Raw genomic sequence first — 144,179 nt, forward strand, 5'->3', positions numbered from 1 at the left:
GAAACAAATGTTTGGATTTAGAGAAATAACACTGCTACTGGGGAAGCAGCAAGAAGAGGCAATATTAAACTTATTCAAGACGCTTGGTATTTCAACACTTCAAAACAAAACTGGACAAAGACGCACATCAAAAACCAAGGTGCTTCATTTCCTTGGAACTAAAAGGAATAGCATGCAGCCAGCCCATGCTCCCTGCCGCCGCCAAAGAACAACTCAAGATCAACACATATCTGATCACCAGTATTGCAGGACTAAAGTCTCTCTGACCATGTGTTGACTGACAGAGTGTGAAAGGAGGAGGCTTGAGCAACTAATCCCCAGATAGTGAAGCAATGAAGATCTAAGAGTCTGGACCGAAGATGGCACATTTTTGCAAGATGGGCAAGAACTCTGCACCCACTTGGAACATCCCGAAGTATCTGATGCAACAGCTCTGCTCCTTCCTCTTCCTTAGTTTGCTGAAATAGAATGTGGCATTTTATGTCCCCCCCCAAAAGTGTCTCCCTATTTCCTTGAGGTTGGGCTTTATGCAAAACATTATGCACAACACCACACACAGAAATTCATTTCCTACCCCTCCTATACCGGGGGTGCTGCAATATACAGGTCCTCTCTCCACACTCATCTGCCAATCATAATGATGAGCATTCTGCTATCCAGTATAAAATAGCACCATCTCTTTTGCATTGAAAGAAATGGGGATATGCTTTTCTACCAGCCCGATTGCAAATGCAGCAAAAAGCATGAAGCCATACTCACATCAAACAACAGTAATGGGGTACTAGAGGTCTATTCTCACAACCGTTCAAGAAAATTTCACTTGTGAGGAAAGTTGAGCAGGTCCTGTGCATGCCTGTCATCTGCTGAATATTGATTATGGTATGCTATTACCGCTACCTTCAATCTGAGTTAGTAATGACCAAGTTCAGAATGTGGCACTGCATGCACACAATGCTAGCTAGGGACAGGTCGAAGCAGCTGGGAATCATCAAGGGTTAGGATTTTCCCAAAGTTGCACTTAAACACAGTAGATTCTGGTTCCAGCAGCTATCCAGCATCAGCTGCTGAAGTGAATGTGGGAGTTGACAGCAGCACTCTCCTGGTAAAATTAAGCAGTGGATGAGGAGAGTGATGGAATTACCAGTCAAGTCAACAGGCCCCAAAATAAATCAGGAGCAGCTGTTGAAGAAGAACTTAATTCTGCTTCTTTCTGGTCTCGTTGTTTTTATGGCTTCTCCAAGTTTGACTGAAATGAATTTTCACAGCTATTAGGAGGTGTTCTTTGTATAAATTGGGGACAAGTCACATTGAATGGATTTCTATCTACTATGCTGCAACTGGAACTGCTCATTTGTCTTAAAATTGATGAATTCATGGTCACCAAAAGAAAAGAATTGTGTTTGTGACCTTATTACTAGTATTGCATACAACAGCAGATAATCTGTAACTCAGAGGGAAGCCATTCATGCCATGTTGGGTGAAAAGCTGAGACATCAATATTATTCATGCGCAGTTGTCGATCTACTGTAGGAAGGAACTGGAAAGGGCTCTGGCTGCAGTGAATGCATACAAACAAAGAGAGGAAGCACAGGCAAGTCCACACTGTTCAGTAAAGAAAATCCTTTGGAGAGAATGTATCATAAACCCAGAATGCACACTGTACGTGCATTCAGTCAACAAAAGGCAGGTCACATCGCTTCAGATTTTTTCTCTGTGGGAGGGAATCGTAAGTACAATTAGCTATGTTCAGAATTCAACAGACATATGACCTTATGAGCAATGTACTCCCCACAGAGCAAAATGTCTTGTTAACAAACATTAGTACCGTCCAATATCCCAGAACTGACGTCTATAAAGCAGCAGGCTATGTACATCATCTCTACAAGTTACAGTTTATTCTGCTTTTATTCTGGTATTTTGAGAGGAAACCTGTCTCTTTAAACACTGACATAAATATGTCTAGAAGCCTGAACCCAATTAGGAAGTTTAAAGAAGTGCAAGCATGCATTAGCCACACTTCAAGTTTTGCTGAAGAAACTGCTGGTGCACAACACTAGTGTCTCTACAATCATAAGGTGCAGAGTTGACTTTAGTAAATTAAGCATACACCTTTGACCTTTGAATTTAACAGTCCAGAAGGGTAGCTGTGCAGTGAAAACAGCAAAGATGCAGACCATTCAAATAGGTTAAACCTATCAGCACCAGCCTGCAAAGAAGATGCATGCCTGAGACAATTTTATTGATGACTAGTGATTGAGTTAGATTAATGTAAGGTACCCAAGCTTTGGGGATATTTCATTTTTCTCTTCTTGTGCAGCGGTGGGCTCTCTGCTTCCTCAAATCTGTGTTCATAAACATCTATCACGTTCTCTGTCCACAGATGAAGGACTCTCTTGCCCATGATAGCTCACACAACAATGTATTTATTGGTCTTCAAAATGCCACTGGGCTATTTGCTATTTCACATATGCCTGCTTAAGGCACTTGTGAATATGTCTCATAAACCCTGAGGTTGTTACGGCAATAAAACAGGCTTTGCAATGCAAATCTCTTCCCTTCTTCATAACTATATATGGTACCGATTTGACAAGCAGCAGAACAGTACCGACTGGCTCCTGCAGGCACCTTCAAGAAGGAGGCGGGGCCCTGCAGTTATCCTGCCATTGGCCACCAGCACAACCCCTTCATGGGTACTTCACTCTTGGATTTAGCTTCCGTCTGAAATTGAAGTGTAAAAATAAACAAAACAGCAACTTATTTATCACCTCATGCTAATCTGCCATGCAAATTATGCCATAGGCTGCATGGCTCTGCACTCCAACAGGATTGTAACAGATCCCAGGTGCTGAAGGACTGGCTAAGCTGGACACCTGCAGCATCTAGGTTTGTTTTCTTTCCCTACGTACCTCCCAATTTCTTTTCCTTTTGTGCCGTGCCTTGTAAACCTAAGGCAGGGACTGTTGTCAATGATACAGAATCATAGAGTTGAAAGGACCCCAAGGGTCATCTAGTTCAACTCCCTGCAATGCAGAAATTTCAACTGGAGCATCCATGACAGATGGCCATCCAACCTCTGCTTAAAAACCTTCCATGAAGGAGAGTCCATCACCTTCCAAGCGAGTCCATTCCGCTGTTGAACCGCTCTTACTGTTAGAAAGTTCTTCCTGATGTTTAGTCTCCTTTCTTGTAACTTGAAGCCATTGGTTCGAGTCCAACCCTCCAGAGTAGGAGAAAATAAGCTTGTTCCCACTTCCATGTGACAGCCCTTAAGATGCTTTGTGAGATGCTCTGTGAGCCTTTTGTCAGCTGAAGAGTGGGATAAATGTGCTTTCCATAAATAAATATAAATATATTTGGCAGAACTCTGAAATACAAATTGACCTAGTAATCCTGTATTTCGATGCCAGACATGTGAAGATTGGCTTTTGTGGTTACAAAGTGAATTACTCTGTGCATGCATGCTGGGTGCTCAATTCCACTCAGCCTGATAAAATACCCTCAATACCATTTCTGGTCCTGACAATGACTTCTAAAACAAATTTCCTACCTGAAATTAGGGAGCCATAGTATGTATGTATGTATGTATGTATGTATGTATGTATGTATGTATTATCTATGTCATCTATCTATCTATCTATCTCGGGGTGGTGGTGGTTGTAAAAGTGACTACCTCAGCACCTAGTCTATCTAAGGCTTATGCTATGTTTACAGGATGTGGTCATTCCCAGTTATAGATCCCCACAAAAATAACATCATATAGAAGGGCCAGAGGGCCTGTGGCCCTCCAAGAGGTTGGTGGATGAGAGTTCCAACACTCCAACCCAAACATCCTCTTGAGGGACACAGGCTCACCAACCCTGTTATATCACATGTCAGGTGTCCAAAGGACTTTGCGTACATAACATTATTCGTTCCATTCCCTTAGTCTTCCCATATGGGGCAAATATCAGCTTCAGTAGACAGGTGGTTATCACTGGCAAACAGCATGGAAGAAAAGGGTTAGCCCTCCCCCTTATCTCACCATTGCAGTCCTGATCACATTCAGGGGCCCATGCGATGGCTACTGAAATTACACACACACACACAAAAAGGGCAACCAGTCAAAGGTTTTCTGGTGTCACATCTAGGCTGTAAACACACTCCCATTTGCCCTGCATCCAGAGCACTCCCACTGCTTGTTTGGGAAGCAGCATACACACAAAGTTCACCACAGTCCATAGGTACTGTGTCATTTTTAAAAATGAAATATTTCCCCCCCCCAAAAAAAAACAACAACAACAACTCAGCTTCAGTCCAAGCTGAGAAAAACAACCTCATTGAGTTTTGAACCAGTGATGTGTACACAGCCCTAGTTTGGTCTTGTGAGGCATTGTCAACCCCCCCCCCCATTTTGACAGGGGGTGCTAACACAGGAACATAAAGCGCAGCTTTGGTCTGCCAAAGATCCATCTAGTCAAGGATCCTTTTCTCAAAGTTGCCAACCAGATGCCTGTGAGAAGTCCAAAACCAGGAACTGAGGGCAGCAGTGCTCTCCACACTTGTGATTCACAGCAACTGGTGTTCAGAGGCATATGGCCTCCGACAGTGGAGGGAAAACACAGCCATCGTGGAGGAGCCTGGGGCAGTAGGAAAAATAGCTCATTCGGTTAGAGTGTGGTGCTGATAATGCCAAGGTTGCAGGTTCAATCCATGTATGGGATAGCTGCATTGCAGGCGGTTGGACTAGATAATCAGGGTCCCTTCCAACTCTACAGTTCTATAAAGAGTGGTCCAAGGATGTGGCCACAGCTAAGTGCCACCCTGAAGCAGGAGCTTCCTCACTCACACTCTTGTCTTAGCCACTAAGTTTTACCACCTTCTTAGTGGTACAAAACGACCTGGAAACTGGAAAACATCCTTTCCCCTTTCTTTTTAACGAAAGATACCACTGCATATGCTTTTACAGCTTCCTTTAAATTTTCCGGCAGGACTGAGTTGTGGCATTAAAAACAAGCTCAGAGTTGAAGTGGCCCCTCTTCTGATAAAGCCCTGGTGAAAGATGCTTTCTCATATTTGGGCTCTACATAATCATGGTTTCTTTTTAAAAAAGAATGCCAACCACAAGGGTTTTTGGAAGCCAACAATGAATGACAATCTGTCCTCTCAGTAGTCCGAGAGTTACCCTCCAGCCCAGCCTTCCCTTTCCCCCTGCCCTTTGCTCGCCCAGGTGTGTGAGCTTACCTGCCGTTGCCAGGCAGCAGGGCTGCAATCTCTTCTGCAGGGTTTCCTTTCTCTCCCTGACCTGAGGCTGTGAGACGGGAGGAAGGCGGAGAAGCAGGGAGACGCCAGCCGACCTTTCTACAGCTGCCTCTTTTCAGCTGCTAGAGTGGCCCCTGCTGACAGGAGGGGAAACTGCGGGACTCTCTCCCAAGTTAAAACGAGGCCTGCAGGAGAAATGCGATATAAGGGAATGGCTGGGGTGTTTGGCCTCCATTAGAATGTGCCAAAAATGCAATTTGCAAATACGACAAGCACAAGCTTGTGTCAAGGGAGAAACGTGCTAAGAGGAAGGCACCCTGATCAACTCCCGCCCGGGAACCAATGTCCCCACTGTGGAAGGACATGTGGATCCAGAATTGGCCTCCACAGTCACTTACGGACTCATTGTTAAAACCATGTTTATGGAAGACAATCTTACTCGGCTACAAGTGATCGCCAAAGAAGAAGAAGACATTAAAAGCACACCACTTCCCTCAAAGAAGACCAGGAACTGTAGTTTACCCCATTACACAGCGCAGTTCCCAGGATCCTTTAAATGTACAGTATGGTATGTATGCAGCAGTAACAACAACAACAACAACAACAACAACAACAACAACAACAACAACAACAACAACAACAACAAGCCAGGACTAGCTCTTTCCTAGGTCCTGATCTGACATTCAATAGACTTTTGGGTCAGGAATCTGAGACCCTCCTTCCAACAGAGGATTTTTCCTCTGTCTCCGTGTTTCTGATTTTAGAGTCCTTTAGGCATGATATAGGAATTTGCCCCCTGAGGTTCCTGGACTGGAACCCTGCTTCTCCCTCCAAGCGAGTTTGCAACCATAAGAACTATGTAGCAAGGTCTATCCTGCAAGACGGCAGAAAATCCCAAATAACCATAGTGCCTCATCCGATAAAGAAAGACGCAACTGCATGTGCTTTGTAACAAATGAAAACTGTATTCTGGGTGTCAAAACATTGTATGTAGTTATGAAACATTTTCTGAAGGTCTTGGGAGGTTTCAAATTGTATGTGTTACTTTATGCTTGTTACTTTGTGTTCAGTGAATATCTAAATGGAAATTGCAACCTTTCTCTGTAATTGTCACTTCCTAATGTAAACTATGCTTCTTGGGAGGATGAAGGACTACTCTGTATCCGATCATCCATGGACTGTCTGCTGCAACTGTGAAATCTTGAAAATCTATGGTTAAATATCAGCCACCAGTCATCCTTTCTTCCATGCACTGGAGAAAAGAAAGGGTCGGCGTGTTCACTCAGTCACCTAGACTATACTTACCTTTTGACGTGCTCAGAGGGAGCAATCTCCCCACACTCCACCTAACCCCACCACCCATCTGCAAAGCCCCAGGTAACCCATGGCATACTTTCTTACATGTACATGATGTAGGCCTGGCACAAATAGGGAGGACATGGGAAATGTAAGATCACCACCGAAGGATATAAAAGCATGGCCTATTTTTTGTTCTGGGTTCTCTCACCTGCCTCTCACAGACATGGGAGGGGAGGGGAAACGCTGTTGCAACAGTACGGGTACTTCAATAAAGATCAGGTCTACTAACCGCCTTGCTTCAAATACTTTGGCCTCAGGCTCCTTACATCCCGACTGACAAAGGGCTCTTTGAGCTTCTTTGAGTGCAGGGAGGGTTCTGTTGGGTTCAATCTCTCTCCCGTTCATTGCATTCATCAGACACAGGGTATAATCTGCAAAGGAGAAGGCAGGCAGGTAGATGGTTACATTGCTCAGTGACATCTGTTAATGATTGCTAAACATAAGAGGCTTTGACATTGAAACAGACCTTTCAGAGAGCATGAAGTTATCTGGAGATTGTGCGTTGACTGGCATCCAGAAGGTGATGAATACTCTTTTGGATACCAGAACTGTCATCTTTTCTGCTATAAAGCACCTCACAAATGGTCTCATGCCATTGAAAAAGTGACTAGATGTACTGAGAAGATAAGCAGAGCAGTTAAACCTGCAATGCATGCTGTATTTAGGAAGGATAGCTGAAAGCATTGTACCAAGAGGGCATAACAGGCACCGGTTAATGTCAGGCATTCTCCTTCTATAGGAGGCTGTGCCAATAGACGCAAAGGTTGCATTTTACTCTCACCTTCCAGTGGAATGTCTAGGGCTATAGACCTATGTGGAAGTAAGTTCCATTTAACACAATGAGGTTTCTGGGTATATAGGAATTATCTGGACACACATTAATTGTGATTAAGCAATTTCCTTTTTCACCAGGTTTTTAAGATTTTGAATTCGGTAGAAGAAATTGCTGTCAATGTCAGTTTTTCTAATAGCCAAATAAGCCATCACATGAGTATTCTGAGATTATCTCACAGCCTTTTGCTTTCTTAGAAATGAACAACACCTCACTTTCTGTATCTGCATAGATTTTGTACCTTTATGGACTTATTTCAAAGCTTTGTATTATTAGTTTAGCTTTCACAATATTTAGCCAGATGGACTGACCCAGACCCTGCAATCATTGTCTGAAGCCCTTTGTTGTGTGTCAACACAAGAACAGGGCTTTTCCTGTGGTGGCTCCCTGTGTGTGGGATGCTCTTCCCAGGGAGGTTTGCCTGGCACCTTCATTACATATCTTTAGGCGCCTAGTGAAAATGTTTCTCTTCAATCAGGCATTCAGCCGATTAACATTCTATGGCTTTTTAAATGTGTTTGTAGGAGGGGGGTTATTGATTTGTTTATGCTTTATTATGTATTTTGTGTTCTCATTTTATATTTTTCTGTTGTGAACCACCCTGGGATTTTTGGGTATACAAATCAAGTAAGTAAGTAAGTAAGTAAGTAAGTAAGTAAGTAAGTAAATATTATTAATAATAACTATTTGAATTATTGCTGTAATTAAAATATGCAAACTGATTTATTCTTACTGAGCAAGAACCTGGACCACATGTCTTTTCCAGCCCACATGGTGGCATCGTTCATCTAAATTTCACTCTAAAAACAAAATAGTTCAGTAGAAAATTCTGCTAGTAGTCCAAAGGTTTCTATAGAGAGCATGACTCTAATAAAACTCTGGCAAGTGTTAACTAGGTGTTCTGAGCCTTATTTGGTCTCTTGGCACTTATGCTAACAGGTAACGTTGTCCTGTCACTTGCTACTGTTTGCTGTAGAGGCCAAAAGTATAGTCAATGTACTGATGGAAAAAATCCAGAAAGATAACTGTGCTAGTTCTCTTGCAGCAAAAACAAGGAGCCTTGTGACAACTTAAAGGCTGACAAATTTAATGTGGGATAAACTTTAGTGAATTAAGACCCGCTTCATCAAATGCATGAAGTGTAAGCTGCAGTTGGCAGGCATATATACACATGGGTGTAAGGGTGTGGGGAGTTAAATGGCAATGGGATGCAAAAAGTACAATCTGTGATCATTTAACTGGAGCGTGAATGTACGCAAAAGAAGCAGAGTAATAAATATATGTGCACTGCAATCTTCAGACCATAAAAGCTATGGAATGCAGTTTGTGATTCCTGGAACATTTCTACTTGGTGAATACAGGGGCTGCCAATGTGGCACTGTGGGCACCATTGCACTCTCAAGACTTCTTCTGAAGAAGTCTCCTTGGTCATGAAGTGGGGAGGGCAATTACCTTTTTCTCCCTTTAGAAGTAAATAGAGCTGAGGGAGGAAACTGGAAGAGTCACACTCTTCCCCACTTCCTCTTTCAGCTCTGTGTGCTTTTCCAGGCTCTGAAATTCTGCTTTATCAATTCCCCTCGGAAGGCCAACCCAGGGGGATTGGGGAACTATGTTTTCGGCAAGCACAGACAAGCCCTCTTCCAGTAAATGAGACAGAGCCTGGATGGTTTGTTTATCCATGCTGCTTTGTGCATGTACTTTTCACCCTAGTGTAAAACTGTATTGCACCTATACTGTAGTGATAAAACAAGGCTTTTATTGCTGATATGGTCAACAGAATCATTGCATATAACAAGTCCACTACATTCCTCTTACATCAGGCATGCAGGTGCAAAACAAGGCCATTTGCTGCTATGGAAATAATTTGGCTTCAAAGCAAGACCTTAAATTGGCTATCAGCCACCTCTCACAGCTGAGCTGACTGAACTCGGCTGCGAGACATGGCGGATGGCCACATTAGCTCTTCCCTCTGTGGCAAATTAATTTCACTTCATATAAGCATTTGCAAGTCATGAATATATACAAGAGAAGCAGAGCTGTGTGTATTCTGAATTCCTGCAGTCACAACATCATATACCACATGTTTGGTGCCAGGTAAGGAATCTGGTGTGGTTCAGTTTGGGGGGGGGGAACATGGAGGGGGGAGCAAGTTTCTAGATCTTCTGGCTGAAAAATAAGGTTGAAAAGATGCTCAGTGACATGCTCACAGGATGAGGGGGTTGGTGATATGAGAGAAAATAGAAGCTGCCTTCCTATAAGGACACAGGAGGCAGTTGCTCTATACTAACACCATAGCTCAGGCTTGCTTTCAGAGAGCGGTAGCATCTTTTCTGGATTCCACTTGTTGTTCTCCCCCAGCCCTGCTCTATCTTTTTAACTGAGGATGCTGGGAACTGAATTTGGGAACATGTGCAAAGCACATGTTCTGTCATTGAGCTATAATCCCTTCCCAAAGGGGAGTGGGGACTGGCTCGCTCCCATCTCCCATGTTGTATGTGGTGATACTTTTGGAGCCTCCCAAGAGCCAGGAGTGGGGACTGAATATTCTGCACATCTGCTGGTCATTTCATGCCCAGATAACAGAGGATGCACATCTGACCAACCACTCTGCGATGGGGTGAAATATGCCTTTTGTGAAAGAGCAAAGAAAAAGGAATGAAAGATTTGGCATTTTCCACATCTGCTCTGCAAATCATCCCAGCCCCCCAGTCTCTTTAGAGTTTTTTAAAAAGCAGAGCTTGCCCTTAAATATTAGGTGGTTCTCAGCTATGAGTCAAACTTAGTAGGCACATTGAAATTAATAGGCAGAGTTTAGTCACAACCATGAATTTCAGGGGGTCTACTTAGAGTTGGGTACCACCCATTGTAGAAGCACAGGCACATGTTCAATGCAAGGTTCCTTGCTATAGGGTGTGCATTTTCTCTCAGATCAGGTTGGTTAACAGTGGGTGGAATGTGAGCAGGGAGTTGTGCACACCATTCCCTCTAGCAGAGATGTGAGATGATTCACTTGTTCGAATCACCAGGTCCTTTTGCTAATCTAAATACATGATGCAACAGGCATGTTTAGCACTATGTATAGTGACAGGTGAGGAGCAAACTGCTTTAGACCCTGTGGTTCATGATTCCAGCTCCAACTTCCAGATTCACACTCGTAGTAAGAATGCTGTTACCGCAGTAACATGAACAAGTGGGTTCAACCACCAGGGAACACACTAGTGGGGTTTTGATTTTGCATAGCATCTACACGTTTCTAGATACTTCTCTGGAAATCACTGCTTTAGTCTGCTGTCCCCAGCATGCATGTGCTACTGGCAGCCTGAGAATGCCTACCCACCAAGTTGATTTGACAGCTGGCAATCAGAAAAAGTGCCATGCCAAAGGTGGCCGGATGGCTGTGATAGCGCCAACAAATTCTGCGCAAAGCAGGCTTCTGTGATAGGAGTTTTCACTAGCCTATTACCAAGGCTTAGCTGGGTTGGTGGATGTGCTGGGCTGCTTGAGGGGTTTCTCACCAGGATCTGGTTGGCCACTGTGAGAACAGGACACTGAACCACATGAGCCTTTGGCCTGATCCAGCAGGACTTTCTTATGTCCTTGATTTTCTCACTGGCAAGCATTTTATCAAATAGCCCTACTTTACAATACTGAAAAGACTACTCTTTCTATAGTAGTTTTTTGACCCTTGGATGTTTAAAAACATACGCATTTCTTGTCTTGTGAAGGAAAATGCTAATGAAAAGGTGGTTCAGAAGAAATGATGTATTGATCCCATAAAAAGAACAACTGACAGCATTTATAGAAATATTGTCCAAGATTTTACTGCAAACCAATGGGTTTGGTCACAAAAATTATACATATTGTATAATAACCATGTAAAGTACATTATAATAGTGGTATAACATTATAAGCCTTTAAAGGTTTTTTTCCTTTTTAAATATACATCTACTATTGCAACCAACTGTACAAGTCTTTTTACAAATACATACAACCAGGAATGAAAAAAAATACAAACCATAAATAATGCCCAGTTTTACAGATGAACAAAAAAATGATAATGAAATAAACCAACAGCTTTGATAGGCTGCAGCTGGGGCATTTTGGTCCCTAGAAACCCATTCTAAAAATAGAAATATTTATATATATATATATTTATATATATTTTTCCATAGCAGCAATGCTTTCTTCAAGCATTATGGGTACTAAGTCATTGAAGCCCATCATCATTAATTTTTACATTTTTTTTTCTTTAAAAAAATCATCTATCTACACATATTAATTTATTGTCTTCCAAATATGGAAGGAACAAGCAATGCCCCCCATTGTAGAGTCCTGCAAGTGTCGCACTGATGCTTCTGAACAAAGTCCATCTGAAAAATGTGCATACCACACTGACACCATTGTCCTCAAAGCAAACTTGCACATACACACAAAAGAAACACACGTGTGAATCAGGAAACACTCTTGTGACAGGAAAAGCTTTGGAGCTCACAAGATCTCAGGGGAAAAAAGGCACGTTTTCGTAAAATCATCCCCATCGTATCCAGAAAGATCTTCAAGCTAGGCTTTTCAGAACAAACTCTCTCAAAAAAAGGGGGGAAAGGGGGGTGCACACAGGATGTTGTTCTTAAGCTTACAATCTATGGCAGTCTATGGCAGCAGTAGCTTCTTCCTTCTTTCCTTCTAAAGGCGATAGCACCACTTTGGTGGGTGGGAAGAACTGGAAGTTGAAATGTTTTTGCAAGTTCATTTAAAAGTAGTTAGAATGTGCTCTTCCAAATGAACGGCAGGAACGACAACAACAAAAGCTTCCAGAAAAATAAAATAAAAACGCAGTTGAAATTAAGGCCGCAAAGCTGCCACACAGTGAGAAGATGTGCAAAAAAAAAATTCCCTCTCCTTTTTGAAGGTGACCGGACAAACTGGCAGCTCACACAGAAGGCCAACAGAAGGGTCATTATTAAATGGAAAAAAAAGAAAAAAGAAAAAGTACAAACAGATCACAATAATAGAAATTCACAAGAAAGAATCCATCGGAGGGGCATAGGAGAAGCCCAGAAATGCTTCAGCAGCTTCCTTGACGCTGGCAGTGATGAGGATGCTGTCTGAAGACTGGCCAATGGAGTTTGGGACAGGCTCATCTGTAAACTCAGGGTCAAAGTGCCGCAGGTCATTGGGGCCACTCTGTGAGAAAACAAAGAGGGTTCTGTTGTTAATGTCGGACTGGGAAGAAATGTTCAAATATTTCCTTAACTGGGAGTGGGGCCTATGTGTTTTCTTGTGTTTGTGTGTGGTTTTTTTTTTAAAGTAAAACCAATCTAGGCACTTCATGGGAAGGCAATTACAAAAAACAAAACCGAATCACCCCCCCGAACTCATTTCAAACAAAAACTAGAAATCTAATGGGGTGTGTGTGTGTGTTGGACTGGAGACTGATCTGGATTGGCTGCAGCGGTCTCACAGGTCAACATGCACCTCCAAGCTCATAGAGTTCACCTGACCCGATTGCCTCACCTCATACCTGAACTGCATGAGGCAATTCCATCCACTTATGTATAAACTCAAGGCGGGATTTAAAAATTAAGACACCTGCCCGATTGCTTCACATTGAGAACACACTAGAACCTTCTAAAACCTAGCCTGTCATTATTTTTATCTTCAACCCCTGGGTACCCCAGTATAAATAGAAAAGTCTCTCCCATAATTAGAAGACAACACTTACCACATTTGGGTTGAAAGGGGGTGTAATCTTCTTATTAATGAGATCATCCCAGTTAATTAGGGAGAAGAAGATGTGGTTCTTAATCTCCATCTGTTGAGGAAATGGAAATCAGATCAGTTCAGGCAAGAGTAATTGGAAAAGACTGTTATCGTCTAGCCAACTTCCGAAACTCCCCCACCCACCCCTCACAACTCGCAGGATTATACTTACAAAGTCCTCCTTTGCACCCAGCCTCTTGGTCCTGTCCTTTTGCAGAAGACCTTCCAAAAGGTGTCTCGCAGAGTTGGTAATATTTGGCTTCAGCTGCAGAGGTTTGTTCAAGATGTTGTCATACATTTCTGCTGTGTTTCTGCTATAGAAAGGGGGCTGGAGAGAGAGAAGGGGAAACAGATTTTTAGTCCCAAGAGTCTAACTTACTGTACTGCCTAATATCACAATACACTTAGTTTGATACCCATCTTGAGGCACTGGAATGGCTATGACACCTGTAACTACATCTTTCCCCTTCTCATGTCCCACCCATAAGGCAACTGCTTATATCGGGTCAGACCAATGGTCCATCTAAGTCAGTATTGGCTACATGGCTCTCCAGGGTTTCTCAAGTAGGGAATAATTCCCAGCCAGGGACTGAACCCCAAGACCTTCTGCATGCAAAGCAGATGATCCATCACTGAGCTATGGCCACAAATATGTGCACCATGTTAGAGATCCACATGCAAAATATTGGCTCCAACTGAAGTTCACAACATTTATAAATTCAGTGGGACCAAGATTCAGTTCTTTCTTATGCTGGTAACTACTACAGATGGAAACATGACTGGTCTGTGTTTGCAATTAGCCAGTTGTTCACTATTTTTGCTTACCAGTCCATAAAGCATCTCGTACAAAACAGCCCCAAGGCACCACCAGTCAACAGTTCGGTCATAGGGTTGCTTGTGAAGGACTTCGGGGGCAAGGTACTATCGAAAACAAAAAGATAGGAAACATTAGAATAAAGTAGCCAGTCTGCATTCTTTTAAATGTTCCACTTAAAAATAACCTTAGTGACCTGATTGAGTGGGGGCTGTACTTGTGGATAGATGACCACACCAATCTTTGCATCTGTAGAACTTTGTTCTGCAGGAGTCCCTAGGTAACTTTCTTTTTGCCCTTAAAGCCTTGCATTTGTAACCTCTGGCCTTTCTCTCCCTCCCCCACCCGCTGCAGCTTTGTCAGCAGGGCTCATCAATCAAAGCCTGTCTGACTGCTTCACCTAAACAACACAACATGTCCTTTTGTCCCATCTGGGAAATTCCTCTTCCCTCTGCACACTTTGGGCACATGCATCACTGCCATGTGGATAAAGAAAGCAGAACCCAGACCTACCTCAGGAGTGCCACAAAATGTGGAAGTTGTGCCATTGTGTTCTATGTTCTCTTTGCAGAGTCCAAAGTCAGTCAAGACAATGTGGCCTTGAGAATCCAGCAAAATGTTCTCTGGCTTCAAGTCCCTAGGGCAAAGGAAGGAAAATACACAGGTGAGCCGATGGCTCTCAACTCTTATGTTTATTATAAGCAATGGGATTTTATCAGGTTTATTTTTTTTTAAGGGGGGGGTGTTGTCCCTTTGAAAACAAACGGGTTTGATGGATAGCCTCCCAAGCACTTTCTAAAGGTCATTTACCAACAGGATTTAGTCTATGTTCATTATTTACTGGTTCTAACCCATAACCTGGAAGCGAATATAAAAATTTTGTGCTGCACTGATCCCAGTACCCAGGGCCAGTGTCTTGGGAGCCCATTCCACAAGGTTCCTGACCTCCCCTTATTACAATTACAGCCTACTTCCCACAGTTTTCACAGAAACCATGCACGTGTGCAAACCATCTGCCCTGCTTACCGGTAAACTATATTCAGTGAATGCAGGTAGCCCAGTGCACTGGCGATTTCAGCAGCATAAAAACGAGCTCTTGGCTCCAGGAAGCAACGTTCCCTCTGGAGATGGTAGAACAACTGCAGGAGACAAGGAAGGAGGGGGAGAAATCTGTTAGTGATCCCAAAACCATTCAAAACAATGCATTTAATTAAGCTCTCTCTCTCTTTCTCTCTATATATAGCTAGAGAGAACAATGGTAGGAAATAGCCTAGTAATCCGCTGGCTGCTTCCTGCTGTGAGAGGCTGGCAAGCAGGAGACCCTGAATCTAGTAACTCCTCCCCAAGACTCCTCTTCATACTTAATAGGAAGAAAACACTGCCTTATTTGTACACATGGCAGGACTGGCTTTGTTTTCAGCAAGAAGGAGTTTGAGGAGTTTGAATAATCTTTGGATCAAGCCCTGTGTATCTTTGGACACACACCCCTTATGGTTCTGTGCATTCTTTCTGCTTACCTCTCCACCATTGATGTAGTCTAGAACAAAATACAGCTTGTCTGCAGTCTGGAAGGAGAAGTGGAGTCCCACCAGGAAAGGGTGCTTCACGTTCTTCAGTAGGACGTTGCGTTCAGACATTATGTGTTTCTCCTAGGAGGAAGGGGAGTAGGAAACCATTCATTGACTGAGCAGCAGAACAGTAGAACTATTATAATTATTTGGCTGATTGGCATTTCCCGTGAAATGGGTATAATTCAGTTACGTACCTCCTTCTTTTTCAGGATTGCTTTCTTCTGGAGGACTTTTACTGCATAGAAGTGCTCTTCTGCCTTGTGCCTTGCAAGAAGAACCTGAAATAAACCAAGACACCCCCTTTGTTTAGATGTGATCATGATGCAAGGGAACTATCAAGTCACAACTCAGCTATGTCCTTTCTGCTATCATGAGGCACAACTATAGAGCAACCCTGAACAACTCAATGGACTGGCAGTAAAATGCCACATAATGGGTGGGTGCCACTGCCTTAAGGCAGGGAATGGGACAATACAGCCTTCATTTCCCCTTTGTGCCGTATGATCCATATAGCAAATTATCTTACATAAATTTTAATGGAACCTTGCTTTTCAAGAATACGCCACCTCACACCCCTTCATAGTCACCAGTTCACTTCTTATTAAATCCCCCTGGCACTCCCAAGTATCTTGATACCCTTAATATTACAGACCCATTGACCAAATGAATATGTATGCTTACCTTCCCAAAGCTGCCTTTTCCAATGACCTTCAGGAAATGGAAATCTGATGGTTTAGCATGTGGGTTAGAAGAAGGGCCAAGGTTGATCTGCTGGGATGGACTGGGCTGCAGTGAACAAAAAAAATAATAGAGAAAAATCAAACATTTGTACTGAAATACTTGGGTGCAGATTATTACTTTTTTAAAAAACACAATAAATTGCATTGCATTCTTCTATGGGGGAAATAATATGCTTGAAAGATTATGTCAATTTAAAAATAAGAGTTTTATCTGCTCTAGAGGGAAATGCTAAACCTTTATTGCAAAACACTTCTTTCCAAGTTGCATCACTACAATGTGTCCTGAATGGAAAAACCCATGCCAGATTACCAACGGACAGAACATCTATCTTTAAAACCTGTTGCTATTACTGTCACATTAAAGTCTTCTCAAGGTAGGCTGTGCATTATAGAAGCTACTTACTGGAGGAGAAGGATTGGCATTCATAAGTTCAGGCTCTTGAGGCTGGGAGATCTTCAAAATAGATTGAACTTCAGGGCTGCAGGAGATTAAAGTCAGGATAATTAGTACAGCTGAACAAGGTACAGAACATTAAAAACATTTCACCACCAGGGGGCATGGTAACATTCTAGCTGGAAAGTTTCAGGTTGGCAGGCTGCTAAAAACAACTGGCTTACTAGGTTTCAGGGCTAAGATGAAACCGGAGACAGGAACAAACCATTCTGAGCAAAGAGACTTAAGTTTCCTCTGTAATTAAAGGTCAGAGGAGGGAATGAGGGATCAGGAAATCTAAACTAGGTGCCTTTCTCCAGTTTTCTATTCTTCAGCCAAAAAAGTAAAACTTAGCTGAATGCAATTAACTCAGAATTTGTGATATTTTTAAATCTAGAAAATTATATTCTGTTTCCTAATTTTTTACAGCATCTACTCTATTGCTGGTCTTTTTTTTTTTTTGCATAAGGTGTATCTACGCAAAAGTGAGCCCAATAAGATCTATTCCAAAGTGCATATAGGATTGCAGCTTTAATGACACCCGTTTCTACCACACAGGTGTCACTAAACTAAAGTTACTTTCTAGTAAGTAGACTTAGGAGTGTAAGTCCCACTGAACTTACTGAAATTTACATATGAGTAAGCATGCATGATACTGTGAACATTTTTTTCAATTTAACATAAAACTGCAAAAAAATAATTTCAACAATCTCTCGCTGAAAGGAATTATATAATTTCTCATTTTCTGTTAACGAAGTTCCATGCATTTCCCAGGCAATTTCTGCAGAAGGGAGTAAGAAAAAAACACAACCCACAAAAAATACTTACTGTTTGCATGCGTAGGAGTTGGTGGCTATCTTCTGAATGAAGTCATTCAGCCCCATTCGTCTCTGTTTCATGAAAGCTGCAAACAATCACAAGAGAGAAGGGGGTTGTTACAGATTAATTCCCCATCTTCTTTCCTTTCCTTTAATTAATGCGCACACACGCCCTCTCCATCCCTTGAATGCAACCAGAGAGCCTCACTTCTACAACACGGTTACAATCAGGAGGGCGCACGCTGTTTTATGCTCTTTTTCTCTATCGCTATCTCCTCCTCGTCGTTCCCACTCACCGATCAGTATTGCCACCATCCCTCTCATCTTGGAATAAGTTAGCGTGGATCCCGAAGCTTCGGCTTTGACCGTCATTGCGGACTTTCTAGGTTTCTCAGTGTTGGAAGGAATAATAATCCAAGCAGATGCGCGAGGGGTAGAGAGTGGATGCGTGAGCGCCTTTCCAGGCACCTAGCTGCTTGCTTGCTTGCTTGCTTGCTCGCTCTGCTTCCGAGTTAGGGAATTAGCAGCGGGGGTAAAGCGCGCAGTGTCAAGATCGTTCACCCTGTTGAGTCAGCTCTCGTCTGCCGCTCCGCCGCTCGCCCCGGGGCTTTATATAGGCGCGGCCTCGGCGACAGCCCAGGCGGAGAGGAAGGAGGGGCGGAGCCAGAGGGGAACAATGAGGAAGAGTCTCGCTCTCCCTCCGCCCCAGGCGCCCGGAGCTGCCGGGAGACATGCAGGCCTGGCGCCCGGCCCTTCCCTTCCCCATGACATGTTCCCCTCCCTTGACGTTAGAAAGGAGTCTCGCAAGCCGGCTGGAGAGGAAGAAGCCCGCCAGCTACAGCGCACCAGCCCCCCCTTTTATCCTTTTTCACCCTCAGCAAATTGCAGTGGGATTAATTGGCAGCAGTTCTAGAGAGGGAAAGACAATGTAACAAAGCTCTGGGGTTGCAAACAAACCTTGGAGAGAGATGCCAGCCTTATTTTTATGTACTGATTTATTGCACGGCAGAATTAGAACTCCGCTCTTTGCCTTGCCAAGGCGCTCAGGGCACTTGCTTCGTCCTTCTGGGGTCTCCTCCCGCACTCGCCCACCCGTGTGAGTTAAAGAGATGTGCCCAGGAGGTCGCTGACCCTCGAAGGCGCTAAATTAGCCTTGGCCAGCAGCCTTTTTTTTTGTCCTTTAAATGTACCTGCCTTGTTCCTCAAGGCCACCATAACGCGCAAAGGAAGTCCCATTTTTGCCACTCTTTACACTTCCACAGAGAGACCCGCCGCGGGATAGGATAGACTTGGTTTTTCAGACACCCCCAGGTCCGAGATGGACCTCATCCAAGGATCGATTTGTTCCAGAGATAAGAACAAAGGCATTTCCGTTGCGACACTCAGCCCTGTCTCCCACAAGAGGCGCCGAGGGCGGGGGGGGGGGATTGGGAGAGCCATCTCCAGGTCGTTCCCCCCTCCCAACCTGATAATCGGAAGGTACAGCCCCTGGACGTGGAATTTCCATTTTTAATCTATTATGGTTAAATCCACACCGAGAGGGATGCCCTTCGCGACCTTACTTAGCCCCCGGAAACTTACTTTTTTTATATAAAAAGTATCCGTACAGTTATTATATAAAGCAGTATCCAAGGGTGTCCTTGAACATATTTAGATGTTCTGTGAATCAGTGGACAACCACAGCTAATCCACACACACAAACACACACAGAATTAGACATCGGGGTTTCCCGAGAGCTGTGACTCCCAGGCAGGCCGGGGCATCCTTAGACGTTCAGCCCTGCCCTCCTCCTTAGCATTAATCTGGCGGCATTCCCTCCAACATTAGCTATTTATGGCAACCTACATAGGAAGAAATCTCCTTAATCTAAGGCAATGAGAGCAAAGAAGGAATCCCATTGGGTCGGAAGGTCCTGTGCCTCTGGATTCCTCCATCAAGGCAGGCAGAAACTTTTCCTACTCTTGAGAAAATACGCCTTGCGGATCTGAGCCGCAGAGAGCAGACAGGGCTGCTTTTGAGGAGTCTCTGAACTTCTTCTGTCTGTTTCCACCCTCCCTTCCCTCCCTTGCCCTTTTCTTTATAAAACCACCTCAAAGCAACTCCACTGCCGTTCAGACTGCGAAACAGAAACCGCTGGAGTCACACGGTTCCTGCTTTTACCAGATGGTATTTATTAATCGCCAGAGAGCGGCGGGACGGGGCTGTCCAGGGGCTGCCTTGGCTGGCAAGCGCCGGGAGGCTCCAACCACGCGGCTCCAAAGGAATCCTGGGCCGAAGGGAGGCGTCCGGGGGCGGCTGCCAGTCAAGCAGGAGCTCATCGAAGCCTCATAGCAGGGAGGAGAGAGAGTCTCTCTCCCTTCCCCTGCAAGCAGCCCGAACGCAAGGAAGGGAGAGAGACGCAAGCAGAGCTGTAAAGGTCCCTGGCGCTGCGCAGGACTTTCTTACCCAGATCCCGGCCAGAAGCTCCGGTCTTTTCCGTTCCCTACAACACCGGCGGTTCCTTCTCCGTCTCACATCTGCAGATGTTAAGTTTATGGCAGCCTCCCCACCCCGAGCTCCAAGTATGTGAAGCAAAGGGAACCGGAGAGAGCCCCCCAGAGAGGATCTAAAGGAGAACCTCTGACGTCTGGGGTGAAGGCCGATAAGCAATGGCCTTTCCGCAAGGAGTGACTTGGGGGGGGGCACTCTTGTTTCCTGCCGCTGCTTCCTCAATCCCACAAACAAGCGCCCCTTCCAGGCGAGACCCCAGAAACCGATTGGCCGGGATATTGCTGAAAGCGCCTTAAAAATATTGGGCGCGTGTGCGTGCGTAATAATAATGTTTAAAAGCGAAAGATAAATGCCATCTCATGGAATGAGATGATTGAAATCTCCACATTTACAAAAGCAACGGGGAGAGAAAGAGGAAGGGGTGGGTGGGAGCTGACTCAGGCTGCAACGATTTCTTTTTCTTTTTCTTCATTTGCACAATTGTTTGAGAACACTCTGTGCCCGGATGGCCCGTTTATTTATTTATGCCCGTCTCCGCAGCAGCGTTGCGGAACACGTGAGGCGTGTTTATGAATGGAGTTGGCCGGGACGCCGCCCACCGGTGACCTGAAGCACCGGCGGCGGCACGCAACGGACGGCAGTCATAACATATTGCGGGGAGGGGAACGGGGCGCGGAGAGCGAGCGGCGAGCTTGGGGCTGAGACCACCTCCCACGTCGCGGCGAGAGGGGGGCACTGCCTTCCGACCCGATTGTTGTTACATTCCACCCCACTGATAAATGCAACACGAATCAATTCAAGACCCCCCCGCAAAATAATAATAATAATAATAATAATAATAATAATAATAATAATAATAATAATAATAATTCACCTTTGGGCACTGGGAGAGAGGCAAGCTTCTGATCAAGAGCTCGCCTGCTTATTTAGCTCATTATTATTTTTTAAGTAGTAGCCTTCCCATCATCGTTCCCCTGCAATATATTAAAAAGTCACCACCTTCTCCTTTCTCTTTTCCTATCACTTAAATGTAATATCTGCGATGCAAGAGCCTCAGCGAACGGACAGGCCTGCAAGTGCAATCCAGGCAGGATGACTCGAGAGGAAGCCTGCCCACCCATCAGTCCAAGGGGACTTTGGTGCAGCAATAAAACTGCAAGCACATTTGCTAAAGCTAAGCAGGGTTCGATACTATTTCAAACTGGATGAGGAACCACGTGTTGAGATTGCTGCACTGCAGGGGGTTGGACTAGATTACTCTCGGGGATCGAACACACTAAATTGATTGATACCAACTGGATCCCTGGAATCCACTATTTCTTGGTCCCTGAACGCTGCTCAGTTTTCAGCGGTTTTGATTTTTATTGGACTTTCTGCATAAGCCCCGCCTCCGTCCTTCCCTCTTCCTAGCTCCTCCGGCTCGCGCACGATTTCCTGCGCGCGCCTCTGCGCGCCCACTACAACATTGTTTTCCCCGACTGTCCTGTTTCAAAGCTGGGGCGGATGGTTTGCAGAACCCAAAAATCCTAAACAGAAAGCACGAGTTGGAAGCGGGGCGGGCGAGTAGGGCTCTTCCACGCCGGATCTAGAATTAACACCCCAACAAAAGGGCTGGGCGGAAGCGCCTCGGGCCTGTGCGACTCCCACGGGCTGCCAGTTGACTTTGCTGACGCAAGATTGCAAAAGTTGCATTTTGGCTAATCCGTGGATTTATTTTTTATTTTTTAAAAAAACACTCATACAAAACCTTTCGACTCGAATCCTTCAAGAATTCGGGCTGTAGGAAAAAGCCGGGGACCAGTCCTGCTTTATTCCTCCTTTATAACACCGCAGCTTTGATTATTAACAATAATAATAATAACGAGATCCCCCGGGGAACTCAACCCTGAACTACAGCTTCCTCCGCTCCTTTCCATTACACGTATCTCCCCGCGGCCTTTTCCTCCGCCAGCAGCGGCAGGGCAGCTCCCGGGAGCCCCCGGCGACACACAGCCTTTCTCGCAAACTTTACAAGCCTCGCATCGCCAGCAGCTCGAAGGGCCGGCGGCGCCTGGGGACTTCCGGCAACGCGCATGCGCTCAAGTCCCCGCTTTGGCTCCTCCTTGCCTGAACCCGGCGAAACTGCTCCTCCGCAGCCGCTGCAAGACTCAGCCTTGGAGCCCCATTCATTCGCGGCTTCATTCACTTATGTTGCTCTAGCGATCAGGTGGCACATGATGCCGAAGAGTCTCCTCTGTGTGCCCCCCCCCCCCCCGCCTTGGCCACTTTTCGCCTGCTTGACCACACAGGAAGCTGCTTTTATATATATGGTCAGGCTCATGGTCTCCGCTTGGGACCCCCGGTCAATCTGCCCATGTGATCTGCTTAACCGGAAATGCCTGCCAACTGGGATGGTGTTTTGGCCAGTTCACTAGAGGTCGTTAGCCACGATGGCTGAGCTCTTCTGCCTCCCCTGTTGGAGGCAGCTCGCCTCCGGATACCAGTTGCTGGGAATCGCTGTCGTCCTCCTCAGGCCCTGCTTGCCCCCCCCCGGGGGGGGCTTTGCATAGGCATCTGCTCCCCCAATCTGGGAAAATGGATGGCGGGTTAGATCTAGGCCAGTGGCCGGAGGTGGAAGGGCGCTTTTTACATTCGTAGGAAATGCCAGGAATCGAACCCGGAGCCAGATTCTGCGTTCTCAGCATGAGCCACGATGCTTCTCATCTAATGTCACTGAGCCAGCCAAGGTCGTTCTCATCCTCATAGCACCACATTCTTCAGCATCATTTGTGCTCCCACAACATTAGTCCTGTGGCAGGTGTCTAGGTGCAGCAAGCCAGCTGCTCTGGTGAGCCTTCTCTACCAAGAGCGCAAGATTTGCATTCAGAAGGTCCCAGATTCAGTCCCCGCAGCATCTCTCGGTAGGGTTGGGTTTGGGGAGGAATTGTCAGAATCCCTGGAGAGCTTCTGCGGTCTGCCAGCCAATACCGAGCTTTGATGCACGAATGGCCTTGGGAGAACACATCCTATGGTATTCACTACATCCTTGGAAGGATGCACTTGGAAAGAAGCCCTGCTGTAATACCTGCCCCCACTCCGCAAAAACCACCTCCCTCAAACATTTAAGTTGCACTGAGACATCCAAGCCATTGTTCCACTCCTTCGTCCTCTTTGACAAGCCACCTTTCAGGGAAGCCCGCACAAGCAAAGCGAGTTCAAGGCAACATTCCTATGGATTTGCCAAGGAATGACCTACAGGCAGTTTTCCCGTAAGACTTAAGCCTCTAGCATACAAAACCATGGTTTTTACACAGCTCTGTCCATCCACTCCCCCTCCTCCTGCTCTTTCAGGGGAGATTGCCTCGGAGCTAAGCTTATCAGCGCACCCAAAAAACAATTGAGCCTCTAGCCCTTATCTCCAGCCGCATCTGATAGGACTATTTAAAGAGAGGGACAATCTAAAAGTGTCCATCTCAAATCGAGATTCAAGCGCTCTCTTCCTTCCCTTGTTGTTGTGAAAGTTTCCCACCGCGGAAAATATATATATAATGTTAATTCGACCAACCTTTCAGCGAAGACTTTTCTTCTTTCCCTCTCATGGTGTTTGTCTCTTCCTCTCTGCCTGCTCCTCAAGATCCCACCACAAGTGCCAGGAGCCGCCGTTTCGGCAATCCTGTTCTAAATCCTCGGGCTTTGTTGTATTGTAATTCCCAACCAAAAAGCGTCTCCTTCTTTGGGCCGTCCGGCTCTCCGTCAGCTTGCAGGGAGGCGGGCGATGAAATAAAGGAAACGAGCTGATCTGGCTGCCCAGTTTATGAACCTCGTATTAAAGGTGATTTACATACCAGAGAACTAAAGTTCAACAAGAGCCACGTTGTTGCAACATAAACCCTGAGATTGACTGAAGTCAACACTTGCTTATTATATATATACTGTATGTGTACACACAGAGAGAGAAACATGCCCACACACAAACACACACCCAGCGCGGCAACTAGAAATGCCGGTCTCTTTTAATTGATGCAGCAGGAGACTTGAATCAAAACACAATTTGGGAAGGAAGGAGGGAAGAAAACACAGAGGGAGGAGGAGCCTGCGTCTGCGATCCCGAAATGCCCGCGTGACTTCTTTAATGTCCCTGTCTGTGCCCTCCAGGTATGGTTGGACATCAGTTCTCTCCAGCCCTAGCCAGTGGCCATAAGATTATGGGAAGAAGAAGAATAGGAGGAGGAGTAGAGGCAGCCGGGCTCCTGAACATTTGCCATTCTTGTTATCATTAAGATCTTTTGTCAGCCCTTCACAGCAAACTATTTACATGCGATGTTAAAAACCATCAAGACAGATTTGCAGCCCAGCAACATCTCAGTTTGCAGCGTTTCCCACTGGTATCTGGTTGGCCACTGTGAGGACAGAAACACTGGACTAGATGGGCCATTGGCCATTCTCTTGCTTGCTTGTTTAATTGCATTTATATACCCCACCTCTGCTCCAAAGGTGGTACATGGTTCTGTCCTGGCCCGCTCTACAACAACCCTGCGAGGCAGGTTAGGCTGAGAGGCAGTGACTGGCCCGAAGCTCATTCAGTGAGCTCCACGGCCCAGTGGGGATTTGAACCCTGGTCTCTCAGTTTCATAGCCCGACACTCGAACCACTTCCCCACGCTGGCTTTCTTGTGTTCCCCACCTCTGATGTGGTCTGGGAACGCTGGCTAAGGGTTCAAGGATGGGGATGGGGGATGTGGAGGCAATCTGGTGTTTTGTTTTGCTTTTTTAACCGTCGTGGATCATTGTAGGAAGAATCAGCCAGGCGACCCCCCCAGATGCAAGGGCCACTTGAGCTGAAATGGGTTGAGGAGTTGGGTAGGTGGGGGATGGGTATCGTCTCACTGTAAGCTTGAAGGCTTAAGGAGGGGGCAGGCCAAAGGCAATGCGGGGAGACATCGCCCTCCTGCCCGCCTGCCTCTTCTGCTTTATCCCCGCGTCAGATTTGCGCTGGACGGCGACGGCAGCATCAGGCGGCGTCCGGCCGAGTTCCTCTCCGCTTCCTTTCCCGCCCGCCCAGCCGTCCGCTCCACTTCCCCCCTTTTCCTCTATATAGCAGCGGCGGGAGACAGCCGGGCTCCTGCTGCACACATGTCGCTTGCGCAGGAAAGGAGGCAAGCTGCGCGGAGACTGGCAGCCTTTTCCTCCCAGCCCGGCCAACGGAGGGGCGTGTGGAGGTTGGAGCCGGCGCCCCCATCCCCCGCCCGCAGATCCTGGCACCTAAGCGCTTCCGAAAAGGAAAGCGACAGCTATTGCAGGCAGGGCTTTCCCCGCCGCCTGCGCCTCGCCTGCATCCCTCTGAAGTCTCTGCTCCACAAACTCACAGGAGAGAGAGAGAGAGAAAGCAAAGGGTTAATAGCCTCCGACGGGGCGGTCGTCCCTAAGCTCCTGTAGTTTAAGTGTGGAATCGGCGACTAGGGGGCGCTCGAGCTCACTTCCCTTTCTCGTGGTGGAGGAGGGGGAAGGGCGCTTTAATGAGCTCCCACCGTGGACTCCCTGCAGCGAGGAAACCACGCCGTGTCCCCATTTGGAAGGGACGGACGCGCCCCTCGTTTTAAAGCCCCTGCCCCCTTACGATTCGAGAACGCGGCAGCCCTGCTGTTATATGAACGAAGGCTACGGCCGGCAGATCAAAGACACTTTGAAACTCTTGGCACCTGCAGTTGGCAGGCTGTGTCCCTGAGATGAGGGGTGGTTCAGGTTCTCGCTTTGCACGACGGCCTGCAGCACAGTTAGGACATGTCTGCGTCCGGAAGCTTCCCAGGCTGTTGCTGGGACTAACTGACCCAGAAGCACAGGAGGTGCTCCTCCCTCCGTCCCCAAATAAAGCTACAAAGGAAGGAGGCGCAGGGCAATTTATTTCCGAGACTTCAGCATCCTCACTGGCCTTGCAATACGGCGCGTGCATCAGCGTAGCGATGGTTTGCATTAGCTGCGTGCCTTCCTCGGGGTAATCGCATGAACCCAAGACATGCTGAGTTAGACTACTGGCCCATCACGGACCAGAAGTGGCTCACTAATGTTTCTCCCAGCCCCACTATTATTTCGTAGAAATGTATGGGGTTGAAACCAGTGGCGCCTGCCTAACACGGTGTTGCACTTAACCTCTGTGCTGACCAAATAGGCCAGCAGGATCAGTGCTGTACAGTAGAAGTAGCCCCCTCTGCAAGGTTCATGGTTACCATAGAAGTATTAAGACTAACAGCTTTTGCATGCAAGACCACATTTCCAGGTTATTTTTTATGGCTTGATTTTCTGTAATGTTCCAATTCTAACCACATTTATTGGGGGATAAGCTCTGTAAAACACAGCAAGATTTACTTCTCAGTAAAATATGCTTAGGATTGCATAGATCGATGGGTGGTAACAATGACAGGTGCTTATAGGAGACAATGTAGTAATCAAGGATGTCTTAACTGGTAATGGTGATTTGCCAGTATTGTGGTTAGACTCAGTTAACCCCCCAAGTAGATGCAAGACAGGTACCTAAATATACCACTGGCAGAGGTGCAAGCTCCTGCTAGCCCCAGCAAATCACTCTGAGGTGTGTCTGTGGTGGTGGTGGTTTTTGTTGTTACAAAGCACCTAGAATAGATATATCTACACATAGCTTCATCCAACTGGTCTGTCTGTGTCATGTCACAAATCGTGCTTCATATGCAACAGCTCTTTTCAAAGGCCTGAGGACTGATGCTTCTGCAAGCCAAATATCCATTTAAGCCAAAGCACTGAGTTTACACCAGTAGATCCCCAATCTGAAAATGTTTACATAGAAGTAAGACCCATTAATTCCAGAAGAATGTATTGCTTCCAGATAAGTATGCCAGGACACCAGCAGTCCAAACCAGCAACTTAAAGAGAGTCATGACTAATGTCCCAAACATTTGCTCTCAAGGGATCTTAGTTATGATTTTGTTCTTGTTTCTTTTGGATCAGACCCCGTTACATGTAAACAAGTCCCACTGATCGGAAAGCAATTTGTTTCCACATTAAGTGTCCTTTGGCTTAGGCTATGTTTTTTTTGTGTTTGTGTGGAAATAAATCCCCCCTGGAATCAGTGGGCCTACTTGCAAGTAATGGCCTCAAACTAACATGGTTTGGATGCAGAATAATTTAGCTGTGCTTTGACCCCATTGAAATAAATGTGACAAAGCAGTCACACAGCTAAGTGAAGTTCCATTGATTTCGATGGGAAAAATTAATCTCAACTAACAGCCTGGGTGGTTTGTGGTTCCTAGTCCTGTTTAGCATACTGTGACTGCTGGCCTCGTTTTCACTGCTTTTCCTAAGCTGCAGAATGGATCTGGCAGTGTACATGTAAGCTGTTGACAATAAATAGGACACATTTAATAGATTTAATAATAATCAATTTAATTATTGCAATAGCAGGAGGCTGCCGAAAGACTGCTGGACACTTCTCCAGCAAGGAGATTGTTATTGGCTGGGAAAGCTTCTATGGATCTGATTTGAGTGCAATATTTTGCTAAAGATAAATTTGCTACCTATTTTACAGTATTTCAGTTTGCTGCTGGCTATATCATGGGTTTATGGCACTGTCAATAAGAAGCTTTAATGCCAGGGGATTGGAAGTGCAGGATCATAAAGTGATGAGGCTCTGAACTAGGAGAAAGTAATTCCCCAACACGGAAAATTACAGCATCTCTTAGCTGGCGTGACCTGTAGTTAAAAAGTATCTGATACTTTCAGCATTGCTCCAATATTCCCTTATTGTTGGTTGTTAAACTAGCTGCAGTTATCAGAGAATTGTGACCTGGTGGTGACCTGGTGCACTCCCAGAGGTGATGGTCTGCTTGCTGCCTGCATGACCCAGCCCTTAGGGGGCTTCCAAGTGGAGAATTTTGTAAATCATAGGATTGTAGAGTTGGAAGGGACCATAAGGGATCATTTAGCCCAACCCCCTGCAATGCAGGAATCTTTTGCCGAACAATGGAAGACTCAAAAGGGAAATGGGGATCAGTGCCAGTCTCAACTGGACCTGCATTTGAAAACCCACACTTGCAAGCTTCTCTCCCTGTCAAAAGTTATTAATGGACATGAGGAAACAATGGTCTGGAATGCCCATGTGGTTTGCAATTGGCTCTAGCAAAGAGGCTTTCTCTGTGTTACAATGGACTTTCTGATTCATTGCCGATTAGTGATTGCCGAGTATTGTGAATAGTCTCATGAACGATATATAAGAAGTGTCTATAGTCTCTGAAATGTATGGTGCTTGTAATTGAGAACAGAGCATAATGGAAGTCTAGGTATATGGGCCTGTTCCTCCCCTCCCCCAGAAAATAAAGGCTAGAGATAGGGACTGTCTGCCTTGTAGTTGATTAGATCAAGACAGGGAGTCCCCATTGCTAGGCTTCATTGGAACAGCATGGAGAAGGAATATTGCCCCACCTTAATTTACGTTGTATAGGAAACTCCACATTCAAACACCGAAGTAGCCCTTATACCTGGTGCAACATACAGGGTGTACTGTAGCATTTTGTGCTGTGCTGTATTGCAGTTTTAATACTTTCTGAATTCTAGTTTTTTGCTCTCTTTTTGTTTCCTGCTTTTTGTGGATCTACGGCTTGAAAGGTAGGATATGAACGTTTCATAAATGACATAAATACAATACTCATAATGACATACGCTAGAACATTCAACCTATTCCATTACTCAAGCAGGACGCTCTAATGATGTGCAACTGGAAGCTAATCTCATCTATCCATCTGCTTGACAGAGAGTTGTTCCATTACCACCTCTGTCTCAGAGCCTTTTAAGTGGGACCAAACGCCCAGCCAAAACAAAGGCCTGGGAGCTGTGCAGGCACACAGACCCTCATGATTCTGCTGAGCATCAGGAGCCAAGGGAAACTGTGGGGACCCAAATGGGGAAACAGATTAGATGACAGAAGACGTGTGCCCTTAGGTACATGTCCCCTGAGCGAATGCACAACCTATAGTAGGACCCTTTCAGCCAGAGGTGGAGAACTTCATCAGCATCAACCACAACAACAACAATTTATTATTTATACCTCGCCCATCTGGCTGGGCCTCCCCAGCCACTCTGAGCGGCTTCCAACAAAGTATTAAAATACAGTAGTCTGTTAAACATTAAAAGCTTCCCAAAAGAGGGCTGCCTTCAGATGTCTTCTAAAAGTCTGGTAGTTGTTCTTCTCTTTGACATCTGGTGGGAGGGCGTTCCACAGGGCAGGCGCCACTACCGAGAAGGCCGTGGCCAATGCTCAGGGTTGATAGGACATGTAGTTTAGCAACAGTTTAGCAGTGTGTGTGTGTTTAAAGATGGTTGTAGCCTATCTCTAAATTCATCACTGAATTCATCCTGAAAGTAGTTATTACTGGTGTAAGTATCTGTGAAAAGTGGATAGCTGTTTCTGAGATGGGGCCCCAGGTTTAAAATGCAAGAAATACGTCATAGCTTCAAAGGAGTTAATTTGTTTATGTAGCCAGACTTGAAGCCATGCTTCAGCTGCTTGCAAGAGGGTTGTAAAGCAAACACAGAAAAACGTGTTGAGCCTTATCTGAAAGCGAGATTGCATAAGTCCCTTTATAAAGCACTCAGATCTCATCTGAAATTACCCCCATAAGCATTCACATAAGCCTTTGTAACTACTGTGGTGATCCCCACTTTGTTGTTAACAAACGCTTATTATGTATGTGTATGTCAAACCATGCTCCCACTTGAAAAGTATGCGTAGGCCCACTGTGCTTCAGCCGGTCTGAGGTCATCCTGACGAAAGCTTTGCAGTCAGGCAATGCCTGAAGTGTTGACCCAGTTATTTGAGGAATGTTTGCCTTTGGATGTTGCAACCACATGGTCACAGTTCTCTGGGCCAATTACCTTGGCTGCACCTGGAGCAATTCCCCCCCATCAATTGGTTCCATTCATACCTTAGTCAGTGTTTATTAAGAAGGATCAACACACACGCATAATAGCTGTGCATACATCAATTAGCACAGATCCGCTGAAGACAAGCTGGTTGGTGGAAAAATGTAACCGCAGCAGTACTACAGCCATAGGACAAGGATAGGATAAGTGCCGTTATTAAATCACTGGCAATGTTATCACCACGCATATTTAATTCTTGTAACTGAAGAAGGCAATGCATATTCCATGTGCTGCTGCAATAGTGTAGCCTGCACTGAAAGAAGCTCCACTGAAAATAGAGAGAACCAAATTAAGGAAAGTCTTAAATGTTCCATCAGTAGCCAAGTGGGGAACCTGTGACCCTCCAAATATTGCTGGCTCACAACTACTATAATTCCTGACCATTGGCCATGCTGGAAGGTGCTGAGAGCAGCTGGAATCGGACATTACTGGAGTGTCTGTGATGAAGCTGTGGTACTCTAGGCCAAACATATTTCTGCTAAGAGTGTTTACTGTGTTTTGGTGGAATGAAGAATTTGTTAAAGATGGACACCTGGTTTCAAACAGGAGTGGCTCTCCAGATGTTGTTGGATTCCAGCTTGACTTAGTCCAGGTATCCCCAAACTTGGCCCTCTAGATGTTTTTGTGACTACAACTCCCATCATCCCTAGCTCACAGGACCAGTGGTCAGGGATGATGGGAGTTGTAGTCTCAAAACATCTGGAGGTCCGAGTCGGGGGGTGCCTGGCTTAGTCAATGGACAGGGATGGTGGGAACTGAAATCCAGCAACATCTGGAAGTCTACTAGTTAGCCATTTTGCTTTAAGCAATGCTGACGAGCTTTTGCTCATTAAATTGTAAAGTTTCCTTTCCTTCCTGCCCTTTCCTTCCTTATCTCAAAAGGTCCCACATTTGGAAATCTGCATGTTTAATTATATTTAATGATTACTTGAGTACATGGCACCTCGTTAATCAACACAGGGCCAAACTGCATGAGATGCGTCAGTAGAAGTTGCTTATCTCTTTCTTTAACTCATGCAGGGACCATGATAAGTGATAAGGCAGGAGGCAAAGCTTTCCTCCTATGCCACAGTCCCAACAAAAATCATTTGTCCAACTGTATAGGAGAATCCTCACCACCACATGTGGAGTCTTTACTCTCCAACAGAAAGCAGCTTTGGGACAGGGTCTGCCCTTTGTTGGGCATCAGCACCTCCTGCACATGTGCCATGGTCCCAACCCCGATTACACAGCTGTCACAGTGAAGGGGCAGAGTTAAAAGAGAGAGAGAAAGAGAAGGAGGGGAAACTTCCAGTGACATTGCCATTTTAAACAAGGCAACACAAATCTTGTCTTTTGGACAAAGAGATGTATGCCAGAAAAACATCCTGTACTTGTCGTTACCATTATAGCCTAGTAGCCATGCTTTTGGTATGCTGTTGTTAAGTCTTAGATTATTATTCACTGCATCATTCATGCTGCTATTTAATTCTCAGCAAGTAATTACATGCTCCTATGTTCTATGCACATAAGGGCCTGGCTTCCTACGGCAATTATCTCCCTGCAATCATATTTCTCAGGATGTGATAGTCAAAATGAAAAGGATGGCAAATTGATTTCCACTATCAGTTAGCTAAATTGATTTCCACTATTTGAGGATCTCATTATTACCGTGCCGTTTGATTTTCATTTGCCTAAGTACTACACTGATCATCTTGCAACCTGGCGCAAAAGCAAACATTTACTGCTGAGTGGTATTTAGAATCTCAGGATTGCAAGGTGGAAGAGGAGCCCAACACACCCACCCACCCCAGATGGATAACCTAATGTCATCAAGATGACACCGCATGGCACAAACTGAATGCAGAAGAAAGAAAGAAAAAGGCGCCATTGGAGGATTCCCTTAAAATGCAAAAAGCAGCTTTGGAGAAGCAATCTCGACAAGATTGTGAAAGAAAGATAAAGAGTTGAACTTCTCCTCTGCACTTTCCATGGACCTGAGGCTGCTTAAGTTTCCTCTCTGCTACTCTTTACATAACAACAACAAAAATCCTGATTCCTGACCATTAATGGCATTCACACATTTTTGCATTTGCACTATTAATGTCATGCCTAGTTTAGCCTTCAATCAGTAAAGGCGGTTGTTAAATCCACCAGATGTCAAGGAAACTATCTGTCGCATGGCACAACTATATTTTTTCCTTGTTCCTCCCCGAGCTTTGGACAAGTTCCTATTCAAAGGAGTTCCTTTGAGCCTCATGGTTATATTATTCTATGCATCTATAATCATTTGTCTCCGCCTAAAAATATAATGGCTCTCAATGAAGCCAAGAGTTTTGTGTACTGGAAATAATCCTGCCTATGAAGCATCTTTCCAGTTGATTTGCCAACTAAAATGCAGAGTCCTGCAGAGGCAGCAGGACAAGCCTTCAGTGAAAATAGCTCTGGAGTTTAGATATTGTCTGGGGGTGGGGCTGGATATTGGGATTGCCAAAGACAATTCTGACCATCACGTAGGAACAGAGGAAATTGCCTTGCAGTAAGCCGGATCACTGGCCTATCTAGTGCAGTGTCATCTTGTCTACACTGCCTGGCAGCAACCTCCCCAGTCCTAACTGGAGACACAAGGGATTGAATCTGGGATCATCTGCATTCCAAGTATATGACCTACCACCAAACTATGGCCGTTTCTGGTGCAACTTTTCAGATGTGGCGGGGAATGCACCAATGCTATAAAATAAAAACTTTCAACAGCAGTCAGTCATGGGGAACTTGCAGACAATGTCAGGGACTCTGCCAGTTCATGTGACAGATGCATGCAGAATACAGAACATGCCTGTGGAAAATTACAAGTGCTAGACTGACAGCAAATCCTCCCAGGACCATTCTCCAGCTATTTGCTGCTTTACACAGAAATCCAAACACTCTCCACCTGAAAGTTGCATTCCAGCCATTCCAGTGGAAAAGACACCCTGAGGAGTGAAACTGTCTGCCAACAGTTCAGGGACAAGCCTGTCCCCTGGATGATTCAGCGGACAGGTTAACTTCAAAGTCAAGCTGGAAGCACTAAAATGGAAACATTATCAAGGAGCCTAAGGGAGCAAACACTCAACTGGAGCCATGGAGCAGCCAGAAAAAACAGAAGCTGAAGCTGATAATCCAAGGCTATCTGGCAACCTATACAATCACAGATGCGGTATGACCTGACTTGCTGAGGTTGAATAGGACACACACACGGGACCATCCTGGTGTTTGACCTTAGTCAAACAGCTGCATCCCAGGAGTAAAGGTGAAGACACATATATCCAAATCTGTGCATATTTTGTTACGTCATAGACATGGTGCCATGAAGATGCCTGTAATCCCTCTAGGTCAGGCATCCCCAAACTCGGCCCTCCAGATGTTTTGGGACCACAACTCCCATCATCCCTAGCTAACAGGACCAGTGGTCAGGGATGATGGGAATTGTAGTTCCAAAACAGCAGGAGGGCCGAGTTTGGGGATGCCTGCTCTAGGTGATTGCCCAGGCCTTTTGCCCAGGCCTCTTTGTCCGGTCCTCAGGACCAGGCTTCACACCTCCTCTCTTCACAGCCCCTCACTGGTCCTGCCATGCACCCTCCTTGAGCATTTTTTCCTGGATGGAACATGCCATTGCCTGGACATAGGTTAGAGAGGGGTGTGAAAATACAGTCAAACCTCAGGTTACGTTTGCTTCATGTTACGTTATTTCAGGTTACATCCTGCGGCGACCTGAAAGTACCGGAAAGGGTTACTTCCGGGTTTTGCCAATCGCGCTTCGCGCATGTGCACAAGCGCCAAATCACGCCACGCACCTGTGCAGATACGGCGCTTCAGGTTGCTCTCTTTTCATGTTGCGAACGGGCCTCTAGAACGGATACCGTTCGCAACCAGAGGTACCACTGTATGTAGAAACATGCCTATAGTACCAATTAAAATGAACATTAGTTGCTTCACTGACTTGTTTCTGGCCTTGCCAACCACCACTGGCATGTGGCCCCAGAAGGTTGCACAGAAAGAAATGTAGTCCTCAAGTTGGGGAAAAAAAATCCCCTCCCCTGATCTAGGGGAAAGCCATCACACAGCTAGGGAAGAAGACTTTAGCGTCAACCCTTTTTCACATGAATATATTGCTCTGCTGTGATCCAATCCATTCCCCCCCCCCTCGGAATTACTCCACCACACCACCACCAATCAGGTGCCCTATGTAAAGCAATATACCTGGGGGACAGACTAAAGAGGGAGAAAAAGGACTGAAGTTATCTCATATGAACAAAGCCTTAAGGACTTAAAGTGAACTTGACCATTTCAATTAGATACAGTTCATTAGAACTGACCCACTTTGGCGCCTATCAGCTGAACAGTAACAAATGCTGGAGCCCTCAAGTCGATTACTGCACTTTTGTAAAAATGCCATAATAGGGTTAGAGCATGATAAACTAAATGGGCAATTAAACAGTGACTCTTCTCGGATTGCTTAAGTTAGCAGTAGCCTTATTGTGCTTTATCAGTCCGAGAGATTCCCTTTAAGTAGTGTTCCCAGTCACTCTCCTATGCAGATTTCAGTTTCAGATTTCCTTAAATATTATTGGCTTGGGTTGAGCACCCTGCCATTGGTTGCATAACCACCAGACCATTCATCCAGCCAACTGTTCTGCTAAATATCTAAGCGGGCTGCCTTACCCAGATACTGGCCCAAAACTTAATGGGTTCATGGGGCTAGACAGAATATAGGTGATACAAATGGTCATAGGGCATGTTAAGGTATGGAATTTTCTTCCACAAAATGCATGGCCACCAACTTAAAAGGAGGCTAGACACATTTACAGAGAATAAAGCTATCAACGGCTCATAGTCATGGTGGTTGGGCACTGCTTCCAATATTAAAGCAGTCTGCCTCTGAATATCAATTACTGGGGAGCACGTGGAAAGAGGCCTCAGATTGGCAGAGTTTGCCGTAGGCATTTGGTTGGCCACTGTGGGAAACTGGATCCTGCACTAGAGACACCCTTTGTCTGATCCAGTAGGGATTTTCTTCCCTCCTTATTCTGAGGTAGTCTAACCCTCAATGCAAACCCTCTTTTGCAGGCTCAAACCTTCCACCACACTTAAAAAGAAGAAGAAAATATTACTGCATATTACTGCACAGGTTTTTTTAATAAAAAAATCCAAACAGTGCAATATTAATACTGACTGCAGCATCCTGAAGGATATGCCTTTACTTGCTAAATTCTTACCTGAGTCATCATTAGTCCAGAAAGTTCTCTGATCAGGTTGAGCCAACAGATCTTCTTTACTGTAAAGTTCTTTCACCTATAAAGCAGAAGGAACAAAATGTATCTTGAAACATCTAAAAGTTTTTTCTACTCCAAAGAAACCTTTTAAATTCACAGGTGTATTGTATACAGGTGTATTGTATACAGCTGTGCACTGAAGTGTGGACTCTATATTTTGTGATATAGTTTCTATGTAAAGTTTATGAGATTGCTTTACACAGTGTTGAGGGAGAATCTTATCTCAGCCCTGTCAGTCAGACTGCCTGCCCATACCCAGCTGGTCTCCTTCTGGCCAAGGAAAATTCCCATTAGTTGCTCATGGAGGAAAAGTGTAAATGAAAGACAGTTGTGGTCATTATACACATCACCAAAAATAGGAACATAACAGGGACACAGATTTGCATTAGGTGTGCATATGCTACTTCTATGTATAGATGCAAATGTAGAAATGATTTATACAATTTAAATAGCAATCTGGTAAATCTTGCCATAGCAGGGAGGGCTAGGAAAATGTGTGCCTGCTTAATCTGCAACCCAGGTGCTGACAACTGATGGGCAACCTCAAGGCCTCTGCTCTCACTTCTTGTGGCTCCTTATCATTAAGTCAGACTTGGACCAAACAGCTATTCTAACAAAAGGACTAGCTTTGGATGGTCTTCAAATAGAGGACTATAAAGTAGGTCACACCCCCACCCCACCACAGTGATGACTGAGGCCAGAGAAGCCCCTTCTTTCCCCACGAGTATTGCTGCTGTGTGGTGGTGAAGTAGTGTTTATCTGACACCCTCAGAAGGTGTACCTGCACTCTGCTCTGAAGAGTTGGGACAGTGTAGTCTGGTTCCCAGAGACAAGTGTATACACACACAAAACTTAAGAGTTTGGGGGGGGGGACCTAAACCTATTTACCTGCATCTGGAAATTCCCTGTGTCAGATTATATGCAAATTTGTGGAAGATAGATCTAGATCTAGATATACTGGCATCTTCTAAATACCAAGGCTAGGAAAGCACATGGACGAAAAGTACTGTTAAATTACAATGGTGTAAAATTGGACATAAATATTTTTTATATCAATATATATCAATCAACCTCCAGATGGGAAGCATATTTATGTGCTTTCAAGACATGAAACCAAACACTCTCCGCATCAGCACTCTTTCTGTGGACAGTACATGAATTTCATAAATAGTGAGGAAATATTTTGTCCAGTGGTCTACTTATTGACTAAGTTGAAAAAAGGCATTGATTCACGAATGCTAACTCTTCCCTCACCACATTCTGCCCCCAAACCAGAAAATGACCAGGGAATGCTTTTCTTCCATCCCAATAACTGAAGACCATATGAACTGGCTGGAAGTCTTGTCCTCTTGAACTTGCCTATTTGTTGCATTTACTGCTCTTTCGATTCTTGTTCCTTGAAAAGTTTTGCTCCAGAAAACATGAGCTTTCTGCATGCCTTCTTCATGCACTCAAATGGCATTTCCCAATGTACCTGCTTAGATTTCTCTTGATATTGCTTAGTCTAAGTCAATTTGGACAATCAGACAAATTGCTTAATAGGAATGACTGGGTCTTTTTGTCTCTTTGATTGTTTGGCACACTTAAGCTTTGGCAGATAACTACTGAAAGTAGTCAAATATTTTAAAACACCAGTTAAGACAATGGGTGATCAGGAGACAAAAGCCCTGTGCAGTCTATCATATCATTACACACTGAACTCGGAGTCTCCAGTTTCCCAGGTATGTTGCACTTTGACCCACAAAAATAGAACACCGGAGCTTAAGCACTCACTTGATCGACCTTAATTATTCTTACCTAAGGAATAAGAAATGTTTGGCAGAATACAGTGACTCATGGAAAATTCTTACCAGTTCCATACCAGTATTTATATTTTATATTGGATTTAAAATTATAGGGCATTTTGCTGCCAGAAGTTTCCCCAAAGAAGCTTACAACCAGTGTCTTTGAGGCAGGAGTGTGACTCTGTCCTGCCATGTGATGCCCTAAACCTTTCTGACACAGGGCATGTGGAAGGCATCGAGGCATTGCTCCTGGCGGTTGTAAGTTGCCCACATCACGCTACCATAAAGCAGCATGCTTTCAACACACCAGCCTGGTAGACCTTCATCTTGGTATTGGTCATTAGCATCACATTCTCCCATAGCCTTTCAGAGAGGTGAGTCATTGCCATAGCTGCCTTGCCAATACTATTGTACAACTCAACATTAATGGAGAGGTTATGAGTTATGGTGGAGCTCAGGGAGACAAAATCATGTACATCTCAAGCAGGTGGTCATCAGTGCAGATGTGTGGGGTGCTGGCAGTGTCGTGACCCAGGATGTTGGTCTTTGTCAGGCTGACTTTAAGAACAGAAGGAAAATGTGCTCTGGCCCAACCCATCAACTGGAAGCAGGACTGGCCCTACCTTTAGGCAGTGTGAACAGGGCACCTCGGGCAACAGATGCTGAGGGATGGGGAGCAGTTGTGAGGTGCTGGAGGACAGAGCTGCTCTGTGGCCTCAAAGTTAGCCTGCTGCCTTCAGATGTCCCATCCTTAGGGCTGGATTGAACTAACTGGTCCTGCTTACATAAGGACTTCCACTAGTGCAATGGGCTCCCCCCTTTCCCCCACCCCATGCTCCCCTAATTGGCTCATGAACCCCTCAGAAGAGCATGTGGGGGAAATAGTTCTGCAATATTTGCTCTGATAGAGCATTTCTAACAGCACACCATTGAATTCTAACCCCCACTGAATCTGAAGTAAGATTCAGTTGCCAGTTTGGTTGGTTTCTGTACGTAGAATGGTGAATACTGTCCTGTCATTTGCCTCAGGTAAAAAAAAAAGGGGGGGGGAATTGGGTAATCCCTGACTGGAAGACCAAGGGCTGCTGAGTTTCCGTGTCTCTGTGCGTATATATTTCTGGGTTTTGGGATAATGGTACTATTATCTGTTGCTTGTAAATCACCTTGATAATAATTTGAAAGGCGGAATATAAATCTTCTAAATAAACAAACAAATGAATACCACAGCTGCTGACATAATAATAAATCTTTGACAGATAATGAAAAGCCAGTAGAAAACCTTAACATCTTCAGCCTCTTTCAGACAGCTGCAGCTGAGAGCGGCTTCATGGATGATGTTGCTGCAGAGATAACAGGAAGTGCAGCTGTCTCACACTTCCTGTTTCTCCTATCTCACACAAGTTTCCACATCTCCTGGGTAGAAAAGCAGAGGCATTCTCAGTTCTCTGGGCCTCAAAGAACTACTCTTTGAAGAAGACTTGGAAATTATGCACCATCACTTCCTCTCATGCTTCAAACCACATACTTAACCAGGAGGTCAGTGGCAACCATGTAATGGCTGAACACTGACCAAGGGAGTCAGGGACATGGGTATGTGAGAATGCGTGCCACAACACCACCCAGTGTCTGAAATCTCTTCCACAGCATGTCTACCAAAACCTGATTTTACTCTACCTGCATTGTGTGTGACCATAGTGGTACTTTCTCAGGAAAAAAAACAACCCACCCTGATATTATTAGAAGCCAGCACCACATTTCTGCATGGCTGCAGCCTATTCAGGGATGTCAACATGTTTAGCCATCAGCATCAGATGCTGCCAGGAACATTTTCAGTCTTGCTTCCAAATATGCATCCTTAATAGATGGAAGAGGTTGTTGTTGTTGTGAAATGGGGATCCTGTGGCTCTTTGGATGTTGTTTGGCTCCAGCTCCTATGCTGGCTGGGACTGATGGAAATTGGGAGTCTAGCAACAACGGGAAGGCCACAGGTGCCCCACCCCTACACTACAGACTGAGGAATAACATCTGAAGAACAATTTTTGGTCAACCATGTAGATACAAGCCCTGGGCCCTGACTGGAGGGGGAAATGTTTTTGTAGGGATTTCTGCTTGGTTAAGTAGCATGCTTCTGAATGTCAGTCGCTGGGAATCATAGGTGGGGAAAATGCTATTGTATTCAGATCCAGCCTGCAGCCTTCCCATAGGCCAGAATCATAGAATTGTAGAGTTGGACTGGACCCTGAGGATTTTGAAAGCTCTGATCTAAGTCAACCCCTTGCAGTGTAGGAATATGCAGCTGTCCCATATGGGGATCGAACCTGCAAAACTTAGCGTTATCAGCACCAAGCTGTAACCAACTGAGCTACATCTGGTTGGCTACTGTCAGCACAGGATGCTGGTCTAGATGGGTGTTTGGCCTGGTCCAGCAGGGCTCTCTTGATGTTCTTAGTGACCAAGTAATACTGGTTACAGAGTCTCTGAATGAGTTGAAATGACCTATAATATTGAGTCAGTGCTAGTTCTTGTATAGATAAGTCTTTACCCACTCCCTGAGTACTATAATAAAGCTAACTGTTCAGATTGTTTGTACATAATGTTTGCATTAAGGTCATCTGATGAGCCATTCTCTGAGTTCCGTCTGTAGAAAATATGTTTTATAGATTCACTGAGGGCATTTGCAGTGATTGTTGCCCAGTGATTGACCTCCCAAAGGTAAAAGACTGGTGCTGACACGGGACTCTTTTTGGCAACACGTTAAGATGTTTTTATTTGCCCAGACATTTCATTTTGAGTACAGTGGGGCAATCACTGATGGGTAAACTATGTTATCTTTTCAAAAATCCTGGCAAAGATGAGACTATTGCAAAGTGGGAGTCTCCTTAGCGAGTTCACATGCACTGGGATTTTCCACTGAGATAACTTCCTTGAGTTAAGTGACTTCCATTTGAAAAGGACAATGTCCATGCAAGTGTATAGGCAGCTGGCCTCAGGCAGGTGTACAGATAAAACAGCACAGGAGCTTTTGCACAGTTGTTGCATGTGCTAATCAAACCTGTGGAAAAGTTTCTAAAAGTTACTTGCTAGGGCTGAAAAAGTTAAGGTCACATTCAAAGTTCATTCTGAGCTACATGTCTCGCTAAGCCCAATTAAGCCCATACAGACGAAGCTGTGTGCTGACTGCACCACTCCAGGGCTGGCATAATTCAGAAACTACTTTGGATGGGAGTCGAGGAAATAAGGGGACTTTGGATCCTGCAAAGCCTTGGCTGTCCCAACGTATCCCATTTTGGAACCCCACCAGAGAGCATTCTGCTGCAGAGCGTTCTGTAGGTGTACAGGGGGGTGGGGTCCAGCAATGAAAGTGCTGCTCTTCTGGTAGGCCTCCCTCTCTGCCAGTTGAGTAGCACACACCTTGTTTCCAGCAGGCTCTCTGATGGTCTTGGGCTAGCTTTAGCATCACTCCACAATTTGCATAGTGCTTGATGAGTGACAGAAGTACTTAATGACTGGCGGCATGATATCACTCAGTTTTCCACCATATTACATAGAAGTCCTCCATTGTCAGTTGCCTTCCCAAAACGTAATACTTTAGTCTTAGAAAAATCCAGGAGTGCAAAAATGTTTGAATGCAGTTATGAGAATCTACATCTCATGAGTCAGAAGAACAATGCGGACCCTTATTCTAGCCATATATTTGCAGAGTGGCATTGTTCAACATTTCTCTGGCTAATGAGATGTAAGCATGCAGTGGCCATGAAAAGCTTTTGAACAATCTTTCTGTTAGGCTTAGGATATTTGGCTTCTGTAAATGATGTTCTGTATTGTTGCAGGCCACCCCAATATCTGTGAAGTGGTAGCAAGATTCCAGGGGGTTCCAGGTGCTCACCCAGGGTTGTGTTTCTTCTGGGAAAACCGAGGCACATGGAAAGTAGTGTCTTTAAGAAATATGGTTTATTTTACACATATCTACACCTAAAACCTTCAGTGGAGGGGGTGCACAACATTACACCCCCAAGAGTATCCCTATTACTCCTTTCATAGCTTCAGCAAGCTTGGGTCCAAAGAGGCAGCCAGTTTTGGTCCCGGGTCTCTCTTTGCAGCATCCTCCAGTCAGCACTGCATGGAGTTCTCTCTTTTGTTCCCCTCCTTCCTCCCAGAACACCTTGCCAAAATGCAACACCCCCCCTTCTGCTTGCCCCCCTTCTCCAGACCTCTCTCTCTCTTTTTAGAAGGACCACATTTTTATGTGTGACATCACATTCACATTACTATAGACCCAAGCATCATCATTTGATGGCTATCAACACCTTTGTCATGCTTAATGACAACCCAGGCTATACCCTGAAAAACAAGCTTAGCCTGCATTTTTACACTGCTAAACTGTCTCCCCCCCCCCCCGGAAGACCCCAAGCATTTAGTAATTTGTAGCATTCAGTAATTTCTAACATTCACAAACTTTTTAGAATTATGGGCGCTTTTGTACCCCCAAACTCTAGTATCCCAAATCTGTAATAGTACTAGTATGGGTATAACTCCTTACAGCCTCCAGAATTCCACAGATGAATGCAGGGACACTTCTAGGATGCTTATTCTTACACCAAGGTCCAAGAATCATTGCCTGAGGGCCCTGGCACTTTGTTACACACTACCGAAAGTTCTTGTCTGCATTCTGTATTTATTTACTCTGCAATGACTGGTCCTATAATATGCTGATCAGCTCAAATTGATCCTCAGCAGCATGTGAAATGTCATGGAGTGGAATTCAGTGTTGCACCCTTCCAGCCCTTGCACAACTTAACTAGAATGCCATACCAGTGACTCTTCATTTCTGAAAACCTCTCGACAGAAAACAGATCACAATCTCATGTTTGGCATGTTGACATTTTGACATTAAATGTCAAAAAGAATTGCCTTGTGCAACTCAGAAACACATTTCCGATACAATAAGAGGCACATGAAAAGCACTCCCTCCTTCAAACTAATGCTTCCTAACATTTTTTTTTGTTCGTGCTTAATAATTAAATTATTAAGAACCTGGCCATGGGCACAATTTTGTGAACAGAGAAGGGTCATTTAAATTGCTGTGTGTTGAGCATAACATAGACCTTGCTTTTCAAATCATGAATGTGTCACCAGCGGCAGAGCATATGCCCGCGCTGCCCAGGGTGGGCGCTCTCTCGAGGGGGGCATGGCGCGGAGGGTGCCCTGCCAGGCACGGGATAGCCACTCAGGTACCTGGAGCAGTGTGCGGGCCCTGCAGCTGGGGGCAGAGTGAACCACCCATGGCGGACATTCGGTGCGCCACCCACCCGCGACTCCCAAGCCTTCCCCAAGCTGTCAAAGCTAAGGGGAAAGGGGGGAATGCGGCTGGCAAAGCGGCGCAGCTCCCCCCTTACCCTGACAGCTTGGGGTAGGCTTAGGAGTCATGGGTGGGCAGCACACTGAATGTCACTCCCCCCTCAGTGAGGGCACCCAGGGCATCTGCCCCCACCGCCCCCTTTCCTACGCCCCTGTGTGTCACAAACACTGGGTTTCTTGGATAGATCTGTTGCTGTTGGAGAAAAGCAGCAGCTGAAGAATGCCACCCCCCTTCTCCTGAGACCCTGGTCAGGAATTGACATTTGAGTCAAACATAGGCAATAGAAACAATAGTGCTATACAGTGGTACCTCGGGTTACAGACGCTTCAGGTTACATACGCTTCAGGTTACAGACTCCGCTAACTCAGAAATAGTACCTCCAGTTAAGAACTTTGCTTCAGGATGAGAACAGAAATTGTGCTCCGGCGGCGCGGTGGCAGCGGGAGGCCCCGTTAGCTAAAGTGGTTCTTCAGGTTAAGAACAGTTTCAGGTTAAGAACGGACCTCCGGAACGAATTAAGTACTTAACCTGAGGTACCACTGTACTATCTCTTAGTTCCTGTCCTGATGGCCAACAACTTTCATTATAATATTTAGCTAGATGTAAATCCAAATCAGCAAAGGTCCATTGTTACTTTAATTAGAAGCTCTCTCCTTCATTAGTTTCAAACACTGTGTGTGTGTGTGTGTGTGTGTGTGTGTGTGTGTTGTTTTATGTGATTAACCCACAATAAAAGGCATGGGTGATGCCCAGCTAAGCCTCACACAGAGAAGACCCACTGATATTAATGCCCTTGCCCAACTCCATTGAGTTCAGTGGCTCTGCTTTTACTATGACTAACGCTGTGTACCACCCTGGGATATTAAACAATCACTCATTGAGGGCCCCATACAAATTCAGATTCAGGGTTTAGGTATGGACTTCCCTTAATTCCCACTTGCTTAAATTTGTCTCTCCAGATTAGTGCTGCCCTCTTTACTTTTCCACTTGGGAAGAGGCAGCAATCCAACCCATACCAGTGGTATTTGCTTGTGCCTATGATGCCTCAGAACCCTTGAACAGATTCAAGTGGGATTTAATAATACTTGAGTGCAGTCACTGCTGATTTGCATAGCAGGCGCCTGACCTATCATGTCTCAGATCTGAGTCATACTAAAGATTTGCCAGCTTTCCTTGGAATGACATTTGTTCTGTCATCAAGAATTGGGGAAGGGGAGGAGAGGGGGAAAGAGGAGGAGCACCAGCTGCGTGCCGCACAGTTTGATGGTGTTCATTGGAATTACATATAATTTTAGCCTGCCCATTTGCTGGCTCTCCTTCCCCATGCCTCCTTTTAAAACTCTTTGTGCTCAGTTCTTCTGACGCATCTAAATAACTTTCGTAATAACCCTATATCAAACCATTACGAAACCATGGAAGCAGATATGGTATTTCAATTTAATAATCAGAACAAACATCCTGCTCTCACAGAAGATCCTCTCTCCAAACTACTCAGATTTTGCAATAAAAACTCCTTATCTTCTGCTTAGGAATGATAAGACGCTAGAATGGCAGAACGACTGGGCATAGTAATATACCTGCTATCTCTGTACTGTATTTGCTGCTCTGTCCAAGTAGGTACTTAGCTTGGGCAGCCTAATGGATCCACTGATGCTTTTGGAGAGGCAATGGCCAAAAACTCGTTTTAAAAATAAATTATATCTGATATCTCAGATATGTCACTTTCTGGATAGCCAAGACCTCTCAACAGTTATCTGTGCGCTTTGTTACACCAAGGACTGACTACTGTCATGCATTCTGCATGGGGCGGCCCTTGAAGATGAATCACATGTTGCAACTAACACAGGTTGCCACATTAGCAGCCAAGAGCATATTCAGATGTTCTTGTGCCAGCTGGGCATTGGGCTTCTGGGTTAAATTTAAAATGCTGATTCTTAGTTTTTCAGAACTTCTTGGGCCAAGACTAAGATATCAGAGAATGCCTCTTTCCATTTCAGCCTCTGAATCACCGCTTGAAAGGTATGAATATTTGATCTGTATTTGATCAAATCAAATAATGTGCCAGGACATTTCTTTATTTTTGTAAACAGGCTCTTATTCTAGAAGAGCCACTCAAATCCAACAAGCTACTACAGAGTAGTGATATTAGATTGCAGTCCGTATCAGTAGATTCCACTGAAATCACAGTACAGTGGTATCTTGGGTTACAGACGCTTCAAGTTACAGACTCTGCTAACCCAGAAATAGTACCTCGGGTTAAGAACTTTGCTTCAGGATGAGAACAGAAATCACCCATTAGCTAAAGTGGTACCTCAGGTTAAGAACAGTTTCAGGTTAAGAACGGACCTCCGGAACGAATTAAGTTCTTAACCTGAGGTACCACTGTAATACAATATTTATATTGCCAGTCAACCTAGTCATTGAGAAGTGACTGTTTAGGAAATGGGCCAAAGCTATGGCTTCCATTTCAGAATTTTGGCTCACAATTTGAGGGATGATTTTGGTTTTTGCTAACTCACATAAACCAAACACTTTGCAAACCAGCTGCTGTTGGATTTTAAAATGAGGGATGCTGAAATACCCATGCTCTAATTGCTCCCAAATGCAGATTTAGTTATTTTTAAAAACTGCTTTTGGGTTTTAAGACTGGATGACATGTGTATAAATAGTCAAAAATTTTATTAGCCTCCATAAGCTCTACCAGGTCACTCATCATGCCAACCGTATGAAGATAAAGTGGACAAAGATCAGACGATGGCTTCAGAAGCTGCTGCTTTCGTGCTTCTGAGCTACATTTGTCCATCCACTGTGAGGTTTCATGTGAATGCTTACATAATGCAGTCCCCCCCCCATTAACCTTTCTTAGAGCCACTTTGAGAGGGGGCAACCGAGAGCAGGAAAAACTGGGTGGCCTCACAACTCCTCCCTTGCTCTCCGTGGCCTCTGCCTGAAGCAGCTTTTCAAGCTCACAAAAGGGCAATCAGACCACAGATACAGGCATTTGTATGCAGGGCCAGTTCAAGATCTGTTGGTGCCTGAAGCAAAGGGCAAGATGCCATCTCCTCCATTCCTGATACAGAAGCTGTGCACTTGGAGCTTACTTCAATGCTGGTTGAAGGGCCAGTATCATTCACTGCTCCTGCACAGCAGCAGATACTGGTGTGGGGCACAGCTGACTCCTCACCTGGCCTCTGCTTGGAGGGGGAGAGGTGAGGCTGGCATGCTGCAAATGCACACCAGCAGAGCCAATCCAGTATTGCCTCTGGCCTACCCATGAGGTGGAGTGACCCACCCGCCCCTGCCATTGCTGGAAAAGTGGCAGCTTCTGGCTAGATCTCTCAGAACTATTATGAGGTCTCATTGGAAGCTGCCACTGCTGGTCGACCCCAGTAAGCAAGGCTTTGGTGGAATAGCAGTAGTGGGGATGGTGCCTCATGTCACCTCAGGCAGCAAAAAGGGATGCGCTGCTCCGGTCTGCAAATGCATTAGCACAGGGGTAGGCAACCTAAGGCCCGTGGGCTGGATGCGGCCCAGTCGCCTTCTCAATCCAACCCACGGACGGTCCAGGAATCAGCATGTTTTTACATGAGTAGAATGTGTGCTTTTAATTAAAATGCATCTCTGGGTTATTTGTGGGGCATAGGAATTAGTTCACACCACCCCAAAAAAATATAGTCCGGTCCCCCACATGGTCTGAGGGACGGTGGACAGGCCCACGGCTGAAAAAGGTTGCTGACCCCTGCATTAGCACCACACCACCTGCACCACTGCCTTCCCACGTCCCCTCTGCCTCTCTGGGTTGGCAGCAGTGATGCAACCAAATGAAGGCCAGGTGAGAAGTGTCTCCACGCCACGTCATCCACTACTGCTCCTGAGGGCCCCATGTCTAGCTTGGGAGGTGCAGGGCAGGCTGCATGTCCAGTCCCCACCCCTCAGTACCTGAAATGCTGTTTGTATGTAAGGTCATCAGCTATGTCCATTGGACCCACAAGAGGCCTGTGTTTCTCTTGAAAGTGACTGAGTTGCCCAACAGACATAGGCTCAACTTTTCGGAAGCCCCAGCCTGAGACACCACAGATAGCTTTGGACCACATAGCTGACAGATCTGGGGCAACAAGGAAGCATTTGGTCCAACATTCATCTATAGGCAACTTTGGGCTAAGTCCAAAAATATGATTGGGTGATTACGAATGCTGCTTTTAAATGACACCTTACTAAACAGTAGCACATGAGTAGAGGGTTGGAGCAGCAGCGATACCCTTTCCACAGCAGTCATGCTACAGTCACTGGGGCAGGGAAGGGGTGAGGGCATTAGCAAGATCACCCAACATGGCATTTTTGGCCTTACCCCCCACATCTCTGTCCCAATATTGGCAGCACTGCCACTTAGAGGGCACTGACTCCTCACCTGCTGCTGCTGCACCTTACAGGTGTTAATAAGTTACACCAATTAAAGTTGCAATCCTAATCATCCTTATTAGGGAACAAATGAACATAGCAGGACTTACTTTCTAGCAGACATGAACAGGGTTGTACTATCAGAGTCTTTTTGACAGACGATAACAGATTTATCTTGTTTATTGGGTAAGAGAAATGTTTGATGTATCAGAAAAATATTTGGAATTCATTATTTTTGAAGTCTTTAGGTCAATTAATCTAAAAACAGAACTAAAACACAACACACTTGATTTTCTTTTTTCTCCTGCCAACATCATTTAAAACTGCTCTGCTTTTACTAATATTTCTGTGGTGGGTGACAAAGCAAATCAATAAATCAATACAGCACAACTATGCCAGAGAAAATCTTATTGAAGGGCTTATGTGTTTTCCATGTTAATCCAAGAGTTGCAGAGCCAGTTTTGAGAGAGAGAGAGAGAGAGGGGTGGGGGAGGGAATATTCATCTAAAAGCAAAACTGGTATTTAAACTTGTTGTGCCAGCTCTTTTAAAGCTAGGTTATTTTCAGTTGCCCTTGTTATGTAATGTGTGCTTGGCTTTGTTTTGAAAGTTAAGGTTACAAGCGTTGAATGAGGCAGCACATGCTTTAATTGGCAATGTTCACATGGAATAAAATAGAAAAAAATCACAATCCTTTTAACCTAGTCAGAGGTGTGTCTGTTTGAGCACCTCCCACATTCCCAGTTCAGCACTTAAGGGTTAAAAACTGCACATGAGAGCAAAAGCAAGGATGATGTATCAGAGAAGCTAAAACAATTTTAATTCAGGGAGGTGAATTATCTGTGCCAGAAATGCTGGTCTTGTGACCCTTCCTATCCAACAATGCACTCCAGATGGGCTGGACTTGAAACACGATTGTTCTGTAGCCGATGGCAAGAGATCAGAGTCATTGAAGCTGCAAGTTTGATCACTGCAATGCTGCCTATTCAAACACAGCCCCAACACTTGCATTTATTTCGAATTTATACTCTGTATTACAAGTAAGGTTGCCATATTTTGAAAAGCAAAAAAGAGGACGCTATGACAGCCATTCATAGCAAATAAATGCAATTTGTCTCAAATTTTACCCCTGAAAAAGAGGGTGTGTCCTGGAAAAAGAGGACACATGGCAACCCTACTTACAAGGAACCTCAGGACAATTTAACATGCACTTAGTGTACACTTACATGGACACTAATGTATGCCAATATTCATAGTAAGTGATGAAAACGACAGGACCAATCCTACAGGGCCCTCACTGAATGCTCTGTTATGATCTCATTCGGCCATCCTTCATGTCCTCCACTTCTCAAGAATGGATTTGCCAGCACAGCAGATCTCAGGGAGGCCCTCCTCACAAACGCTCCCAGAAGCCACTTTCCCCATAATGCAATCCTACACCACTGGGTAGTGTGTGTGATTTTCCAAACATATGGGCAAGGCTGATTGTTTAATTTTCCCATCCAGTTGTGCCTTTCCCTTGCCCCTTCACACACACTGTGGTTTTGGTGATCAGTGCCATCCCTCCCTCCCTCCCTCCCTGAAAGGTGCCCATTTGGTGCAGAAAAGCCACAACATTAGTTGCAGTGACACGCTTGCTTTTCTTGAGTCTGCACTTGCCGCTTTGGTGCAGGACTGTGCTTCGATGGCAGCAGCTGCCATGCCTCTGGATGAGTGTGCAAATCCTTAACGTCAAAATACTAGTTCTTGGGTGTCAAAGGCTCCCTGCCTGCTAATCTTTCATGAGCAAATCCTCTGGGTTGTCCTATGTGCATATCCTGCTATGTGCACGTGGTGCGCTTTTAAGTGACCTTTTCAAACTGTGTCAAGATTGTGGAATGGCATCTCCTCTTTGTGCTTTTTTCCTGCTGAGGAAACATCTCTGCATCTCTAGGCTGCCTTTAGCAAAAGGAAAGAGGGGTGAAGAAAATCTCCATTCAGCTAAATCTTTTCCATATGAATGTGCAAATGTAATGGAAATCAGCTACTGAGGCCTTTATTGTGCAGCAGGCTCCGACATGCCTGAGTCTTAGAGCTAGCATAATAATTTACACAAATGTCTTTTATTTCTTTAATTATTTGGTCCAAACTTCATATTTTAGGGGAAAGTCATCACTGGATGACTCAGCTTCTGAAGAATAATTAGATTTTTAAAATTATTATTATTGCCAACATTTTTATTCACCTATTGCTGTTTCTTTTTCTAATGTGGAGCTATTATTGTTTTCAAGTACCTTTTAAAAAACTCCTCTCATAACAAAACCAGGAGATTTGTAACCCTTTCGTGATTTGAATGGTCCACAATGTGAATTTTGCTGTCTGAGAAACCTGGATTTGTTTAGCTGCCAAAATCCACAGTGCAGAAGCAGGTGCAATTTTCATAATCTGGCTAGGTTTGCTATATTGGAATCCTCTTTTTGCTGGGGCTGCTTCTGCTGCAGCATATTGCCTGCTAGCTTCTTATTAAACAGGGATTTGTTAAGGTTATTATACTGAATGCCACATTTCCTTTTTTAAAAAAACCTGAGCTGTTTATGTGGTGTTGTGGTTAGAATGTTGGACTAAGACTGCTGAGAGCCAGGTTTAAATTCCCACTCAGCTATGGAACTGACTGGGCAAAGTTGGGCTAGTCCACTCTCTCTCATCCTAACCTTCCTTCCTGGGTGGTTGTGAGGATAAATGGGGTATGTGTGTCACTATGTACATTGCCTTTTGCTCCTTGGAGGAAAGGCAATATATAAATGTAATAAATAAGCACATGGGAAAGTGGGTCTTCCAATGGCCTCCAGCAGGACTTTACTATCAATCAAGCACTCCCAGTCAGTTCACCAAGTCAGTGTTAACAATGAATGGTGCTGCGAGGGCTGCCCGCGCCATATGCTTTTTCTGAATATTTAGACCAGTTTTATGATGGAAACCATTTGGCTGGCTCTGCCAAACACAGGGGACACAACTGTCTATGAGGGAGGATTGCCATAAGGCCCCATGACATACTACAAAATTGCCAGGAAAATAATCCCGTGGAATCAACAAAGTAAGAGTGGGTGATGGGCGTCTTCAGTTCTCTCCATTAGAAACATTGGAAGCTGCCTTAAACCAGGTCCTAATATTTGTCGATCCAGATCAGTATTGTCTACTCTGCCTGGCAGCAGCTCTCCTGGACCTCAGACACCATTCACATCAGCCAAGGACAATGCCACTGCTGTGTCAGAGGAGCCCTGACCTTACCACTGCCCTGCCCAGTCCAGTATGGACGTTGGCTTCAAGAGGGCTCGGCTCCACTGCACTGGCTGCTACTGGTGTTAGGGATTGAACACAAGGTCTTCTCTATGACAGATAAGTACTCTACCACTGAAGTATGATCCCTTCCAAACTAATCCAACAAATCCACACTTATTATTTTGATAATGGATGGTGATACAGGGGGCATTGCAAGGAGCTCGGCACCATGGGTTGTATAGCCAATATTCTTATTAGACAAATCCATGAAAGAGATACGGATATCAATAGCTACTAGTCATGGTGTTCCCCCTCCACTCTCAAGTTGTATGCCTCTGTATACTAGTTGCTGAAAGTCGTAAGTGAGGAGAGCTCTGGACCACTCAGGTCCTGCTTGTGGACTTCCAGTTGACCTGACTCAGTAGGGCCCTTAGGTTCTTACATTGTGCAGATGGAAGGCAACTTGCTCAACCAATCTTCCTGTTCTTCATTCTCCTGAAGACCCAAGCCTCCCCACAGAAACCCTCCCCAGAGGACCAGAAGAAGGCTCCAAACAGTGAGGGCTCTGTCACATGGGCTTTCAGTGGAAAGAGGGAACTGTCAAACATTGAGCAGAGAGATCTTGCACAAGTGGAGCTGCTACTGGAGCAAGATCCCTTGGCCTGATTCCAAGTGATTTCCTCCTTGTCACTGCAGCTCCACAGGGCACAGCCTCCACTGTTCAGGTAGGCTCCCAACCCCCTTGAATCAAATCAGGGGTGATACAAAGGAGGGAGGAGGGAAGGGCAAGATGGGTTGCATCAGCTCTTTTCCACTCACCTAACCATTGGATACAGCCCCCTGCCTCTGTGCAAAGTCAACACGTGCACAAAAGCAAGCTAGATGGGGCTTTTAGCTCACATCTCCTCTAGCTTATACCACTTTAGACGGAACCCCATTTGACCCTTGAATGTATGAATTGCAGCCCTTTCCCCATAGAAAGCTAGGTGTAATATGTTCTTATCACAGCGGAGACCTGACATGGCATGAGAAGCGAGGAAGAATCTTGCTTACTTTGCAGCTTCTGTGGTCTTCCCAGGAACACGACTCTGTGTCCTGTGGGACAATCCCTCTTGGAAAAGCGTGATCACTGAAGCACATCTGACATAACGGAGCCTCAATGTCAGGCTCCCCTTGAGGTATATGCATCACAGTGGACCCCGGGTATTTGAGGCTGCTGGCCTGATGTTTTTCCATGCTCACCATAGGGCTCTTAATCCATCTTCGTACCTGTAAACATAAAACAAATCCTCCGTTTAACATCTGCCCTGCGGATTTTCTGACACAGGCTGTTTAATGCAAAGCACATGTGGATAATCAGATGGCGATGACTAACATTTGGACTGGGCTCAGAAGAAAATATCTATATTTAAAAAACAGTCTGAAAGTCTGTTTGAGGGAGAATGCACAAATCCATCCTACCCAGAACACTACAGAAACTTCATGCATTAAGAATAGACATACTGCAAGTGTTAAACGAGTTCAACACATTTTAGTCTCACTCTGCTCACAGAGTAACAACTTTTATGTTCAACTGCTATCTTAAATGGTCTCATTACTTCCCATTCTGTTGATAGCGCAACCCTGGCAGCAGTGATGGTCAGATTAGGAAGTGCCGGTCCTCATCCTTGGTCTCTTCTCTGCCTTTTTGCTGTAGCTTTTTGTTCTGAGATCCCACGCATAGGGTGTTCCAGTTTAAAAACTATATTGCATTTTCAAGACATCTCATCTCATTTACATTCTAATTTTGCAACCTGCAGGCCCTTGAACCAATGTTACCTTCACTCCAAATCTGCTTTATCCCTACCAAATGAATCAAAAGTTGCAGTGCTTCATTTTCCCCAGAGGAACAAATGGCAGTCACAAACTTACAAGGGAAGTTCAGGCTGAATGAGCACAGCAACTCTTCTCAGTAGACCTTGCCCCAAGGAGGCAGTTGAGAAGACTGAAGGTTCCCACCTTCCCACAGTTTCCTAAGTCTTTTCCTCCCCAGATCCTTCCCAAGCAGGAACCAGGGAACCAGGCAGAGGGCCTCCTCGGTAGTGGCACCTGCCCTGGGGAACTCCCTCCCATCAGATGTCAAGGAAATAAAAAAACTACCTGACTTTTAGAAGACATCAGAAGGCAGCCCTGTTTAGGGAAGTTTTTAACGTTTGATGTTTTATTGTGCTTTTAATATTCTGTTGGGAGCTGCCCAGAGTGGCTGGGGAAACTCAGCCAGATGGGCGGAGTATAAATATTACTACTACTACTACTACTACTACTACTACTACTACTACTAACTTCATCTTGTCTTTCTTTGCTCTGCCCTCTTCACTAATCTTTGTGTTCTGGGAGACCAGGGGGGAGGAGAGCTGGTCACAGCAGGAGGGGGAGACTCCCTGGCTTCTTAAGCAGTTTGCCTCTTGGCCACACTCCTGTCCAGCCTTTGCTTCTGCCTCTGATTTTGGACTGCTTCCTGCCACAGACTCTTCCTGCTCACTAAACCCTGTTACCTCTTCAGCTTCCAACACCTCCTCCTCCCCCCAGTCTTTTCCCTCTGTCCACTCATTGCTGTCCCACCACCAATCCCCTGGCTCTGTGCCTTCTTCCCCTGGGGATTCCCTGGATGGTGCCTCCCACCATTCCTGTGCACCCAGTCAGTCCATTATATCCTTGGAGGAAAAGATGGGATATTAATGCAATAAGAGAAACACTTTGTTTCTCACAGAACAACTGTGGGTCTTTTGGGGAAGTGGGTTTGTTGTGCAAGATCTATCTCTACACAAGCTGAATTTGCCCATATGTGACTGAACCTGCCTCCAAAATAGCAACAGTCAGGTTTCTGTTATCTTTCTGATTCAGAAGACCCTCTCCATTCAACTATTTAAAAAGCCCCTGAACTAAAAACAAAACAGAACATAGTGCACAGTTGACTGTATCTGTCAAGTGGGAGTAACTTTACCCTCTCTGACAGGGTTGCTCGGCTGATGAATGAGAAACGCATTGAATGATTACAGTTACAGTAACACAGAATGGCTCAAAGATCTGTTGCTGCTTCCTGTGTTGTGTGTGGTGTAACCCAGCATAGAATTTGGGGTGGTTTGTTTGCATGTTCTGTATTAGATCCAGGCTCATGCTCTGAATGGGGAAATTAACCGTTTCATGAATCATCATTCCTGCCATAGCAGTGAGAGTACAGCCTGGCATCTGGTAACCAAGGACACAGGTAAACAAACACAATGGCTCTGATGAGTTGCTAAGTCTGAATTTTGTGCTGTTGTGTTGGTTTGTGGGGAAATCACACAAACATACCTCTCTATGGACACAAAAACAAATAAATAGACTCATCTTCTGGGGAAGGGGGAATATGCCTGTCATTTTCCTATGTTTCCTCTGCCTGTGTCTTCCACCCTCTCCAGGACTACTAGTTTCTGTTGATTAGTTTAAATTGCAACTCCTTTGATGTTTCTTTGAGGTCTCCATCCTTTTGTGTCCTTCAACAGTCCAGAACTCCTGCAGATGGGTCCATGATTCATATAATGTCTGTGCTTTTCCAACAAAGCCCAAGATTTAAAACACACACACTCACACACAGGGCAAAATGCCGAGTGAAATCATTTTTCCATGATGCAAAAACCAAATGTGTTTTTGATCTGTCTTCTTCTGTTTTTATAATTCCCACATTCCTTAATAGGGTACATGGTCTGTTCTTTTTAGTCTTGGTTTTTTGCCAGACTGTTTTTTTTAAAATATATATATTAAAAAAAGCTTTTCGTTTCAAGATTTTAAAATTTAATTCACTTATTTTAGTTTGGCAGGTCTTCATGGCATTCATTTTGCCAAAGATCATATAGCCTGAGATTGTTTAGCACATCATAGATCTGAAATCATCAGTGTGTGTTTTGACCTATTTACCAGGGCTTGGTATCGTGACAAGAAACATTATATTTTCTTGGACAAACAGACAGTTTCTTTTTCAGCTCAGTCATGCTATCAAAGGCACTGCATTAGGTGTATCTACGTCTATTTGGTTTTGCATGGATGGAGTGGATCTAAACTTTATTACATCTGCATCAAAAGCCGATGGAAACTTTCTCCTGGAAACATTTACTAGCCATACTCTTAATATGTTTTCACTATGGGTTTTGGCATCGGTAGAAAGATGTGAATTATTTAGAATGAGAACTTCTCAAATTTGACCATCAGAAGCCAAGCCAAGTCAAGAAAAAGTATGTGAATTATTTAGAATTAGAGCTTCTCAAATTTGACCATCAGAAGTTAAGCCAAGTCAGGACAATGTACATTTGAGCTCCTCACTTCAGTATAACTGCTTCCCTAAGCCCAGCAGCTATACACCCTTTGTTCCTGGCTTACTACAAAACCATGAGGAAACTATGATTAGACGAGTCAGAGAATAACTCCTGGCTTCCTTAGCTAAGTGGGATAAGTTGGGATGCGATGAGTGATCCAGTGGGCAATGGAAGCAGTCATGGAAGCCCTTCAGAGAGCTGAAAAGAGGGATATAAATAACTCTTATAAATAAATACAATGCTTTTGTCAGGCCCAGCATCCTTGGACAGCATACAGGGCACATGTGTCCAGGCAAGGGCCACCAGAACAGGCATTTACTGTAGGGCCACCAGGGCTAGTCAAAGACATCTTGGCACCTGAGGCGAACCACAAAATGGTGCCTCTCCCAGCCAGAGAAGAAGGGGTGAGTGAACATCAGGAACAAGGGGGCAATAAAGGTCTACATCAGGAGCAGGAGAGGGAGAGATTCACAGTATTCATCAAGAAGACACTGTAGAAGTGGAATGGGGGAGGAGGCAGATTGGCCTCCAAGGAGAATGCTGCAGTGAGGGTTACATTCCTTGGAGGTCACATCTGCTGCCCCTGTGGATCCTGCCACCTGCTTCACCTTGCCTCACTAGTGGGCCTCACTGCCACCAGTTGATTCAGTTCCTCCATTCCAGCAGTGCAGCAGCCAGTCACTCACCTCTAACTGACACCAGGAATTGTATTTTTTGGAAATATAAGATGGCACCTCTCTGACTCCAATGGGGTGGGGGGAGCCTACCACATCCAGGTAGGCATATCCAGGAGAGTGAGTTGTGGTTGGAGCACCACTAGGATGTCAAATGGCTGTGGACAGTGGCAGATTCAATGGCAATGGCTGAGGTTTAGTGGTTAACTAGTATGTGGGTGGAAGCATTATTGCAATCTCTAGGGACCAGCTTGGAGTTGCGTCTCTGTGTTTACTGTTACAATTGAGCCACTAGATCCAAGAGAGATTTCAACCACCTGGTCTCCCAAGCAATAGCCTAGCAACTTACAAGAGGTGCTGGCTGCTACCTTGCAGCCACAACACTTCCTGTTTAGTGCTGCGTCTGAATTTTATTTTATTTTTAAAGTGCAGATCTGATACCAAAAGCTGAAGAAGTTTTAAAGTACTGCAGGGGAGCAGAGTGAAAATAATGGATCCAGTTGTACTTCTGACAAGATGTGGACAGAGACATCTGCCATGGAGGAGGCTTAAGCCTTTCCACACCTGACAAGTACCCCCTACAAATATTTCCTGTGCCCAACTGACTCCCCTATAGTTTTACAGCCAAACTTAGGGGCAGAAATGACTTGCCTTATACCAAGTGATACTATTGGTCCATCTAGCATTTGGGGCCACAGCCCATAAGATGCAAATGTTGAAAGATGGGCAGGCACAGGAGGCTGTAAACACTCTTGTGAGTTTAAAAGTGGAATTGTTAACTAGTTTTAGCAGGTGTGTTGAGTCCTTGAAGCAACGAAGGGCCATAGCTCAGTGGTAGAGCATCTGCTTTCCATGTAGAAGGTCCCAGGTTTGATCCCCTGCATCTCCCAGTAGGTCTGAGAATGTCACCTTGTCTGAAAACTGAGAGTCCCACTGTCAGTGTAAACAATACTGAGTTGGATGGACCATTGGCCTGACTCACTGTAAGGCAACTTCCTGTGTTCCTAATAAAATGACCAAGAACATCTTTATTGCAGCTGGGCGGATTAAAGGAGGCCAAGATGAATGGAAAGCTTGGTGACTTTAGAAAATAAGCACAAACACTTACTGTTGCTCTTAAGACTCTGCAGAAATGTCCATCACATCCAGCCCATGTTAATTCATCTACTCTACTGCTGGAACCAGCTAAACCCCATTTGATCATGTTTGGTTAGGCAAGGTTCAGGTTCACATGTGTCCAGCCAAGCCCAATGTGGTTTGTTAGCTTAATAGAAGCAGTTTAGGTTTCAGTCCTGTGTGCTGCTCCAAATGAACCCCATAACCCACTGAAAAAAAGTTCCTGAGGTCAATTAACTGAAGGCTGGATTTGGCAGGAAGTTCCTGGAAGCTGAGCAGGCTTTTAAAGCTCTTGCATTTTAGACAGCAGAGATAATGAGCGCTTGGTATCCTTGTTAGCAGCCCCGTCAGCTTTTAGAAATGAACCCTACCTTGTGCTATAGTTATTTTAAACAATTCAGCAAAATAAGCACCTATTATTACTGGAACACACAGTGGAAAAAGTGGATAATTTAATATTGAGATTGGTCCCAAAGCATTTCAAATGTTGAAGGAGAAGAAAAAAGCTCAAAAGACAAAGAACTGACTGGCTTTTTACTCTGTTGCATCAATGCCAAGAGCTGATTTCGCTTGTGGGTCACATGGGAGAATACTGTTATTTTACTCCTGAAACAGCGACTGGAAGTCCTCTGATGTAGGGTTGCCATGTTTTGAACAGCAAAAAAGAGGGCACATTTGCCAACTTCTACTTTCAATTATGGATCGCTCTACCCATGAAAAAGAGGACATGTCCTGGAAAAAGAGGACATATGGCAACTGGAAAACAATGGGTTGGTTCTCATGAGGGTCATAACGGTGGTGGCAATAAGCTACCCATTTCCCTCTAAGGAAGTCCTAGCAACGTCTGATTTCATTGACGTAGAACCAGTACGCCATATTGAAAATGTAAGTTGAGTGGATCTGTGAAAAGTTCAGCCAATAGTGACTGGTGCTAGTTGGAGCTCGTGGAGTGGGGAGCAGGACAGCTAATTGTAGGTGGAACCAGAGGTAGCAATAGACAGAGCCAACTACTTCTGGTTTCCTCCCCATCCTTCTCCTTTGCAGTTTGTATTCAGGGTGAATCTTTAAAAAGAATTTAAAGATTCTTTTTAAAGACCAGAGCTCCTGTACCTTTAGCAGTAGGGTTGAAAATTCCCTCCTCTACACAACTATGTAGGAGTCCTGTCCTCTTTTGCATCCGGTCAATACATACAACAGAAAGGTCTCTCACCTTCTTTCAGGTGTAGGGAACCTTTGGCCTGTCAGATGTTGCTGAACTACAACTCCCATCAGCAAGCACAACCAATGACTAGGGACAATGGCAGTTGTAGTTCAGCAACATCTGGAGGGCCAGAAAGTTCCCCATACCTGGTGTAACCATCCTCACTTGGTTTGCCATTCTTAATCCATTTGGAAGAGTTTTCTCTTTCCTTCTCCCTCCTTCCCTGTCTTCCCATTTTTAATGAGTCTGGAAAGAAGTACTTCCATCTTTGAGGAGCTTATCAGAGCTTGCAGGGCAGCAGCTGAAGAAGGAGCAAAAAGGGTTTTCTTGTGTGTGTGTTTCTTTGTGGCTGATTAGCTGCTCTCCCTGTGCAAAGGTCAGAGGGGGCAGGGTTTCTGTTGAGGCAGGTGATTAGCTGTGGGAGGAGCTTATCAGAGCTTGCAGGGCAGCAGCTGAAGAAGGAGCAAAAAGGGTTTTCTTGTGTGTGTGTTTCTAGCGGCGCACGCAGTTTGATCCATCTTTTAGATTTAGGGGAGCTAGTCTCAAACGTTTGTTGGGGGAGACCTAGGGTTTTTTTGGGGGGGGGAGTTATTTGTCCTGTCTTCACGCTTTTTATGATGGAGGACCACTGTAGCCACCCCCAACGACACGTTCTCAAGATGGAGGGTGAGGGAACAGCTGCAGTCGCCTGCGGTTCCTGCGCAATGTTTGCCATCTTGCCAAAGGTTGCAGGCAGCTTTACCTGCAGCAATTGCATGCTGATTGCCCTCTTAGAAGACAAAGTCCAGCAACTGGAGGAACGTGTATCTACGCTCCAAAGAATTAGAGAGCTGGAGCTCTTCTTGGAAGCAACAGAGCACACCGTCTCCACCAAGGAGGAGACAGGGAACTCCCCTGAGAAGGAGGCTAGTTCACCAACACAGGAGCCAGATATATGGAGAAACGTGACTCAAAGAAATAGGAGGCCCAGGGTTCGCTCTGATTGTTTAGAAATACACAATCGCTTTGAGGTCCTCTCCCCTAGCATGGAAGACGAAGAGCAGACTCCATTTGAGGATCTCTCCCTCATTACAGTCGATCAGGTATATGAAGACGAGCAGCAAAGTCAGTCCTCAGGGAATGTGCAGGCGACCTTGGAACGGACAGCTCATGGAAGAACCCCGACCAGACCTAAGAGGAGGCGTGTAGTGGTGATAGGGGATTCCCTACTGAGGGGAACAGAAGCAGTGATCTGTGGGCCTGACAAGATGTCTCGGGAAGTGTGCTGTCTCCCCGGGGCTAAGATCCAAGATGTAACTGAACGACTGCAAGGAATCATAAAACCCACTGACAAATACCCCTTCCTCTTGGTTCATGTGGGAACCAATGACACTGCAAGCAATAGCCTCCAGAAGATCAAAAGAGACTACGAGGCTCTGGGCAGGAAATTGAAGCAATTAAATGCACAAATTGTCATCTCATCTGTCCTCCCAGTTGAACGACGTGGCCCAGGGAGAGAGGGAAAAATAGTGGAACAGCTGGCTTCGCAAATGATGTAAACAGGAACGGTTTGGATTCTTAGATCACGGACTGCAGTTTCTTGAAGATGGACTTCTGGCAAGCGATGGGTGAGGGAACAGCTGCAGTCGCCTGCGGTTCCTGCGCAATGTTTGCCATCTTGCCAAAGGTTGCAGGCAGCTTTACCTGCAGCAATTGCAGCAATTTCTCACAACGGTTGGGAGAAATGTTTTTGCCAAAAATCTCAGAAACCTCATCAGGAGGGCTTTAAACTGACTAATGTGGGGGAGGGAGACAGTGCTCCTGAAGGTAGGAGTCTATCAATTGATGAAGATGATCATCCAAAGGTCATAGACCGAATGGAGCAAACAGCACGCAGACCTAGTGGTGGGAGGAAAAAATCCTTAAATAAGAGACACGGGGGAATGATTAATGGACTTCAATGTCTGTACACTAATGCGCAAAGCATGGGAAATAAACAAGATGAGCTTGAGCTCTTGGTACAGCAAACTAAATATGACATAATAGGCATCACTGAAACCTGGTGGGATAAGTCCCACGATTGGAATGTAATAATGGAGGGATACAATCTATTTCAGAAAAACAGACCAGACAAGAAAGGAGGAGGAGTGGCGTTATATGTCAGGGATGTGTATACCTGTGAAGAGATCCAAGATTTAGAACCTCAAAGCCAAAGTGAGAGCATTTGGGTCAAAATTAAGGGAGAGAAGAATAACAGTGACCTCATTGTGGGAGTTTACTATAGATCCCCAAGCCAAACGGAGGACATAGATGATGCCTTCCTGGAACAGATGGCCAAGCATGCAAAAGGAAGGGAGATAGTAGTAATGGGGGACTTCAATTACCCAGATATTTGTTGGATGTCAAACTCAGCCAAGAGCATAAGGTCAAACAGATTCCTCACTGGCCTTGCAGACAACTTCATTGTCCAGAAAGTGGGAGAAGCAACAAGAGGAACAGCCATTTTAGATCTGGTCCTAACCAATGTTGATGACCTGGTTAGTGGGGTAGAAGTGGAAGGATCATTAGGCACGAGTGATCATGCTCTTCTGAAGTTTACTATACAGCGGAAAGGAGCAGCCAAGCATACTAGGACTCAATTTCTTGTCTTTAAGAAAGCCGACTTCATAAAACTTAGGGAAGTGCTGGGTGAGATCCCATGGACAGTAATACTAAAAGGAAAGGGAGTTCATGATGGCTGGGAGTTTGTTAAGAGGGAGATAGTAAAAGCACAACTTCAGGCAATACCAATGAGACGGAAACATGGAAGGTGCCTAAAGAAGCCAGGGTGGCTATCTAAAGAACTTTTAACCGAGTTAAGATTAAAAAAGGATGTGTACAAAAAATGGAAAAGGGGGGAAACCATCAAAGAGGAATTCAAACAAATAGCCAGCACGTGTAGACACAAAGTCAGAAAAGCTAAAGCACAGAATGAACTCAGGCTTGCTAGAGAGGTTAAAAGCAACAAAAAAGGCTTTTATGGGTATGTTCATAGCAAAAGGAAGAACAAAGAAACAGTGGGGTCACTCAGAGGAGAAGATGGTGAAATGCAAACAGGGGACACAGAAAGGGCTGAACTCCTCAATGCCTTCTTTGCCTCAGTCTTCTCCGATAAAGAAAACAATGCCCGACCTGAAGAATTTGGAGCAAATGATTCAGCAGAGGAAACACAGCCCAGAATAACTAAGGAGATAGTACAAGAATACTTGGCTAGTCTAGATGTATTCAAGTCTCCAGGGCCAGATGAACTGCATCCAAGAGTATTAAAAGAACTGGCAGATGTGATCTCAGAACCACTGGCAGTCATCTTTGAGAATTCCTGGAGAACAGGCGAAGTCCCGGCAGACTGGAGGAGGGCAAATGTTGTCCCTATTTTCAAAAAGGGGAAAAGAGAGGACCCAAATAATTACCGCCCAGTCAGTCTGACATCAATACCAGGGAAGATTCTGGAGCAGATCATTAAGCAAACAGTCTGTGAGCACCTAGAAAGGAATGCTGTGATCACCAATAGTCAGCATGGATTTCTGAAAAATAAGTCATGTCAGACTAACCTGATCTCGTTTTTTGACAGAATTACAAGCCTGGTAGATGAAGGGAACGCAGTGGATGTAGCCTACCTTGATTTCAGCAAGGCATTTGACAAGGTGCCCCATGATATTCTTGTAAAGAAGCTGGTAAAATGCGGTCTTGACTATGCTACCACTCAGTGGATTTGTAACTGGCTGACTGACCGAACCCAAAGGGTGCTCATCAATGGTTCCTCTTCATCCTGGAGAAGAGTGACTAGTGGGGTGCCACAGGGTTCTGTCTTGGGCCCGGTCTTATTCAACATCAACAACTTGGATGATGGACTCAAGGGCATCCTGATCAAATTTGCAGATGACACCAAACTGGGAGGGGTGGCTAACACCCCAGAGGACAGGATCACACTTCAAAACGACCTTGACAGATTAGAGAACTGGGCCAAAACAAACAAGATGAATTTTAACAGGGAGAAATGTAGAGTATTGCACTTGGGCAAAAAAAATGAGAGGCACAAATACAAGATGGGTGACACCTGGCTTGAGAGCAGTACATGTGAAAAGGATCTAGGAGTCTTGGTTGACCACAAACTTGACATGAGCCAACAGTGTGACGCGGCAGCTAAAAAAGCCAATGCAATTCTGGGCTGCATCAATAGGAGTATAGCATCTAGATCAAGGGAAGTAATAGTGCCACTGTATTCTGCTCTGGTCAGACCTCACCTGGAGTACTGTGTCCAGTTCTGGGCACCACAGTTCAAGAAGGACACTGACAAACTGGAACGTGTCCAGAGGAGGGCAACCAAAATGGTCAAAGGCCTGGAAACGATGCCTTATGAGGAACGGCTAAGGGAGCTGGGCATGTTTAGCCTGGAGAAGAGGAGGTTAAGGGGTGATATGATAGCCATGTTCAAATATATAAAAGGATGTCACATAGAGGAGGGAGAAAGGTTGTTTTCTGCTGCTCCAGAGAAGCGGACACGGAGCAATGGATCCAAACTACAAGAAAGAAGATTCCACCTAAACATTAGGAAGAACTTCCTGACAGTAAGAGCTGTTCGACACTGGAATTTGCTGCCAAGGAGTGTGGTGGAGTCTCCTTCTTTGGAGGTCTTTAAGCAGAGGCTTGACAACCATATGTCAGGAGTGCTCTGATGGTGTTTCCTGCTTGGCAGGGGGTTGGACTCGATGGCCCTTGTGGTCTCTTCCAACTCTATGATTCTATGATTCTGTGATCTCTCTTTTTAGACAGAGGAGACAATATGCACCTCTAATTGATTGATGACTATATACGGGTGTCGGGAGTGGAGAAAGAGTGGACTCTGGTTCTGGGTTTTCTTTCAGGAAGCTGCAGCCCCAGTTTGCCAAGCTGAAAAACTATCCCTGGAATTACTTTGTACTTCATGTGCTTGATGGAAATGCCATCCTGCCATGCCAAAATTTGTTTTTGAAGCATTACTGTTTGGGCAGAGATCCAGAAACAATATATATATTTCTTTAAAAGAGCAAGACCAGAACTATGCCAAGTGATCCAAGTACAGATAGTTCAGATATGGTTCAGGTGAGGAGTGCTTATAAGGTAAATATCTGATCTGCAACCTGGCTGGGTTGGAGAGAAGCCGGTTATTAATCCTAATCCACATTGGAATTGTGACAAGCACAGACACTCATTTGCCCCCAAGGCAGCTGTTCCATTGACACCTTTTGTAAATAGGCCTTTCATTTTGCTAAAAGGTATTAATGTATTTGTAGAATGTTGGGCTATTTTCTCAGGCTTCTTGGAGCTTTTTACTAAACAAAAACTTTTTGAAAACATGATATCCCATCCCGTTAATTCCTTAGAAAATTGCCAAATGTGCAATTGGGCAAGATTTGGTGAGTCATTACAGGATTATTATTTTCCACCGTTCACAGCTTTTCCTGTTATATAACAGTATACAGATATAGCTTTTCAGGCATTTGCAGTGGCATCTGTCAGTTCAGCACACTTGGGAACTCAGTCAGCCTTAATTCATAAATCCACCTCATTCATAGTAACCACAAGCAATGTTTCCCATGAGAGAACAATTTTGCAATGTTTCAACTGCTGTCAGTGAAAACAATTGATCAGCCAGTCAAAGCGATTGCTATGCGTATGTTCTGAAGGCTGCACACTGACTTTGCATTTATGCATGCTTACTTTAGAGTAAGCTCTGCTGGACTCTGTAGGACTTATTTCCAAGCAAACATGCATAGGATTGCTAAGCAAGTCCCTTTCAGAAGAGTAACTGGACTTCTGGATTCTATATATTTATTAGCAGTATCCGAAGGCTTAAGCATTATGATGGAGTCCCTGAGATATTTTTAATGGTATTCTGACTTTCCAGGAGTCTGTCTCATCCTTTTTGAAACTCAGTTACACTACTGGGCAATCCTATTATGGGTAGCAGTGAGTTCCAAAGGTCAACCAACGCGGTTTCCCCCTCTCAAAGCACTTGAGGAATCCTCATACAGTGGTACCTCGGGTTACATACGCTTCAGGTTACACACTCCGCTAACCCAGAAATAGTACTTCAGGTTAAGAACTTTGCTTCAGGATAAGAACAGAAATCGGGCTCCGGTGGCGCAGTAGCAGCAGCAGGCCCCATTAGCTAAAGTGGTGCTTCAGGTTAAGAACAGTTTCAGGTTAAGAGCGGACCTCTGGAACAAATTAAGTACTTAACCTGAGGTACCACTGTATACAACTACTGAATGCTATGTAAAGGTGTAAAAAATAATGTTGTGCACAACATATCTTGGAGAAAGGAGCATATGATTGTATTTGAGGGCCGGGGCAGTCAACAGCACTGTTCAGACATTTGTCAGAACATGTGTGTACTCGGAAGTGAGATACATATGTTCAGAGGAAGCGCCTCAATAAAATTTAAAGAGCCTAAGACCTTGCAGACTGCACATGCTCACAAACTGTAGGCCAGAGCTTTGTGTGTGTTGAGACACTAGTATGTCGGCTGCATGTGTCGCGCAAATGTTCCCTGCACTCCTCCCAGGGCTGGAAAGGGATAAGTTCAATCTCTGGTTTGCTAGGAAAACTAAATTACTGTGTCATGAAATGATGCATCTCTAAAAAGTGTGTCACCAACATGAGAAGTTTGGAAAGTTCTTGCCTATGAGGTAGGGGAGGGGTAGCTAATGTAGGACCCTCCAGATTGGGACATCAGCCTCAGCCAGCATGGCTAATGGTGAGGAGTGGTAGGAGTATAATACAAGGACAGCTGGGGCGCAGCTTTTTGGCTACTTCTGGGGTAAGGCCTGAACTAATAATCATGAGCAGGCATGGCCTGGTCCCCCCCCCTTTCTACAAGGCATCCTGAGAACATCTGGACAGGGCTTTGAAGAAAGCAGAATTTTCCCATGGCATGCTCACATCTTTCTCTCGCTCTCTTCCATGGTTGCCTCCAGTTAAAGATGTCTTGACTGCAGGCTTAGGGCTTATCCACACTTTCTCTTGTCCCGCTGCCTCCTCCCTGGAGAAAACGGCAATTCAAGCTTCCCCCCCAAATTGTCACTTGTTCTGATCTATCACTAAATAACAAGTTTTAGCTTGGAAAGAAGCGGTGTAAGGGATAAACCACTTGGATCCAAGCTTTTAAGGCATGGCATAAGTGGAAGTGTGGATGAGATCCTAGTCATAAAATGTGCAACAAAGCCTGAATGTTATGTCAGGCATCCAGCAGGCGGCTGGGACTTTGAGGATCAGAGTTTTTCTCTTCCAGGGCACAGAGCCTTGGTGCCTGGGCTGAGCAAGATTCCAAAGTCCCATCCCTTGACCGCAGAAGAACTCCCTCCAGCTCAGATATTTGTGCTCTTTTTGCACCATTGAAACAAAATGTACTTTGCCCGGCCTTGACTCTCAAAACAGATTATTTTTGAAATGAAAGCGAAAGCTCAGCTTTCACTTTAGAAAGTCAGATTAGGGCGAATCTTGGCACATTCCCAGACATGCAAATCCTGCTGGATGCTTTGACACCCAGTTCATAGCCACTTAACAATTTGTTTTCTTGGTCAATCAAGGATGGAGATCCTGCTTTCTTGATGTCCCCGGAATGCTAGTGTCAAATTGAATTGCAGGCTGACAAAGTCTCACCACTGATTCATGTTTCTCTTTGTCTCAACCCATTTGTTTTCCCGAAGCTCTCAATCATCCACTTCTTACTCTGCAGCCACTGTTCCCTGAATGAATATTCATTTCCCCCTCCAGACAGTAACTTATACTGTGTTTGAGATCTAGGCCTGCTGATGTGTTTGCATGTATTCTGTGTCTCAGCAATATCAAATGTTTCCTTGTCCCCTCCTGGTCTAGCTGCAGTCCATCTGATCTGCTCTCTCCTTCCTGCAGCATTATCTCATTGCACCTCGGACCACTTTTGCAAATGTAAGGTGCACATTGTATGCAGAGCCCATGGAAATAATCTCCCAGGAAACTTAGGGGCAACCTCCAGGAAATCCACTTTATATGGCCCTGGAACAGATTGTCCGCATGAAAGATACATTGTCTGAGCTGTGTACAGTTGGTTAATTAAGCAGGCTGACTAATGCCAGAATGGCAGTTTATATTGCTGCTCCCTGGTTTGACTTCGGTATTTAGTTCTGTTTTGCCTCACTGGAAAAGTAATACGGTGAGAAAACAAGTTTGCCAGATAACAACCAGCTACTGTTTCATTCCAAACTGCGCAGTGTGTCATTTTGCTTAATGCACCTATTATTTCAGGTGGGAAATGAGTCACCTAAATATTTTGTTCACTCTTGGAAATGATCTAGGAGTGTGCAAATGGCATGAAACTAAATGACAGAGGTCACTGTGGCAGTTTTGGTCTTGAGACAGAATTATTTCAACATTTCTCAAAACTATTTTGACCCCCTTTCCGGTTCCACAGTCCAGCACAGCCTATTTCTTTCACTGGTGAAAGTGCTGACAGCTTCTGCTGAATGGGAGGTTCAGTGTACAGGGCCAGTAATCCAACACTGGTTTTAGCAGAGGAAAGGAAAGTGTGGTGTAGTGGTTAAGTCAGGGATAACCAAAGTGGTACCCTCCAGATGCTGTTGGACTGAAACATGCATCACCCCTACTGTTGACTGTGATGACTAGGGATGATTGGAGCTGTAGCCCAACAACATCTGGAGTTACCGCAAAGGGTACCACATTTGCTGCCTCTTGGTTAGGCTGTCAGGCTAGAAGTGGGGAGACTCAGCTTCACATCCTCAGAAAACATTGGGTGACCTTGAGCCACTGTCTCTCTCTCTTTCTCTCTCTCTCTCTGCCCAGTCTACTTCACAGGATTGTTCTGATGAAAGGGAAAAGACAGGGAAGAACCATGTGTGCTGCCATGAGCACACTGGAGAAAGGTGAGATATAAATGTAAGAAGTATATGTCTGAACCTTTCCTAAAGCTACACCCAGGAGAATGCCAAAGGGACAAAGCAGCAGCAGTGATCTCTTCTTAAATCAAGATAGGATGCCCTGTTAGATCAGAGGGAAAGCAGCCACTTCCACCAACCCAGCGTTGAAGAACATTGGTCTTCTGCCAAAGGGTATTTAACCACCCTTGGCTGGTGGAGGTGTAAGACTCCACAGCTGCAGGGTTCCCCCCTCCCCCTAAAATACAGACTGTTCTTCCTGTGCCATGTCCACTCTTTTTTAAGCCACTGCACTCATGCACATTGGGGCCCTAGGCCTCATATGCAGAGAAATCAGCTTATACAACCAGCACAATGCCAGAAACACCATATGCATGAAAACATTTAAGGGGGGGAATGGAGTGTCAGAATTATATCCAAGGTATCATGCACCTCTAAGCATATGGAGGAGATTAAGCATATAGTCATACCTTGGGTTACAGACCCTTCAGGTTGCCTGTTTTCGGGTTGCGCACCGCTCTGAACCCGGAAGTACTGGAACAGGTTACTTCCGGGTTTCGGCACTCGTGCCTGTGCAGAAACACTAAACTGTGCTTTGCGCATGCGCTGAAGTGCCGAATTGTGACCCGCGCGTGCGCACACACAGCACTGTGGGTTGTGAACGCTGCGGGTTGCGAACATGCCTCCCTCACGGATCACGCTCGCAACCTGAGCATCCACTGTATTATACTTAGTTATTTTAAAGAGGGAAGTTTCTAGGTTGAAGTGCATTTGGGGTACACTCATGTGTTTTGTTGTGCTGGGAAGTCCCTCTTCAGTATAAGAAAGCGTTGCATAGTGTTTCACTGGCCTTGGGTAAGCTTGGATTCTGGTCCCCCCTCTGCCAGGAAGCGCAGCTGATGACCTTGGGTCAGTAATTCTCTTCCAGCCTAATCTACCTTACAGGGTTGTTGTGAAGATAAGGTTGAGGAAGGAAGAATCATGTATATCACTGTAGAGCATATAGAGCTGCATCCTTTAAGTACCAGGGGACTTATAAAGCTCCCTACTGGTCTGCTTATTTGCCAAAAGTGCCTTCACATTGTTCCCCAAATGGTTCTTGTCTAAACAAATGAATAAATAAACTAAGAAATCAAGCACAAGTGGTGGCTGCGGTGGGGTTGTTGACTGAATCTTAGGCAACGGAATGCTTGCTTTTCAATAGAATCACTGTCTGTTTTGATGCGCTGCACATGCGCTCAGTGTGCATTACGGGTATCGGATGACAAATGCTGTGTTGTACATGACACAAGCAAAATATCCTCCTGATAGAAGCTTTTTTCTTTTTTTTAATGCTTCTGTGCTAGACACAATGCAGGCACAAATCACCCAAATCATTCTGCTTATAGCTTATTTCATAGAATGGCAGTACAGACAGGCCAGAAGCCAGACTTGCACAACTCATGGCCCACCAAGCCAAATGCAACCATGTAGGGCTCACAAAGGGCTCAAAAAACCACCTGTTTTTGCAGCCTGCAAGGGACCAACAAGGCACTGAGACTGTTTGGGAGGCCACAGTGCAGGACTGACTTCAACTTGGAGGATGAGAAATTGTGCAGGCCTGACATGAGCTTGGCTCAGGGGTCTTTCAGACTGTAATCCTACCTTGGAGTAAGTTCCAATGCAGGGGGTTACTTCTGAGAAGAAATGTATTGGATTGTGCTGCAAGTCTATTTTTTTATTATTATTACCAAAATAATCACCATGGTCCATCACTGTGTTTCACATTGACAGCTCAAGAACACAGGCTTGGGATCCCTAAACAGTAACGGGATTACTAATCGAAACAGATCCTAAGCATGCACAATTGCTTAAGGCAGTGGTTTTCAACCAGTGTGCCGTGGCCTTGAATGATGGTCAGGGGTACTGCAAGCAACAATGGCCTCTGTCCCTCTTTCCTTCCCTCTCGCGTCTCTTCCTCCCAAAGGCTTGCACAGCTGTTAGTTGCAGCAGCCCTGGCTACAAGCTCAGAAGGAGAATGCTGCCTCTGGGGTTGGCTAGGGGGTGCTGGTTGCCAGTAACTGAGGTGGCATCAGAGTAAGCAAGCAAGTGGGTCCACCAGCCCTTGCTGTTAGGAATGAGCAGACAAGTGGGAGGTCAGGCAGGTGGGCAGGCAGGCACTGCGGTGGCCTTTCTAGTGCTTGCTGTGTGCAAAGCCTGCCTGGGAGCTGAATGCCCAGTGCTGAAGGGAAGCCTTTCCACCATGCAGGCCTAGCAGTGCCCACTGCTGTCACAACTGTCTCCAAACCTGGACTCATGTTCACCTTTGGCCAATCTCCATTGGGCCACCTAGACTGGGGGCATTCTCTTCCCAGGCCCCTGTGGGGCAGGAGGGGCAGCTCAGAGACCAGGGGCAGCGGAAGAGGCTGCCTGGAGGACTCCCAAGGAGAGGGGAGGAGAGAGGAGGTTTAGGGACACTCCACAAGAGAGGGTATTCGAAAAAGGGTGAGAGGCTGCCAGCTCTGCAGGCAAGGGGTGATGTAACTGGGCTCCTGAGCCCCACAGGGTTGTCCCAGAAAGAATGTAGCTGGTGGAGCTGTGGATTCGAAAAGGTTGAAAACCTCTGGCTAAAGGTCATAAGAACATGGCAAACTCAGATTGATAGCTAGCCCAACATTCTCTGCAAAAATCAATGCATGTTCAGTGGCAGACTGAAATCCATCCAATTGTTCACTAGTAGACTATAGTCGGAGAAGGGACGCGGGTAGCGCTGTTGGTTAAACCACAGAGCCTAGGACTTGCTGATCAGAAGGTCAGCGGTTCGAATCCCTGTGACAGCGTGAGCTCCCGTTGCTTGGTCCCTGCTCCTGCCAACCTAGCAGTTCAAAAGCACGTCAAAGTGCAAGTAGATAAATAGGTACTGCTCCGGCGGGAAGGTAAATGGCGTTTCCGTGCGCTGCTCTGGTTCGCCAGAAGCGGCTTAGTCATGCTGGCCACATGACCCGGAAGCTGTACGCCGGCTCCCTTGGTCAATAAAGCGAGACAAGCGCTGTAACCCCAGAGTCAGTCACGACTGGACCTAATGGTCAGGGGTCCCTTTACCTTTTAGACTATAGTCGATCCAGCACTGAACAAGACAATGCAAGTCCAGCTCTGAATAGTAATTCAGACCTGGACTTGCATTGTCTTGTTCAGTGCTGTAGAGCACATGCTTTGCATTCCAAGGTTTGTTCCCTGGCTTCTGCAGGCAGAGCTGGGAAAACTGACACCGTGGAGAACTGTTGCTAGTCAGTGTAGAGAATACTAATCTAGATGGACCAATGGTCTGGCTCAGTCTAAGAAAGGTTTTTCTGCTCCCCAGGGTCAGAGAGAAACAGATGGAGAGAACAAGGCTTGACTGGGCAATTCTACACAAGCTCTCCATCCTTTGCTAGCACAAGAGCACATGATTCCACAGTAGCATAATGGACAAGAGTATCATGTCATCATCCATAAACATCAAACAGGCAGTGACAACAACAAAAACATTTCAGACATTTATACTGCATTGTATCTTTTCTCAGTCTGCTATTCTTCCAAGCACATGGTTACAAACTGCAAGAAACATATTGCCTGCCTTAGGTTTTTTTTAAAAAAATAAATAATTCTAATAGATTTGCAAAAATCCTTTGCTAGGACCACTGCAACACAAATCCTTGTTTTGGAAACAGATGATGAAGAGAAGCCAGCAACAGTGATTCACCAGTTGGAGTCTCAGGGCTGGAGGCTTCCTCATAGCTGCTTGAGCACTAGGAAATCTATGTCTGAGATGGCTTGCTTTCATTTCCTTATTCCACATGCCTAGTTGTTTGTATATGAGTATATGTGAGAGGATTCCAAAGACCTTTCCTGGTAAACAACTTCCCCTGGCACGCAGACAGGGTACAGCTTTAATAAGACTAAAAATATGCATTACATAAGGGAGGGTTATCATCTAAAGCGAAAAGCCCTCCAGGTAGGAGAGCATCTGGGATTTCATTTTGGCGTCCATACAGCTTCATTTGAAAGCATCAGAGTTTGGGTCAATGTGACCCAGACTGAACACAAGTGGCTCAGATTTCCTTAAAAACTAAGTGATTCACAGACAGGAGAGACAAGAAGGCAGGCAATGCATAAAGGCTAATAACAGATGCTAGATAACATATAATTTTGCAAGTGGGTACATGAAAAACACACATACCAGGATGGACTTGTCTTTATCAACACACCATCAAGCCCTGTCTGAGGTCTGTTTTTCCTCTTACGATTGCTCATCCTGATGATAGTGCACTTCCCTTTAAAAGTACATTTTTTACCTGTGGCAATCGTACAAAGCGCAACCAGGGATTTGTAAACAACCTGCATTGCTGCTGTTGTTTAGTTACTTATTTATCTGATGGATTTATAGTCTGGTCTTCCAGGGTGGTTCACAACAATGATGATAACAAAATGCCATGATCATAATAAAACAATTTCTGAAACCAAGAAATAATATAAAATAACAGTGAACAGCGGTGCTGAAACTCTCTGCAGAATTGCATCACAGGGGCTGAGAAAACATAAAGAGAGCCCTTCTGGATCAGGCCAAAGGCCCAACTAGAACATGATGCTAGAGTCACCCCAGGAGGACACTGGAGGGTAGCACTATCTCTGTCATTCTTTGAAAGACGATCATCAAACAGTGTGACCAAGTTTGTTTAAGTGCTGTAAAGAGATCTGAAGCCAGACTGAAATCAGTCAAGAAAGCCTGTTTCCTTCAGGGTATACCCTCCAATATTTCTCTGATGAAAATAGGGATATCTAATAATAATAATAATAATAATAATAATAATAATAATAAATAATTTTACTATTTATACCCCACCCATCTGACATGGGTGGGAAAACTCCATACCCTCCAACATTTCTCCATAGGGACATGCTAAGGAAAAGCAGGACATTCTTGGATCAAATCAGAAACCGGGGTGGCTTCTGTAAATCTGGGACGTCCCTGGAAAATAGGGAGACTTGGAGGGTCTGTCAGGGTTGATTGCAGCTGGCTTGCCAACATCCTCTCAATCAACTTGGCCAACCACTCTGTCAGTCACTTTGGTGGTGGCAGTGAAATATACAAATGAAGGCTGTGACCGTGTACCCCTGTACCTCAGAGTAAACCCTATTGAACTCAATGGGACTTGTTTCTTAGTAGACATGAGTAGGATTGCACTGCTAATGACTTGCCTTAGGGATGGGAAATATGTGACCCTCCAAATCTTGTTGGACTCCCACTCCCAACAGTCAGAGCCAGCATGGACAGTTTACATGTATGATGAGTGTTGTAATCCAACAACATCTGCAGGGCCAGCTATCTCCCAACCAAAAACACAGTTAGAATGGTGTTACTTTGTTTCCTCGAACATTGCAAATTAACTTAAACTTCCAAAATGGCTGTCATTTAACACTGTTAAATCACCACAGACCATTGCCTCTGACCACCTCAGGCAGGCAGTCCAAAACTGGAAGCCAGGCCGAGAGATGATAGCAGCCAATAATCCACAGGCAGCTCAGAAGTTAATTTCAATAAATGGTATCCTTGAGGCCATTTTTGCTGCTTCAGTAATCTGGTTGCAAGCCAAAGTAAAAGGTGGACAAGATGAGCAAATCCACCTGCCAGAGAGAAAGCCAAAATAGAGAAATATTTCTCCCCTGAGAGGATTAGAGGAAGGATGGAGTGTATAAACTAGAGACTCAAGGAGGAACCAGCACTAAAAGCATTAAAGGAATTATTCAACAACACAATAAATCAAAGCTGCAAACCTAGTTATTAAAAGTGCAGCCATCCAACTTGGACCCCGGGGGGAACATAACCAGTGACATTACTCACAGATGAGCCACTGTCAAGACAAAAGGTACAAACTATGAGATAAACAGCAGGTTCAAAATAATAATAATGAGCTGAGATACCTATGTTCCTCCTGAGGACTCTGCCGCTTCTTTTCTGCAAGGTTTTAGACAGGCACTGTCTAAATTATAGTGCCCCTACTCTTGAGGGATGCATTTAGGGTGATAGAATATTGCTCTTCAAACACTCCAGTGGCTGTGGAGAGACTTTTCATGCATGCTTACAGCTCCACTTCCTACACTGGATCCTAAAGCTTGGAAGAGTGGAAACTGAAATCATAGAAGATGCATGATCTAGAGTGCAATCCTGCACACAGGTAGGCTACTTAAATCCCACCAATGTCAAAGGGCTCATTTAATCACCTTACTCTGTTTGCAGCCACTCAGCTCCATCCTATTCATACCCTCCAACTTTTCTCTGATGAAAATAGGGATGCCCTATCACATAATAATAATAAGAATTTTACTATTTATACCCCACCCATCTGACAGGGTTGCCACTCTGGGTGGCTTCTAACACATATAAAAACATAATAAAACATAAACATAAAAAACCCTTCCCTATACAGGCCTGCTCAGATGGTGCAGGGGTCGGAAAACTCCATACCCTCCAACATTTCTCCATAGGGATGTCCTAAGGAAAAGCGGGACATTCTGGGATCTAATCAGAAACTGGGATGGCTTCTGTAAATCTGGGACGTCCTGGGAAAATAGGGACACTTGGAGGGCCTGACTATGTATGCCTTAATGGACAATTCATATGAGGCCTATTTCAAGAAGGGTGCATAGGGATTATTGCAGCACTGAATCAGATTTGTAGAGGTGTAGAGGAAGCTCCTGTTGGATTTCAGTCACTTCTAATAGCTCTCAGTGTTTTGCAAGAGGACTATAGGGGATCCACTCTGGGGAATCTCCCCATCTTGAACTTCTCTGCTATCTGATATGGTTCGTATTGAGTCGGGGCTTCATTCTGGACTGGAGAAGCCACTCCTCTATGGTGTGTATTTCTATTAGAATTATAGCAATTCTTTCCAACGCGCATCTATACAAATAAATGGGCACAGGGGTGCCAACTTGAATAAAATATTGTGTGGGGGTGTGTGTAAGCCCCACCCTGCATAATTGATCACATGACACAGTGCATTCACACCATTTGAATGGCAATGTCCATCTACTTTTGGGGAACCCAGCCCCCTCAAATATTTTATTGGGGAGCCCAAAGGGACCTCACCTCCTAGGAGTTGGCTCCTTTGAATGGTCATATGCCAACTTTATGCAAATCTGTGTCCTCCTCTTTTGGGCCTCTCTTTTTTTGGCATTTTCAATCTGAAGGCCCTCTGCCCGAGTCCTTGGAAAGCCCCTGCTGGCCAGAGGCATGGCTCTGTGCCAGGCAACTTCGTATGTGTACAAACAGGAGCATTGCCACAGCAAATACTGCACCACTGTGTAAATACAGTAATAAGGGAAGTGGAGTAAGATTTTGCTGAGAAAAAGTCGGAATAATAAACCAGACTAGAGTGCAGACTGGGGAAGCATATAAACAGCGGACAGACTGAACCCCTTACGTTGAGGGAAAGAATGTAAACATCAGGATCCCAAGTTTCTTTAAAATTACCATGAAACTAAATATCCTTGGAGCAATAAATCTGAGCTCTTGCCTGGGGATGAGCACCAAAGGGAACGATGTTATCCTTGCACCGGCCCTGAGGGAGAACTATGCATTCGCTTCACATTCCTGTGGGGACAAGACTGCTGAACAAACACGCGAACCTACTGATTAGTGGCCATCTCTGGTTAAAGAATAAATCTTTAGAAAAACACACCTGGAGAGATGCTTGACACCAAAGAAAGTGAACATGGAGCAGTCCTAAAAGTGAAATCCAATGCTATACATATTTAGTAGGCTTCCCAGCCAGGGGAAGATGGAGGGGGGGTAGTTACATAAGCTGCTTTCCGTTTCCCTTTGAATTGGGCTTGGGTGCGATTGAAAATGACTTGATCCAGATGAAAGCAGGCACCTGAGCCAATTTATTCAGGCAAGCGTCATTAGGGAGGTTTATGTTTATAGGAAGAAATAGCGAGGACTTTCAAACATATTGATAGCTTTAGAAACAGTGTCACTGCCAGAGATCAAGTGAAGGAAAGGGAGGGAAGAGAGACTCCTTGTGGGATCTCATGTTTGTTTGCACATTTACAGCAAGGTGGAGGAGCAGCAATCAGATATTTCTGCATTCAGACTCAAAGATGCTCATAACCTCCTGAAAAGATTCATTAGGGAATCCTTGCCTCAGAGCTTGTCTGGCTCCTACTTCTCTCCAACACACTCACCCTCCAGATACTCATTGGCATTCATGAGATGCTCTTTATGGATTCCCTTTGATCTGAGGCATCATCAAAGGCAAGCCGATATCTCTGAGTATTTATTCATGAATGTCTCCAGTAGAAGTAAATGCGATCTGTCTCACTCTGAAACTCTGTCCTAACACCAACAAACCAATCCGGCCCAAATCAAAGCACTTTGAGGTCTGGCAGATTTCAATGGCAGTGCTGAGCACAGCCTTCAGTCTCTCCTGTTGAAATCAATGGACCTTAGACATGCTTCATGTCAGTCAGAAGGTGTCTGAGCTGATGAATTAGCTATGAGGAGAGGGAAGAATGCTGCACTCCTAATCCAAATATATGCTTATGCAACAGTCATGTCTACTTATGTGTTGCCCTGGTAAGGTGGTGCAAACAGAACCAATCAAGGGGAGGACAGGAGAAACTAAATATAGCATCCCATTCCCCTTTCAACCTGTTTGCTGACTGAAGGGTGAAGCAAGGTTAACGGGAAGACCATCAAGCCTGAGGGTAGTTCTGCTGGTCTCTTGCAGCAGGAACAATAACTTTAAAGTTTTAAGGCACTTTAAAAACAAGCAATAATGCATTATGCCCGAGTATCCTTGTTCATCAAATGCATGAAGGTTACCTTCAGTTGGTAGGGGAGGGATATATAGTGTTTCAGTCACGTACTTAGGGCTTAATTGCATCTGGGAGTGAGGACAATTCAAATTCTTGAATGTCTTCCTTTGGGCAGAATTGCCAGATGGAGGGGATATGTGAGCTGCCCTGTGGATAGAGCTTTGGAAATGTTGGTCATTCTGCATTCCACAAGGGGAAGGCAAATGTCTAATCTCCCAGTCTGATAGGGGAAAGGTATATCAGTGGGAGGGGAAAGTGGTACACTGCAGAATGCAAAAGCATTCCAGGTAGTATCTTTGAAGAAGTGAAAGGCTATCAATGGCTACTCATCATGATGGCTGTGCACCACCTCCAATAACGGAGGAAATATGCCTCTAGATACTGGTAGCTGGGGATCATGAATGGGAGACAGCTATGCGCTCATGTGCGGCTTGCACATGAATCTAGTTAGTTACTGTGAGAACAGAATGCTGGACTAGATGGGCCTTTGGTCTGATCCAGAAGGGCTCTCTCTAAGCCCCTGAGGAAACTGTGCAGTTTCAGTATCATGGTTTTAATAGGCACTGACACTCACTCCCTGCAGATGACATTCGTCGATTTCACAGTGTGACAAAACTATGACATTCATTTCATTTTCCCAGGAGCTCTTATGCAGCTTGTTTGTCTGCCAAAGCAATGCAATGGCCTATTTGGCAACCTCCTGCATCAGCTACCGAGGAGATCAAGACTTCTGTATTGTTCTCTTCTCGCCAGACGTGCTCATAGTTTCTGACTTTGCACTGGTCTAGTGCCAGCTGGGATCGTCTAAGGAGGGCAGCCTACAGTAAGTGATGTTACGGCTGTTGAGATGAGTTATGATAGCAGAACTGTCATCATACTCAGCAGATGAGCAGCTTCCAAGAACTGCATTCCAAATTCCCTGTCCTTCCCTGAGCACAGATATAGACATGTTCAGAGAGGCACATCCAACACGCACAGGAGAGGGATGGGAATATCATATCATTCCTCTTGTCTGCAGTCATTCAAATGGCATGAATGGTATGAAGAGCAAGGTAGTGTTAAAATGTCCAAAGCTATCTAATGCCAATCAGATCTTTTCTGGATGAAGCCTCCTTTCACACTTTTGCTGCATGTTCCAAAAACAGAGTGAGAGGCATCTACAGATGTTGTGTTTAGAGGCCAGAGACAGCAATAAGGCTATACTTATTAGATGAAGTGGTTTATTTTACAGTACTTTCCTTGTTCACATTTAACATGCAGACTCATGCTTTCCCTTCCAGAATTTTCTGTGTGTCCTGAAGTGGACTAATTTATCCTTAGCTCAGAGCACTTTGGAATCCTGGTCTGGAGCAAGCAACAGATCATAGACATTACAGGAGAGGGACTGAAAAATGTGGAGAGTTGGCATGTCCGACACTTCAAGTCTCCTCTATGTATGATGTTAGAAAGGAGATCCCATAGATTTTATTCTCTGCCTTTCTCCTCTCAGTATTGCACCACATCTACTACACACGGATACATATGGATACAGAGGTACCACACTGTAGAAGAGATCCAGCAAAGGCAAAGGGTTGAATAACAGAATCATAGAATTGTAGAGCTGGAAGGGACCAAGGGTCATCTAGTCTAACCTGCTGAAATGGAAGAATCTTAACTAAAGCATTCATGACAGATGGCCATCCAACATCTGCTTAAAAACCTCCAAGGAAGGAGAGCCCACCACCTCTTGTGGGAGTCTGTTCCACTGTCAAACAGCTCTTACTGTCAGAAAGTTCATCCTGATGTTTAGTCAGAGAAGTGATATGGAGGAGATATGGAGATCTCTTCATCCTCACAATTTCCCTTTTCCCTTTGCTTGTTTCCCTTTGTCCTTTTCATGCTTATATTGCTACCTCACAAATGTTTCAAGACCATCTCCTTCGTGGTTTTAGTTTGTGAGAGCACCAAGAGATATCTTTGTGGCCACAAATAATTTATGTACTTCGTGATCAAGGATATTTTCTTGGATTGCTGTTGCAGTAGTAATTTTAAAAAAAGGTGCTGGTTGGGCTCATCCTTCTCAAATTTACACGTGGATTATGAGAGTTCATAAACTTGTATATACCCTACTTGGTCCCTACCAAACTGAGGTTTCACCTGAGAGTCTGAGAAGCACTGGACATTCTCTTTCCTTCTTTTGATTTGCTCAAGCAAACCATTGCATGGCCTTAGGAGCAGCCTTTTTTATAATAATAATAATAAACTTTCATGAAAATGTCCAATTTTGTGCATTGTCATCTTCTCAGAAGTATTTCTCTCATTTCACCTTGTCCTCTTCCCCATCTGCTTAGCACATGGGATGCTCAGAGGGGGTCTGCTCTGCTGAATGCACGAGATAAAAACATTCTAAGTCTGTTCCAAAGAGAAGCTGAGCACCTGTATTTTTTTTTACTAGATGCAATTAAACTTCAGTGATTCAGTTGCCCAGTATCAAGGGAAGAAAAGTATGATGGGAAAGACATTTGCTTCTTATTTGGGTTGTAGCCCACCAGAGTCTTATTTTGTTGAAATCTGTTTTAAATGCTACTTACTAACAGTTGAAGAAAGGGGAAAAAAGAATGCCTCCACCTTTTTTTTTAAAAAAAGCATTAGACAGTTTTAAAAAATAGGCAACTGTCCCAGATCTAGCTGGCATTTTCAAGATTTCCCCTTCTGTCTCCCGAGGGAAAAGCGATTATCATCCTAAAGAGTCTAGTTTGCAGTGGTTTCTTGGATCTATTCCTGGCTCTGCAAAAGTAATGTTGCAAGAAGCAGAGCATAAAGCATATTTCCCAAGAATTATACCACAAATGCTACTTAACCACATACAGTCAGCTCTAAATGTTTCTTTTTAAGGGACTTAAATACTGTTATAGGGCTCTTAATATGCAATTAGAAAACAGGCAAATAATTATGCACTCTCCTCCTCAGCAGCTTACCCCCCTTGAGCAAGCAAAGCATTTTACCCCATCTCACTTGCATGCTAATTACATAAATTGTTTTCAGTGCAGGAGATCAGACCTAAAATGTGCCAATCAGTACCCTAATAGATATTGCTGCCCTCTCCCCTTCCCCATTGTCCCTGACCATTGGCCATGCTGGCCAAGGTTAATGGGAGCTGGCACTCGACAACATCGAGTGGGCCAGAAGTTAGCCAACCATGGGTTAGACAAATGAAGGATGTGTCTATCAGCAAATAGTAGCCAGGAAAGCTAAATAGATCCTCCATGTAGCAGTAGACCTCTGAATTCCAGATGCTGGAGCCAATGAGAGAGAATGGCCATCACCTGCATGTCCTGCTTCTCAGCCCTTGGCAGTCCAGTCTGGCTGGACCCCTGCCAGGCTAGGTGTGATCCTGTCAGTCAGTGCATTTGTATTTTATGATAATGCAGTTGTAATAAGGAAGTGCCTTTGAGCACGTGCAGAGTCTACCACCTCACCACAACGAACCTTACCTGTGCTGGATTAGGACAAAGAACATATATAGGAGTGCATGGCCCAAGTAGGCTTGAAGCCCAGGGCATATTCAGTTCAGAAACTGGTCACTCTTGATTCTGATGTGAGTGCATTTGCCAAAACACAGAATATCACTTTTTACAAGTTTTGAGAAATTGATGAAAGCATGAAGCAGGAAATGTCTCTTTTGTCCTTACAAGTCCAGCCCTACCATTAGCCAGAGTGAGTGAGGTGGCAGCCTCAGTAAGCAGTTAGGAACATAGGAAGGTGCCTTAAACCATTGTTCCATCTGGCTCAGTAGTGTCTGACTGGCAGCAGCTCCCCACAGTTTAAGGGCGGTCCCTCCACCCAGCCCTTCCCAGAGATGCTGGGCATTGAATTTGGGACCATCTACATGCAAGATAGATGCTCTTCTGTGGAGCTACAGCCCTTCCCAAAGATGGGGGGGGGGAGCCATTTTTCCTGAGCTTACTAGCCATTCTCCTCTGTTGGTAGACAGAGCTGTGTGTGCCACATAGCCTCTCTGTGCCTCCTAAACTAGCCTGTTTTTCTCCAGTGTGATAGAAGTGGCTGCCCTATTGCCAGTGTTGATTCAGTTGCCAGTCCAGTCAGCTTCTGAACATGGAGTGAGCAGGCGACAGGCGCCATCTTGTCTTGGGCTGAGTTGTCTTCATAGCTTGGCCCAAGTTGCTAATTACTGAACATTTTCTAGGATAAGCCAGTTGACAAGACTTTAATCTTTTTCTCAGGCTTTTGATTAATGAACCCTAAATCCACCCGAGTATAAATAAACAATGAAGAGTCGTTTCTTGCATTCTCTTGCTGCCTTTTGGAGAGTGTTACATTCTTGTTCCCATTCATCATTTATTTATCTTTTTAGCCTTTCTCAACGGACAAATAGCTTCCCCTTAATAAAACTGGGAAAAGCCTAGGTTACTGCTTTATCTGCCACTGTACTTAGTAAGACGGACATTTTGGTGCTCGCAAAATGTTTCTTTCTCCCTGCTCTCTTTCCTTCATCCCATTTGATCAGATGTCACACCATGTTATTTCATGAAAGCTGAAGATGATCTCTCTTAAGAAGCTGAGCAATAAACTTTTTTTTTTTCAAGGGAAGGAGCATCAAAGACAGAGTGGGGAGAATAAAACGGTGCACTTTGAAACAGCTCTTATTAAAGCCATCTGGCAGCAATTTCGGCATATATAAATATGCAGGCATAGGAAGAAGTGTAACCTCTACATCCCAGGAGACATAGAAAATGCATTTCAATATTCCCCACCCCATGGTTTGCTGATCAGATCCTCTCAGGATATCGCCAGCAGGGTTGCCATACGTCTGGATTGTCCCAGACATATACAGAATACTGCTGTCGGCAGCAGTGTCAAGGTGGAAATCGGGAAAATGTCCAGGAAAATCTGGACGCGTGGCAGCCCACATCAGCAGTGCCGTTTGGGCTATTTTTCCATAAAAATAGCTCAAAAACGGCATTTCTTTTTGTGATTTTGCCCCAAAAGCTCAACTTTGGGCAAAACTTAATATGGCAGCCCAAATTGCCAGTCCAGTCTACAAAGTACTCTGTTTTGTTGTTGTTTTTTGAAAATTATATTACTAATACGAAGAAAAATGGAATGTGCATTGCCTGCCCCTTCAGACCTTCTACTGAATGTGCAGAGGGCAGGAGGGTGGAGCAAGCATGGATGTCCACATTAGGGCGGCCCTTGGAACAGTATCTGGACTTACAATCTTGTCCTTCGGTGGTGTTATGAGGGTGGGTTTTTTCCAGGGTAGGCAGTATGCCTGGGCCCCCTTCTAATTCTGGGATCCAGCAAGTGCTAAAATCTAAGCAAAGATTCAAATTGATGAAATAGCCGCACAAGTTTCTCTAAGTATGGGCCATTAAGGTAACAAAAGAACTGGCTGTGTGCGGTCATGTTGTTTGGATGCAAGTACTCTATTCCAAACTTAAAAATGGAAAGCTTAATGCTGGTGATCAACAAAAGAGGTTTAAAGACTCTCTCAAGGCAAATCTAAAAAAATGTTGTATAAGACAATTGGGAAACACTGGCTTGCGAGCGCTCCAATTGATGAACAGTCTTTACCAAAGGTGTCATAGACTTTGAAGACAATTGAACTCAGGATGAAACGGAAACATGTGCTAAGAGGAAGGCACCTTTGGCAAAACCTCACCGTGATCAACTCCTGCCTGGAAATCTACATCCCCACTGTGGAAGGATGTGTGGATCCAGAATTGGCCTCCACAGTCACTTACAGACTCACTGTTAAGACCATGTTCATGGAAGCCAATCTTACTTGGCTTTGAGTAATCAAAGAAGAAGAAGAAGGGCACTCCCCTCCTCAGCTTACTGGTACAGTGGTACCTCGGGTTACAGACGCTTCAGGTTACAGACTCCGCTAACCCAGAAATAGTACCTCAGGTTAAGAACTTTGCTTCAGGATGAGAACAGAAATTGCGCCACGGTGGCAGCGGGAGGCCCCATTAGCTAAAGTGGTACCTCAGGTTAAGAACAGGTTCAGGTTAAGAACAGACCTCCAGAACAAATTAAGTTCTTAACCTGAGATACCACTGTAATTAGAAAGACAAAGGCCAGAACTGGGAGTTGTGTGTGTGAGCTAGAAGTTGGCAAGCTGGACATCTGGGAAACAGAACCATGTCTGATGTCTGCTGAAACCCAAGGCTGGGCTATGGGAGAAGCAAGACTCTCTTGAGTGTTAATGCTATGAACCCCTCCATCATAGGCTCAGGTAGTATATACGGTATATGTAAATAAACCATACATCATAAAGACACCACAGATCTCTAGGTAAGTGACTGGAACCCCTGAAATCTATCCCTGCTTGGTGATTGGGGTGGCGTGCAATGTAAGATCAAGCTTTCCTCCCAGGCACAATTGCTGTGGTAATGCCAAAGAAGGCATGTTGATTTAAATGGGGATGACATCTGATTTCTCATTGAGCAGGACCAATGTTTCTAATAACTATCACTTAAAAGTTTCTAAGCATGAATCATCGTGCCTCTGACCTCCATCTAGCAAACTCAAATATTTCTATTCTGATGACCCCAAAATGTTCGGAAATGTCAAGAGACAGCGTGTGACAGCGTGAAGCCAACCAAGGGGGAATTATACCTCAGCAAGGAGAAACACACACAGCCCGGAGCAGTTTAAGAAGTTATTTGCTTGGTCTTTGTAGATTAGGCTACTGATGCACCAGAATGATGCCACTCTGTATCAAATAGTAATTATTTTCTCCTCTACTGAAAACAGCAAGGTAATAAAGGAATACACACACTGTCAGCCTAAGCTATAAACTCATGTGTGATTTTTCTCAAAAACTTAAGAAATTATATCTGCAAGAAATTATAGGAAAATCGCTACCTTACTATAATAAAATAGAAACAAAAATAGCTTGTCTAAAACACCCACTTCCTGGCATTGCATAATTGTCCAGACCTTCAGAAGGGGGGCCATTTGCATGCTGAAACAGGTAACTCCTGTAGGAAACACCCCCCCATGCCTCTGTTTGCACCATGTTTTAAGACACACACTTGAAAGAGATGGCAACCCCACAATGCTGGAAAGATATGGAATGCATTTCAGGTTATTGCTTCAGGGTGCATATAAATTATGAATTGTGTGTTATTGCTTTTGTTCTCTTATGAATACGGTTTCAAGAGACAAGAACAAGCACACGTTTGTCTCCTTAAGAAACAAGAATTCCGGTCTGCTTACTGAAGACACTTTTACTGTCTTATTCCGTTTCTTCTATGACTGAAAAATTAAATGCTTGATTTCGGTCAGGAATTGGCAGGCTGTGTTCCCTCAGGAGTTGTGAGGTGCCAAGTCCTGTCAGCTTCAGCCAGCATGTTCAGTGGTGAGGAACCAGGGGAGAAGCAGTCCAACATCTGAAGAGCCACAGACCCCACACCCCTGATTTAAATGAATGCAGAGTATTGGTAATAAACATTAGACTGTAGCCAACCAGGTCCTACTTTAAGCAGACCCACTGGGAATTAATGGTGTTAAATCATGACCATTGATTTCAATGGGTTAATTCTGAGTAGGGCTAGCATTGGATATAATCCTTAAGAGTGTGAAGTTTCATACAATCGCTATAACATTTAAATCAGGTTACTGCCTCCTATATGTGCAGCGTTAGAATGACTACACTGGTGGGCTACTGCAGCAGTGTGTGTAACATCAGAAGAACCTCAAGTCGTAAGCAAAGTACTCTCAGTTTGGGATTTTTTGGCTGAAAATAACATTTTTGGGGTTTTTTATGGTTTCAGGATCCAGTTCATCAAAATAACATTTTCTTACTTATAGCCAGTACTTTTTTTCTGCGGGGGGCCGCAGGGGTATGCATACTCCTAAACATTTTGTGAATCTAAGTTTGGCCTCATTGAGGGGCAGTATTTCAATATGAGTAGGAAAATGAGCGTACTCCTAAACATTTTTACAAGAAAAAAAAACACTGGTTATAAGCTCATTCGCAGGCACTTCTACAGAGTATTGTTGTGGGGGTCAGATCACCAAGGAAGCAGGCAACAAAATTTAGAAAGGTTCTCATGTTGCCTGGAATCACAGAATTGTAGAGTTGGAAGCGACCCCAAGGGTCATCTAGTCCAACCCCCTGCAATGCAGGAATCTCAATTAAAGCATCCATGACAGATGGCAATCCAACCTGCTTAATTCATACAAGTTCATTCAGCATGATACCCAAATCTCCAGCAACTTTAAAGATCAAATTTCTTTCCATATTTCCCAAATATGTTGGCTTATGTATTATGCCAATGGCTAAGGGCTAGACTAAACATGCCCATTTTTTCTTTCTTTTTTAAAAATGTAAATAGCTACAACATCTTCCTGACCAGTACTGAGATTTTGGTGGGTGAGCTGTGGGACTTCGCCCTTTTGCTCACTGCCATGTTTCCAATAAAAATCACCCCCAACCCCTGAGATGCTATAATCAAGGGTAGGGTAAAGTCTTTTTCAGCAGATCCTTGAAATCTGGACATCCAAAAGGGGCTCTGGATTTCATGAGTCTGTTGGTGCATCTTACCTGTGGTTACCAATTCACACACACACATAAATGAGTTCAACATAGGGAAAGCATAGCAGGCAAATAATCATAATGTGTTTTTCCTGTCTGATTTTTGGCAGAGGCTGAAGCTAGAAGAATTCCTTGGTGATGGTTAAAATCTATTTGGAGAAAATTCTGCAATGAATTTAGACTGAATGTAACACAAGGTACTGTTGTACAAATAAAACACAAGAGCTGAGTAACCTTTCCATGTTGATATTGATCAGCTATTGATTAGAAATAGCCACTCAAGGTCTAAAACATCAGGGATTCTGTGGCAAATAGTTCACAGTAGCTTTGGATCACAGGAAGAACTCAGGATAGTGAGGGATCAAAATGTCTCAAAGCAATTTGTCAAAAATATACCACTTGCATTAGGTTTTCTGCCTGCAATCTCTATCCTGAAGCCCAATCCTATGCACAGTTAATCAAAGGTAAAGCCCAGTTTCAGTGGGACTTTACTCTCAACCAGGGCTTCAATTCTACCATCTTATACCTGGGAGTAAGAGATTATAGGTCTGAAACTTAAAGGGACTTACAACACCATCCTGTATATGAATCCAGAAGTAAGTGAATTTAAGATTGCATCCTTAGGGACAGATTGCAGACCTAGTCATATGTTCATAATGTGGCTTAAATGAACATGTGAGGAGCTCAGAGCACCTGCAAGTGCATTAGTTCCACCCCCATGCACATCGCCCTCCACCAATTCAAGTCTGCAGAAGGTTACCATGAATTTAAGAACCTTGGAAAACCCAGATTACAAAACGTGCAGAAGCCTCCTTGAGTTCAGGAGGCTTCCCCAATGCAGACAGCCATCCTTGAATGTGCAGGGAGCAATGCAGATGGGGCAGAGCTGGCATGCTCATGGGTGCTCTCCCCTCCTTGTGTCTTAAGCCATATTATGAACACCTGAACAGGGCTCATGGCCGCAGTGAGGACAAGTACTGCCATACCAGCTTTATAGAAAGCTGTCTTCTAAGTCAGACCTTTGGTCCATCTAACTCATTGGCAGTGACTCTTTGAGATTCAGGCAGGGGTTTGTTTCAGCCCTACATGGATATGTCGGAAACTGAACCTGGGTCCTTCTTCATGCAGATGCTCTAGCATTGAGTTATGGTCCTTCCTTGCTGGGGAGATGTCTCCAGTTTTCTATCTGATGCATGGAGGCTGTTGCTCTTGACTTATCATTCAGAGGTCCTAATTTATGCCACGGAAATGAAGAGGAGCTGGGCACGGGTGTCTGAGCAGAGGTTCTCCGAGTTTGACTGGTGGGCTAAATGAAGTGACAGCTTCCTCCATATAAGGCAGGCGGGAGGTGAATGGGAATGGGTGAATGAATGAACGGAACTGTCTGCCTTGTTTTACTACTCCTCCTCATTAAAGAGAATCCCCAGCCCTAATCATTCAGAAAAACAAAAGAAATCCTTACAAGAAGTCTGTAGAAGCTTATCCACCTGTGTTGGCTTGAAAAACACAGTCTTGCTTTTGTCTTGTTTGTTCAGAATTCCTGTGTTGCCACCATACGGGGAAAATGTTCCTGCTGTATTAGCAAAATTTGATGGAATATCAGATCCCTGAATGATGGTAGGTGCTGTTAACATACTACTAAGGAACTATATGGGAACATAACTGCATGTATACACACAGAGATTTCCACATGCATTGCAATATGCAGCCTTTCATCTCATGAAACACTAATTGCAATTATTCGAACACACTGAATCAGGCAAGCAGGCTAAGAAGAACCCAAGTATTTTAGTGGCGCTAGGGATGCTGTCATTGTCTTACACAGCAAGTGCCTGCCTGATGCTTCTTCTCTGCCTCTGCTCTTATTGCTATTCGGTCGGCTGTGGGTTACTGGGTAGATTATAGGCGGTGCCATAGTTTTGCTGAACCTGCAAACATCTTAGCACAAAGCAATGAATGGAGGTGATATAATGCAGCACTTTGCTAGGTGTGAATGAATGGGCTGGAGCCAGCAGGTGAAGTGGACAAGAGAGAGGGAGACAGAGTGGGAGAACTGCAGAACTGGGATCCTACTGGCACTCAGTTCTCATCGTTATAGCCACATATTGTTGTATTGTGTTAATGTGCATAATGCTTTCCTATATTTTCACCTGTCGGAGCTCACCTTTATAATTCTACATTTCAGGGCATATGCCCCCATTTTACAGAAAGAGGAATTAAAGTAGGTCACAGAGCATTTCCACCACCCTACCACCCCAAGATGGGAAATTGAGAGGGAGGAGAAAAAAACAAACAGATTTGCCAAAGAGAGTTAACAGTTAATTAGACAACTTCAGAATATCAGAAAAGTCCCTCTAGGTTAGCTCAATGGTTTATCTAGCCTAGTGCTTTGCTTCCATCAGTGGACAACTAGATACCCCTGGGAAGAGCACAACAGTTCTCTCCTGTTGTTAGTCCCCAGCATTTGGTATTCAGAGATATACTGCTCCTGTACATGGAAGTTCCTTTTAGCTATTGTGGCCAATAACCTTTGAAACAAGAATCAAAACCACTTGGCTCTCTCTCTCTCACTATACCTCTGGTCCTTCTCTGCTAATGCACACACCTCTTTTTTTAGGTATCTTCCTCCAGATAATGCCTTGTTCTGGGTGCTAGACAGAGGTCTGTGAGTAGTAGCAACACATTCCTCACCAAACAGCATTTACGTAATGCCACAATCATCGCCGAAAATGCACTTTCTGTTTGGAATTGGTACAATTACGCCACTGTTTAAAAAAAATGACCATAGTTTTGCATGCTATCCATACTGGCGGTTCGCTCTTAAACACACACACAAACACGCTCCTAATGCTCCGGCGTCTCTCTCTCTTTTGGCATCACAGTAAATGATCACATCAATTAAAAAAAAAACCCCAACATGTGCTCAGAGAGCATCCTTACCCTCTTTTTAAAGAACTGAAAAGCGGAACACTTCTTGACTGGGAATCCATTCATGTCTTTGTTGACCATTTTCCTCGAGGGAGGCAGACACACAGCGATAGATCCAGGGCAGGACTCCCTTTCGCTAGCAGCGCATCTGTTTCGCTCAGCGTCCCTCCTGCAGCCGGTGAATGAAGACAGAGCAGGGCAGGAGAAGCACAGGCTGGGCTCAGGCGACTTATCCCCTCTCACACATTCATTCTGCTGCACTGGCTACTGCAGCCTCGGCAGCAGCTGTTGCTGACTAGCTCTCCCCCCCTCCCCAGTTGTGCTTAAAAAGAACGTTCCATATACATGCACATCAAAGGAGCCGCTATAGAATCCAGAGACAGTTAGCCAATCAGCTGGGGATGAGATGCAGGGGTGGGGGGAGGACCTGGCTTCGCTTTACGCGGTGTGGTTCCTGAAAGCCTCCTAAGCAAAAGCAGACAGGCAGGCAGGCAGGCAGGCGATTGCTCTTCTTCAGGTGATGGTGTGATTCACTGCTGTTTGGGAGGAGAGAGATGGTTTGTGCAAGTTCCAGAGGGAGATGCAGTTCAACAGCAGCAGCGGGGTGGAGTGGGGGGGGGGGGAAAGAGATGCACAGGAAGCGGCAGCGGAGCAGAAATAAGTGCAAAGGATGGAGGGGGGGGGAAGCTCAGGGCACAGAAGGAGCACAAGGCAATCTGTTTCCCCCAGGGGAAAATGATACTGGCAGCTCTCGCATTACAACAGAGCCGTCTCAATACAGACAGGCGAAGGAGACTATCTTCGACGAGAACATGCCAGCCTTGTAAGCACAATAGACGACATTAATTTGAAACAACAACAAAACCGTATCTAAATTTTCAAGGGATGGTAGAGTGGTGGTGTTTTGCTCTTGCTTGCTTGATTTGTGGTGGCAAGATAAAATACAGGGGAGCAAACTACTAGGGGTACATATAGGATGCTCTAAGAAAAATATGATCATACACCCCCCCGCCACATTTTCTGCAGGGATAGGAACCAGGAGAGACATGCTTAATGCATCTGATGTGTTTCTGCTGGGCTTAATTTCTCACAAGCCCCCAAGTTCCTTTTCAACATTAAGGTAGTCCTGGAATATGTTATTTATTTCAGAAAAATATATATACCGCTTGATTGTAAACATCCACCCACCCCTACCTCAAAACAGAGTATATACGAAATGATCACAAAGAAATTAAGAATCTCTAAGCATGTGCAGAAGCTTTTCCTCTCCTCACTGAGTAACAGACTGTACCCTCACACAGCACCTTTTTGGATAGTCCATTTTTTAATCGTGAATGCATATTTATCATGCAAGATAAGATGCTTCTGTTCTGAGGGTGTTACATTTTCCCTACTTGGAGAATGTGATTCATGGGCATCCTTTTGAATAAAGCCTATTATAGAACTGGTGCCCTCCAGATGTTTTGGACAACCATTCCCATCAGCCCCAGTCAACACGCTCAGTGATGCATGTGCACACCAAACCTTTAGCACATTTTAAGCACTTTTTCTCCCCTTTTGGGGAAACTGTGGGAATTTTGGGAACTGTGATTAACAGTTCTAGGAACTGTAGGTGTGTGATGGGTAAACTACAATTCCCATAATTATTTTGTGTGTGTGTGTTCGATAAATGTGCTTTAAAGGTTTGGTGTGCACACGGCTTATATCTCCTATCTCAAATCTGCAATAACATGCACACTTAGTAGCACATCGGTTTGAAGCCAGTGGGATGTATTTCTGAGTATATGTGCTTATGACCAAATTGCACAATTAACTACTCCCTTGCCCCCATAAAATTTAAGGTGTTTTTTTTAAAAAAAATTAAATTTCAGTTATTTTTGAGATCTCTAATGTGTTCTGAGTCAGACAAAGCTTTGATCTGCCACTTGCAGTTATTTCCCCCTGTAGCTTAACATAATTCTGTACCTCTCTAGAATAATTTCTTTACTCCTTCTGCTTGTTTCCTGAACAGATTCACTGCTCCTATTAGCATATTAATTGTATACCACATATCTTTAGTGATACTTCATGGATGTGGTGGTATCATTTCTTACTATTTTATGAGTATCTGCTCTACATGCCACAACAATCCCCCTCTTCAACAAAAGCCTGTTAAACTTATTCTTACTTTTTATTTCTTTCCTATATTTTGCTACACACTACCACACTTTATTAGTCAGCCAGGCCAGCTATGTCACCACTGGAAGACACCTATTCTGAAGTGACTTGGAGGGAAAGCATCACCAGAAAGGTTAGGAAAATTCCACACATCACATTGAATAGGGTATATCCAGACCAGCACAGTGATCCAAGTGATTTTCGCATTGAAATAAAGTGAATGGTAAGTGTAGCTTTGTTCTTTGTTGCATAACCTGTCCTAATGTTGACCTTGCAAATAAGTCCACCAAAGTCCACAAATAATTTTTGGCAGCTTGTCTGAACACACAGGTCAATTATATGTCGGACATGAACTATTTGGAAATGAAGAAAAACCCAGTCCTCTTCATCTTTGCACAATCTTCCTTGTTTGGTCTTCTGCAGGCAATTGTTGCTTTTGACAGTTGACTAGACAAATTGCTATTGACCCATGCCTGGAGTATAAATTTTCACTTCACACTCTGTTCCTGAGAAAATTAATACCTCATTTAACACCCTATTGATCATGCCCCTTGTTCATGCCTCTCACCATGGCTGTTGCCCTGCTTCCTCTTGCTTTGATATCACAGTCTTTTCTCCTCCCCCCCCATTTCTGAAACCCAACCAAACCTGGTTTTATCACTTCATCAACAGAAGCTTCACTAAATTTTGTTTAAAAAACAAACAAGAGATACATGTGAAATCACCCAATTGTCCTATTCAGATGTTCCTCCTAATGCTTCAGAGTTCTAAATCATGTGGGGAGCTGAGACAGACTCAAGCAAGGAAGACCATAGTTCAGTGAGGAAAGGCTGTAGCTCAGTGGCAAAGCACTCACTTTGTGCTCAGAAGGTCCATGGTTCAATCTCCAACATCTCCAGGTAGTTGAGGAATGTCTCCTGCCTGAAATCTTGGAAAGCCACTTTTTGACTTGGCATAAGACAACTTTATAAACTCTTGTGTTTCATTGCAGAAGTTCAGTCCCCAATGTAGAGAGGAATAAAGCCCTTGATGGTGACACCACAGAGGGGTGGGGCTAACTCCTCTCTTTTCCCTTCATGAAATTGGAACTACATGGGAGGGGGGGAGAGCATTACATGTACGGAAATGCTTGAATAGGGCTTCTGCCAAGCAGACATCATGGTCACCATTTCTCAGTCCAACCTACTTCACAGGGTTGTTATGAGGATAAAACTGGCAGCAGGAGGAGAAACTAAGTCAACTTGATCTCCTTGGATACAAATGCACATATATAGAGAGGGTAATAATTTATATATAAATATCTGAAAATAAGCTCTCCTCCCTCCCAGTGTAGTTTGCACACTATAGGGAAGTTTTTGTTGCAATGTGTATAGGGGGAGCAATTTATATCCTGCTGGGCCTATTTTTGAATATAATAAATATAGAAATTGTATCCAGTACTGGCTTAGCAGAAAGTGGTTCCAACCTGTGCAGGCGAGGGAACCCGATTTTCAAAAGAAAAAACAAAACAAGTACAAAAGGGAAAATTGTAATGACTGTGAACGGTCAATCATTAGGACTCCTAAATATTAAAGAGTTGAGAAATTGTGGGGAAACACAGTTTTTTCACATTCTGTAGTATGTGGCAGGTTAGAAAAAGGCATGGGAGCCATTTTTTTAAAACTTCTTTTTATTCATTTTCTATAACCAAACAACAGCAAAGAGAGAAAAAGAAAAATAGCCAACACATACCAAAAAAAGAAAAAGAAAACATCAACCAAAACAAAACACCTAAACTAACCAAAAAACAAACATTAATTAACAATAAATAACGTTTGACTTCCCTCCATCTCGGTTTTGGGTTATGTGAATATTAAATCCATTCTGCAGTTTTTCATTTTTTTAACGTAAACACATCGTAAGGGTTATATTAAACCTACTGTGATTTTTATATCTCTAGAATTTGTTTCCATATATGTTATGAATTTAGACCAATAGTCGATAAACCTTGTACCTTTTTGCTGTCTAATGTTCTGTGTCATTTTTGCCAGATCCATATACTCAAATAATTTAATTTGCCAATCTTTAACGGTCGGGGTATTTGGGGTTTTCCAATTTTGTGCTAACAGAATCCTGGCAGCTACAGTTGCATATTGAAACATTATATAATCTTCTTTCTTAATCTCCTCTCCGATCATTCCCAGAAGGAAGGCTTCGGGCTTTTTGACAAAGGTGTATTTAAGTATTTTCTTTAGTTCGTTGTAGATGGAGTCCCAAATTTTTTTAACTTCTTCACATTTCCACCACATGTGGTAGAAGCTTCCCTCTTTAGATTTACACTTCCAACACCTTTTGTCGCCAGTCTTATACATTTTTTGCAATTTCACAGGGGTGATGTACCAACGATACATCATCTTTTCCATATTTTCTCTGAGGGCAGTACAGGCTGTAAATTTCATTCCTTTAGTCCACAACTTCGTCCATTTTTCAAAATCCAAATTATAAGGTAAAGGTACCCCTGCCCGTACGGGCCAGTCTTGACAGACTCTAGGGTTGTGCGCCCATCTCACTCTATAGGCCGGGGGCCAGCGCTGTCCGGAGACACTTCTGGGTCACGTGGCCAGCGTGACATCGCTGCTCTGGCGAGCCAGAGCCGCACACAGAAATGCCGTTTACCTTCCCGCTAGTAAGCGGTCCCTATTTATCTACTTGCACCTGGGAGTGCTTTCGAACTGCTAGGTTGGCAGGCGCTGGGACCGAACAACGGGAGCGCACCCCGCCGCAGGGATTCGAACCGCCGACCTTTCGATCGGCAAGCCCTAGGCGCTGAGGCTTTTACCCACAGCGCCACCCGCGACTCATCCAAATTATATCCAATGTCTATTGCCCATTTTACCATAACCTCTTTAACCTCTTCGTCCTTGGTGTCCCAATCTAATAGCTGATTATACATTTTAGATAGCAGTTTAGTTTTACTTTCTATTATCTCTACCTGGAACTTTGATTTTCTCTCATTCATTCCAATCTTTTTATCCTCCTTCCATAAGGCATTAATTTGATGATACTGCAGCCAACCTGTTAATTTGCTTTTTAACTCTTCATAAGATCTAATTTTCCATCCTCTTTCCGATCTTTCCAGGAGGTCTTCATAGGTCAATCTCTCACCTTCCATGTTTGTTTTTATGGTAGTTAATATGTCAATAGGGGATAGCCACCAGGGGGTATTTTTTTCCAGTAGTTTTTTATTCTTTTCCCACGCTTCTAACAATGTTCCTCTGATAATGTGGTTTGAGAAGCCTTTATGCACCTTTTTCTTATTCTGCCAGAGATAAGCATGCCAACCAAATCTTAAATCGAAGCCTTCTAAACCTAGCAGATCTGTGTTTTTTAAAGTGACCCATTCTCTAAGCCAACAAAGGCACGAGGCTTCATAATACAGTCTCAGATTTGGGACCGAGAATCCTCTTCTGTCTTTTCTGTCTGTTAACAGTTTAAATCTAATTCTCGGTCTTTTACCTTGCCATATAAATTTAGAGAGAATTTTTTGCCAATTTTAAAATATTGCACTTCCTCTAATCACTGGGACATTTTGGAATAAAAATAAAAGTTTCGGTAGTATACACATCTTGGTTGCAGCCATTCTGCCTGACCAGGAGAGTTTTATCCTATTCCAAGTATCTAGTTCCTTTTGGATTTCCTTCCAGGTGTTTGTATAGTTATCAGCCATTAAGTTTATATTTTTCATCGTTAGCCACACTCCTAGATATTTTATCTTTTTTGCTTCTTTGATTCCCGATTGGAGTTCTAGCTGCCTCCTTAGATCTTCTCCCATATTCTTAACCATCATTTTAGTTTTAGTTTTATTTAACTTGAAGCCCGCTACTTTCCCAAATTCCTCTAGAAGTACCAGAACTTTGTCAGCACTCTGTATCGGGTCCTCAACTGATATTACCAGGTCATCCGCGTATGCTTTCAGTTTGAATTCTTTCACCCCAATTCTAATTCCTCGTATCTCAGATGTTTTCCTTATCTTATTTGCAATTACTTCCAACACCATTATGAAAAGAAGCGGTGACAAGGGGCAGCCTTGTCTCGTACCCTTTGAATTTCGAATGTGTCAGATAAGTTGTTATTAATAATCAGTTTGGCTCTTTGATTTGAATAAATTGCTTTGATTCCCTCCATGAAAGCACCTTCTATCCCTGCTGTCTCCATACACTTTAATAGGAATCGCCATGATACATTATCGAATGCTTTTTCTGCATCGGTAAAAATCAATGCTGCAGGAATTTCATTCTTCTTTTCCAAGTATTCGATGATATTTATTATATGCCTAACATTGTCTTTTAATTGTCTATTAGGAAGGAATCCAGCTTGATCCGTATGTATTGCATTTTTTAGATAATTCTTAAGTCTGTTTGCCATTATCTCAGCAAATATTTTGTAATCGTTGTTAAGAAGTGATATCGGTCTGTAATTTTTTATGTTTAATTTGTCTGAGTCCGCTTTAGGTATCAGCGTTATGTGAGCATCTTTCCAGGAGTCCGGTATCTTCCCTCCTTGTAGAATACTATTCATTACCTCACATAACACCGGGGCTAAGTATTCTTTGAGAACTTTATAGTATTTGGCCGATAATCCATCTGGACCTGGTGCTTTCCCCAGTTTTGTTCTCTTTATTGCTTCCTGAACTTCATCTACTGTTATGCACTTATTCAGTTGGGTTTTCTCTTCCTCCGTTATAGATGTTATTCTGTTATTTTCTAGATATTTTCCTATTTCTATTATGTCTTCTTCTTCTTTCTGGTAAAGTTTTTCAAAGAATTTTAGGAATTTTTTCTTTATTTCATTTGGTTCTTCCACAAGCCTTTCTTCTATTTTTATCTTATTAATCACATTTTGCTTTTTGCTTTTTCGTAGTTGCCAGGCCAGGAATTTCCCTGTTTTGTTTGCTGATTCGAAGAATTTTTGCCTCATTGATTTGATTCTCCATTCGACTTCTTGGTTAATTAGCATTGAATATTGTGATTGTAACAATTTGGATGTTTGTTTGGTCTGTTCATCACTAGGATTTATTATTAATTTTTTCTCACAATCTCTTAAATGGGTCAGGATTTCATCTTTCTTTTGTTCTCTTATTTTTTTCCTATGGCTATTTTGTTGAATTAAAAAGCCTCTTAGCACCGCCTTGCTGGCGTCCCAAACTGTGTCAATATTTGTCTCTTTATTAAGGTTTAAGTCAAGGAAATCTTTTAAGGTTTTTTTTGGCCTTCTCAGTTACCTCCTCATTTTCAAATAGATATTCGTTCATTCTCCATCTGTACACACCCTGTACTCCACACTTAATTTCCAAGGATATTGAGCTATGATCAGAAAGGGTTCTGGGTTGTATTTCACATTTTTCAACTCTTGTTACTAATTCTCTTGATACCCAAATCTGGTCTATTCTCTGATGCGGCTCTGAGAAGTATGTAAATTGTTTTGTCAGTGGGTTTTTGTGTCTCCAAATGTCCGTCAAGTCTAAGTTTTCTTCAAGGTTTTTAAATGATCTTGGTAGTTTCCCTTGACTCAATTTTTTCTTTTTTGCACTTCTGTCTAACTCTGGTATTGGAACTCCATTTAAATCACCTAGTAGGATCAATTTATGAGGCTCTAAATCCAGTAATATTTGTTCCAGTTTTTTGAAAAATTCTGCTTTATTCGTGTTTGGGGCATAAACATTTACCACATTTAATTTTTCTCCCTGGTGGTTAATCTGTAGGCATGGGAGCCATTTTTGATGGTGATGTATGCAAAGAAGTTAAAAGCAGAAGAATTTAGAGATGCAGTTTAGCTGGCAAGCTGGTTTTGGTTTCCAGGATCGCTGATGCTGCATTGGAACAAGCACTGCTGACACATGTGCTTTCCTCATACCTGCTCAACCTGTACATATCTAAGCAGATCGTCAGAAAATGTCCATAAGTCTCCACCAAAGCCTCCCCCATTCACTCTCTCATTCTGCCCACCTGGAAATTCTACAATGGAGGAGCAGTAAGAATATTCTTACAACAGCACCTGAGCGTTCTTGGCAAAGGACATCACCGGTGGTGCCTGATGCCCATTGGGTCTTGCAGGGCAGAAGGCCGAGAGACTGACAGCAAGTGCATCTGGAGCCAGAGCCAATGACAGACAAAAGTTTCATCCCAATCCTCCTGCCTACTAAGTTCTATGAGAGCAATACTGACACTAGCAAGGAGGAAGTTGATGGGTGGTGCCATCACTTGGGCTGCTTGTAAATAAAAAAGTAGGCAGGAGCGGGTGGCATTCACCCTGGTGGACCAGCCTCCACTGGCTAAGTTTGGTGAGCACCTCAAGTCACCTGCAGGGTGAAGGAATGCTCACCCCCACCTCTTTTTTTGCCAGCCAGCTCAAGAGGTTGTGGGATGGGGAAGACTTTACTGAACAGCAGCTAGAGTCAATGGAGGCTGAAAACTCATTGCCCTCAGCTGGCCTTTATGGCTGGATAGCTATGATAGATACTTGGATAGCACTGTGTCAGCACTGGGGTGGCAAGCCAGTCACCATGCTTGCACATACCCCCTTTTGTGATTGCCTTATAAAACAGCCCTATTCCCATAATATTGTTTTTGGGTCTTCATTGCAGTGTGTGTGTGTGTGTGTGTGTGCGCGCGCGCGCACTTGCATGAAAGAGCTTAGAAGCATGACCATTAAACTGTGCCATTCCCTGCTGGTGTTCTCTGCCGTTTCCGTGATTTTGCAAGCATGTCTTCTTAACACCCATCCCTTTCAATGTTGACAAATTTCTGGAAAGCGTCACTTAACATATCAAATTGGCAGGCAGAGGTAAACAGAGGCGTGGTGCCATTTTGAAATGACAACTCCTTCAGCACTCTCAGCAAAGAGGAAGAGGAACAGGAGGGAATTTCCAGAGTTGTAAGCCTTGGAGGCCGCTTTGTGTCTGGAGGGGTTAGCAGAGGAAAGGGCTGCCATGTGCAAAATCTGGGTTGTTGTGGAGCAGCCTCAGGACTCTGGTTTTTCCTGTTTCTGTAGTGATGATGAAACATGAACTTTGCCCAGAGGGGATCTAGGGCTTCTCTCCAGAGCTTCATCTTGATTTAAAATTGTGCAGCGTGTGTGCAATGTAGCGATCTGCATTGATGCACCCACTCATTCACCCACGCTGAACATTGAGCAGATGTGTACATTGCAGTAAACGTTGAGACTTGCTGCATGTTGTCATTTATACAGGAAGGCCAACAATCTCAGATAATGTTTGTGCATGCTCTCCACCCCCAAACTCAGGAAGATGCCAATGAATGCCAAGAGTCACCTCACTGTGATTGCCAGCATCTGCTTCTTTATGTCTAAAGTGGGGGGGGGGGCAGCAAACGGAAGCAACATTGGGCTCCTTTGACTGCAGCCTTCCTGCTGTGTGAAGTGGGGTCAGAGATCACCTTGCCATGTTGTGCAAGAGCTTCAGCAGAGCTTTGTTCCTTACTTACGAAAGGGGGGAAGGACAAAGCCCTTGCACAACATGGCAAGATGATGTAGGGAGCTGTGAGGATTGTCATTGATCCTATCTCTCCACACCTGAAGACGTCCGATTCTTCAACTGTCCCAGTTTTAGTAGAAATCAGGTCTGCATCATGCAATACGTGGGAGAAGAGACTTTCATGCTGTAAGCAACTTGTTGGATTCTACAGGGGGACTGCAAGGAGCTAGGAAGTCTGGCCATGGCTAGCAACAGAGGCTGGCATCTCTGGCAGCTTCCTTTGCTCTCACCCCAACAGGAGGCCTGCTGTCAACTGCTGGTGCTCTTCAGCCTCCCAGTTCCTCCTCATTGCTGTCACTGTGCAACTCCTCTAAGCAAGTGAACAGTGAGAGGAGCAAGAAGGAGGAGGAATAACCTCTGCTTGCCTTCTCCTGGCTGTGTGGATAAAGTACAAAGGGAGAGGACAAGCAAAGGGGCAGAGGTGACATCAGCAAGGAGGAGGAGTGGCCCAGAGGCCATATTGCCTAAAGTTTCCTCCAAGCCTGGAGCCAGCACTAAGTCCAGCTCCTGTGTGCCTATCCTTTTTGCACCCTTTGAACCTATAACCCCCTTTATTTTAGTTTGCATTTGTTCAGTCCAAAGGCCCATGTAGTCGAGCATCCTGTTCTCACAATAGCCAGCCAGCCAGCCACCTACGGGAAGCCCACAAGCAGATTCAGAGAGCAACAACGCTCTCCCTGCATGACATCCCCAGCAATTTGGCTCTGACAGTGGAGGTTGCCACCATTCTGGTTGCCACTCTATTTCTTACCATCTGCTCAAACGCTGCCCTTGGGATAAATGATTTGAATCGAGCCGCCCCCACGATCTGTAGCTGCTGTACCAATTGCATGAGTTTGGCTTCTATATGGGCACCAAATGTGGATTTTATGTTGAAGCGCAGAATGCCAAGTGCATCCTGGGAAGAAGACTAGATTAAGCTTCTCTGGAACTCAGGGGGTTGTGCTGTTCTAATTATGTCTGAATACATCCTCTATGGCCTTGCTTAGAGAGGCAAGGTAATGAAAGGTCATTATTATCTCAGGCTGCTAATTACATTTCTTTGCTCTATCTAGACTGATCAGCCGGGGATAAACGTAAAAGCAGGAGCGGATATTTATTCAGAAAGTTTATTAATCTCCCCCACCCACCATCCCACTCTCCTGAAGTCTTTTTCTTTTTGTTTCTGATATCCATTTACACAAGGAACTTCATTGAACAGCAGTTCTATTAGCTTACTAGATCCTACCTTATACAGGTTGTAGGCTATCAATTCTGATGTTAAATGAGTTATCTCCCAGTTCAGCCTCCTACAGTTCAACTGCATTTGTTTACTACTGTGAGTACACCATCAGTCTGTGTTGCACAGTTGAGCATCAATGAGATTTTCATTGTGGATAACAAATCACAGGTGGGTATAACCCCCCCCCAAAGAACAGGTGGCTGTAACTGAGGAGATAGGAAGCAAGGCATTATAAGGCAGCATTTTATTGTTATTGCAGGATAATAGTTACTGATCTAGATGCTAATCGTCTTCCACATGAGAGCTAGGAAATCAAACCAAATCCATTTATAGTTTGGCTACAGGTAGCAGGGTTGGGGATGCTGGGGGGAGTGATCTAACATTGTTGAACATCTCGTGCTGAGAGGGACAAATATATCTCCAGGCTTAATTTATGGCTGTGCTCTCCAGGGCTTAACCTCAGCATCTGTTTTCAGAGCCGGAGCTTAACCCTCAAACAGATGAAGAACAGATGACAGTACCTCTATAGAATTATGGAGTTGTGAGGGTATACGCTGTTCCCTTAAAGGACATTTGAAGCACATTTCCCCTGTTTGTTAAGGGTTGGTGGGAACCATAACCCTGTGGGGGCTGAACTACTGTGCCCATAATTCTTTGAGGGAAAGTATGTGCTTTGAATGTACCTAAGCCCTTGCTGAATACTGGGTCTACAGTACAAGATTCAGCTAGAGCATCTCTAACAGATGCTTGTCTACCCTTTGCTGAAACACATCCAAGAGAGGAGAACCTACCACTTTCCAGTGCATTCTGCTCCACTGTCAAAAAGGCCCCACTGTTAGGAAGTTTCTCATGTTTAGCTAAAATTTGCTTTCCTGCCGTTGCCACCCATTGGGTCTAACCCTGCTCTCTGGAGCAACAGAGAACAATACCATCATCTACATTACAGCCATCCAGGTATTTGAAGACTACTATCATGCCTCTCCTTAATCTTCTCTTCTCCATGGTAAACATACTTAGCTCTTTTAGCCAATCCTTTTATGAGACTTGGTTTCCATGATTTTCATCATCTTGGTTGATGCCCTCCTTTAGACATCTTCTTCATCATGTGCTAACTTTTATGCCATTTCCCCACAAAATTGTGTCCAAAGTGACTCAGAACTTGTCAACTGAACAACAAATGAACAACGATTCAAAAATATATTAGGAACAATTTGATTTAAGTATGGTGTCAGTATTTCTATACCTATAACTTTGTGCTGCATAAAAGGTGGGGCAAAAGAGCATTGGAGAAATGTCCCAGGGCACTGCTAGAGAAGTGGGAACAAATATGGATAGAGAAAATAATACACACCAGAAAAGGCTTACAGACTGAGGAATGGGAGGTAGTGAAGACAGAAAGGGGTCAGTCTATGAGGAGGGCAAGAGAGAGATGAAAGAATAATAAATTAGTTCTGGGTTTGTAAACCCAGTGGTGAGACTTTATCTATGGGAACTGTGACACTCATAAATGAATTTTCACAAAAAATTCACATCAGTAACTGGAACTTCAGTAAATATCCATGTGGGAGATAGTTTGGGTTTTCCCCAAATTAGAGGCATACTCGCACAGATTAAAAATTTATTGGTTTTTTTAAAAATGGTTTTTCAGTGTCATCAGCATTGCAAGCATTCTCCAATTATCATTTAAATAAGAACATGCAAGGAATTTTTTTGGGGGGGGGAGGAAACTACTCATAAATTATTCCAAAGTGGGCAAAAATGCTTTAAGAAACATTTGTCTCAGAAGAAGAGAAGCAAAATTGCAAGAATAACACAGACTGGTAAAAAAGATTCACAATTGAAGAGGTGTGAATACAATTGAGTAAGTGATGGTGATCAGCTAGCTGGCATCTTCTGGAACATAATACAAATGGAATAGTGATTCCAGATGGAGGCAAATGCATTGAATAAATCCCAGATTTATTCACACGCAATGTTTCCCACCCACGATGCACAGGCGCAGTAAAATATGGCTAGATCACATAGTTTATGGGAATACTGTATGTTCATCATAAAGTATCTTTTATGCATATTGAGAGGATTTGCCTACCCAAAGGAAACCATTTGACCCTTTATTATCACCGACCACACAACTCTTAAGAACTATCTGTGATATGAAGGGCTGGAAAACAACATTGTTGCCTTTGCTTTACTGGGGGGTCCTCTCAAATTCCAGCATAAAGATGTTTCACTCACATGCGAAGGATGACCTGGGGTGGGAGACCATGCAAACTTCCCTCCTATCAGGTAATAGCACTTGAAGAGTCTGTTGAAGAGAACAAATGCCTGTAGTGCCTGCTTTGAAAGACAAGGTGAGATGAGATGATGCTGGCAATGCTTCATTCATTGGTGATGGCTTATGTGCAAACCCTAGGCATCCTTTGCTGAAAATTTGGCTTGGCAAGCATAAATTGTTGAGTTCCAAAAGGAGAAATGGACTACGTTTAATAGATTGTCTTCCCAAGCGCTTTGTACATGTGAGGTTCCCATTATGGGCTAAGGAAGAAATAGTCCAGAGTCTTCCCACCCCCGCACCCCCGCTATACACAACAATGGAAGATGCTCACCTATAAGAACTGAGCTATATTCCTGGCTGACAACCAGCTTCTCTAATCTGAATGGCTCAGGTCACATTTCTTGGGGGGGGGGGTGAAATGGCTATGTGAGGCTTGGCAATGTTATTCCATTCTCAATGAGCTGCTCCGTTTTCCTGCCTTAGCGTTTATGCTAAAGTCCATTTTTCCTGCAGTAAAGTGAAAGTCACTAATTGTTTCAGATTTGCAATTAGGGAATTGCAGTTTCATTTGTAGCAAAGCTTTGATTGTGGCGTAATTGTTCCAGCAGAAAAAAAATGACTTTCCTATCAGAGGCTTCTGCTGTGTATTCATACTGTGCACATCTTTGGTGCTGTATATCTTTCCATTTTAATTACCAAATGTTTCCCCACAGAGCCTTTGCAAACCTTTGCAGAACTGGTGTTTGTACTGTGTGACTCCCACAGTATAAAAATGGAGAGTGGAAATGCTCTCATGTACAACAGATGAAGGCAGAAGAGCAAAAGATAAATAGACATTTGATGTTTTAAATGCTTTCTCCACATTTGCCAAATCCTTGTGAAATGCCATGGGATACATCAAATTTCGATAGTTTTAAAATTTGCATTTCTGGGCCATGCACTTTTCCATTGTCTTCCCTTTCAAGCCAATGTTCTTTTATTGAAGTCTCTCTACCACCATTGGATGTCTTTCACTTTCACAGAAATGAGTCCGTGTGGACTGGTTCTGAATCTTGAAATGTGTAAGTCTGGAGAATGACAATAGCTTTTCAAAAAACTGAAAAGTTAAAAGAGACTCACTGTTGGGGCTGTGCACAGTTTCACCTCTGGCAAACAGGTTGTGGGACAAAAGGAATTTGAGAGGGGGGAGAGATGTCTCACTCAAACTACTTTCATCTTTCTTTCAAATTATTGTTTGTCTTTAGTCACAGTGAGTCATTTTAAAATGCTACCTTTCCTGGCAGAGTTAAGCAAGGTGAAAGCAGCTTCTGTGAAATGGGATGGTCCCCACAATGGCAAGGAATATAATTTAAGGCTTTAGGGTGTGAGATCTGAGTTGAAAAAAGAGGTCAAAGATTGCTTTCTCCCAGTGCAGCATTTTTGGAATGAGATCAGATAAACACAGGGCTTCCTCAAATGGGCAGACTGGAGCTAGGTGTGTAATAATGTATGTCTGAGTGTGCAAAAGCCACTCCAAGTTTGGATAGACTGGAAGCAGGACAAGGAAAGTGAGGCCTGAGGTAGTGATGTCAGCAAAAGTTGGACAGGTTCCACACGGGGAGCAAAACTGGGGAAATGAAAAGGTATACAGGATGCAGGAGAATCAGAAGAAAATCACAGGGAACTGCACAGGTACACCATTGATCTGTCTGCCATCAATCGTGCCTACACAGCACTTTCTTCAGATAGCCAATCACCAGAATATGGAACATTAGAGCACAGAATAAACATAATTTTCTTGTTGTTTTCTTCCTCTTCTGAAAATACAACTATCATAATATCTCAGACGCAAAATGTTCCTTGCATGCATTCCCTGTTTGCAAGAAAACATTCATTCATTCATTCATTTCACAACATTTATACACTGTTTGATTGTAATGATAATGCTATAAGACCTCTAATTTGGCAATAGTATGAACTGTGGACATTTCACCAGACAACACTTGAGGTGTTGTCTGGTGAAAGTTGAAAGGAGTTGATTTGGGAGACAAATATATATCATAAATAAGGGAGAAAATACCTTAGGCTATCCAAATCTTTTATTGCAAGGTTTATGGGCCTTTAAAAAATTGTATGATTGTCTCTTGGTAAAATATCAGTTGGTTTCCACAAAAGTAATGTTCCTCTTTATTTTTATTTTTAACATCTGGGTCATAGATAATGAGTTGATGGTCCACTACATCTGCAGAGTATTTGTGTAAAAGTAGGAATAGGTTGCTCATCTCGAAGTTTCAAATCTGGCCAACTAGAAGTTACAATTGGGAAATTCTGTTTGATGTGTTAGTACATCCTGTACTGCAATGCAATACAAGCCATATTTGAAAACCGTATTATACTCAGTGGACACACTTATACTGGTGCTTATTAAAATGTCATTTGCTGTGCCCCCAGACAACTCACTTTCATGCATGAGATAATGCATGGGCATTTCAAGTAGTATTAAGTAGTTACCATGGAGATAACCTTCTTCCTACAATATTTCCACCTGCGCTTATTCATAGATAGCTCTCATTAGTGCAAAGCTCTCTACTAGGTAGATAGCCATTTTGTTCCAATAACAGGAAGGATCCTAGTGACAGAAGACCTTAGCCCCTGCTCCCTCTCACACAGGGCCATCTAATAAAACTGTCCTGTGGGAAGGGTCCAAGAAGAGTGATGGAGGCAGGGACACTGAGGTCCACCTCTAAGGGTCTTCTGGCAGTTCCCACACTGAAAAGAGAAGTTATAGGGAACAAGGCAGAGGGCTTTCTCGGCAGTGGCGCCCACCCTGTGGAATGCCCTCCCATCAGATGCGAAGGAGATAAAGAACTACAATTTTTTTCGAAGACATCTTTAGAAGGCAGCCCTGTATTGGGAAGTTTTTAATGTCTGACATTTTATTATGTTTTTATATGTGTTATAAGCCACCCAAAGTGGCTGGGGTGGCCCAGCCAGATGGGTGGGGTATTATTATTATTATTATTATTATTACTACTACTACTACTACTACTACTACTACAGTGGTACCTCGGCTTACATATGCTTCAGGTTACATACACTTCAGGTTACAGACTCCACTAACCCAGAAACAGTACCTCGGGTTAAAAACTTCGCTTCAGGATGAGAACAGAAATTGCGCTCCGTCGGCACGGCGGCAGCTGGAGGCCCCGTTAGCTAAAGTGGTGCTTCCGGTTAAGAACAGTTTCAGGTTAAGAACGGACCTCCGGAATGAATTAAGTACGTAACCAGAGGTACTACTGTACTACTATTATTTCAGGCACTGCACTAGCTGGACTATCTGCTCCCTCTCCCTGCCCTCCACCCACAACAAGCTCTTATGCCACCAATGTTCTGTGGCACCACCAAAAAAGAGGACACAAATTGGCATCAAAATGTAGAAATACATCTCACCATTGTGGGGAAGACTCTAGCTCGGTGGCCTGTGTGCCTTCTCAGTCTGCTGCCTAGGAATTAACTGCTGATGGGCAACTTCAAGGCCTTTCTTATGATTCTTTCTCTTTGGACCAGATAGCCCATGGAGCAGAGGACTATCCTCTGTTAAGTAGGTCACATGGCCACTCTACCCACCATCAAGTCTTTTTATATGTTGATATTTATTGTGGGTTTTTTTAAATAAAACAACAGCACAGCAGTAGCACCAGCGAGTATTTTAATGTTACTTTTAAGCTGCCATGGAAGGATTTGTATCCTCCAAAGTGGGATATAAATAACTGCAATATTGATAAATATTCATTGAGCAATAAAGCAATATCTATGGCTATATGGCTGTAAAAGACGCACCGGATGTCTTCAGACACATTCATTCCCTGTTTCCAGTAGAAATAGGCAGGGTTAGTATACAAAATGGATTACAGCACGTGCATGGTGCAGCTGGCAACACTGGGCCGAAAAGGGGCACCGCCACATGCTTTTGTCATTTACAGAAAAGGCTTCCAGGGCTGTGCAATTTATTCACCTCTCAGGTTATACAAAATGAGATCTATAATAGCTGTAATAATGCCTTCCCTTTCAAATATAGTGGTGTGTCTGGTAGGTGGAAATTATGAACAGCACAGTTGTGTGCTCGTGCTTTTAGGGCCTCTGAAGTCTTTTTATTTTAACTGAAGAATTCCTTTCTCTTCTGAGAAAACTCCGGCACAGTTTTATTGCCTCAACTGGGTTTCAATTGTGCTGACTGTTGGTGCTGCTATTATTCTTCTGATCTGTTGCTATCCAAGTAGATTTTGATTGTTGCTGTATTTTAAGTGATGTTTGGGAATTGACTTACACATGCTGAAAAGGAAGGTACCATATTTTAATTAGTGAGCTAACTTAATAGAACAGGAAGGGAAATGTCATGTATTCAGGATTTAACCTCCTTCCATCAGGCCTGTAAGACAGAGCTATTCCGCCTGGCCTTTAATTTGAATTCAGCCTGATCTTTTCCCTTCCTTTCCCCTTTTCTTCCCTCCCCCTCCCCTTTTATGAAGATCACCCGCTCTGAGACCCCACAGCTAATTCTCCCCTGGCCTCCTCACTGGCCCAAGTAGGACCAATTCAGCCAGCTAGCCCTGGGGATTATCTAATTGATTTTTGAATTTTGAATTTTATTGTTATTCATATTGTTATACTGTATTTTATGCTGCTTTTATAAGTAAGTGTTTTAAAGTGTTTTAAATTTGTTGTTAGCTGCCCTGAGCCCAGTTTTTGAACCGGGAAGGGTGGGGTATAAATAAAATTTTATTATTATTATTATTATTATTATTATTATTATTATTATTATTATTTATAGGCATGGATTTTTACTTCATTATAGACCTGGGGTCGGACAGCTCCTTCCTGCCATTCTGCTTCCAAAGGCTCAAGAGGGTCCTTTCAATTAGGATCCGACACTGATCAGAATCCAGGGGTACAGTGTAAATTGAAGTTGTTTCTTTATATTTCCCTAAAAGGGGGCAGCTCATTTTCCTGACCTGCATATTCAGACTGGAATAGTGAAAAATCTAAATCTTTTTAGGGGAAACAAGAAGCCTTGCATGCAGCAATTTACCAATCTTTCGTGACATCTCCTTTGTGAAAGGTCATCTGTAACCCTTGGTGACCTGTGACACTAAAGTCAAAGGAAAGGCATTTAGGGGCTCATTATATTGATAACTTATGACAGACAATCATTATAAAGATGCATGAGGGAATCAATAGGTTGTCTGTTGCTTAAGGCATTTCTGCTCCATTAGTCTCCAAGGCTTGACTGAGTTTCCTCATTGAGCCAATTGCAGGGTCATATTTAAGATATGGAACTGTAAGGGGTGACTGTATAATGCAAGCTGAAATAATCAAGGCATAAAGACCATCACTTTTTATACTTAGTAGGTAATTATTGCTGCCAATACTGTCAATTTTCATACTTCCTTACACCATGCTTCTTTTGATAGATCTTTAGAATTCTTCCAGCATTTTGCAACCGCTACAAATAAACAAAATCAAGCATTTCCAGATGTTGCTGGCCTACAACTCCCATCTTCCCTGACCATTTGCCATATTGGCTGGTGCTGATGGTAGCTGGTAGCCAACAACATCTGGTGAGCAGCATGGCCACCCCTGAACCAGTCCAACGTTCTGTATCAAATAGTGGCCAACCAGTTGCCTCTTGGAAGCAAATCAGCACCACATGAAAGCAATAGTCCATTCTTCTTCTCACCATCTGGCATTCAGAGATTACTACCTCTGCATTTGGAGAGTCGTGCCTTAGGGCACAGAGGAGAATACAATGATTTCTTCCAGTCCACTGATTCCTCCATGGTTTATATTGATTACTCCATTAGGGATGTTTTAGTAAAGGTGCTCCTCTCATAGGAATTGTTCTCTAGCAATTATATGGATGGTCAACTGGTCTATAAGAATGCCTCAGCAATGAGACATAGTCAGCATGAACATTTCATGTTAAATTGTTACCTTGTGCTCACACTGGTAAGCACACTACCAACCTGCCTCTTGAGAGGATTTTTGGGGGAGTGCAATTGTTCTTCTGACTCTCTCTTGGAAGATGAGCTCACATTGCTCAAATTCGCAGTTCTCTTATCCAGTAAGCCTTTATTGCAGCATTGTGGTGTAAACCACTGAGCCTTGGGCTTGCCGATAGGAAGGTCGGCGGTTCGAATCACCACAACGGGGTAAGCTCCCATTGCTCGGTCCCTGCTCCTGCCAACCTAGCAGTTCGAAAACACGTCAAAGTGCAAGTAGATAAATAGGTACCATTCCGGCAGGAAGGTAAATGGCGTTTCCGTGCACTGCTCTGGTTTTGCCAGAAGTGGCTTAGTCATGCTGGCCACATGACCCAGAAAAACTGTCTGCAGACAAATGTCAGCTCCCTTGGCCTGTAAAGTGAGATGTGTGCTGCAACCCCAGAGTCGTTTGTGACTGGACTTAACTGTCAGGGGTCCTTTACCTTTACCTTTTTAGTGCAACTATAGTGTAGACTAAGCCAAACCTTAAAGGGGAAAATTGACTTCTAGTCTTCGGTCCACCGCTTTGGAAATGGAGCAATTCCTCAGAATGCAAACTTTGGCCATCTGAGGCGTAGATGAACTCTATACCTTTGCAATCCTACAATTCTTTGTGGCTCTGGTATTAAACCAGGCATGGTGAGCCAAAATGAATAAAATGAATGTGGAACAGTTAAAATCCCTGCTTCTGAATTAACATCTCTAGCCCACAGCTATGCCATCTGCTGCTCTACGATTTATGAGTAGTAAACTCTCAGTCCTCTGTCCCTTACATTTCAAATGCAGAGCTCCAGGACCCCTGTGAACGTGACTAGCTTTGATTTATGAACATGACTAGTGCTTCTTCTGTGGTCCATTATGAAGATGCTCTTTCACATAATAGAAAACAGGCCTTGCCACATTTCCATCTGACAAGCACTGAACGTTACAGAAGTATTTGAAGCTGCCCAATTGGAAGAAGTAAAGTAGCAAAGCAGACTCCAGCCTAAATATGTTTTGCGTTTTGCTATCAGCAGAAAGTAAGGCATCTATTATAACAGGATGCATTGTCATACTGCGATCATTCCCTAATGCTATCTAGTTCACCTGTGTGCATTTGATTGATCCTGATGCTCATATTTCAACCTCTGTGGACCTTGCACATGATAGCTTGGACATATGGTGCTTTTTTCAAGCCCTCAGCTTCTAGGTTTTTGAACCTTCCACTATAAACACAATCTAAAAATAAAGTAGCGGTATGGATATATGTCTGCATGCAGACATGTCTTCATCACACAAGTACCCTGGAGGAACCTTTCAAGAGGATGATTCCTTCATTCTGATTAGAGAGGCGTGTGAAGTGCATTGATTATTACTTTGCAAAAGGCATCCAGAACACCTCTGAGGTTCTTTGGGATCATGAGAGAAAGCACTAAGTTTAATGTGAAGTCCAAGTGAACAGGAACCTTGTTTTTATCTCTCTGAAATGCAAGGATAAACATTTCCTGAAATTCAAGAGAAAACAGATCACCGCTCATGAAAATGCCAAGAGCATTTTGATGTGACCACTGCCCATGATTTAGGTGTCAAAGGACACTTAAGTACATAGAGTATTGTATTTTGTTGGTTTTCACCCAGTGGGTATGTTTTCATTTGGTATATTTTTGCTATGGATTTCTTTTGCAGGTGAACTTTACTCATGTATTGGAAGATAACCTGCCATGTCAGGAGTGGGGACCCCTTGTCATCTCAAGGGTCACCTATGCTCTGCGCCATCTTTTGAGGACCACATGCCAGTGGTGGGTGGGGCTGGAAGCAGAAGTAGGTGGGCCGGGCCGATGCTCTTTTAAAAATAATGGTTGCTTTGAAATCGTTGTCATTTTTACATGTAATTTTTTTTAAGGCAAATTGGCTCCCAAAAGGCAGAATGTGTGTGTGTGTGTGTGTGTGTGTGTATACGTATATATGTATATAATTAAGCACAAAGAAGTGGAACGATGCAGGGTATAAAACCAGCGGAAGCAGCACAAGGGCTACCCCTGGGACCTTTAACTAAATTTAGACCTCATTTACATCTGTGCATCCCTGATTGAACTGCTGCCTTGGTCCTAAGAGAAGAACTCATTGCCCTGCATTCAAATTTGCATTGGGTAATTATAAGACAGGGTGATTCACTGAGCAAGTCACAGCAATGCCAGGTTAGAATTTGCATTTCAAACACACTGCAGATGATTCACTGCCATTGTGCTATATGAAAACTGACAGCAGGCTCAGGAGGAATTGAACCACATCGTATGGAAAACAAACTCCAGCCACTGCAGAGAACAGAGGCCTTTAGGCAGGGTAAGAGAATTTGATTGGTAGAACTCTGCCCAGAAAGGGGATTTCCAGACTGTCCCTATCTTCAGGTGAGATTCAGTCACACGCCAGCATATTCAGGTGGTGAAATTATCATTGATCAGGAGCTCTTGTACCACAAACCCCACTTCCCCAAAATATCAGACATTTTGTGATACAGAAAGTGATGAGAGAATGGAAAGTGTGGGGTAATACTTAGGTTTGATGCAAGGTCATCTACTCACCACCCTCTGCCACAAACAAATCAGAATGAACACTCAATAAACAGCACCCACAGCCTAGCCTCTGCTTAACTGAAGCCATGCCCTTCTCGATTTTCACAACTGGCTGGCTTACAAAGTAGACTTTCCTCAAGGACAGTTACAACATTGCTCTGTTGCCAAGGAAGGGTAGGAGGACAGGAGAAGAAACTACAGTAGTACCTCTGGTTACAAACTTAATTTGTTCCGGAGGTCCGTTCTTAAGCTGAAACTTAACCTGAGGTACCACTTTAGCTAATGGGGCCTCCTGCCACCATGCCGCCACACAAGTTCTGTTCTCATCCTGAGGTAAAGTTCTTAACCCGAGGTACTACTTCCGGGTTAACGGAGTCTGTAACCTGAAGTGTTTGTAACTGAGGTGCTTGTAACCTGAGATACCACTGTACAAGGGAGGCATGCATTTAATTATTTTGGGCAGAAAAGGCATTCGGGAATAGGGGTACAATTTGGAATGGGAATCAGTGGAAAGGGAGTAGGGTTTAGCATTCCAATATTGTTTTTCCAGTTATGATTACTTCTCTATAAGTGGCTTTGACTCTTTGGAAAACATTTGGGGTAACACTGGCCTTTATTCCAAGATCACCTCATCCCTGGATTTTCTTTCCGATGTGCTTACATGATGCAGAAGTAAGCTGAAAGCAAGGAAAAGGAACTCAAGAACTATTTGGGACTTTACTCCTCTCTGGTTTTTATCGTGTCAGTGTAAACAATAGCACAGTCATTATCCTGGGTGGGTGGAGTTCAAAATCCATGGAAAACAAGAAAGGTGTTGTGAATAGGCAATTTGTCATCTGAGATTCCATGAATGCAGATATGGTACTGGGGAAAACTCTGGTGCTTGGTATGAATCTTTGTGCATTAGAATATTTCTACCCCTCATGATTGTGGAGGTGTCATTGCCGTATCCAAGTAAGGCTGTGCTCACACCATACATCTAAAGCACATTCCTTTCCCTCCCTAAGAATCATAGGAGCTATAATTAAGGTCACCAGGAATTGTAGCTCTGTGAGGGGTAAACTATAGTTCCCAGGATTCTCTGATGTGTGTGTGTGTGCTTTAAATGTACGGTGTGTGTACACAGCTTAAGAGTTTCAGGGTGTACCAAGGAAAAGTCCATTCACAAGAGCTTCTGCAACCAACTCATTGCAAGCGCTGCCATTTAATTTTATTTTAAAAAAGAGAAACACATTTTTACAAAAGCTCTGAATTGAGGGGGGAAAGCCCATAAAAGGTTTCATAGCTTGAGGCAGGCAGCCTGCAGCTCATTCCTTCCTGCTTACCTCCAGTTACACATCACCTTTCTATATGGTCTTGGTGCCCTTGGTTTATTCAGTCTCTTTAACTTCCGCAACCATACTGTTCCCTGCCAAAAAGAAACACATTTTGAGTTTTGCAGGTTTTGAATTTCAAAGATGTGAGTTTCATAAGAAGGCATTTCACAGTCCTCTAGTTCAGATTTTGTCCAGCTTGATTTGACATGCACGTGGAAAGTTTGACAGCTGACAATTTCATATGCATAAAATTAGTGTAATCTTAGAAGTGTTTTCTTTATTTTGTTTCAGCATTAGTTCAGTTTGAGTGGCATGATGCATAAATAATATAAGATAAATGCAATCATGTAGTACTGTTCTTTTTTTGTTCATTTGTTTCCAATATATTTTTTAATCTCCAAGGCTTAAAAAGGATCTGCTTATAATGGTGCAGTCTCACAGACTGATCAGTTTGTTTATTAATACCATACAGATGTAAGTTCTAAAGAGGAGTACTGTGTAACACTCCTTTTATGTTGGATAATCACTGAACTATATTAAGTAAAGACTTCTTATGACAATGGGGGACACAACTGCTACATAGCTGGAAGCAATAATTGGAGACAAGTTCCTTATTTCAATCTAACAGTGGTCTCCTAATGTGGTAGTCTGGATACTTGAGAGACCTACTGGAACCTTAATTTTATGAACATAGAACCAACAAATTATTTCTTGTCTTCAAAAGCTTTTGATGTCAATCAACAGCTGGATGATTTATACCATCTGACTCGTGACACACACACACACACACATATATATATAAGGGATGCGGGTGGCGCTGTGGGTAAAAGCCTCAGCGCCTAGGGCTTGCCGATCGAAAGGTCGGCGGTTTGAATCCCCGCAGCGGGGTGCGCTCCCGCTGCTCGGTCCCAGCGCCTGCCAACCTAGCAGTTCGAAAGCACCCCCGGGTGCAAGTAGATAAATAGGGACCGCTTACCAGCGGGAAGGTAAACGGCGTTCCGTCTGCTGTGCTGGCTCGCCAGATGCAGCTTTGTCACGCTGGCCACGTGACCCGGAAGTGTCTCCGGACAGCGCTGGCCCCCGGCCTCTTGAGTGAGATGAGCGCACAACCCCAGAGTCTGTCAAGACTGGCCCGTACGGGCAGGGGTACCTTTACCTTTTATATATATATTTGGTATTCAAGTTTTAAATTTGGCTATCAAAACCATTCATCAAAATTTACATTTTTTCTTTTTTAAAAAACACAAAAACAAAACATCAGCTGTGTTTTGCTTGGTCTAAAAACAGTCTCAATCTGTGGAATATTCTCGGCATTTTCTGTGATTTACAAATAGTCATGTCTACCAAGAAAATGAGAGGGCAGAATTACATGTACCCTTGTTGTCTCACATTTCTTTCAGCACCAAAGACAAGCAGATATCTGGAATACCTGACATAGCTGCAAGCCAAGTGAGACTAGCACAGCATGATGGGGGAAATGACCTCCTTAGGACCCAGCTACCAACACCTGCATGAGGAATCCCTACAGTCATCAGAAAACGGAGGGTGGTTGTGCCAGACTGGAGTTAGCCTGCTGAGATATGCATACGGTATGTACTCTGAAGCTGGAATGACATGCCTTCTCCCCTGGCAAGCCATTTGTCACATGAAGGTCTAGAGGCAGTACCAAAGAAAATAAGCAAATGTGTTGAGAAATAGAGAAATATGAAAGAGGAGTTCCCTGACCTTACCTGGATCTCCTAATTTTTCAACAGGTGCACCAAAAAGTAAAATGCAAGATTGTCACCCAATCCTAAAGCATAGTACATTGGTACCTCTGGTTATGAACATAATTCGTTCTGGAGGTCTGTTCTTAAGCTGAAACCATTCTTATCCTGAGGCACGCTTTCGCTAATGGGGCCTCTGGCGTGCAATTTCCGTTCACATCCTGGGGCAAAGTTCGCAATCAGGAGCAGCTACTTCCAGGTTAGCGGAGCTCGTAACCTGAAGCATTCGTAACCAGAGGTACCACTGTAAAGTTCTATAATAAACACTAAAATTTGGACAAGTTTTGTCATCTCTTTTAAAGTTATTGTAAGCCACCCTGCATGATGAAAATATTTTATTTTTAAAAAACCCATAATAAATCAAACACCACACTTGCCTTTACCATTTTGGAAAGTGTTATATAGACATAAAAAATAAAAAATCATCCACTCTAGTACTACACAGGTGTACTTATGTGAAACACTTTTTAAAAGACCATGGAGAGCCCATGTGAGACTATCCCTTCCCTTTCTACAATGCCTGGTGTCTCAAAAACCTCCGCTTTTCTCTGAGTTTCTAGTTCTTTGAACAATGTGTGCTCTCCTGCTTCAACTGGTAGTCCAATCTTATGCATGTTTTCTCACTGTGCTCAATGACATTTACAGCACAGTCCCAACCATGTCTACTCAGAAGTAAGTCCTACTGAATTCAGCGGGGCTTATGTCTCGTACACCCCATGTAGTGTGGTTGCTGACCTTGAGCCAGACATCCTGGAAAGTGAAGTCAAATGGGCCTTAGAAAGCACTGCAAATAACAAGGCCAGTGGAAGTGATGGTATTCCAGCTGAACTATTTAAAATTTTAAAAGATGATGCTGTTAAGGTGCTACACTCAATATGCCAGCAAATTTGGAAAACTCAGCAGTGGCCAGAAGATTGGAGAAGATCAGTCTACATCCCAATCCCAAAGAAGGGCAGTGCCAAAGAATGCTCCAACTACCGCACAATTGCACTCATTTCACACGCTAGCAAGGTTATGCTTAAAATTCTACAAGGAAGGCTCAAACAGTATGTGGATCGAGAACTCCCAGAAGTGCAAGCTGGATTTAGAAGAGGCAGAGGAACCAGAGGCCAAATTGCAAACATGCGCTGGATTATGGAGAAAGCTAGAGAGTTCCAGAAAGACATCTACTTCTGCTTCATTGACTATGCAAAAGCCTTTGACTGTGTCGACCACAGCAAACTATGGCAAGTTCTTAAAGAAATGGGAGTGCCTGATCACCTCATCTGTCTCCTGAGAAATCTCTATGTGGGACAAGAAGCTACAGTTAGAACTGGATATGGAACAACTGATTGGTTCAAAATTGGGAAAGGAGTACGACAAGGCTGTATTTTATCTCCCTGCTTATTTAATTTATATGCAGAATACATCATGCGAAAGGCTGGGCTGGATGAATCCCAAGCTGGAATTAAGATTGCCAGAAGAAATATCAACAACCTCAGATATGCAGATGACACAACCTTGATGGCAGAAAGTGAGGAGGAATTAAAGAACCTTTTAATGAGGGTGAAAGAGGAGAGCGCAAAATATGGTCTGAGGCTCAACATCAAAAAAACGAAGATCATGGCCACTGGTCCCATCACCTCCTGGCAAATAGAAGGGGAAGAAATGGAGGCAGTGAGAGATTTTACTTTCTTGGGCTCCATGATCACTGCAGATGGTGACAGCAGCCACGAAATTAAAAGACGCCTGCTTCTTGGGAGAAGGGCAATGACAGGCCTAGACAGCATCTTGAGAAGTAGAGACGTCACCTTGACAACAAAGGTCCGTATAGTTAAAGCCATGGTTTTCCCAGTAGTGATGTATGGAAGTGAGAGCTGGACCATAAAGAAGGCTGATCGCCGAAGAATTGATGCTTTTGAATTATGGTGCTGGAGAAGACTCTTGAGAGTCCCATGGACTGCAAGAACATCAAACGCATCCATTCTTAATGAAATCAGCCCTGAGTGCTCACTGGAAGGACAGATCGTGAAGCTGAGACTCCAGTACTTTGGCCACCTCATGAGAAGAGAAGACTCCCTGGAGAAGACACTGATGCTGGGAAAGATGGAGGGCACAAGGAGAAGGGGGCGACAGAGGACGAGATGGTTGGATAATGTTTTCGAGGTTACCAGCATGAGTTTGACCAAACTGCGGGAGGTAGTGGAGGACAGAGGTGCCTGGCGTGCTCTGGTCCATGGGGTCACGAAGAGTCGGACACGACTAAACGACTAAACAACAACAAAGGACTGCAGCTTTACTCATTGTGTAGACCTATGTGTTTAGGATTGCAGCCTCACTATGAGATGAGTGTGGGTGTTAGTCTGTGCACACAATGTACATTTAAAGCACATTTTAAGCACATTACTTCCCCTGCAAAATCCTGGGGCTATAGCTTACCCCTCAGAGAAGTGAAATTTTCAGCATGCTTATCAAACTACAGTTCCCAGGATTCTTGAGGGGAAATAATCTGCTTTAAATCTATGGTATGCACGGAGCCTTAGCATAAAAGCTACTGATGCTACTAAGGTATTCCTAGCTGGCTCCATAAGGAAAGAAAAAACTTTGCTATTTTCTATTAAATTCCTAGGAAAAGTTGGTTTTGAGATGGATGTATCTCTCTCACATGGCAGGTTGCAGGTTTGCCAAATGCATCCTATTGCTTTCACCTCTTTCTATGTTTTCCATCCCCCATATATTTCTCTGCAAAGCAGTTCAAGAGGGGACAGTTGATGGACAGACAGTCAGACAATCAACACTCACCGCTGTACAAGTTGTGGCAAAAGAAAGAACAATCAATAAATTGTTTTATATTTAGTGCCTGTACGTTATAAGAACAGAATGTAAATGTGTTCCATTTCATGTTCCCACTCCTGCAATAGCTCCAATAATGGATTCATGACTATTCCAGCAGGAAGCAGTGAACTGCTTATGAAAAACACCGTCGATGTTGGGACACGTCAATGCAAGAGCAAGATGGAGCACGCACGCTGTGAATTTTGCTTTGCCAGCTGTGACTTACAGCATGTCCAGATGGATGTAGCCAGCCTGATTATTAACACATATACTCGGGGCTTACTGTAAAAAGCTGTTGTTCCCATGGAAGATTGCTTGGAACACATGAACAGAAGTGTTGAGACTATGAGAATCATTTGATCAGCGCAGAGACAGGCAGGGAGGGTGAGCTTGGGTAAAGTGGTATCATATGTCAGCAGAACGTCTATGCATTACATAAGAATGGGATTGCATATAGACGTTTGAGCTAAGCACCCCCAAGCACTTAAAGCAAGTTTGCACTAATGACATATTCAGACACTGGCTCACCAGACCGCCCAGCTTTATATATTCAATGTCTGTAGAATATTGGACAAGCATATTAACCAGATGGGTTTTTCTTTCTTTCTTGAAACGTGTTCTATTTAGAGAACACATTGTGGGATTATAGAGGCAATGTGCTGCATGATAAAAATAAGTTGCTTCTTTTATTTTCTGATGGTTTAGCCAGAGCAGTTTTAACAGATGACCTCCACTCTAGCTCTTGTTTCCCCATTATGTTCCTTCTGAACAGTTTAATTGCTGTGTTTCTGCCATCCTCCTCTCCTTCTCCAAAAATGCTGAAAACATTTTCTACAGTTGCATTGCAGCCCTTTACAGTGTGAACTGACTGGTGCAGCTGTACTGCCTGGTTGGGTCAGTAGCATGTAACATTGCTTTTCTGAATTATTTGCCCCATGCCATTAACTTCAACATCCCCCATCTTCTTGCTCTTTCATAAAACTGGCAATAAACTGAAATTGGCAGGTCTTGGTGGTTCACTGTGCACCTACACTTCTGAAAAAATACATGTACGCTCACAGCAGACCTCAGGTTTCCAGAATTTATGGTGGTCCAACTGAGGGGTAAGGACAACACATGGCACAAATACGTCCCAGCCAGCACCATCCACTACTGCGGATGGGAAACAATGAAATAGGGTTTGGAGGCATAAAACTGAAAGTGCAGACACATAATCAGTAACCCGCCACAGCCTGTCCATCTATATTACTACCATTGATGCTGAGGGGCAGCAGATTTTCAGTGTTTCAAGCACCAGTCCTTATTGCAGATATTCATATTGTGCAGCTTGAAGCAACCGGATGCATTAAAACTGACTCCTTTTGGAATGAAACACTGTCCAGACCCATTAGATTGTTGAAAACTTTACTTGCGGAACATTCTTCAAAACGGAACAAAAACATCAAAGATACATCCAAATAATTCCATACAATACTGTGTACAAGTCCAGCACAGGTTCACCTTCTTAGAAATAAAAGGTTATTCCAAACAGACCTGCAAGCAAAGGTTTCTCACCTTACAGCCTCCATTTTGCCTGGGGCAAATCTTTACTCCCACAGAGCCTGAGAACAAAAGACTCGGCCACCACCTTTCCAAGATGGCAAATTTGCAATTTAACAGCTCTCATATGATGCAAGGTTAATCACTCACGTGTTAGCTACTAGAGAACAACAGTTTATTATCAACCCATCAAGGAGCTCAGAGAGTTCTAAGTATACTCCAGCGGAATTTCCCTGTTAAGCGTTTTCAGCAATATATACAGGCACTCTCCATTTCAGTGCCAATTAAACAATTATACTTAACAGTCTTTCCCAGCCTTATCTCTAGATACCAAGAACTGAACCTTCCATCTTTTGCATGCAAAGCACGTGCTATTGAACTGCATCTCCTCTTTTAACCTACTCTTTTGGCTGCCTCTTCTGCCCTGAGCTCACCTTTTTGGCTACTGCCTTCCTCCCTGCTCAGGCAGTCTAGATTGTGTGTGCATGTAAAAGGCAGTGGAACGGTTCATATATCATGGATGGGTAGATGAGACATTAAGGCAAACCTTGGTTTAGCTGCTATGCTGTCTTAAAAAAACCATGGAGGAGCAAAATGGCTCCAATCTCCTCCTTGAAAGTCAGCTCATTTGCACATTCACACTAAACCATGGCTTGGCATGCTGTGCAAATGCAGCCAAATTCACTTTTCAGTTTATTCCACTTTCCTCGCCAAAGTTGGTGAGAACAAAAGCTGGGCTTCTTTCTTTTTAATTCTTGAAGTTTATCGCCTGTTCTTCCCTGGAGACCTCAGCAAGCAGTAATGCTCCCAAATCCAGAGACAATAACAGAAATAGAATTTTTAGAATTTGTACATTAGAATGAGATAATACACAATTGCTACAAAGCTCCTTTGGAAGCATCTGTAATCTCATCTTGAATTGCTCCTGCTTGCTTATCCTTGCCTCTGGACTTAGGGATTCTAGCCAAATCAAATCAAAAGAGTTCAGCTATAAGAACAAAAAAATCACGTTCAACTATATAATCTAAAGTGGCTGGTGCTCAGTTGTGACTGCTGATCAAAACTACAGTTTCCCCAACCTATAGCTGTAACTACTGTGGGGCAATAAACAACACCAATGAAAAGTCACTACTGCAAATTATAGTCCAACCATGTGCATGTGTACCCAGAAGTAAGTCCCCTTGAGTTTGACAGTGCAACTATGTAGTGTGCTCTTTATTCTATTTCTTTGCACCATTTCTACAAAAATCAATGAAATAAACAAATACACTACAATTACAATTACAGTACCCAGCACTGTCTGTACCTACAGCATGAAAGCACACAGAATCAGCACAAAACTTTAGCAAAACAGCATGAAAGCGTAATAGCATAACTATTGGCTATAGCCTTGACTATCAGAATGGTTTGGGATGAATAACAACTCTTGAACTGCTACAAGATGATGCTTGCATTGTACATGATCACAAGTACTAGACAGGGAGAAAGCCAAACACAGTTACTCTGTGACATCAAGTCATATCAACAATAACTAGTAGTTAGGCTATGCCTGCACCACCAGTTACTGCTATGGCACATAGCAGGAAGCAGGAAGAGAGCTTGGTGTGTGGACTGCAGGAAGTGAGGTGTGGGTGGGTAGAACCTATGTTGACATTGTTCAAGAGCTTGTGCAGAATACAGTGACACAACAGCCTTACACTGGAATTTGAATGCCCTAGTTATTGCACTGGTGTAGACTGATACCCAATTGATCCATAATCTGGTGCAGGTTGCACAGATTGGCTGATCATCACCAGGCAGTCAACAGCCAGCTGATCCACAGATTCTTACAGAGCACTGTATACCATGATCCTGAAAGCATTATGTTTATTTCTATGTAAAAGGATTTAGGATTTGGACTTTTACCTATTTATTTTGCTAAGAGCTATATGCAAAGGTTACCACCAGTAGCTTCAGAATTACCACTGGTGGAGCCAAAAATTATCTAAATTGTGAAAGAAAGCTAAGATCTTTCAGAGGAATTCAACGTTGCACTAAGGCTTTTGTTCTGTCACAGCAAGCATTTGGGCTTGCCAGAAAGAAGGATCCCGGTCTCTGTTCTGGGAGTTCTGTTAACTCACACTGGAGGCAATTTGGAGAGGGGGTATAAAGGGGGAGGAAGGAAGGAAAAGCCCCATTGCAGAAGGTTTCTGCTAACAGGACTCATTAGCTGAATTCTGCCCCTTATGTTTGCAAGACTAATTTTCTTTTTCTGGCCTCTAAAATTTACCCAGAAACCTTCTACATTATATGCACCATGAAACGACATCTCGTACTGTATTCACTTGCTCCAAATATTTATTTTGATTTATTACTTTAAATCTATGAAAAAAGATTGAACAATAGTACTTTGATTTAAAATGTTTAGAAAACAGAAATATCTATATTGACCAAAAAAAACACCAAAACCCTTGCATGTATTAATCAAGACAGTTTGCCAAATCCCCACTTCCATGGCAGTTCAAAAGAGACAGTTTGTCTAACAGATCTCAAACACTGGGGAATAATGTAATATCTTTCCACAGAATCCCTTTCAATTATCACCTTTAGACTCTTCCCCTGTGACTCCCATGGTAAATACCTAAGAGCCAGTTACATAAAGGTTCTCTGATTAAAATAGTCTTGCTAAGTGCTGAAGATGTTAGCTCTTATTTTGCCACAACTGATAAATTTAATTAGTTGTTTCAACCACGAGTTCCAATGCGAGACCATTAAGCTTCTGCTACTCAGAAGGCTTTATATCTGAAGTTTGTGTAGTGCAAGGATTGGGAACCTCTGGATCAGAGGCTTGATTTGGCCCAGCAGGGGTTGCAATTTCACCCACATGGTCATTACTCACAAGCCATGCCCATCAGCAGCTGATGAGTGGTGAGATCAAGCCCCCTTGATGGAGTTCCCCATGTTTTCAGTATTAAAGGGTCAGTGTCAATGCTCACTTGTTAGAAAAAAGTTCTTCCACATCTATGGATAAAAATTGGATAGTTTCATTGTCCCCTTTTCTGTGGATAGTTTCATGTCCACTACTTGAAATGCGAATAATTTTATGCCTGTTAATTAAACGTCCTAAATAAAGTAAATAACATTGAACCAAGGATGAAATAAAGAGGCATGCATGGAGAACTATTTTCAGGCCCCGAGCTTAAAGTTCCCCACCCCTGTTAAAGGATATACTGGATTATGCACCAATATTGTGGTGGTTTATCTGCCTGCCCCCTGCATAATTGAGGTAAAATCCATAGATTAAGCAATTAGCGTGTCTGTTATTGACAGCCATCGTAGTAAGTAAACTTAAGCAAGTAACAGCATTTGTATTTTGAGTGCCTCTTATTATAGTATCTACTGTGTCACCTTATATGTCCAGGTACACACTTGTAACAGCCATACCTATAAAACCTATCACAGAATGTCTTTCACTTTTTCTGCTTCTTCTAACTACATACCACAAGCGATGCACCAGTGATCTGGAATGGCTAGCAGCGCTACAGCAAAGTCCTTCCAACAGCACATTAGGGGAGAGCTGTCCAGCTCGCAGAGTTCTCATTACTTTGAAATGAAATGAGAGACACAGACCATTAACTAGAATTGGGGTCTCACTCTTTTCCTATACTGACTCAGCAGGGTAGCCGTCACATACACACACACTGCCTCTGGCAACAGCATCTATAGGACTGTTTTGCTTTCAATACTTGATGAGCAGCATCTGTGCATTTCATATGGTGCATTCAAAGATACTGCTTGTGGGACGCCACGTGAAAGGTATTTTCCCTGCTACCTTGGCCTCTGAGTAATTCAAGTCTACCTCCAGGAGCAATGTTGAAGTGATGCTCCTCAAAGCCTTCCTAAGAGGCACTTCACTTGATCTGCTTGTCCCTGAGGCCTGTTGAACTTTACACAAATTCCTCCATTCCTTTTCTCAACCTTCCCACTTCCCCCAGTCTCTACATGGTGCCCATAGCACTCCATACATTTTAAAGCTACTGTGTATATTAGGTGGACTAATATATACCGTGTATATTAGTTGGGTGGGCATGCCATGTATTCATCTTGTGTTCATGAAGTGCCTGACCCAGAAGAGGCTTGCTAGGTGGGATGGAGCTGCTGCACTACCTTCCCAGTGGGTGGACTCACTGTTACTTAAGAGGAGGTAGAAAAGAAGGGGATAAGGCCATATGCAAACACCTACAGCTACAAATATGTGGTTAAAATGTGCAGTTTTGACTCACACATTATGGCATATACCAGGCATAGGCAAACTCCAGCCCTCCAGATGTTTGGGACTACAATTCCCATCATCCCTAGCCAACAGAACTAGTGGTCAGGGATGATGGAAATTGTAGTCCCAAACATCTGGAGGGCCGGAGTTTGCCTATGCCTGGCATGTACTGTGTGTAAATGTGCTGCATCTCTTGCATCAGGAATGAGTGAATTGGCCTTCAGGGAGTGCCTCCCCTCCTCATTTCCAACTGTTTTGCTACCTGAGGCAAAGAACAAGATGGCGCTTGCCCCTCATCCCATGTACAGAGGTCACATGGACAGGCAGATGACCCACATATTTTAAAAGCTTTTTCTGTGGGCATGAGGGCTAGAAACTTTAAAAAAATAAGAGCAGGTGGGAACCTGAGAGTGCAAAATTCTATTCATTATTCTTTATGGGTTCATAACACACTTTTTCATGTGTGGAAGATGCGTCTTTATTGTTATTTGTAATGCACACTGTTTTATAACAAGGATCCCTTAATTAACAACATCAAGACTGCTTTCCTGTCACACAGTTGGAAAAGGAACTGTGCAGACATATGCAGCAATTATTTGTCATGCCAATATTACAAAGCAAGAACTATAAAGTTATTTTGTAAATGCCAGGTCCCAAATTAATAGCAGGGCATTCCTAACTTGGCAGCTGGGGTGTAGGCTATGCCAGAGTGTTTCCTTTCTTTATCTTTTGCTTCTCCAAATTCCCTGTCAGTTTTAAATAACTGCTCTTTGGTGATTATGTATGAAATATTCTTCATGGACATTCTTTTCTTGTATCAGATTTATGAAGAGGATCATGCCTATTGTTCAAATCAATGCATTTCTTAATTATTTGGTTATAAATAATCCTTAAAAGCAAATAAGTCTCTGTTAAAACCTGTACGCAGCTTTTTTTTCAATTTTGTAATGTAATGAGATTTTGGAACACAGGTCAATAATACAAATGAAATTAGGACTTCCGGTCGGCGCCAGCGTTTAATGGCGGTCTCCTGCTGAGCTCTGCTCAGGGAGACTACTCCGTGAGTTCGGGTCCGACCGCTACGGCGAAGCGGGGACCCCTAAAATCACAGGCGCGGAAGCCTGTGAACAAGGAGACTCGGTGGGCACCTGAAGCGCCCCCCCTTACTGCGAAGGAGCCTTTTTAAAGGCTCCGGAGCGGCATCGGGTGAGAGCGCGGTGCTGAGAGTCGCAACCCAGCTCGCGGAGCGAAGCCGCGTCGCCATAACGGAGAGCGCCGATTCCTTCCTGGCATTCGGATTTGGATTTACAATTACCCGTGAGTAAGATTGGGAAATCTCTGGGATTTAAAGCAAAACGGATTGATAATTTGGCTGAAAACGGGAAAGAGTTAAAATAAGGAAGTCTGCCTTTCCCGGACTGCATGACAGTTAAAGCAACGACAAACAAGCTGCAATTTGACGGAAGATAGCCTTATTTATACTCAACCTAGACATTGAATCTGAACCTTCCCCCTTAGCAGCAGGAGCGAGGGGGGATGAACCTGAACTAGCATTACCTGCTGGAAAGAGATGAAAGGGAAAATTACCCGCTGTTTTAAACCCTTGGGAAAGGACTGCTTTAAAAAGGACTAATTCACTGGGATCGGATACTGTCATTTGAGATTGGATACAAAGTTGGTGTATTACAAGTTGGATATAAAGTTGAGACTTTATCTGCTACTGTTGGTGGCTGAAGATACAAGGTAACAGCCCTCTGACTGGAAAATTATTTGAAAAAGTTGTGGCCATTTTTTGCTTTCTTTTTCTTTGTTTCCCTCTACCTTGAACTGTGAATCACTCCCTCTAGAGGGCTGAGGGAAAATTTTAACAGGGTAAAGAATAAGTTAGTGGAGTTTTCCATCTGGAAACAATTCCTGTGGGAACGACCTTGGGACATGAGAGGCCAAGAGGATGAGATAAAAACAAGAGCAAAAACAAAAATTGCACAAAGGAGAAGAGGCTCCATATCAGGCTTAGCCCTTGCAGGTGTAGAAGGGCAGGAAAGAGGGATGGATACAGTGACACAAGCATTAATAAAAATTAATGAATCATTAGAGGCCCTGACCAAACAAGGTACAGAAAATTCTAAACAATTAACAGAGCTATCGGAGAAGCTTGACTTGAACACTAAAAGTGTTGCATCTAATACAGAGACTATAAATAAATTAATTGAAGAAAATGTTGCAATTCGTAAGACTGCTGAAGAGGCAAAAAATATAGCTGAATCAACGCAAGTTAAATTAGAACCTGTTTGCAAAAAGCTAGAGGAACATGAGGCTGCCCTCTCCTTAATAGATCTTCAGAGAAAGGAGAGGAACTTGAGACTGAGAGCCGTGCCAGAAAGTGAGCAGGACAGTTTGGCAGAGTACCTCACTAAAGAATTCTCGGATTTTTGGCAAGTGAATTTGAAAGAGGAGGAATTCAAGATAGTTACGGCCTTTAGACTGGGAAGAAGACAGAATAAAAAGAAGCCAAGGGATTGCCTGATAACTTTGAGATCTAAGGAGGAGAGAGATAAAATATTGAACTTACAATATCAAAGATCTCTGGAGATTGAAGACTCCTTTGTTCAGATTTATAAGGATATTCCTAAATACATCTTGGAAGTAAGAACCTACTACAGGGATTTGACCATCTTGTTGATGAAGAACAACATAATATACAGATGGGAGTACCCACAAGGTCTGTCTTTTAATTATAAAGGGGAAAAAATCAAAATAAAAACAGTGCAAGATAAAGAACAGTTTCTGGAAAAAAATCAAGAAGACCTGGTGAAGGGAGTGGTGGACCTGACTACTGAGGCTAAGGACTTAGCGGACATATCGAATCTGACATTTGGACTTCAGACCCCAACAAAGGAAGAACAACTGCAGGGGGCAGTCGGAGGAGCAACAAAGTAAGCAACAACATGGCTCTACAATTTTTAAGCTGGAATTGTAACGGCTTGAACCTTCCCAGAAAAAGACGTGAGGTTTTCCATATTTTAAAAAAGGAACAATTGGATTTGATTTGTTTGCAAGAAACCCACGTGATTAGAACACATAGAAAATTACTTGTTAATAAAAGACTGGGACAGGAATTCATTTCATCAGATAAGGTGAAAAAAAGAGGAGTGGTGATTTATGCTAAGGAAAAATTGGCCCCTAAGTTGATGTTTAAAGATGAACAAGGAAGATATTTGGCAATAGAAATACAAGTCCAAGGAGAAAAATTATTGATAATTGGGATTTATGCTCTGAATGAAGGGAAGTCAGAGTTCTTTAAGAAACTACATGAGACATTAATGGACTATTTGGATTACAATATAATTATGATGGGAGACATGAATGGAGTGGTCTCTACAAATATGGACAAAGCACTAAGACAGGTGGTTTCCAAGGATGGGAGGCTACCTAAGACTTTTTTTGAAATGACAGATAACATGGACTTGATTGACATTTGGAGAACAAGAAACCCTTTGGAGAGAGAGGGAACTTTCTTCTCCGAAGCAAAATTGACCTGGACCAGAATCGATCAAATCTGGGTAACTAGTGGAATGGCACCTAAGATAAAGAAAGTGGAAATCTGCCCAAAAACTTGCTCCGACCATAATGCCGTAAAGATGGAAATGAACACAACAACAGCTGGCTCCTTCAGATGGAGGATGAATGACTCCCTATTTAGAGATGAAGAGGTGTACAGAAAGGCCCAGAAATCTATTAAGGACTACTTTGAGATAAATCTGAAAACAGAGGTGGAAAAAAGAACAATTTGGGACGCAAGTAAAGCGGTTATGAGAGGATTTCTGATACAGCAGAATACCCTGAAAAAGAAGAGGCAGAATGAAAAGAAAAATAAAATTTTGGAAAAAATAAAAGAAGGTGAAAAGAAATTGAGATCAAAGCCAAAGTCTCATGAAATTTTAAGAGAAATAAAGTTTTACCAGAGACAGTATATGGAATTGATGAACCAGGAGATAGAATGGAAAATAAAGCAAATGAGACAAAAGACATTTGAATCGGCAGATAAATGTGGGAAACTTCTGGCATGGCAATTGAAGAAGAGACAAAAGTTGAACACGGTTACAAGCCTAGAGGTTGAAGGAAAGAACATTTTCAGGCCAAATGAGATTAAAAACTGCTTTCAGAGTTATTTCAGGAAACTTTATGCACAAGGGCCGGTGGAGGAAAAAGAGATGGAAGAATTTCTTAAAAAGTATGGACTACAAAAAATATCTGATCAAAGTAGAATGATTTTGAACCAGAAAATAACTGAGCAAGAAATAGAGGGAGCCATTCAAAACATGAAATTGGGAAAATCTCCAGGACCAGATGGCCTGACTTCCAGATATTACAAAGCTTTGAAAGACTGGTTGATTCAACCGTTTAAGGAAGTCTGCAATGAAATCTTAGAGGGGAAGAAGGCACCTGAATCGTGGAAAGAAGCTTATATTACACTTATACCAAAATCTGAGAAGGAAAAGAATCAGATTAAGAACTACCACCCTATATCATTGCTTAACGTGGATTACAAAATTTTTGCAGACATTTTGGCAAAAAGACTGAAGAGGGTTTTGGTGGGTGAGATTCATAAAGACCAGGCTGGCTTTCTCCCAGGAAGACACTTATCTGACAATGTGAGGAATATAATAGATATTATGGAACTACTTGAGAATAACATTAACACTAAGGCAGTATTAATATTTGTGGACGCTGAGAAAGCCTTTGACAATATCTCTTGGAGTTTTATGAAAAAGAATCTCAAAGGAATGGGGGTGGGCCAAGGTTTTGAGAATGGTATAGGTGCAATTTATTCTGAACAAAAAGCAAAACTAATTGTAAATAACGTGGTTACTGAACAAATTGCTATTGAAAAAGGGACACGACAGGGGTGCCCAATATCCCCACTACTTTTTATAACTGTTCTGGAGGTTTTACTAAATATGATTAGAGGTGACCAGCTGGTTAAAGGGATTCAGGTCGGAGCCAAACAATACAAGTTGAAAGCGTTCGCAGATGACCTAGTCTTAACTTTGCAAGAGCCAGACACTAGTACAAAAAAAGTTTTGGAGATAATACAAGCTTTTGGTCGAGTGGCAGGTTTTAAGCTAAATAAACAAAAAACAAAGGTATTGGGAAAGAATCTAACAGTGGAGGAAAGAGAGAAGTTTCAGAGTGAAACTGGATTAATGGTAGCAAATAAGGTGAAATATCTAGGGGTTAACTTAACAACTAAGAATGTGAATCTATTTAAAGACAATTATGAGAAATGCTGGACAGAAATTAAGAAAGATCTGGAAATATGGTCAAATTTGAGACTTTCCTTGTTAGGCCGAATTGCTGTTATTAAGATGAATGTTTTGCCAAGAATGCTGTTTTTGTTTCAAACACTGCAGATTGTGGACAGAATGGACTGTTTCAAGAAGTGGCAGAAAGATATATCGAAATTTGTCTGGCAGGGCAAAAAGCCCAGAATAAAATTTAAGATATTAACTGATGCAAAAGAAAGAGGGGGGTTTGCCCTGCCGGACCTAAAACTTTACTACGAAGCAGCAGCTTTTTGCTGGTTGAAAGATTGGCTACTTCTTGAGAACACAGACATTTTGGACCTAGAAGGGTTCAATAATAGATTTGGTTGGCATGGATATATCTGGTATGACAAGGTAAAAATCCACAAAAGTTTCAAAAATCATATTGTTAGGAAAGCATTATATAACGTTTGGACTCGTTATAAAGATCTGTTGGAAAATAAAACCCCTAGGTGGTTGTCACCAATGGAGGCTAAGGAAGTTAAAAAACTTAATATGGAATCTAAATGGCCAAAATATTGGGAAATTGTAGAACATGAAGGTGGAAATGTGAAATTACAGAGTTATGAGAAACTGAAGCTTAAAGTAAGAGATTGGCTACATTATTACCAGATAAATGAAGTTTTTAAACAGGACAGGAAAATAGGCTTCCAGGTGGAGAAGTCAAAGCTAGAAACAGAATTGTTAGAACCCAATACGAAGAATTTGTCTAGAATGTACAACTTACTGCTGAAATGGAATACACAGGATGAGATGGTTAAATCAGCTATGGTTAAATGGGCACAGGACATTGGTCATGACATTATGTTTGCTGACTGGGAACAGTTATGGACCACCGGTATAAAATTTACGGCATGTAATGCCTTAAAAGAGAATATTATGAAAATGATTTATAGGTGGTACATGACCCCAGTCAAGCTTGCAAAAATTTATCATTTGCCCAATAATAAATGTTGGAAATGCAATGAAACTGAAGGTACTTTCTATCACCTTTGGTGGACGTGCCCAAGGATTAAGGCCTTCTGGGAAATGATTTATAATGAAATTAAGAAGGTGCTTAAGTGTACCTTTCACAAAAAACCAGAGGCTTTTCTCCTGGGCATGGTGGGCCAATTGGTGTCAAAGAAAGATAGGATGTTTTTTATGTATGCTACAACAGCAGCGAGAGTTTTACTAGCAAAGTATTGGAAGACACAAGAACTACCCACACTGGAAGAGTGGCAGACGAAAGTGATCGACTACATGGGACTAGCAGAGATGACGAGCAGAATCCGTGACCAAGGGAAAGAGACGGCGGAAGAAGATTGGAAGAAATTTAAACTTTACCTTAAAAATATTTGCAAAATTACTGAGTGTTAAAATGTCATGGGTAAAGCACAACAGATTTGCAGCGTTAAATGAGGATAAGAGGAAAGAAAGAGGTTAAAGAAAGGAATTAATTATAATTTGGATCAGGGGTTGCTGGAAAAAAAGTTTAAAATAGAGATGCAGAAAAGGGGGGCATGGGGAAGTCGCTGAAATTGGGTACATGAAAAAACCTATGAAATTATACATGTCTATATGTTTGTTTGTTTATGTTTGTCTTTTGTATTGTTTTATATTATATGTGGAAAAACCAATAAAATTTTTTATAAAAAATAATAATAATACAAATGAAATTAGATATTGTGCAGTTTTCAAAGCTTCTTTTCAATATATAAGATGGCCAATCGACAGCAGCAACTTTTAGGCCACAAACGAATTTTCCAAGGCAAAACTTCCGTGGTCAGACATGATTTTTTATAATGTTATTGTAATGGTTATATGGGGTTGCTCGTGCGTAAGTTGCCGCCACTCTTGGCGAGGTTGCCTGGTTAAACCTTTTCCTGGCTGGACAGCCCTTCACTTCGTGGCTGTTTCAGTCGCTAGCAGAATCCGTCAGTGGGCGTTTCTTGAACTTCTTCCAGCAAAGAAGTTCTTTGACGCCAAGTCTACGCCTACTTTCCCTGCGCGGAAGTCTTCCGCGCAGGGTGGGTGTGGGTAGCGGAGGACCTGTGCTCTCCCCGCTGGTCTCCGGCGAAGAGTCCTGGAGCCCCCTCACCGATTCCCCCATCCGCCCCCCTTTATCCCTGGTGTTACGCTGATTTCCTTCCCCAGCCGATGAGTCCCCTCTCTCCCTGCTGGGCCCTTCTCCGGCATCGCTTGGGAGCCTTGCCTCCACTCCTGGCTCTGATGTCAGTTCCCTGACAGTTATTTATAATGTTGGTATTTGCTTATAATTAAAACTGGCAGGCTCTCTTAAGCCATCCAGTTGTGTCTTTCAACTGTACAGTATATGCCATTCTAATCTACTTTTTTGCCTTTCACTCAGTTTCTTCTCACAGCACCTTTGTATGAAGCATCTCTTACTCTTTTTACTGAACATCGTAACCCTGTACATATCTACTTAGAAGTATGTCCATTTGTGTTCAGTGAGGCTTAGCCCTAGGTAAAAGACGCCTGCTTCTTGGAAGAAAGGCGATGACAAACCTAAGCAGAGACATCACCTTGCCAACAAAGGTCCATATAGTTAAAGCCATGGTTTTCCCAGTATGGAAAGTGAGAGCTGGACCATAAAGATCGCCAAAGAATTGATGCTTTTGAATTACGTTGCTGGAGTCCCATGGACTACAAGAAGATCAAACCTATCCATTCTTAAGGAAATCAGCCCTGAGTGCTTACTGGAAGGACAGATCCTGAAGCTGAGGCTCCAGTACTTTGGCCATCTCATGAGAAGAGAAGACTCCCTGGAGAAGACCCTGATGTTGGGAAAGATGTAGGGCACAAGGAGATGGGGACGACGAAGGACAAGATGGTTGGACAATGTTCTTGAAGCTACAAACATGAGTTTGACCAAGCTGTGGGAGGCAGTGGAAGACAGGAGGGCCTGGCGTGCTCTGGTCCATGGGGTCACGAAGAGTCGGGGACGACTAAACAACAACAAAGAAGGTACACAATTTCAACCTGTATTTATGGCTTTTAAACCTACTTTTAAATTCCTGCTAAGAATTTGATGTGTGCACAAAGAAAGGCATCCTTGGTGCTTGACTAACCTTTAACATTAATTTATAAAATATGTGATCCACTTTCCACCTAAGAGGGGAGCAGTCACTGACAATAAACTGTAAAATGAAACTCTTTTCCACACTACCTAAAAAGGCAGAGTGTGAGCAACTTTCATGAATAGTGTGATATGTAACTGAGTTGATCTTTGTTTGATTCAGATTAATCTGAGTGAAAGTGGAACATGTTGGATAGACCTACATTTATGTTTTATCTGGCTGATTGGCAATCTTAGACCTGCATGTGTTAAGGTGTGAAAAGTATGCAGCTCTTGGGTGTGGTTAGGCTAAGAAAAAACCTCACAAGATGTTCCAGAAATCAGAGCGAGAGAGAGAGCAGCAGAAGAGAGAGAGATACTCAATTGTAAGGAGTATCTCTCAGTATCGGCTGATTTCCTACCACATGGCGACTATCCATCCATTATTTTTCTGCATCCAACTCTAACTCCTCTCTCAGATAATTACCCTCAAGCAACATCACTATCAGAGATGCTACAATCAGTTGCTATGGTAATGAGACCCAATAAATGATTGCTGTAAGTGTATGGCTAGAAATGTGGGTTCCTGTTGCTGTTTTTGTTTTGGTACTATACAGAGAAAGGAGATGGTGCTTCTGGAGGCTCTGAAGGAAGGAGCGAAGGAAAGCTTGAAGCTGGCCATGGTGGCTGGAGATTATGGGATTTGTAGTCTGAAGAATCTGGAGGGTGCAAGGTTGGGAAAGGCTGGTCTGCCATCCCTTGACTGTGCAACATTTTTAATAAGAAGAAGAAAGAAGGGGTGCCACAATGACCAGCATTAGGCTCAGTGAGTCTTAGCTTGTCCATGGTCTCCCAGGTACTCCATCAACTCCTGCTCTTTGGATGGTCAACTTGTGTCACCTAGGTTTGGGGTGTGTGCAGACTTTGTATGCAATATGATGAAGGCTCCACATGCATTTTGGACCTCTGGTTTGCAGGGGACCTCCACAGATACAAAACTCCCCCTGCTTCACACAGTCACCTTCCATGAGTTTGGAAGAGGATGGAACCAGGGGGCGGAGCTAGTGTACGCATCAACGCTGCCCCTCCTCTCACATGACCCATTCCCAACATGTAATCCCCCAAAAGGGCCAGCATCTCTTAGAATTCTACGCTTTCCCAGGCAGAAGAGATCCATTGCAATCTCCCTTCCAGCTTGGAGGAGTTTCTACATGTGAGGCAGTGATTTGAATGTGTTACCTCACTGCATGCAAATTGGCGAGCCAGACTGAGCCATCGTGAAATGTTTTCATCATATGGCCTAACTGAATAATGGAGTCTCACGCTGCTGAGCTGACATGGACAGCGGCTTATGCTCATCAGCAGTGACACTCAGGCTGGTACAAACCTTCAACAGAAGTGATTATCATTATGTAATCATTTTTAGAAAGTAGATGAGGGGAAGTCCACTGGGAACTGAATATGTTTCTGTAATGTTTTTTTATTGAAGCTCCTATAAAATATACATGGGGTGGAGCTGCAAGAATAACTTTTTTGGGGGGGGGAGGCAACACATATTTTTCTTGGCTGGTTTCTCATTTATCTGTGGGTTGGTTTCAGAGTGCTCCTTCAATGAATGGAAGGGCTCTTTCTGTACTCAAAGAAGAGAGGCTGAGTTCCAGCGGGAGAGGGGACTCACAGGAGGAAAGTTAAGAAGTGGTTTTGACTTATTCTTCAAACTTTCTGCAGCCCTTTCCATTGGCTTAGCCAGGATTTATTGGGGGCGGGGGCTGAACCAAGTTATCTGGGACACAATTGGTCAGTTAGTAAAATATTATTTATTTACTTAATTTAAGGAGGCAGCTGCCCCCCTTCACCCCCTGGCTATGCCCATAGCTCCTTCTGCCTCCCACACTATTCCAGAGGGTTCCCCAATCTTCCAGAGCAGCTTTTCAGGGTGCACAGGGGAAATCAGTGAAAACTGTGGTCCTCTCCCTCCTTTTGTCAGCTGGAGAAGCAGGTGAACCGCCCTGGGACTTCTGTGCATAGGGCGGTATATAAATTCAGTAAAAGAAATAAAAATAACTCTGCTGAAGGGAACTCTGGATCCAACCCCAGGACTTTTGCTGTCCTTATGAGCCATGCAAGCATGCCTTTTCTAACCTGTCACCCTCCAGACACTTTGGACTGCAACTCCCTTCAGCCGCAGCCAGCATGGGCAATGGTCAGCGATAATGGGAGTTTTGGATGCACCAAAAACCAAGGAAGGAACCGTAGCAAAGGGAGATTGTTGGGAGTGTTATCACAGTTCATGTTATTAAGCAGTATGATAATCACCCTGATTTTAATGAATGCATTAAGGTGGTTAATAAGCTGTGCTGAAAGCAATGTCAGGACTCTTCCCAGATAAACAATGAACCTGTGCTTGAATTTCAGAGTAAAGTGCACCAGTGGTCAAAACAATTTCACTTCTCTATAGAGAGGGATATATATTAGCTACTATCTTGCAGGATCATTTGCTCTATTAATTTAGTGAGCAAAAAAATACTGTTTTTGTCATTGCTGATGATGTCTTAGCTTTTCTTATTTATTATTCTTATTTTTTGTTTTGTTTTAAAAGCATGTTGTAAGCTGTCCTGGGTGTTTTATTGAAGGGTAGCATAAAAATATATTAATGAACAAAATCATTTAATTTGGGACTGGAAGCTATAATGGATGCATGATTGCTGGCCTCAGCCCAGTATACCTGAAGGAGCATCTCCACCTCCATCATTCAGCCCAGACACTGAGGTCCACTTCTGAGGACTTTCTGGCTGTTCTTTCACTGCAAGAAGTAAGGTTACAGAGAACCAGGCAGAGGGCCTTCTCGGTTGTGGCACCCACCCTGTGGAATGCCCTCCCATCAGATGTCAAGGAAATAAACAGCTATCTGACTTTTAGAAGACATCTGTTTAGGGACGTTTTTAATGTTTGATGTTTTATTGTGTTTTTAATATTCTGTTTGGAGCAGCCCAGAGTGGCTGGGGAAACCCAGCCTGATCGGTGGGGGATAAATAATAAATTATTATTATTATTATATGAAAACACAGGGAGCTGCCTTCTACCCAAACTGTCTACAATGGCTGGTGGTGGTACTCTAGGATTTTCCAAGCCCTACCTAGAGATGCCAGGAATTGAACCTGGGACCTTCTGGATGCAAAGCAGGTGCTCCACCACTGAGCCACAAGCCTTCCCTACAGCCACGACCATTTGCTATGACTTCCTTCTATTTCTGTCTACAGGTGGAGGAGAGAGTGTTGCATATGCCAGCAGCATTGTGGGGACCCTGAAAAGGGCTCAGGTTAGATGCCTCCTGTCTCTTAGTGCAGCTCTCCCTGTACTTGAAGCATCTCTCCAGGGCTAAGATTTGTTCTTAGGCAATTGTAAAATCAGCTCTGTGCAGTCCCTCTTCTATCCCCTTCAAGGGGTTCTCCCTTATAAGTTTCAATTCCTGCCATTCCAGCCCCTGCTTGCCAGTGCTCCACTGACTTGCCTGGCAAAGTTATGACTTGGAGGAGGAAATGTCATTTGCAAATATTCATTCCCTTGCCCTACATAGAAGTTCCCAATCTCTGCTAAAAGCGTGTGGCGAAGCTTCTTATGTAAAGCTCTTGCCAGACTCTGCAAAAGGCTTTTCATGGAGATTCAGTCATCTGTGCTCTTCATAAGATCACTTTTCTCTGCCTTGACTTCTTGGAAAATTCGGCGGAGGGGGGGGGAGCTATGAAGGATGTGTTAGAACTTGGGCCTTCAGAGACCACCCAAAAAAGCAGATTTTCCATTTGCAGTAAAGCAGCGATGGCTGCGATCAGTTTCATTCTGTGCCCACATAGCAAAGCAGGGAAGCTGTGGTGGGAAAACGTTGCTGGATTTATAGAGCTGCCAGCTTACCCAGTGATCTATGCTGTACCTTGCATTTCCTGCTGTAGTGGGATGGCGAGGCAACGACTAACCCTCACCTGTACTACTTTCTGGTGCTAGCATCTTCCATGATGGTTTAAAAGACCGCACCAGAGAATAGCTGGGATAAAGAGGCAGGGAGGAACATGCTTAGAAGTATTTTTCTTCTGAAAACTAAGGCTGTGCTAAAGCTTCCTGTTAGGTCCCTCCAGTGGACCTAGGGCTCAAAGTTTTGTGGATGATTTCCTTTGAGACTACAGCAGGGGAGGAAGGGGTTAATCCCCTTCCCCACTTGCCATGGTTCCAATGGAAATTTGCCCCTATCAATGCTACAAATGCAATCTCCAGTCACCTATTAAACATCACATCTAGTTTAGCCTCAAGTGAAGGTAATGTGCTGAGATTCATATTTTCTAGGCGGGGAAAGCTCCATTTTGTTGGGAAATAATTTGTGAATTAAATATGTCTCTACACAGCACAAAAGAAATGTGATAGTGGAGAAATGCTGGCTGCAAAAAACATGGATGGAGTTATGGGAACTAGCAATTGACTGAGGAAACGCTCTGGCAGATCTTATATCTGTTTTACAATTGTTATCAGACTTAAAAGATGTTCTAGTAGCAGTGGTTTGCATTTCACAGTAGTTTATATTTGCCTGACACAGGCTACCTTCAGACAGCATTTCATTGCGGATAATTTCAGCTTCTTATATGAACTTTCACACAATGCAAAAGCCACTTCTGGAAAACTAGCAGAAGTTTAGTGCTCATTTCTGTGTTAATTGCATACAGAAAAATACTGATTTGCAACCCAGAAAACCATTGGACTTTTGTACTGCAATTTCTCCATTATTTTCATGGATCACAAATTTGGAGTGGTAACCAGTTCTTTTCTTCTGTTTTTATGGGTGAATCATGACAGAACAGAAGCATGCATTCACATAAAGGGTGGCAATATGGCCAAGGTTTTGTGATGTGAATGAAGTTTTGCACAGCATGGTGGTATATTTATCAAAAAACCACAGTTCACAATGCAGCAGGAGATATGGTGTTAAAGGAATATTAGATTCTGGGACAGAATCACTAGCATGGAAAACTAATAATCCCCATATCTAAATGCACCCATAATATTTTGTTGTAATATGTCCATAGTTCACTGATATGCTTTTAATGCTGTACTTCAGACAAGCTGGTCCTGCTCTATGTGTTTACACCAGCTGGTCCAAAGTTGTGTCTCTTTCCTTTTTTGTACTGAATCCGTCCCACTCAGCTGTTGGCAGTTGTGTAAGAATGTCTGTTAAACTATGATAACCTCAAGTTGATATGAGGTTAAGTTGGCTTGAGGCTTTGCGATGATATATTATGACACTGGTATGTGCTGGGAGTCCTATGACATCTTCTAGAAATCCTGCTAGAGATAATATAAATATATCCATGTACAAACTACTGACTGATCAGAAGGGAAGAACTAAATCAAGTGCTTACTACCCTCTTTTATTTCTTTTTCAGATCCTGGAATACATTGTCCTTTATTGGCTCTTCAAGGAGATTTGCAATTTCTTTCTGTTATTTCTCAATATTTCTCTTTACTGTTGTGGCCAAAGTTATAGAAGGCAAGATGCCTTTCTAAAGCTCCCATATAATGTTGCACTTTGACTAATATAAGGAAGAGGGCATCCTGAGATGATAGCAACTGTAAATCATTATTTAAATTGCTTATTTTTAAAAGCACTCTCAGGGACTTTGGAGCTGGGTTAAAGAGCAATGCTAGCTCTTTAATGCTATTTTTAACTCCCACGCCATATGAACATTAAGTAAACATTTGCTTTCTTTCCCACCTGAATTAAGGAGCTGTGCAGCTGGCCTTACAAACAATCTTTATGTCCTCCATTATGTGCTGCTTAGGTTTACTGCATTTGGATGTTCCCATCTCCAATTTCATATTAGAATCATGCCTTCTTGCAATCATAGTTTGAATCATGGTTTAAGAAAGCTGTGATGGTCATAGAATGACCATGTGTCCTGTTTTCCAGAGAATGGGACACTCCTGTCTTTGAAGAGGTGACAGAGGATACTTCTCCATTTGAAGAGTCCATGCCCAATTTCAAAAGAAAGACCCATAAGAAGGAAGCCACCAATGGCAGCTGCTGAAGTGTATGCTGAGAAGTCACACAGCTTCCCTGCTCTCATCCTTGTCCCTATGTATTATATTTATATTAAAATTATAGTAGTTCTTTCTTAATTTGCATCTGCACATAAAAACAAGCACATGCAATTCTTTTTTCTCCTCTCCCAAATCTGTGTCCCCTTTTAATGGTGCACGTACTGTCTTTTTTGACAATTCACAAATGACCATCCCAGACACAAGCTCTTCTTCTGCTTCTTCAGCAAAGGGGCAGAGACTTGGCCTGGCTTCAGGAATCTTCAAAATCCCACTTCAGTCATCCTATCCCTTGGTTGCCTTGGGCATAATAAGAGAGCAGCTGGATCAGGCCAGGGGCTCATCTAGTCCAGAGCTCTGTTCTCACATGGGAAGCCCACAAGCAGACCCCCCTGGCAAGAGTGCTTTCCTAACTTTCAAGTCCCAGCAACTGTTCACATAGTGAACAGAGAACACAGCTGTCATGGCTAGTAGCCATTGACAGGCTTATCCATGAGGATAAGGGTGAGTCACTGTCCCTCAGCCTCAATTCCCCTTCTGTGAAATGTGACTAGGTCACAGCACTGGCGACAGTGCTGTCAAGAATAAAGACGTAGATCAGGAGTGTATATAAATGGATTTAATACAAGGCATCTGCTGTCAAATCTCCTGTTTGCTACCATTAGGGTTACAAACAAGTTAAAAAATTTCCTTGTCTCATAAGGTCAAGAATTCTAATTCTGTGGCAGATCTTCCTCTGCAACTCAAGGGCTCTCCTCAGCCATTTCACCTATGTCATCGGCTGAGGTTGTGTGTGGCCACTAGCACCACTTTGATCCTGAAGCAACATGTCAATAGCAAAGATCAAACCTGCTCTTTCTCCACATGGACTCATTTTCTTGGCTGTCTTTCTCCTTTAATTCTCTATGAGCTGGCATTACCTAGCATGTTCCTAACAACCATGGACTTCTATTTCCTATCTGGAGACAGATAGCAATGTTTGTACAGGTGCCCTGGTCTGGAGAAGGGAATGAATATTTATTTTCTATACCACATAGACAAGCAATTGAAACAAAGTCATCTTTTTAACCGAAATGAATAAATGTAGAATCTATGAATTATGTAGAGGACGAACTAAATAGCTTTCCTATTTATGCAGAACTATAAAAGCCACCTGCTGGTCTAGAGAACCTAAAGCCACCATCTTTCTGGAACCTCCCATCTCCTTTGAAGTTATTGTGGGGTAGTTGCTGGTCACGACCAGGTGATTTTAGACAAGCCATTGTTCCCTTGCCTTCTGTTGCTCTCCATTTTGTAAAATGGGAATACCAATAACAAGTAAAAGAGCCATAGCGAGAACCCTGCTTCTCAAGGTTGTTATAAGGATGTGGGAAATAGATCATGCAGCACCATGCATGCGCCTTGCTGATTCACCAGGCACTGCTAATAAATGGCCAACAGCATAGGTACAAGCCAGTGATGTTCTCAGCCCAAACCCATCAAAGGCTGCATGTAGCCTGCCTGGCACTGCACTATGTCTGCATTCAACATACCCAGGGCTCTCCTCCCTCTCAGCTGAAACTTAGCAGCAACTGTTTCTAATAATAATAATCATTTATTATTTGTACCCCACCCATCTGACTGGGTTGCCCCAGCCACTTCAGGTGGCTTCCAACAGAATATAAAAGTACAATGAAACATCAGATATTAAAAACTTCCTGATACAGATGTCCTTGGAAAGTCATGTAGTTGTTTATCTCCTTGACATCTAAGGGGAGTGCATTCCATAGGGCAGGTGCCACTACTGAGAAAGCCCTCTGCCTAATGCCTTGTAGCTTCACATCTCACAGTGAGGGAACCACCAGAAGTCCCTCAGAGCTCAAACTCAGGGTCTTTCTCTGATTCCCCCCACCCCCGCCCCACCCCACCCCACCATTCACAGCACCTATGGTTATGTTTTCTCTGGAATCCCAGATTTCAGATAGTATTGAGATAGTCCAGAAAACATTGTTTCTGTATTGATGAATAGAATCATGACTGTAAACAACTTTGCATGCTTTGAAAGGGCAGACGCTCTGAGCCTCTGTCTGGTACATGCAGTATTGGCACAAGAGGAACTCTAAAAGTTGGCCTTGGCCCTCTGCAGACTCCTCGTGTTGGAGTTGCCCTGCTATTTTAGGATCAAAGAAGGCATAATTATGTTGCACCCACAGCTGATGCCAACATCTGAACGAGCAGTTTTATTTCCCACTGCTGTGTGCTTCACAAGAAGAAAGTCATAGAGAGAAGCAGGAGAGGAGGTTACAGGAGAGGAAATTTGCAGGCAAAGTTCTGCCTTCCCATCTCTTACGTGGCATTGGAGAATAATTACAGAATGAAGACACAATAATCTTCTTCCACAAAAAGTATGTTCAGGGGGGAAAGTATGTTCAGAAAAGCACAAGACAACATCAGAAAGTAACACAAGGCCACATAGAATATAAAAAATATGTAGTTTTCTTCTTTGTAATCAGGTAGCACTGTATGTGAGTAAGTGGTGCTCACTCCTGCTTCCTTTTTGCTGACAGGCTGTTGTTGTTGTTGTTGTTGTTGTTAACTGGATTTCTTACCTGCCCTTCAGCATAAGGTCCCAGGACAGGTTCAGCATATAAAAATACAATATTAAAATTGTGGCAAATCTGTGTCATACTTTTAAAGCACGTTCAACAGACACGGAAGGTACTTGACTTCTCACAAAGAATCATGGAAACTCTAGTTTCATTCTCACAGAGCTACAATTCCCAGCACCCTTAGCAAAGTAGTTCCCAGGAACCTTTGGGGGAAGCCATGTGATTTAAGTGTGCATTGAATGTGCTTTAAATGTATGGTGTGCATCTACCCTCAGTTATTCCTTATTGTTATTCTTTTGTCTGGTGGTTCTACAGCTTACTCCAGTAATCTTTCTGTAAGGAGTGTTAAACATTGTTGAAGAATTTCCTGGTTATACAGTCTAGAGAATGACAGCTTTCCCCCCATTGTAATTAATATGCATTCCAAGTTTTGTGTCAAGGGGTATTGGGTTGTTTGTTTGTCTTTGTTGTGTTTAAACAACTCCTGTAGCTCATATTATGAGGAATACTGTGTGAATTATCCTGAGCACCCAGCCATGCCTTATTTCAAATAATTAGCTGTATATTGCTTAGGTTTTCTTCTCAGCCCCATCCTCCAATACCATGTATAAATGTCATTGCCACAACCTTTATAGCAGTTGCTTTGGAGTTTCTCGATCACCAAAGTTGTGACTTGTCTATTGCAATCTATGGTTTTATGCGTGAAAATTGCTTTATCCCAATGCAAGGTGTGCAGTCATTAATTGTTCTCAGGAGCTGGGTCTGGAGAACTGATTAGTTCAGTTATTCTTAGTTAATTGGTGGCAATCTGATTCTTATTGTGTTCTCTCTTTGCTTTTAACGCCCACGTTCATCTGTGTTTTGTTAAATGTGATGCCTGGGATTCTCTGGTGCTTACTGAGATCTGGATTCCAAGAGCAGCAAGCTTCTGTCTCGGTGGTGCTGGCAGATCAGCCATGATGTATATACTTTTCTAGGTACAGCCGAAGGGATCTCCTTACTGCACTATTTAGAGAGAAAACAAGATACGTCAGAAGGTGTTCCCTGGCCTCTCATGGGGGGAACTTCAGTTTCGCCTTTGGTCAAAAGATAAAGGCCTTTTATTTTTAAGCCCTGGATGACATCAGATCTAAGTTATTTCTGGACACCAATAAGAACAGATTAGCAGTTCCTTTGGCAGTAATCTAACTGGGCTACTAAGCAAGGAGCTTTGCAGCTTTGTTTCCTTCCAAAGAGAAGACTTGTAAATCTTCTCCAGCTAAAGATGGAACTGCTGTGTCTGTGTCACCCTGGAGAACAAGAATAAAACATCCAAGCTTAGGTCACACAGCTAATTACAGCAAGGAAACAGTTGCATAAATAAGATGGTACTCCACTTTCTTGCTTTAGCCTCCGCCCTCCCAAGGTCTTATCTGCAGCAAGCTTGGGAAGGGTTATTTGCGGTGATAGCCGTGCTTTGTAAAAGGTCCCAACTAGCTAAGTACAAAAGCATTATATAGCTCAAGCCATTAATACATTTCCCATTTACTTTTCAGATGAAAACATGTGAAATGGGACGCCGGTGCAATTAATCAAGCCAAGAGCCAGTCCCAAGGCATTGCAGTTCAGTGACCTGGTGGGCAGAACAAAAGAATTGGATCGATGTATTGATTCAAGTGCGGACCCTGAGATATCGTATTACCAGATGGCTATTTTAAACCTTTCTGTGGACTCAATTAAGCAGAGCTGGCTGCACTGTGTTTGGTTCACCGAAGCATACAAAAATAGCCATGTGGAAAGGCTTTCGCAGGGCTACTGCAAGATTGCAAAGAGTGGAAGATAATCTCCAAATATACACAAATGTGGATGTCAACTCAAAGTAATATTTCAGCTCTGTGCCATTGTTCTTCATGCTTGTTAGGCAATTTCAACAATAAGGTTTTGGTTTTACTTATTTTGCCCCTCTGGGAGCCACATCAAGCCTCTGGAAGGGGCTTTGAAGGCTCTTGCAACCGTTTTGGGATAGTGTAGACTTAATGCTTAACTATGGTTTCCACTTTTAGAGGTTTGCTGCCTTAACTCTGATTAAGCTGTCAAGTGTGTAGGCTGAAACTGTAGCGTACCTTGATGAACTGAGCCTTCTCCTCCTTCAGAGCTTGTGAAGGAAGATATCAGCTTATTGTCTTGCATTTGAGGAAACTGCTTTAGCTGTGGTTTCTTTGATATAGGTAGGCTTAAAACTTTGTTTCCTTCTAAGAAACACAAACTATGGACTACAAACTCATTTCAAATCATGGTTTTATCTTTTATCAACTCCTTCACTATGGCTTAGGCATTCTTCAGATGTAATGCTGAACTATGATGAAGTGTTATTTCCCCAGTAGTTGTCCACTGATGAGATGTGCTCCATTGCTCCTCACACAATTCTCAAGGGTTTCTTAGTGGCTTTTATCTCTCTTCCCCCCACTTTTCTGAAGCCTATGATGGGACATCAGTGTCCTAGAGGAATCACATGCATGCATGAATGTACATACATGTAGATGCCCATGCAAACTGCAATCATATTATAGGCAATTCTCCTTGGACAAACTGCAGTTGCAAATTCAGAGCCTTGAAAGATCTATTAAAGGTAACAAGCTTTGCCTGGATTTTTTAATTTAAAAAAACTGAAAGAGAACTGCAAAAGCATCTTGAACTCGATAGATCATTTGGCCAAAGGGCAGCAAAATATTATTCTATGTTATTAAAGGGCTGTAACTTTCCATCTCAGAGGTGCCTGCCTATCACCGGCAGAGAAATTACTCTAATAGAGCATATCCTGGTAGCTGCTTTGGAATTTTTTCAGTATGGGATTAAATTTTATTTGATACTCCCAAATGCCTTTACCAATCTACATTCCTGCCAGACTGAGTGAATATTAGGAAACATTTCCCCCTACCTCTGAAAGAAAATAATGATAGGATCTTCTGCTATAATTTAAGTTGGCATTTCAGCTTAGAGCTGAATTGAGGACACTGAACCTATGCTGAAATTACTAGTGCAAAGGGGTGCAGTACTCTGGAGATAGGATTTGTTGAATAAATGTGGGAGGCAACATGAAAAATTATCTATTGATAAGGTACTGTGATTGGCTTCTAAGGCATTACGTCAGCTCTGAGGGCATCCACGGGATTATATTTGCCTTCACAACAAACCTGTTGAGGTAGGTTGGGGTTTGAAATAGTGACTTGCTCAAGGGCTTCATGGCTAAGCAAAGGTTTGAATCAAGGATTTAAGGAAGTACATTTAACACTGTCCACCACCCCCCATGATTTTTATTTTGTATACCATTCAGACAATTCTCCAGACCAGGAGACAGTTTTCAGCAATTCATACTCCAAAACAGGACACTTAAAATGGGGCAGCTGGTCTTTAGGACAGCAATACTGTTAAACTGGAACAAGCCAATATGATCCTCTCCTTATGTCAGGTCTTTGCCATCTACATTGGCTTCCAGCCTGTTTCCAGTCCCAATTCAAAGTGCTTCATTTACATGAAGTCAGAGTGCAGCCCCCGATGGAGGAGTTGTAGTGCCTCATCACAATCTGAGATTTGTCAGGGTGGAGAATGGGAGCAAAAGCAGGCTGCACAACAGGAACGGCTGTGGCACGGGAGCACTACAAATCCAGTGGTGGCTGCATGATGGTGGACTAGAACAAATACAGCATGGAGAGAAAGAGAAATAAATAATAGAGAAATAATTGAACATGTTGATTTGCTCTGGAAAGTTTGTGACAAAGTACATGATCAGTTTTGTCTTAGTTTCAATAGGGACTTCGCAGCTGTACCAGATGGGGAACATTTGAGTGTTGTGTGTGTGTGTGTCATGGCTGGAGATAAACCTCACCTCCCTGTATACACACCCCACAACCATAACCAGTTAAATAAAAACAATAGATATCCCCCATGCCCATTATACACTAGGCAGTGGAGGCTCGTCCATTAGGGTGAATGGGGAACTGCCCTACCAGCATCAGTCTGCCTTCCTCACCTGCCTGCCTTCTTACAACCATTCCAGGTGGTGGTACTGGCTGTCAGCTTCCTCCTCCTTAGTCTCAGTGTTGCCCTTGTATTACTCAGCAGGAAGAAGGATGGGGACAAAACTTGAATGAGTTGGCTCTGCTTCTTTTTGGCTCTGGCGCCACCTGCACTTTTGGCATCCTGCCTGCTGCCTTACCCATCTCAAAGGGCACCAGCCACCTCTGGCATTAGGTATAACAATTTGACCCTGAGTCCTAGGCATGCTGGCACCCTTTGCCTTCAGCCCTGATTACAGATATTGGCAGCTAGACTAAGGAAACATATGTCAGTTCTGTGCAGCGCTCCCCGTGCTCTAGCATACATCTTTAACGTTTGCTCATTCGGTGTGTAAAATTAGATGCAGGATTTCCCTTAATTACCGCCAGGAGCTTGAAGGCCACTTATGTCTTTTCCACCTGATCAATAACAGTCCTTTGATTAGTTGTGTTGAGTCATGGTGCCCAAAGTATATTTTTAATCAGCTTCCCTTATTCTGGGCTGGTGTCCTGCTAAGCAGGGCAGGCTAAACTGAGCGCTCGCTTCACTGCTTCTCCAAAGGGTTATGTTTCTTTTTTTAAAGCACAGGCTATGTACATATTAGCAGCTTGAAACGTAGCAAGGTCATTTCCCTTTAGTGCATTTCAAGCTGCATTCTTACGTTACTGTACGGATCAGAGGAGGGGCGGGGATGTCTTTGCCCAATGCAAGTTCCCTGATTTGTTTCCCTGTGCCAAACTCAAGTTCACCGAAGCTGTCATCTCCATGTGTTGCCATTTGTGTATATGCAAGGGTTGTCTGAAATGTACACACTTCAGCTTAATTGCGGCTACCATTTTCAAATTGGATGGAAACTGAATTGAGGGAATGCACATCAAACACAAGTATTTCTCAAGAAGCTACAGGATACCTGTGGATTGTGGCTAATCTCATGTGTACTTGCCATCAAACTCCAACAGTGGGAATGAGTTGGAGAAAATGGCAATGGGTGCACAGCAACAAACAACACACTCTTTCTTTCAACATTCACACACACACAAACAACAGAAGGGAAAAGAGAGCAAATGATTCAGGCAGCTTCCCTGGGATTGAAAAGGATCATGTCACTGCCTGTTAGATGCGAGACTCATTATGAACGGAAGCATTAATGGATTAGTGAGTCATTTGTACCAGTTCATAGCTCTGGAACATCTCTCTGTGGTTTCCATTCCATTCCAGTTTAGGGATATTGTTTGCCTGTATGTGTAAAGAGGATGATAGGATCTTCAACTCTTATTTCTGGAGAAAAGATTAGCTAATCTTCCAAACTCCTTTTGTGTTTCACTGCAAAAAAATATGAGAGGACATTGCAATCATTGCTCTTAGCACCATTCCCCGTTGTCTTTTCTGTGCCTACTAAAAACATTCCTCCTTCAGGAAGCCTTCTAAATTTTTTTTTTTTAAATTTTTATTGGTTTTTTCCACACATAATACAAGACAATACAAGACAATACAAGACATACAAACATATAAACACGTATAATTTCTTAACCTTTCATTTCTTAAGCCTTCTTTCAGCGACTTCCCCATACCTCCCCTTTCTGCATCCCTGTTATCAATCTTTTCAGCATCCCCTAATTTCAATAATAATACTTTCTTTAGATCTTATTTCTCATATCCAATTGCTAATCGCTGCAATTCTTTTTTGCATTACCCAAAACATTTTAGCATTCATTAATTTTACAACAGTTCTTGAGATAAATTTTAAACTTCTTCCAATCTTCTTCCACCGTCTCTTTCCCTTGGTCACGGATTCTGCCGGTCATCTCAGCCAGTCCCATATAGTCTATTACCTTAGTCTGCCATTCTTCCAGTGTGGGTAGTTCTTGTGTCTTCCAATACTTCGCTAATAGTACTCTTGCTGCAGCCTTCTAAATTTTTTACCTCAGTTGGTATATGTCTTGGATTTGAAATGATGTTGAATTGATGCTGCAGTTTTATTTTTGTTTTTAATTTCTCATTGGTTTTTAAAAATGTTTCCATAGATGTAACTGCTTTAACTGTTTTTATACATGTAACTGTTTTATATACATTGTTATATTGTAAATATCTTTGGGACGCCTCACGGGAAGCGATTCGTAAATGAAGTAAAAAATAAATAAATGCACTAGTACTAGGGCATGTGGTATTACATTGCATCACCAGAAACAAAGATTGCATTCTAAAGTTGGAGTCGGGAACCTCAGCCCCGCCCCCAGGTATCTATGTTTGGCCTTCATTACTCTCCCCAGGCCACACACCCTTCCTAGCCACACCCTCTCCCAACAGACCACACCCTCTCCCCAGGCCACGCCCCTTGTTGACCTCACTTCATTTTTAAAAAAATGATATTTATTAAAATTTCAAAAGAAATTACAAAAGTAATAAAAAAACTAGAAAAAAGAAAACAAAAAATACAAAATACAGATAAAGTAAAAACAATTAAAAATAAATGCATCTTTCCATATCTTGCCTTTCATTTGTTTGTTTCCTTGACCTCCTCACACCTCCCTTTTTTGTATTCCAGTTCGAATGGTTAATTCAGCAAATCCTTTCCCTCTTTGTTTTTATCTTAATTCTTTATCTTAACATATTATAGCTTTATATTTTCATCTATTAACAAACCATTTTTTACATAGTCCTTTTTAACATTGTTGCTAAAACCGCTTCATTTCATTCTGACATCATTTTAACATTCATTAATTTTACAATGTTTCTGTAGATAATCTTTAAATTTCTTCCAATCTTGTTCCACCGACTCTTCTCCCTGGTCTCGGATTCTGCTAGTCATTTCCGCCAATTCCATATAGTCTATCACCTTCATCTGCCATTCTTCCAGGGTGGGTAGATCTTGTGTCTTCCAATACTTTGCAATGAGTATTCTTGCTGCTGTTGTAGCATACATAAAGAAAGTTCTATCCTTCTTTAACACCAATTAGCCGACCATGCCCAGGAGAAAGGCCTCTGGTTTCTGAAGGAAGGTATATTTAAATACCTT

At 43.5% G+C, this 144,179-nt stretch overlaps 1 protein-coding gene across 4 annotated transcripts; it reads right to left on the reverse strand.

The window, feature by feature from the left end:
• Window positions 1-11,234: 11,234 nt before the first annotated feature.
• On the reverse strand, window positions 11,235-87,181 carry SGK1 (serum/glucocorticoid regulated kinase 1). 4 transcript variants are annotated; one of them, XM_053381961.1, is made up of 14 exons: window positions 86,646-87,181; window positions 51,121-51,336; window positions 35,213-35,288; window positions 17,576-17,651; window positions 16,718-16,793; window positions 16,256-16,360; window positions 15,769-15,852; window positions 15,521-15,652; window positions 15,030-15,142; window positions 14,517-14,640; window positions 14,015-14,110; window positions 13,362-13,517; window positions 13,152-13,241; window positions 11,235-12,613 (listed from the first exon to the last, which is right to left on the reverse strand). In XM_053381961.1, the coding sequence occupies exons 1-14, from the start codon at window positions 86,712-86,714 to the stop codon at window positions 12,446-12,448; spliced, it is 1,581 nt and encodes a 526-aa protein (XP_053237936.1). In that variant the 5' UTR covers window positions 86,715-87,181; the 3' UTR covers window positions 11,235-12,445. The 4 variants fall into 4 exon arrangements, with proteins under 4 accessions (XP_053237936.1, XP_053237938.1, XP_053237939.1 ...); XM_053381963.1 differs by lacking the exons at window positions 35,213-35,288; window positions 51,121-51,336; window positions 86,646-87,181 and adding an exon at window positions 23,600-23,783; XM_053381964.1 differs by lacking the exons at window positions 35,213-35,288; window positions 51,121-51,336; window positions 86,646-87,181 and adding an exon at window positions 20,011-20,139.
• Window positions 87,182-144,179: the final 56,998 nt, after the last annotated feature.

The sequence above is a fragment of the Podarcis raffonei genome, chromosome 3 (assembly GCF_027172205.1).
Source record: "Podarcis raffonei isolate rPodRaf1 chromosome 3, rPodRaf1.pri, whole genome shotgun sequence".
Taxonomy (NCBI): domain Eukaryota; kingdom Metazoa; phylum Chordata; class Lepidosauria; order Squamata; family Lacertidae; genus Podarcis; species Podarcis raffonei.

Bases quoted from the DNA above. Each gene is read 5' to 3' on its own strand.
- SGK1 (XM_053381961.1), bottom strand. From the start codon at position 86,714: ATGGTCAACAAAGACATGAATGGATTCCCAGTCAAGAAGTGTTCCGCT. The intron at 16,361-16,717 runs GTAAGTAGCTTC...TGTTCACTGCAG, and splicing joins ATGCCAATCCTTCTCCTCCA to CCCAGTCCATCCCAGCAGAT. The intron at 14,111-14,516 runs GTAGGTCTGGGT...TGTTTTCGATAG, and splicing joins CATTTTGTGGCACTCCTGAG to TACCTTGCCCCCGAAGTCCT.